Source organism: Dendrobates tinctorius, unplaced genomic scaffold, assembly GCF_039654945.1.
Source record: "Dendrobates tinctorius isolate UK_male_01 unplaced genomic scaffold, ASM3965494v1 ptg000018l, whole genome shotgun sequence".
Classification (NCBI taxonomy): Eukaryota; Metazoa; Chordata; class Amphibia; order Anura; family Dendrobatidae; genus Dendrobates; species Dendrobates tinctorius.
The window spans coordinates 3,672,661-3,816,839 of NW_027361686.1; the positions used below are offsets into that span (position 1 = coordinate 3,672,661).

Here is a 144,179-nt window from a genome sequence, read left to right on the forward strand (position 1 = left end):
AGTCCTTCAGTGTTTTGAGGAATGCACACGGCTGGTAGGTGCAGACGACGCCATCATAAGCATGAGCATCCCACTTATGCGTCTGCTCATGCAAAGTTTGACGTACATTAAGGATCTGTCGTCTGCAGCAGAGGAGGAGGAACAGGATGAGGAGGAGGAGGAGGGAAGCCTTGCTGACAGTCGGCCATTGTCTGGTCAGGGAACTGTCCTGGATGAGGTGGAGGAAGAAGAAGAAGAGGAGGAGGATGAGGGGGATGATTATTTTGGGCAGGAGGATGCTTCTCAGAGGGCAAGAGAAAATGTTGGCATTCCAAGGTCAGGTACATTGTTTGTGCGTGACTGTAGGGATGTGGATTTGCCAGAAAGTGCTCCTCCACCCAGCAGTGGCAGTGCATTATTAACACCTGGAACATTGGCCCGCATGTCCGATTATGCCTTGCGGATCCTAAAAAGGACCCCCGCATTGCCAAAATGATGAAGGATGACGACTACTGGCTGGCCAGCATCCTCAATCCACGCTACAAAGGCAAATTACACAACATCATGCCACAAGAGAACCTAGAGATAATATTGGCTAACAAACAAGAAACTCTGGTAAATCGTTTGTTTGAGGCTTTCCCAGCAGCTGTACTGGGCACAATGGAAGAGGTATTCGTGGTGCACACAGCCAAAGTGGCGTTGGAGACAGGGGTTTAATGACCATGTTGTGGAATGATTTCTCAAGTACTGCTCACACGACTGGTAATACTGCATCGATTAAAAGTGACAGGAGACAGCAGTTGTCAACTATGGTTACAAACTACTTCTCCCATATCGATGTTCTCCCTCACAGGTCATTCCCCTTTGACTATTGGGCCTCTAAACTGGACACCTGGCCTGAATTGGCACACTATGGCTTACAGGAGCTCGCTTTCCCTGCTGCTAGTGTGTTATCTGAAAGAGTCTTCAGTGCTGCTGGATCAATCCTGACAGAAAAAAGGACCCGTCTGTCTACCCAAAATGTTGATGATCTAACCTTCATTAAAATGAACCATGCATGGGTTTCAAAGGATTTTGTCACACCTTCCCCTGATGACACATAGTTTGCCAGAAAACTGCCTCGCTTTTGTCCTCCTCTTCCTCGGACTTGCCCAATTCTGCCATTTGCAGCAGCTGAATGTCCAGCCTACACATCAACATATGCCATTTTTTTAAACCTCCCTAACTCGGCTGCCCACCCACCCCAAGGGCTGAGGTCAACACCTGGCTCACCCGGGCAAGTGCCGTTGCTCTGAACAGGTGGATGGGCCCACTGGTGGCCGACGGCACTGGCACAGGCCCCCTCTCCCTGCTCCACCGCTGTGTAGTCTGGGCAGTTAAATCCTTCACAGGGACGGCCACCAGAAATTTGGTGTATTGATCGATGATGGTTAAGATGTAGCTATGGCCTGTCCTGCTGGCCTCTACCTTCAGATGAGCAATGGCTACCATTTGTAATGGACGTCAACTTACAAGCGGATGCAGTGGTGCTTTATGTTCACCTTTCACAGTTGTGATAGTCACAGACGTGTGACATTCCTGCCAGCATTTCTCAATGTCTCCTCTCATGCCAATCCAATAGAATCAGCTACGGCCTGTGGCTTCTGTCTTTTGCACTCCAAAATGACCAGACACATCATGATAGGGAGAGATGTAGACATGGTCCTCACTGCCTGTGATCACAATTTGATGGAGACGAGTGATGTGATCCATGCTACTGTGATAAAGCAATCCTTTCTTCACAAAGAACTGTTTTTGCTGTCTCCACAGACACAGTAATTGAGGGTCTGCATCGCTTCTGCAACATCTACCTGGAGGTTTTCCCGCGGTGAGTAATTCCCAAATTTCTGCTAACACTCAACTTTCCGTCTGTACTTGTATCCATGTAGTTTCCAGTAGCAGAGAGTCTGGACTGGCTTACTGAGTTTGAAATATAAACGAAGATTTAAAAGTACCACAACACTGTATACTGTTGTCCGCTTTGAATACCTTTCCCTTTTTCTACTTTTTAAATTCTGGTGTAATACATAGTGAGCCAGTGAGTGTCTGTGTCTGACTCCGAAAGTATAGACGGAAATTTACAATTACCCCTAGACTGGATATGCCTGGTATGTGCTGATACAGTACCTTTGCTAAAAATTTGCTATTACGGCATCATCCATTGGGAGTGAGCGTGTGTGGTTTACGCCTTCTATATATAAGGTGAATCGGAGATACCAACTTTTACCCTATACTTGATACAGCTTGTATCTTGTTATACAGTACCTTTGTTCGACATTTAGTATTACGGTCAAATCCATACTGAGTAAGCGTCTTAGAGTGACTATGGGTCTATGTATACGGAGATTTCAATTGTACCTTGTAATATATACTTGCTATCTTGTTATCCAGTACCTTTTTTACAACATTTTTTATTATGGTCAAACCCAGACTGAGTGAATGTCTAAGGGTGACTCCGGAAATATATACCGATATTTCAAATTTGGCCAACACTGTATACAGCTGTACACTTCTGATTCAGTAACCTTTTTTGCTATTTAGATTCAGGTGTAATCCATAATGAGCCTGTGAACGTCTGTCTGTTACTCCGGAAATATATTTGGAGATTTAAGATTACCCCAACACTGTACACAGCTGTACACTTGTGTTACATTAGCCATTTACAGCTTTTCATATTCTTGTGTAATCCATACTGGGCCTGAGAGCATTTGTGTCTGCCTCCTGAAATATATACGGAGATTCCTAATGTTTACACTATGCTATATATATACCTTGTATCTGGTGATACTGTACCCTTTTTCAACTTTTTATTTTATTGTGTACTCCATACTGAGCCTGTGAGCATCTGTGTATGACACATGAAATATATACGGAGATTTACTGTTATCCCTAGACTGTACAGAGCTGTACACTTCTGATACAGTACCATATATCTGCTGGTATTTTGGGTCCATTTTCCAAAACATGAGAAAGTATGGTGGAAGAGGATGCGGACGTGGGCGTGGGGGACCACCTGGTAATGATGGTTGTGTTGGTGCATCTGCTGGTAGTGCCAAAAATACAATAGCAGCTAAGGCAGGAGGTGCTGAGCTTGCATCATGATGTAGGTCTGGAAGGCCTGTAAGGCTCCCTTTTCTGGGAGTAGGTAGACTGCTTTTAAAGCCGGAGAATCAGGAACTGTTTTTGGCCTACATTGCTGAAACAGCCTCCAGCTCTATCGCCTCCTCTTCTGAAGTTTAAAAAATGCAAGCACTGAGTCGTCAGTGCAGGCTTCTGATCAGTAGCAACCCCTTTCCTTGTGTCCTTCACCCACACCAAAAGTGAAGGATGCAGCAGCACACACTTCAGATTACTCCATGGAGCTCTTTTCACATACCATGCCTGGGTTAATTAAAAATGGGGCCCATCATATACTGGAGCATTCCAAATGGGGGGCATCAGACACTGGAACAGCATTTACGGGGCTCATTATACACTGGATCATTAGAAATGGGCCCTAATAATTCTCAATATATAATGGGCTCCATCATACTGGAGTATTCTAAATGGGGCAGATTAGACACTGGAGCAGCATCTATGGGGCACATTATACACTGGAGCATTACAAATGGGGCCCATTATATATGGAGCATTATTTGGGCCCATAAGACACTGGAGCATCATCCATGGGGCCCATCATATACTGGAGCATTCTAAATGGGGCAGATCAGACACTGGAGCAGCATCTATGGGGCACATTATACACTGGAGCATTACAAATGGAGCCCATTACATATGGAGCATTATTTGGGCCCATAACTCACTGGAGCATTGTCCATGGGGACCATCATATACTGTAGCATTATGTGGAGCTCATCATATACTGTATGGAACATTATTTGTGGCCAATTATTCTGTATGGAGATATATATGGGGCTCATTATTCTGTATGGCGCACAATGTGGTGGCCATAATACTGTATAGAGTAATATACTGTCCTTTTTTTTGAGCTATTGTACAATTTAAAATAGATCAGTCATGTCATGTAAGCAGTGAAGTATTTGTCATTGTACTATACCGCTATTTCTCTGCCGTATCGGAGCATCATGAGTTGTGGTATGTGTTAAAGAGACGCACTGACACTCTTTGGCCCAGTGCACACGAAAACCTGGAGCCAGCCCTACCCACCCCACAACTTTAGCCAAATAACCCCCAGTTTTCAATGTGTAACTATTATTATGAAGTAAATTAAGGTTGACAAGCTTCAGTAATAAGAATTGATGTTTTTGGCATTGAAATGGGCACTGTAGTTGTGTTTCCTGTCCTCCACTCCTTGCCGACTTTGCTTTCCCATTGACTTGCATTGGGTTTCGTGTTTCAGTCGGCCTCCGACTTTTCGCTTTAGTCGGACGATTTTGTTCGACCCAACTTTTGCGAAAGTCTGGTTTCATGAAACCCGACTCGACCCTAAAAAAGGCAAAGTCGCTCATCTCTACTTGGCACATATGGCCGACTTTATGTACCGCTGTCTTTCTGTGACCCTTACATTTCATTCATCTTGGCAAAAAAAGAGTACTGGTTGTTCACCTTGCTAGACCCCCTCTTCAAGAATAACTTTGAATCTCTTCTTACTGAGGCAGAGAGATATTCTAAAATGGTGCTATACCAGAAGGCCAATGTGGAAAATGGAGTATGTTGAAAAAATTCCCATCAGACAACCCTAGAGGCAGGAGGCAAGCTTCCTGGCCCAACCAAGGAAAAGAGGTGAAGGAGAGACAGACCAGGTACAGCAGAGGCAGGGGTACACTGTCAAAGGCCTAGGACAATTTTATGACACCCTTCCAGCATCCATGCCCTCATGACTGGGCATTTTTGACAAGGAGGGAAAAGTTTTAAAATATAGTTAAGCATCCTGCAGCTCCCTGTAGTGGTTATCTAGGCTGTGCACCCATTTTTGTATGCTCTCACAAAATAAGCCCTCACCCTGCCCCAGATCCCAAAAAACAGAGACGCTATGGGTCTCGGAAAATGTCACCTTTTTTTAACAAACTGTTTATTTCTGTGGTAAATAAAAGAAATCCAAACGAACCTATACATGATTGTTATCTGCAAACCCATAATGATCTGGAGAATCATAATGGTAAGTCAGTTTTAGCATTTAGAGAACACTGTAAACAAAAACAAAAAAGCAAACAATTGTGGAATTACACTTTTGATGCAATTTTGCCGCTTTTGGAATGTTTTTATAGTACACTATATAGTAAAATCATTGGTGTTCAAAAGTACATCTTGTCCCACAAAAAACAAGCCCTCACACGGCCATACGGAAAATAAAAAAGTTTTGGCTCTGGCAAGAAGGGGTGCAAAAAATGAAAATGCAGAAGCAGAAAATCCCAAGGTCATGAAGGGGTTCAAGAGTGACATCCTTAAGCAGACAGAAGGTTGAGTGTGTCATATGTTCTCAATATTGCAATAACAAATAGTAACTTGGCACTCAACTTGAATGATCCTTTTTGAAAGAAAATTTTATTATGTGCAGTCTCAGAAACGTTTCGGCCCACAACAGGCCTTCATCGGTCTGCTGTATCAGATATGAGACAGAGATATAAAACAATCATAACAAGTCCTCATATACAATGCATAGATGACAAGTACGTAATATCCAGTCACAAAAAAGAAAAAAAACACAAAATCAACGAGATTACACATAAAAAATACATCATATAACATAATAAAGAAAAAGAAAAAAGCAGGTATATTTTATCTTTACCCTCTCCTAACTATTCCAGGCCAAGCACCTCACAATGTGCATCATCCTAATTTGAATCCAAGGAGTTAGATACCGCACTAAAATCAATATATATTGAGTCTGGCTAGTTTACCAGGTATATATTACCCACGAGCCCTTACCATTTTGCTCACCGTTGTATATTTCTTAATGTTATCTTTACTTATATTATAGCCCATACGCAAACAGTATCAAGTGAGTGCACAGTGCACACCTGCACCAACCTTGATAGCAGGTATATTTAGAATATCAATCTCTTTAAGACCTTGTTTACTATGAACCACAATTATCTTACCTTGCTGCACTTACCTATTTAGGAATCAATATATACGAAATTTTGGACTTGCATTTAGTCACCACACTGTGACATCAGTCGGGTAGGCCACCTTTTTAATAATCACCTTTTTTTCTCTCCACCTGGTTCTTTGTGCTATTTGGTCATTATGTTATATGATGTATTTTTTATGTGTAATCTCGATGATTTTGTGTTTTTTTTCTTTTTTGTGACTGGATATTACGTACTTGTCATCTATGCATTGTATATGAGGACTTGTTATGATTGTTTTATATCTCTGTCTCATATCTGATACAGCAGACCGATGAAGGCCTGTTGTGGGCCGAAACGTTTCTGAGACTGCACATAATAAAATTTTCTTTCAAAAAGGATCATTCAAGTTGAGTGCCAAGTTACTATTTGTTATTCATTTGGGTCTGGGTAACCTACTTGTGCACCCTGCGGTAGTGCCACGCTATACTTATCACAGTTTCTTCCCTTTCGTGAGCACACTGCACGTAATGTCCTCCAACACCTTTTCATATAATAACGATGAAACATCTAATATCTTGTCCAAGTTGAATCTCCCCAGTGAATTCCTCAAACTTCCACCAAAGGAGACCAGAGGGAGAGACCTTGAACGTGAACTACGCCGTCAGATCGATTATGAACTATATTGTGCTACTTTAAGTGAATACCTGCATGTACAGAGGATCCTGAGGGGCTTGAGAGTCCCTTTACGCCCTACTTTACTTCGAGATTCAACAGAATTTTGTAAAAAATTTGAATATATACTGAACAAGTGTTCTTTTGATTTGATGACTTTGACTATCGAGCATCTACAACAGGCTATTACGACATCTAAAGAGTCCATTCATAACATTGAGTCTCAGCTAGATACCATAGGTACGGCTGAAGAGCTCTCTGAACTCAAAGCCCGTATCAAAACAGTGACTGATCAACATAGGAGGGATACAGAGAGCAGGAAGAGGGTTAAATTCCAGCGAGACACGGACGATTACGAACAGGGACGGGTATACCGTTGGCAGTTCAATTCTAATCCTCGTCCCTTTCGTAATAGGTTCTCATTTAGGTCCTCTACTGACCAATCATCAACCGGCTCTGAGACGGAACAACAGGAATATCATACTAACCGGGGTCGTTTTTTAGGACAGCGACAAAGAAGACCACGCGGAAGAGGATCCGCAGGGGCAGAGGAAAGAAGGGCCCCCGACTCCAACAGAATAACTCGATCACTGGTACCAACCAGTTGGTTATAAACATTTCCTCTAGGGCTCTAAGCATAGCCGAACACTCCCTATTACAAAAGGGTCTATCATTCTGTCCATCTTATAAGCTTGATACTTTTAAAATGGACATGGAGCTACAAAGATTTTATCGGTCACTCAGATTGAAGGTTCACTTTTCAAAAGAGAATGCATTGACGCCTATACCATCATCAGCCAATATTACCCAATGTGTTATATCTGCTGCTAGTTTAGGCTTACGGTCTAGAAGTTCATACATTCCTCCACATGGTTCACATGCCCTAGAGACCTTCATTGATTTTGTGAATGACTCCTTCAATAAATTGAGACAGGATATCACTAATAATAAGCTCCACCATCCTTCTAACCTTGATTCTACAGATTTCCAGGCCCTACAAAATCTACAGTCTGATAACAATATAATAATAAAACCAGCAGATAAGGGCGGAGCTATTGTTGTCATGGATAAGACCAATTACATAAGAGAGGTATACCGCCAACTTAATGATACTACGGTTTATGCTAAACTAGAGAAAGATCCCCAACAGGACACAAAAAATCTAATCAGGGATGTCCTTACTGAATTTTGCCATCGTAAGATCATCGACACAAAAACAGTCGAATTTCTGACGAATTCCCATCCCATAACTCCGGTATTCTATATATTACCTAAGGTCCACAAGAGTCTTGAAAACCCCCCTGGACGCCCTATAGTGGCGTCCACGGATTCGGTCTTGTCTCCTCTATCTATCTTCATTGAAAAAATTCTTACTCCTCTAATCAGAGAAACACCCTCGTTCCTTTTGGATACAGGTCATTTTCTTAAAAAAATCAATGAATAGGGTCCCATACCAACAGAAGCTTTATTGGTCTCTTTTGATGTTAAAGATTTATATACCTCCATTCCACACAATAAAGGCATGGAGTGTGTCCGTAATCTACTCACTAGATCCAATACACATAAAGATATCATTGATCTGACTTTACGCCTCCTCAGGATCATCCTAACACGTAACTATTTTATGTTTGAAGAAAAGTTTTTTCTCCAAACCAGGGGCACTGCCATGGGATCAAACATGGCACCTCCGTACGCTAACCGTTATATGGCTAGATTTGAGGAGGAGGTGGTATATGCGGATACTCTTTTTCAAACATACTGCCCTGTATGGAAACGTTACATTGATGATGTGTTTTGTATCTGGACAGGGTCACCAGATTCCTTAGACACATTTTTTAATAATCTAAATAAAGCTTGGACAGGTCTCACCTTCACTATTACCAGTAGCAAGGCACAGATCAGTTTTATGGACACTATGATCATCAAGGATGACCAGGGTAATCTTAGTTCGGATCTGTACACAAAACCAACGGATAGGAATAGTTTCCTTCATTATTCTAGTCTACACCCACCCGCAGTGAAAAAGGCAATTCCCAAATCCCAATTTAAAAGAATAGAAAGAATAGTCTCCGACCCTGAGAAAAGAGCAATACGCTTACAACAGATGGATTCTAGATTCAGGGAACGCGGCTATCCACCAAACATACTTACAGAAGCTTTGGACACACATACGACCACTCGTACGGAAGTATCTTCCCGTTTACCATTTATTCATACCTACCACCCATACGTTAATATCCTTCATAAAACCATAAGGAAACATTGGAGCCTTCTTTCTACTGCACATCCAGAGATTCCTGAATTTCGTAATCCTTTTCTTCCTTGCTACAAGAGACCGAACAACATACGAGACTCCCTCATCAGGGCAGATATTGGTCCTAAACAGAGAATATCTACACAGAGGTTCTTACAGAATCCTCGTATGGGCACATATCCCTGTCTGCATTGTCATCAATGCAATAACGTACAGAAAGGTGATGCTTTTTTTCATCCACATTCAGGTAAAAAATACCCGATTAAGGACTTCTCCACTTGCGATACGAACTACGTAATTTATCTGATTAAATGCCCCTGCGGGCTCCTCTACGTGGGAGAAACAACTCAGGCAATACGTGGTAGGATTAGTAAACATAAATCTACTATCAGATGTCAGAATTTACTTCTCCCCTTACCCCATCATTTTCATACACATGGACATAAAGTCACGCAGCTCAGGTTCCAAGTCATTGAACACATCCCCAACCCCAGACGCGGAGGAGACCGCATTAGAACTTTAAAACGGAGGGAATCGTTCTGGACACATGAGCTGCAAACATTGGCCCCTAAGGGGTTAAATAGGGAATATGATTTGTTATCTGTAATATGACTTTATTGTATAATAATGTGTATGTTATATTTACAGTAATCATGGTTTTTCTTGATTTTCAGAGGGTTATAGAAGCGTCTATACCTTTATTTCCTAGGATAATATAATTGCCACCATGAATATTAATACTGTTTTTTTTCCTCTATTTTAGAGTCGTCTCTACTGATAACAAATCGATTACCTTCACGGGTCACGTCCATCTGGACTTCACTGCACCACCAATCTCACCCGACTATGATTATCAGCAATTCACTTTACTATACTTTTCTATACTATAAATGTGATGGATAGGTTCATATTATATATTGTGATAGATTCAGCTTATATCCCACCACTTATTACTCTCTTACCTGACCTGGTATACCTAGCCTTTCTCTAATATATTACATATCCTAACTAATGATTTACAAATATATCCAGAATTTGATATTTCTCCTCACTAAACCTGCTTTATTTGACAGGGCTGTTCTTCTTTAACATGAACGTCACATTATTCCCTTTATAACTATGGGCCACTTGCCAGCCCTGACATGGAGCCCGGTTACCCCTCCCATTTCTCACATGTGACCCTGCTTCACTCAGTCTATTGGAGCACATCTACTCCTATTCTCTCCATTACTGAACACATAGGGCAATGCTATTGACAATGTGAGTCCCATTGCCCCTCCCATTCCTGACATGTGACCCTGTTTCACTCATTCTATTGGAGCACGCCTGCTCCTATTCTTTCTATGACTGAACACACAGGGCAATGTTGATTGACATGTTCAGCCGGGCACTTCCGGTTTACTACTTCCGGTCGGCGCGATCTTAGTCCCGCCTCACCAGCATATAAACATGCCGGTTATGGCTATTTGAGCTGTTATACAAGCGGTGGATACCGCGTTTTGATCTGCACACCCCAAACCGACCTCCACAAGGTAAGCGTTCCTGATTAATAACGCGCCCTTTTTCTTTTTCACCTCCACTGCTGTTACTAGTATTTACCTGTGCTCCTGCTGTATTACAGCTTTAGGGGATACCACTACATTGATTACACCGCTTATCTTGTGCTCCCTCTCAGCTACAGTCCTGGATGGACCTCTGGTTCAAGAGCACTTAGTTTTTCATATCAAACGCCTGTCTTATATGGTAAGCAGTGATGTGTCAGCCTGTCTTCAGTTTACTGATACTGCCATGCTCAGTTCTTATTGTGATGCACTCTGCCTTATTATTAGCCCTTTATGGGATTGAAACTTAAGGCTGTGTGCACACGCTGCGGATTTTGCTGCGGTTTTTTCATCATCGAAAACCGCACGTATCGCTGGAAAACGCATGTGCGGTTTCTGGTGCGGTTTTTGCATTTTTGATGCGGTTTTTGGTGCGGTTTTCATGCGGCTTTCTTGCGGTTTTTGAGTGCGGTTTTTGGTGCAGTTTTGACTGCGCTTTGCAAAGCAGACAACATACATAAAGTTATGGCAACTTGAATGAGGAAAAAAAAAAAGGTGATGTCATTTCCTTGGCCAACCCCCACCATTCTCCATTTTGCTAGCCAAAAGCAAGTATCAGCACAAACATCCAGCATTCAAGTGCCCAGTATAGTGCCCTGATGGCCGAGAACCAGATCACACAGCGGTGCCTGCTCCGCAGGCCATATCGAATCCTTTTGATGTGGTTTATGCTGCAAAACATTAATCGCCACAGAGAGGAGGTAAGGCTGGTTTCACCTTACGTTTTATTGTGCAGCACATCATGCGCTATAGGTCGCATCTGCAATGCTTCCCTATCGTTACCATGGCGGCCGCAGGGTATAGTGCTTGCATGCGTTAATCATCAGTTGCAATGCATTGGAGTACTATTGGCGTAGTACGCTGACAATCGCAGCATGCTGTCATTGGCACGGAGCGTAGTATACGGAGGAGAAATATACGCCTGGTGCGAGGGACCCCATAGAGAATCATTGGTCCGTGTCTAATGCGTGTTTTAAGCGCCTCTCACCCGTCCGTATTCCTCGCCAGGGTGGCTAAGGTTTTTGACAAAATTGCTTCTGAACCACTCCTATGGTAGTGGCTAAATATTCAGCATCTCACTTTTTTTCATAATGGTGGCAAGAATTCTGCCATAGGAGTGGAAACCATCCTTTTAATTTACTGCTTTATGTTCGGATGGTACCCATGGTCTGGAGTAGTGGTTACTGTGTTCCAGACCAGGATAAATTAATCTGGTAACCAATATATATAAAAAAAAAAAACCCAGTGATATACTCATCCTCCGTCGGACTATGTGGTCCTTTGAGCCGCTCACCACGCTCACGGCATCTTCCGTTCAGTTGCCGTTTTGTCTAGTGGGGGACATTGTTTTTTTTTTTTTGGGAACATGCTGTCTTTAGTACAGATGCAGAATAGGCAGCGGTGCGAGTTTCTTTAAGTTGTGCTGAAGTTTGGCCAGCTAATATGCTATGTGTGCACATTGCCTCTTTGTTTTTGCGTAACATTTATTTGTATTTTAGTTGCAGGAGCGACGAAGGAGGAAGAGGAACAGACGGATGTGGGTGCACCCGCTTGTAGCTGAGCGACAGGAGAAGGGGCATTTTTATGTCCTTTACCAAGATTTGAGGCGGTAAGTTCAAAATATCTTTAATCCGTCTCTTCAAATATTATCATTATGAATTTAAAATGTTGGTCATGATATCATTTCAGCTATCCGGACAAATTCATCTTGTTTTGTCGGCTGTCCATCCCGGCATTCGACCGATTGTTACATATATTGGCACCACATCTGACCTTTGCGGACACCATAATGAGGAAGGCGATCACTGCTGAGGAAAGGCTGCTCATCACCTTGCGGTAAGTATATATTTTTTGGTTTGTATGTGATTGAGGCTCTTTCACACGTCACTTACACATAGATGGACATTGATATCTTTTTAACATTTTTTCATGTAGTCTCTTAAATGGGAATATGTTAAACATGTTTAATTACTTGTTTTGCTAACGTTTCTAATATTGTTTTTCTTTTTCTTTGCAGATTTTTGGCCACAGGAGAGAGCTATACATCCCTACACCTCCAATTTAGAGTTGGTAAATCCACCATCTCTCAAATTGTGAGGTGCACATGTAACGTGATCTGGCAGAAATTGCAGCCCATGGTGATGCCTTCCCCAACCGAGGAGACTTGGCTGCAGGTCGCAGCAGGCTTTCAGTCTGTGGCCAATTTCCCAAACTGCATAGGTGCAGTTGATGGTAAACATGTGAGGGTTCAGCAGCCACCACGATCAGGATCACGCTTCTTTAATTATAAGAAGTATTTTTCGGTGGTCCTGATGGCGGTGGCTGATGCACATTACAAATTTGTTGCCATTGACGTTGGTGCCTATGGTAGTACTGGGGATTCTCGGGTGTTGCGATCATCACAGATTGGTCAGCAAATTCTTCAAGATGGCGGAACGCTCCCAGCCCCAAGACCTTTGCCGGGTTCCACAGATCCAGTGCCCTTTGTGATGGTATCGGATGAGGCGTTTTCCTTAACGACAACCCTGCTGCGCCCATACCCACGAAGGGGACTGGATGACCGGCGGAGGATTTTTAATTATCGGCTGAGTCGTGCACGCAGATATGTGGAATGCACCTTCGGGATCATGACTAGTCAGTGGAGAATCTTTCATACTGCCATCCAGTTGGATACTGACACCGTTGATGCTGTGATTAAGGCCTGCTGTGTACTACATAACTATTAACTATGCTCGGGAGTACAGCTCAGAGGTAGATTTGGAGTACCAGCAGCCACAATGTAATCAGCTGCGCAACGTGTGTCTGGGAAGACCATCCAACTCTGGTGTGCGTGTGAGAGAAACCTTTACTGACTATTTTATGAGTCCCGAAGGTGCCGTGCATTGGCAATACTCCTGTGCTGGTGTTGGGCAGCCTGACCAGCAGTGAAAGATGGAAGAACAGAGTGTCACAAAAGAAAGGACCACTCAAGTTGTAGTGATAAACTTTTTCAAAATTTTGAAAAAAAAATTTGGTTGTATTAATCAATAAAACCAATTCTGATTCTGTATTGATGGTGTGTGTTTCATTTATTTCACCTCATTTTCATTCTTCAAAGCCTACACACAGTACATTGGCTGGAAATCCTGCAGTTTCTGCAGCATCAACCACCTTTTTGACCCTCCCGCCCATAGTCCTTTGATTCTCGACACATGACAGGCAGAGATCACTGCATTTACATTAATCTGACCCAAAAAAAACTAACAAATTGTAAATACAATATTTTTTATTTAGAAAACAATATAGAAATTGTTGGCATTGAAAAACTAGAAATACAGCCAAATATTATTACATTTGAAGAACTCCAAAACGGACATTTTTAAACAACACAAATTTTTAGGGGGATTTTGTGCACCATTGACAGTAACTATTAGGGGAGATAGTGGTACTCAGGGGTATACGGATAGTTGGCCTGGGAGCTGCCTGAGTCAGAAAAGTAATTTGTGTTATTTGTTGGCCTATACTCCGTTGGCCGCTGCTGTTGGGTGGGTGGTGTGGGTCGGAACAGGTTAAAAACGCCCATTAAAATATTAGTGTATGATGCAATTGGAGCAGGGTCCTGTAAAGCAGTGATTGACATCTGCACCATTGTCATTAATATAGACTGCCTCTCCGGTGTCAAGCTTCGAATTTTATTGGCAATTGTCATGCCGAAGAAATCAAATTCATCCTCGCTTGTGGTTTTTTTAATTAAATCTAGTGTGTCCGAGGATGCCTTTAAGGTGGTGTCAATGTGTTTTTTTTTGGTTCTTTTTTTGCTCGGCTCTCCAGACACCGGAAAGGCAGTGGCTACACATGCTTCTGAGGAACCCAATGGTTCATCAGCTGCAGAAACAGATGTTTCGGCAGCTGATGAAGATGGGGCTACATCAGAAGTTGTGTTGCGACATGGTGCCGAGATGTCACCTGCCTCACAAGACCCTGCTCCATCTTCTGATTCATTGACGTTTTCAATTATGTTCCCTTGAGTGCTGTTGAGAGAAAAAAGAAAAACATGAGGATTAAAAATTACATATTTTATTCGGACAAACTGTTTGGCCAACTACAAAAAAATTTCATGACAACTGCGGTGCCCCATTTTACATTGCATGATTATAACGCATGTTTGTATTTTACTCATTTGGAATCAGTGCGTGCTATATATACACAGTGCAAATTATCTTTGCTGTCAATCAGCGCCAACAAATGGCAGCGAAACATGCAGTATTGTTAGAAGCTGCTGCACATGTCAGAATTTATTGGAGCTTCACAAGCACTTTATAACGCATAGTGAAGATGTCCAATAGAGACCAAAAGTTCTTAGACATCTTTTCATTCAAAGACTTTTATGTATTTTCATTATAATGAAAATTGTAGAATCAGTACGAAGGGAGTATACAATGACAAAGGTGAACGGATGGACTTGCAATGCTTGTTTAACACCGTGTAGCATGGAGGAGGAGGTGTGATGCTGTGGGGGTGCTTTGCTGGTGAAACTGTTGTGGATTTCGAAATGTATGGCATTGTGAACCAGCATGGCTACCACGGAATCTTTAGGCGGCATGCTCTTACATCCGGTTTGCTGTTCGTTGGGACATAATTTGTGTAGTCAACAGGACAATGACCAGAAACACACCTCCAGCCTGTGTAAGGTGCTACGCTAGATGACCTGGCCTCCACAGTTACCAGACCTAAACCCAAACAAGATGGTGTGGGTTGAGGTTGGCCCGCAGAGTGAAGTCAAACAAGTGCTAAGCATCTGTGTAAACTCCTTAAAGACAGGTGGAAGACAATTTCCAAGGAGTAACTGGAACCATCAGTGTGCTAAGCATTTCAGAAAATTAAAAAGATGTAAAATTTCTATATCCGAGAAGTAATTGAAATAAAGAAAACTGTTTGAATGCGGTATTTTTTTTTTGGCGTAAACTTACCTTCGCAATGTCCGGCTGGTGATGAGAAACTGAAGTTCTTGGAAGTACGGAAATGTTCTGCTGGTTGGGGATGCGCCACTTTTTTGACAGCTGGCAATGAATTTATTAAACCTGTCCCGAACCGAACGCCAACGTTGTTTGACATCACTGTCTACAAAAGAAAGACAACAAGATTTTTACCACCTTTTTTGCTTTAATAACAAGTGATAACAAAAATAATCCTGAAAAAGTTAGTTACCAATTTGTGACTGTGTGGCTTTTGTAAAGGAGTGCCAGTCAGGGTACATATCACTTAAAATTTTGGCCCAGCAACGATCCCTGTTGCCACGATCTTTGTACAGCCTGTCTGCCGGGTCCCAAAGGGATGGGTAATCACGCACCTACACACAAATAGAAAATTGAATTAGGAACTATATCAGTTACACTAATAAAAATCTAAAAAAAAAAAATTTACATATAAGCCATAACAACTAATTTAGGTAGTGAGCACTGATATTGCATAGCTACTAAAAGTAGCCATACGTTAGCGGCTTCATATTTTTCGAATGTGAGCGAGGGGATAATACTCATTGCCTTTTCATAGGCTATTAATATCAACCCGAAGTTGTCTGCGTTTCCTTTATGATTGCAAACTTGTATGTAGATGCAACGTCCACCCTATATTTTGGTGCCAGAAATGCATAGCAGACAACTATGGGATGTTAAATGGAGGCTGGGTTGGGGTTCATAAACATGGCCTGTTTTGAGGCTCTGATTGGCCACAGTTGTATGCGTTTCTTTTCTGGCTGTAAAATTCCTGGGAGGCCTAAAATAATTTTGACGTGGGGTCCCCCTATATTTTTTGCTCAGAAAGGCAAAGCAGACAGCTGTGGCCTAGGCCCCGTCACACTAAGCGACTTACCAGCGATCCCGACACCGATATCAAGGTGTCAGGATCGCTAGTAAGTCGCTATGTGCTCGCTGGTGAGCTGTTACACAGGCAGCTTCACCAGCGATCATCACAGCGATGCCGAGCGGACGGCATCGCTGTCCACCCGTTAAAAATTGTATTAAAATACAAAATCTTTTTATTCTCACCTTCCGATGTCCCACGCAGTATTCCGGCCTATCTTGACGCTACGGTACCAGTGATCCTTTGCGAGAATGACCGCGAGAATGTCACGGTCTCGCGGCAACGACGTCTCGCGCTCATTCGTGCAAAGGATCACTGTGACCGGAGCGTGGAGAGAGGCCGGAAGACTGCGCGGGACATCGTAAGGTGAGAATCACACTATTTTTTCGAGTTTAATTTTTTTTTTTAAACCTGATCGCTGGTCTCCAGCCTGTCACACGCAGCGATGCGTGCTGGCCAGTGGGAGACCATCGACCAAAGAAATGTCCATAGATTTCCCAGAGCGATCAGCGATACCGGCAGGGGTGCCGCTCGCTGAGCGCTCTCACACACAGCGATTTTGCTGGTGAGATCGCTGTTACGTCACAAAAGTTGTGACTATGCAGCTATCTCGCAAACGAGATCGTGGCCTCTCAAGGCAGGGAACAGGGTATTTGTGGGAAGCTTATCTTGCTATTTTAAAAAATTACCAAAAACTAAACTTAATACGTGCTGTTCCCCCTATTTTTTTGGCCCACAAAGCCTATGCTGACAGCTGCAGGCTGATTACCAGGTGTTAAATATCTTGCCGCAGCTGTCTGCGTAGCCATTCAGGCTTTAAAAAAAGAGGGGGACCCCCCAAAAAAAATTACGTAGGGGTCCCCCATATTTTAGGGCCAGAAAGACTAAGCAGACAACTGCAAACTGATATTTCCAACCTGGGAAGGGGTTAATATCCATGTCCCCTTTCCCAGGCTTTGAAGATCAGCCCACACCTGTCTGCGTTGCCTTTCTGGCTCTAAAAAAAAGGGGGACCCCCCAAAAAAAAATGACGTAGGGGTCCCCCATATTTTAGGGCCAGAAAGACTAAGCAGACAACTGCAAACTGATATTTCCAACCTGGGAAGGGGTTAATATCCATGTCCCCTTTCCCAGGCTATGAAGATCAGCCCACAGCTGTCTGCGTTGCCTTTCTGGCTCTAAAAAAAAGGGGGACCCCCCCCAAAAAAATGACGTAGGGGTCCCCCATATTTTAGGGCCAGAAAGGCTACGCAGACAGCTGCGGGCTGATATTCATAGCCGAGGAAGGGGTCATGGATATTGCCCCCCCTGGCTACAAATATCAGGCCGCAGCCGCCCCAGAAATGGCGCATCAATAAGATGCGCCAATTCTGGCACTTAGCCCCTCTCTTCCCAATCCCGCACCACGTCGGCGGGATGTGGGGTAATAAAGGGGGTTAATGTCACCTTTGATCGGTGACATTAAGCCCGGTTAATAATGGAGAGGCGTCAATTAGACGCCGATCCATTATTAATCCAATTATAAAGAATGGAAAAAAACACACAGACACATTAAATAATAATTTTTATTCAAATAAAAACCACTGTTTTTGACAAAATTTTATTGCACGCTCAATCCATTTGGGATGCCATCGATCACCTAGAGAAAAAAAAAAAAACAAACCAACTAAGATACCTACCGTTCCGTCGCAGTCCATTTAAACGAGTGTCCCACGATCAATCATGGATCAATCATGGAGAACAGTCACATCAGTAGATGTGACCATTCTCCATGTCACCAGAAACACACTGACAGGAGCTCTGCTCCTGCAGTGTGTAACTGCGCATGTGCCTACAGTTTACCAGAGTTCAGTGACTCCGGTAACCTCATTTACGGCACTGCTGCGTGGGAAAGGTCACACGCAGCAGAAGAGCCGTAAAGCGAGGTCCCGGAGCGGCCGAAGACCGGAAAACTCGCCCGAATACTTCCGATCGCCGTGGGACCTTTGTTTTTTGTTTATTTTCTGCTGACATTTTATTTTTTTGGGGGAAAGGTTTTTTTTAAACTTTATTCAAGAACGAGGGGAGCGAGGGCTTCTGGGAACAAGATGGCGGGGCCTGGATGGTGAGTATACAGTATATGTTTTGTGTTGTATGTCATGTCATGTATGTTGAATGTAATGTCTGTTACATGTATGTTATGTGTTTTGTTACGTGTTTAGCACTGTACAATTGTGCTCGGTGGCCGCAGGGCCTACTCTTCCATCACATGGCCGGATGGGAGCAGCAGGCCCATGCGGCGATTGAGCACAATTGTCACACTACCGTCGCATGGAGACGCACACAGACAGACACATACATACATACATACATACATACATACATACCAAGTCTATCAAACGCCCCACGTCCATCTCCATGCGACGGTAGCTGTCCATCTTGCCAGAAATCTTGTCACTGCACACTATACTCCGCCCACACACTACACTTCCTCCCGCCTTGACATCATTTCCCCCCATTCCGCTGCGGTTTTTTGCACCCAATCCGCAGGAAAAAACGCAGATCTTTTTAGATCTGCGGTTTTTATGCGGATTTTACAAAGTCCATGAAGTCCTATGGGTGCGGAACCGCGGCAGAAACGCACAAAGAATTGACATGCTGCGGAAAATAAACCGCAGCTTTTCCGCGCGGTTTTTTCCGCAGCATGTGCACAGCGGTTTTGAATTCTCATAGAAAACAATTGTACTGTACACCGCAGCAGAAACTGCTGCGGATCCGCAGCGGCCAAAACCGCAGCGGAACCGCAGCAAAATCCGCAGCGTGTGCACACAGCCTAAAGCATTATTAAGAAAAAGAAAAAAGCAGGTATATTTTATCTTTACCCTCTCCTAACTATTCCAGGCCAAGCACCTCACAATGTGCATCATCCTAATTTGAATCCAAGGAGTTAGATACCGCACTAAAATCAATATATATTGAGTCTGGCTAGTTTACCAGGTATATATTACCCACGAGCCCTTACCATTTTGCTCACCGTTGTATATTTCTTAATGTTATCTTTACTTATATTATAGCCCATACGCAAACAGTATCAAGTGAGTGCACAGTGCACACCTGCACCAACCTTGATAGCAGGTATATTTAGAATATCAATCTCTTTAAGACCTTGATTACTATGAACCACAATTATCTTACCTTGCTGCACTTACCTATTTAGGAATCAATATATACGAAATTTTGGACTTGCATTTAGTCACCACACTGTGACATCAGTCGGGTAGGCCACCTTTTTAATAATCACCTTTTTTTCTCTCCACCTGGTTCTTTGTGCTATTTGGTCATTATGTTATATGATGTATTTTTTATGTGTAATCTCGATGATTTTGTGTTTTTTTTCTTTTTTGTGACTGGATATTACGTACTTGTCATCTATGCATTGTATATGAGGACTTGTTATGATTGTTTTATATCTCTGTCTCATATCTGACACAGCAGACCGATGAAGGTCTGTTGTGGGCCGAAACGTTTCTGAGACTGCACATAATAAAATTTTCTTTCAAAAAGGATCATTCAAGTTGAGTGCCAAGTTACTATTTGTTATTCATTTGGGTCTGGGTAACCTACTTGTGCACCCTGCGGTAGTGCCACGCTATACTTATCTCAATATTGCAATGACTGTTTTTCTTTTATTGCTTATGAATAGAGATGAGCGACTTTGCCTTTTTTATATCTTGTTTGGCTCTTTAAAAAAGAAAAAACAGATAACTGTAATACAATATCTCTTCTATTTAGTGAAATAAGCGTATTCTCTGTACTTAGTGTGACTTGGATCATTATACTTTAAAGAGGTGTAATAACGTGCAGGAGAGGTATATGTCACCACGGAGCAGGCAGACCAACAGTAAAAGGGGAGGTTTATTTACAGGGGAAAATACTGGTAAAACAAGCAGTATAAAAGTGAATATGATATGAACAGATTATATCAACAGCAGAGAGACATATACGAAGTTCAAACTAAGAATAGTTATTTTCCTATGAGATAAAACTTATCAATCCTCAGGGGTCTTGATTGGAGGATCACTCTGGTCCAACGTTGGCACCGAGGAACCAGCGATGCCTGCTGTCATCTGTCTTCAGGGTCCTTAATAAAATCCAGCTGGAGTATGAGGGGTTAATGCGGGAACCAAAGGGGTATGAGGCGGATGATATCCCCCTTTGCTCCCAGTTCTTCTCTCTGATGTGACAGCGGTGTTCTCCCGCCGAGGTCAGAGACTCTGCCTTACACAGTCTCTCTTTGCAGGTCACTGCCCCGTCACTGAATGCCCTTTGGTCACAGGGGAGCATCTCAGCACCTAACGCGGTCTCACTGTGGGGCAAAGTCTCATCAAGGAGGGGAGTCAGAAGCCTTTCTGTCAGTGCAGCACCAGGGTTCTCATACTCACTGCCCACCGCCTGTGTCCGCGGTCTCTCTGCTTCCAGCGGCGGTACACCTTTCCTCTCCCCTTCTGCGTCAGCGTCAGCGTCCGCTCTCCTCTGGTCTCTGCACTGCTCTGCAGAAAGCGCGTGCCATTTTCCCACTCCCAGTCCTGCCCACTTCCTCTGTCTGGCTTCAGTCCGGTCCCCTAAAGCATCCCCCGGGGAACCTAATGCCCTGCTCAATGGTTCCGGGCACGGAGCTGGGAAGGCAACTCTCCCTCTACTCCTTCGGTGCGTCACCCCCTTACAAATGCATTTGACCTGCTAAGTTTTGTATGCATCACACAAAAGACTGTTAATGTAAAGAAATTCATCAGATAACTCACAGACTATACAACTATTTTAAAAATTAATCAAAGAGAAATGTATGTTACTATTTAACAATTTTGTGGCTACTTAATTCTGTTATAGGCCAGTGGCCATATTTCTTTTGAAACAATATTTAAGAAGGTAATTGTCGAGAACTGAGGTTATTTAAGAAATCGTTCAGTGCATACTCTAGCGTATTTGGAATTGTCTAAAATTATTTACGCCTTTTAAAAGCTATCTTGTTTTGCACATTTGCATCACATCATTAATTTGTGCCTATTCTAATATTCTAATTTTTCATTTTCACCTCACACCTCTTCATTTTCACTTCATACCTCTCACTTTCCCCTTACTCCTCTCACTTTCCCCTCACTCCTCTCATTTTCCCCTCACTCCTCTCATTTTCATCTCACTCCTCTTTTCCGCTCATATGTGCACAGCAACTTATTTTTAAGAGCACAGCAGTGTAATCCATGAGACTCCTTCCTTTCCCTTGACGTCATACCTCACAGGAGCAAATACATTCTAGACATGACGGAGCTAGATGTAGCCTGTGCCTGCTGAGCAATGATACTCTAAAGGCGGCAACCCTGATTGTAGTTTCAGCGGCTGGGACGTCGCAGCCAGTGAGTTTTGCAGGGTGGCTTTCAAGGTGAATGTGTATCCGCCTGTGTGCGCTAACAAAGTGGGCCATGTGGACGGTGTTTTGCATGTGGAGTGAGTGTGGCTATACGGAGTGGTCGAGGCTTTGTATGTATAAAGCCATGCCCATTCCACAAACACACATACATGCACTCAGCTTTATATATACATTTACTTGGACATTGAGAATATTCCTGCCTGCAGTGCTAATCACCGGCCACAGGAGGCCGCTATTTCCCCTGTAACTCCTCTATAACTCTGGCTTAAACTGGTTTGTGCAGGAATTTTATTAATAAAGACAGTTACCCAGTTCTGTGAGGAGACCTAGAAACAGCTGTTCTGTTAGCAGAGACTGGTGTTATGTTAAATGGACTCTGTTCTGCTGGTTTGAACAGCAATTTTGGCAGAACCAGATGGAGCCCCAGGTCAGGGGTCAGTGCAACCAATTGGGACAAAGGGCCTGACAGGAAGGAGTTGGTTTGGTGACCATCTCTGGAGACTGAGGTGAGAGCTGGGAGGAGGAGAATGTGGGACATCTCTGTCAAGCGCCATCTGCAAAATCAGGGGGACAAAGACTGCATTGTGTAGCAGAGGATACATGTTACAGTTTCACTGGCAGGGCAGAAGTGTGGAGTGATGACATCCACATGAAGTAACAGAGCTTAAATGTCCAGGATCCAACATCCATGAGAGTCTTCCAGCAACTCAGCTAGCTGTGTTACCATGCACTGGTTAGAGATTCAGCATCCCTTGGTCAAACAGCCATAGTCCAGGTGGGATCATCTCTACAACAAGACAGCGACCAGAAATAAGTCAGTAAGTCCTGTGCTCAGGCCCATTGTCACTATTAAGGGGGGAGTGTGCACCCACACACAATTAGTTTAGTGCCAAAATCAGACAGGCAGATAAAGGTATTTGAATACATCAGGGCCCATTAGATTCAGCATGCTGAACCACTAGTGACTTACAGAGACTACAGAGTTAAAGGTCAATCTACCAAAGTATACAGAGGTGTTCCAAGGAGTGGTCCATTGCACTTATATGGTCTTAAAGTGAACACGATGGTGTCTAATTCATTAGCTGGGTTATACCTTTTGGGTTTAGAGACTTTTAGTTAAGTTGGTAAACTGCTGTGCTGCATCATCAATAGACCACCCCTGGCATTCATTTGACTATTCCAGTTTTCCAGATAAATGTTCAGTAGCCGCACTAGGTGTGTGCACAACAAGGTAAAATATACTTACATAGAAAGCATTTTTGTACCTACTGAGTGACTCAGCATAGTGGTCCCCGTCAGTTCTGACCCTTTGTGTGTGACTTAACCTGTTACATTGTGTTGGTTGATGGAAGCGTACTCAGTCTGAGTTTAACAATTAAAGCTTATTTGACACAAAGCATGGGCAACAAACAAGGAGAACTGGAACTACTAACGAAGGAAAAGAAATATGACATCATTGGAATCAATGAAACTTGGTGGGACGATACACATGATTGGATTACAAGGCTAGAAGGATACAACTTATTTGCAAGAAACAGACTTGATAAACGAGGAGGGGGTGTCGCATTGTATGTTAGAAACGCGTATATCTGCACAGAGATTGAAGCTTCAGAGACTGGGAGTTCTGTGGAAACTGTTTGGGTAAGAATACAAGGACAGAACAATGGAAAGGACACCATTGTAGGCATTTACTACAGGCCTCCTGTGCAAGCTGAAGATATGGATGAACTCTTTATGCATCAAATGGACAAGTTCTCAAAAAATATGACATAGTGGTCATGGGAGATTTCAACTATCCAGACATTTGTTGGGATTCTCTCTCAGGCAAAACTAACAGATCAAGCAAATTATTATCCTCTCTTGCTGACAACGTTATCTTCCAAAAGGTAGGGGAGAAAACAAGGAGATCTAATCCTTATAAACAGGGAGGAAATGGTTGAGGAGGTAAGAGTGGCTGGGACCCTAGGAGGTAGCGACCATGCTATTTTAGAATTTTGGATAAGTAGAGGAGGAAGACCTGTGAAGACTCCAACTTCAAGGTTAGATTTCAGAAAGGCAGATTTTAAGGGACTCAGAAAGAGAATTGGAGGGATCTAATGGCTGGATATCCTTAACCCCTTTCTGACATCCAACGTACTATCCCGTCCACGGCACCTGGGCTTGTATGAACGTGGATGGGATAGTACGTCGAGCCCTTTAATGCGATACTGCGACTTAAGTCATGGTGATTGCATTAAAATTCCGACACCATCTCACCTTAGGGATCCCGCCCCCCGGCATCCAGAGCACTGTGATTGCCTGTTCAAATCTGAACAGCCAATCGCAGCATTTCTCATTGTTTCAGCCAATCAGCTTGGCTGAAACAATGAGGTCCTAGGCTAGGATCAGAGTACCGATGTACTTGATCTTAGAGCCGGTGCCTGGCAATGCCAGGCACTGGCAAAAAGCCCCCAGATTGGTGCGATTGCTGATCTAATCGATTGCGCCAATTGCAGGGCACAGCGGCACTATATCACCGCTGTGCCCTGCCAGTACAGGCCTGGTTCGGTGCTGTATTAGCACCGATCCTAGGCCGGAGCCTGGTGCAGGCCCAGCAGGGCCTGCAGGAGCTGGTTGGTGCGATCAATTAGATCGGAGATCGCGCCAACCAGAGGGCACAGATGCTGTCACGCTGTGACTGCTCTGTGCCCTGCTGGTGACCTGGCTATGACCTGCTTAGGAATCGGAGCTGTGAGCTCTGATCCTAGGCACTTGCCATGGTCACCAGGCAGAGCAGGGATTAGTGGATCAATGTTATCATTCGATCCCACCAATGACAGGTCACAGCAACGATGTGAACACTCTGTGACCTGTCCCTGACATGCCTGTGACCTGTCTGATGTCTCTGCAGGGGTTCTCACTCTAGCTGAGGATTCCTGCAGAGAGGTCAGATGCAGCAAGAGCTCCTGTGCTGGGTATTGTGGTGCCACAACTTGTAGCATCACAATCCTTGCAGAAAAAAGAAGAAAGAAAAAGATGCCAACTGTTGTGAATTCTCTTGATCTGACTTCTGAGTTGGGGCTCCCTCTGGTGGTTACTGCTGGTAGTGGAGCTGGCCGGGTTGACAGAAGTCTGCCACTTGACGATGATGATTGGAAATCAGGGGTTACTGACTGGGAGGATATAAGTGAGCAGGCTTCCCTCAGTTGCTGCAGGTGATTTGGTTTCTACCTGTGCATTTTGAGATTATCTGTCTCCTGTCTAATCCTGCATTTTTCAGTTAAGTTGTTCATTTGCTAATCCTTTGCATCTGATCTGGTTTTGCCTCTTTCTGCTTTGCTGTGAGGGTTCAGCGTGCTCCCAGCTGGGCCTTGCTGGACCCCTCTCCATATGTTACAGCTTGTGTCAGTTTGTTCAGTTCCCTGTTATATTAGTCTCTTTTGCTTTGCTGCCAGTTCACACCAGAATGCTGATATAGTGGGGGAGAGGTCGTGAGACCTAAGTGTTTTTGTACATCAGACATGTTGGATTTTTTAGGGTTTTTGCATGATTGCGGACAGTGTCTTTCCTTTCCTAACCTATCTAGACAGTTTGGGCCCCATCATTTGCTCAGTCTATTTTCTGCCTGTGTTTGTGCCTCATCTTGTCTCACCGACAATATATGTTTGGGGTGCTATGTATTTCTTTGGGGTTCTACTCCGGGGCAGTTAGATTTCACCTTTCTTGCTTTAAGCTTAGCTACTTCTCCGGCTGTACTGAGGCGTCTAGGACATCGTAGGTATGCCCCACGGCTACTGCTAGTTGTGTTGTTAGGAACAGGGTTCTGCAATCCGCTAAGTTACCAACCTTTCTGGTTTCCTGGTGACCTAGCCTATTCTTGCCATAATGCTTCGTGACCTACTCATAACAGCCAACTGTAAGTGTTACCTGATCCCTGATCCCCTGCCAAATCTATCATCACCCCCACCTATCTTTGTTCCCCTATCGCCCATCCCCCTCTTTTTACCCCCCTCCATCCCCCCCTTTTGCGCCGCCTCCGTGCGTAGCCGCCAAGCATTGATTGGGGATGCAGTTCACCATGCAACACTCGTGCTAGCTTTTTTTCCTTAGCCCTCTTTGCGCCACCTCCATACACACATCCCACAGCTGCAAAACATGGATAAGTGACACATGTTACTTATCAAAGCTAGTGTTGAGCGACTTTTGGTTTTTTAGGGTCGAGTTTCGTTTCATGAAACCCGACTTTTCCAAAAGTCGGGTCGAGCAAAATCGGCCGACTATAGGGAAAAGTCGGGGTCGTCCCGAAACACGAAACCGAATGTAAGTCAATGGAGAATTAAAGTCAGCAGTGAGAGGAGGACAGGAAACACACCAACAGTGCGCACTTGAATGCCAAAAGCATAAATTCTTGTTACTGAAGCTTGTCAACCTTAATTAACTTCATAATACTAGTTACACACTGAAAAATGGGGGTTATTTGGCTAGAGTTGTGGGGGGGAGGGTTGGCTCCAAGTTTTCGTGGGCCCAGGGCCAAAGAGCGCCCCTTTAACACATACCACAACTCATGATGCTCCGATACGGCAGAGAAATAGCAGTATAGTACAATGAAAAATACTTCACTTCTTACATCTCATGACTGATATCCATTTTAAATTCTCCAATACCTCCAAAAACGGACAGTATATAACTCCATACAGTATTATGGCCAGCGCTTAGTGCGCTATACAGAGTAATGAGGCCCATATATTTCTCTATACGGAATCATTATTCCCATATAATGTTTCAAACCGTATATGATGAGCTCCACATAATGCTACAGTATATGTTGGTCCCAATGGATGAAGCTACACTGTCTAATGGGCCAAAATAATGCTCCATATATAATGGGCCCCATTTCTACTGCTCTAGTGTATAATGGGCCCTGTAAATGCTGCTCCAGTGTCTAATGTCCACCTTTGGAATGCTCCAGTGTATGGTGGGCCCCATATATCATTCACCAGAGTATAGTGCTCCCCAAAAATTGCTGTCCCAACATTGAAAACAATTACATAAGTCTCCTTGCTAGGGAATCCCTGCACTACTCTGAACTCCTTGTCGTCCCCATCTTCCATCTCACTGCACTTGGCTGTTTAGGCCCTCCCACCGGCAGAGACACTTTTGCGTACTATGCGGTGCCCTGTGCCAGTGCCATCGCCCATGAGTATGCCCCCCCACCTGCTCAAGGAACCTGCACTTTCATCTGCACCTTCCTCTTTGTCACCGTGTAAGGTGGTATAGTATGCGGGAAGGGGAACCTGAGTTTCCTCTGGGTCAGATTCTGGCTGTGTAGAGTGCAAGGGGAATGTAGTGGTCTGGGTCAATGTACCAGCAGCATCATCCAGCAGTGGCTGGGCCTCAGTGCACTTGTGGCATCCCCAAGAGTACGGTCGCCACTGTGGCATTGCCTTCCTCCTAGGGAGTGTGTTGTCAAGCTTGGGAGCAATGAAGGATCTCTCAGCAGTGAAACCAACACACAACACATTTCCCACTCCAGGCCAGCAGGGAGACCTCTGAACCTGACTGCTGAGGAGCTGCTCTCTGTGGTCGGGAGGAGGTAAGTTTGGGCACTCTGTGCAGGGAAGGGGAAGTGTGTGGACGTGAGAAGAGGAGCTGCAGGATGAGCAGAGTTAAGGCTCACTCCTAGCTGGAGCGCATGGTCCGGATTCCGGTCTCCGAGTTTGTAGGGACACTGAAGTTCCAGCAGCAGAAACCGGAGGAAGTAGCAGCTATAAATGCTCTGTACCAACTAAGGCTCGGAGGCCCCAGCATCGACGTGTGTGAGGCAGAAGGAAAAGGCTACAGCTGTCTGCCATACAAGTAAAGTCTGAGGAACATCTGTTAAACAGGAGGCGTTTCAGTGAACCACGGTCCTGTGAGTGCTTCCCCCACAAGCGCTAGAAAGGAGATGTTCAGGAAGGTACATGTTGGCGGAGTGTTGGAAGGGAGCTTTCCATTCTGGTCCCGGAGGTTGGCAGAGGTCCTGACCCGGAGGACACAGCACGGAGGCAGGCATCTGTGTAACCTGCAGACTGTGAGTAAAGCTTTGGAACTGCACTCTCTGGTGTCCTACAGTTATTCCAGCACCGCTACATCTGGGTACCAGCACCTACACCGCCTGTGCCTTTCCCCATCACTACATCTACACTTCCCTGGGACTCCAGCTCCACCTGTGGGGAGCTTCACCATCTTTGCTGCACAACACCATCAGTCCCAGAGGATCTGCATGCAGTGTCGGCCTAACATCTATGTTGCCGAACACCACAGGTGGCGTCAAACTATCTATATAAACTCTTTACCATTATACCACGCCATTTACATGGGTGCCCAGGGCCACCGTCCGGGTCACCGCTGCTGTGACACATCACACTGACACCAGCCCGGTACCGAGTACCCCACAGCCCTGGGAGGGCGACCCATATGCCGACTGCTGATCGGGCGGCGTTATTCCCACAAACCTCCAAACAGCGTCCCTGAAGGCAAAGTTTTTGGTTTCCGGGGGCAGTATGATTGCAAAGCTGAACCTTAAAGGAAAGTCCAAAAGGGCACCACCAGGACTGAAGCCTGTGGCTTAATTGGACTGCACCCGGGAAACCACTACCATACAAGCTACAGAAAAGATGGACAGATTGCAAGCTTTGTCGATTCTGTGTGTGGTGTGGTATGTCCGTTTGTAGTTGTGCTAGTGATTTCTCAGCTTTATTCCGTTAACGACCGAGACTCCGGCATGGCCCCGCGGTACGCGTCAAGCTTACTAGAGGGATACGCAAGGCTGTGGCACGTGGGATCGAGCAATAACAGGTCTAGCATTCCAGTACATGTCCGGGGCTGCATGCACGCTACACTGAAAGGACCAGCTTTTGTCGCTTACAGGTGCAGATAACCTGCTTAACTCCGTTAGTGATGGGGATCTGGGATTCAAATTATTCCCCACGAACGATGATTTCCCAGTAAGTTCAGGTCAACCGCAATTCCGGAGTTAGTCCTAACCGTCATTCCTGAAAAAATTACGTGTCCAAACCACAGGTGCTGTAGCTTGCTTAACAGCTTGGCAGCCGTTCTCAGGCCCAATATGGATTCAACAACATTGTAGAAAGTTGGTAAAGGGTACAGTTTCACCGGATAACACGTATATATGTAGCCTAGTTTACACATTAAAAATATATGTCTATAGATCAGGAGGCATACTCAGATGTTCTCAGGCCCAGTATGGATTTGACCAGATTGTACAAAGTTGAGAAAGGGTACTTTATCACTGGATAGCAGGTATATATAGCATAGTTTAAACATGTAAAATCTCCGTGTTCTCAGTATGGATTACACAGCAATCTAAAAAGTGGAAAAAAGGAAATGCATTTGAGGCGTACACAACTATATACTTTTGGTGTTATTTTTAAATCTTCATATATATTTCTGTCTCAGTAATACAGTCCAGCCTCTCCGCAATAGGAAATGAGATGCATACAATTAGTGACATAAAGGCTATTGATTGCAGAAATCTAGGAATTATTATTCACGGGAAAAACTTCCTTCACAATTCTCATAGGAGATGCTGACCCTCAATTAATTTGTGTGTTGAAACAGTGAAAACATTTTTTTGTGAATAAAGTCTTGCTGTATCGCACTTCTGTTGATTCCATCACTGTTACTCATCTCAATCCAATTTTTATCACAGGGAGCGATGTAAACATGGTGCTCACTGGCTATCATGATCTATCACGTAACTTTGGAGTGCAAAAGACAGAAGCCACAGGCCGTAGGCGATTCTATTTGATTGGCATGAGAGGGCACATTTTGAAATGTGCGCCGGAATGTCACACGTTTGTGAGTAGGAAAACTGTGAAAGCTGATGATAAACCACCACTGCATGTAATTGTGAGTCGGTGTCAATAAGAAATGGAAGCCACTGATCATCTGGAGCTAGAGCCTGGCCAGCAGGACAGGGCATAGCTACATCTTAACCATCATCTTTCAGTTCAATCAATTTGTAGTGGCAGTCCCAGTGAAGGATTTGACAGGCCAGACTACACAGCGGAGGAGCAGGGAGAGGTAAACATTGCAAATGCTGGGGCCCTGCCCAAGCAAGGGGGCACACTCGTGGGCATCGGTACTGGCACTGGGCCCCTCATAGTACGGCGGTGTGTCTGACATTGGTGGTGCACACCCGCCATCAGAGACACTTGATTGCACTATGAGGGATCCTATGCCAGTGCCCGCGCCCAAGAGTTGGCCTACCCACCTGTCCAGGGCAATGGCACTCACACGGTTTTGTGCTCTAGGTGGTGACCCCGGCCATGAGGGGGGGGCTGCCCACTTAGGGAGGTTTACAAAGTGGCATATGTAGATGTGGGTCATTCAGCTGCTGCAAAAGGCGAAATAGGTCAAGTTCGCGGAATAGGAGGAGGACGAAAGCAAGCCATTTTTCTGGCAACCTATGTGTCATCAAGGGAAGGTGGGACAAAATCCTTGGAAACCCATGCATGGTTCATTTTAATGAAGGTTAAATCATCCACATTTTGGGTTGACAGACGGGTCCTTTTTTCTGTCAGGATTGATCCAGCTGCACTGAACACTCTTTCCGATAGCACACTTGCAGCTGGGCAAGCGAGCTCCTGTAAGGCATATTGTGCCAATTCAGGCCAGGTGTCCAGTTTAGCGGCCCAATAGTCAAAGGGGAATGACCTCTACGGGAGAACATCGATATGGGAGGAAAAGTAGTTTGTAACCATAGTTGACAACTGCTGTCTCCTGTCACTTTCCATCGATGCTGTATTAACAGGGGTTTCATGACAATGTTGTGGACTGATTTATCACAGACCGCTCACACAACTGTCTCCAACGCCACTTCTGCTGTGTGCACCACGAACACCTCTGCCAAGCTGCCCCCGGCCCGTACGGCTCGTGTGAGAACCATCACCGCTGCTGTGTGCTGGGAATGCCTCAACCAACCGGTTAACCAGAGTTGCTTGTTTAGTAGCCAATATTAGGTCAAGGTTCTCCTGTGGCATGATGTTTTGTAATTTGCCTTTATAGCGTAGATCCAGGATGCTGGCCAACCAGTAGTCGTCATCGTTCATCATTTTGGCAATGCGTGGGTCCCTTTTCAGGATCTGCAAGGCATAATCTGACATGTGGGCCAATGTTCCCGGTGTCAATGATGCACTGCGAGTGCTGGGTGGAGGAGCACTTTCTGGCAAATCCACATCCCTCCAGTCACGCACAAACCCTGTACCAGACCTTGCCACGCCAACATTTTCACTTGCCCCACGAGATGCATCCTCCTCCCCTAAGTAATCATCCCCATCATCATCCTCCTCCTCCTCTTCTTCCTCCACCTCGTCCAGGAGAGGTCCCTGAGCAGACAATGGCTGAATGTCATCAAGGATTCCCTCCACCTCTTCCTCCTCATCAACATTGGCTGCAGACGCCTCCTCCTTAAGGTGCGTCAAAGTTTGCATGAGCAGACGCATAAGTGGGATGCTCATGCTTAGGATGGCTTCGTCTGCGCTTACCAGCCGTGTGCATTCCTCAAAACACTGAAGGACTTTACAGTGGTCTTTCAGCTTCGACCACTGCACACCTGTCAACTCCATGTCTGCTCTCAAAGTGCCTGGCCGTGTATCCTCCCACAAATGCATTATGGCCTGCCTCTGCTCGCACAGCCGCTCAACCATGTGCAGGGTGGAGTTCCACCTTGTTGCAATGTCGATAATGAGGCGGTGGTTGGGAAGGTGGAGCAATCGCTGCAGCTTCTGCATATGAATGGAGTGTACAGGCGACCGGCGGATGTGCGCGCACAGTCTTCGCACCTTCTGGAGCAGGGCTGTTAACTCCGGATAATTATTGAGGAAGCACTGCACCACCAGGCTCAAGGTGTGAGCCAAGCAAGGTATGTGGCTGAGTTTTGAAAGGGCTATGGCTGCCATAAAATTACGGCCGTTATTACTAACTACCTTGCCTGCCTCAAGATGTACACTGCCCAGCCATGAATCAGTTTGTCGCTGAAAGTACTCGGCCAGCACCTTGGCGGTGTGTCTGTCGCCCAAACACATCATCTGCAACACAGCCTGCTGATGCTTTCCACTAGCTGCTCGATAGGGGGACACCTCGTGTGCAACAGTGGCAGCTGCAGATGGAGTGCTCGTACGACTGCGCTCTGTGGACGAGCTTTCGCATCTGGAGGAGGAGGAGGAGGGTCGAACGCCTACAGCCAACTGTTTCCTATACCGTGGGCTAGGCAGCACTGTCCCACCACCGCTGTCCCCTGTGGACCCTGAATCCACCACATTAACCCAGTGCGCAGTGATGGACACGTAACGGCCCTGGCCATGCCGACTGGACCATGCATCAGTTGTGAGGTGCACCTTTCCACTCACTGACTGCTTGAGTGCATGAACAATGCGGTCTTTCACATGATGGTGGAGGGCTGGGATGGCTTTGCGAGAGAAGTGGCGACTGCATAGGCCATGAGTTCGCGAAAAACTGCGCTTTCCACCAACCGATAGGGCATCATCTCTAACGAGATTAGTTTGGCAATGTGGGCGTTCAAACCCAGTGTACGCGGATGAGAGACTGAGTACTTTCTTGACCTACTCATAGTGTCTGGGAGGGTGAGCTGGACTTGAGAGCTGCATATGGTGGAAGTAGCGGTGGACAGGGCGGACTGAGAGAGAGTTGATGATGGTGATGGAGTTGGTGTTCTTTATGATGGCCTAGATTCAGTCTTTCGTTGATATAACAGTGGGATTCCCTGACTGCTGTGGCCTTGCAACGACACCTCAACATTTGCTGCTGTGCTAACCGGTGGGCTTACAGTTGGGGAAACAATGTAGCGTTGCTGACTACCTTCTTTGTGATCAGTTGTACATGTGGCACTTGAGGTTTGGTGTTGTGTCCACGCTTGCAAGTGCATGCTGGTTAAATGTCTAAGCATGCAACTGGTATTCAAATTTTTCAGATTTTTCCCTCGGCTAAAGGTCTTTGCGCACTTCTTACAGATAACCTTGGCCTGATCATGAGGATTTTGTTCAAAAAAGTGCCACACTGCACTCTTCCTACTTTGGCAGACATTTTGCGGCCTAGCACGCTGTGATATTTTGACCCTCTGGACAAGCTGTCCAGCAACTCTTTTGATTTTTGGAACCTGTCAGATAACAGCTGTTGCGATGTCGATGTCTGCTGTGGATGCTCCTTCTCCTCATCTGAGCTATTGGAAGCAGCACCCTCGACCCAGATTGGCATCCATTGGGGGAAAACAACCTTGTCATCCATCACCTCCTCTTTAATGTCATGTGCACCTTCCTCTGTGTCACCGTGTATGGTGGTATAGTGTGCGGGAAGGGGCACCTGAGTCTCATCAGGGTCAGAATCTGGCCTTGTACACTGCGAGGACAATGTAGTGCTCTGAGTGAATGTACCAGCAGAATCATCCATCAGCGGCTGTGCATCAGTGCACTCCATGTCAGATTCATCTTGGCCTGGGTAATTCACCATTTCACTTGATAATCCAGGCATGGTTTGTGAAAACAGCTCCATGGAGAAATCAGTAGTATGGCCTGCGTCATCCTTCAATCTTGGTTGGGGTGAAGGACACAAGGAAAGGTGTGGTTCATGAACATGAGCCTCCAATGACGACTCGGTGCTTTTATTTTTTACAACTTCAGAAGAGGAGGCGATAGAGCTGGAGGCTGAGTCAGCAATGTAAGACAAAACTTTTTCCTGAAGCTCTGGCTTTAAAAGCGGTTTGCCAACTCCTAGAAAGCTAAGCCTTCGAGGCCTTGTGGAGCCAGACGATGACGCAGGCTCAACACCTCCTGCATTCGGTCCTATTTTGCTTTAGCCACTACCATCAGATCCACCACCAACACCATCATTACCAGCTGCCAACCCCCGCCCAATTCCACGGCCTCTTCCACCAGCTTTCCTCATGTTTGGTAGAAATGTAGACAAAATCCAACAAACTATATAGTAATGTAAAACAAGGTACAAGGTGTCTATAGGACAGGGGAGATTTTGAATTTCTGCACACACTTTTGGACACTGGATACTTTTGGATTGTGTGAGGCCCACTGAATATCTGAGCGCTATGTCACAGGCTTGATGTCGCAGGTGTGAAAAATGTGACTAGAGAATAACGGAGATTTTGAATTTCAGCACACACTTGTGGACACTGGACACTTTTGGATTGTGTGAGGCCCAGTGAATATCACAGCACTATGTCACAGGCAGAAATTGGCTAGTGTATGACAAACTACAAGGTGTATATAGAATTGGGCAGAATAGGAATTTCCCTAGAGTGTAGGTCTGTAAGAACGGAACAAGTCCTCGACTTATCCTTACAGAGCGACACACAGATAGCTTCTCTGTGGCCGTGATAACAGCCGTTACACGGTACTGAGAGAGGAGCGTGCACGTACACGGCTGTCCGGTGTACGTAAAATTGTCAAGCCCCGTGTTTTTTAAGTATACGGACTGACGCACGCTGTCTCTCTATAGTTTTGAATGTGATCAAACAGCAAATATATTTAACTGTTTGAAAGCTAGACAAAACTAGAAGGTGCAGGTCTGTAAGAACGGAACATGTCTTCGACTTATCCTTACAGAGTGAAACACAGATAGCTTCACTGTGGCTGTGATAACAGCCGTTACACGGTACTGTGTGAGGAGTGTGCACCGCTGTATGGTGTGAAAAAATGCACGCTCAGTACCTCACCAGGACAAAAAAAAATTTGGGATTGCTTTTAAAAAAGCAGTTTGCAGAGCAGTGGGTAAACAGCAATGCAGCCGTCAGGAAGCCTTAGAAGGCAGCCTAACAACCAACACCGCTGATCCAGCAAAATATAGCCTCCACTTGCACTGCACACACAGTGACTGGTGTGTTGTACAGGCAAAGTCGCTAGCAGCAGAAGCAGTTTTTGGTGTCTTCTTCCTTGCCTAACGCTCTCCCTACAATATCAGCAGCAGCAGCTCTCCCTATTCTGAGATCAGCATGAGTAACATGGCGGTTGGCGTGCACACGCCCTTTTATACCCCCTGTGACGCCCCCCAAAGCAAGCCAATAACTTGCATGCCCTTCTGAAAGATGGTGGTGACCCCTGCCTATGTCATCACGTTGTCCACAGTGTCCGTGGATCCTGATTGGCTGAAAAAGAGCGCAAAACAGACTTTTGAAGCGTGACTTTGGCGCTTAAGTCGCTGACCTCGTGGCCGACCTCATCCTAGGGTCGGGTTTCGTTTCATGAAACCCGACTTTGCCAAAAGTCGGCGACTTTTGAAATTTTTCGACCCATTTCGCTCAACTCTAATCAAAGCTTGTCCCTGCAGTTTTTCTTTTTTTTCATCCCCCTTTGTGCCACCTAACTACAACCCTAACTGGTCGCTGCCCATTCTCTCGTCATCCACCCAAATCCCCCCATCCCCCTTTTTTACCCCCCTCCACCCCCCTTTGCGCAGCCACCGAGCGTTGATTGGTGATGCAGTTCACCGATCAACACTCGTGCTCCCTTTTATTTCTCAGCCCCCTTAACGCCAACTCTGCGCACACATCCCCCATCTGCCAAACTTTGTTAAGTGACACCGCTCACTCATCAGCATTTGTGCCTGCCATTTTCCTTTTTCTTTTCACCCCCATTGCGCCACCCCCATGCGCACATACAGCTGCTGCCGAACTTTGATAAGTTAAAAGGAGAGATACAGGGCGCATCCACTGTGTGAAATCCGTATAAAACAATTAAAATTGTGGAACAGTAAGGAAGGTGCTCACCTATTGGGGTTGTGAGGAAGTCACAACACCCATGAACGCTTAAGAAGCAGCAGCAAGTCTGCACAGGGTCCTAGGACAGAATTGCAGAAATGACGTGGAAGTGCAATAAGGACTGCGCTTGCTTCTGGTAGAGTAAAGGGTTCTTTATTCAGCCAACGCGTTTCCTGAGCCTGCTGGCTCACTTCATCAGGGCAGATTACATTGGAAGACAGTGAAACATACTTATAGACAAAAAAGGCGCCAATACAGGGTCAAACAGAATCAGCAAAGGTCAACAAAACAAAAAAAAAACAAAAAACAAAAAAAAACAAACAATGAAACTTTATTACAAGCATAAAAAACACAACAATAAGAGTATATATAGAAAAGAAAGAATAAAAATATGTAAAAGTACAAAAAATTAAAATATAAAACAGAGTGCTATGGATCACGGGGTTAAAACATGGCTATAGTTAAAAAAGGTGAGTCCTCAAGGAGTATTAGAACCTGGCTCATAAAATGCAAATGGAAGGTATTAGTCCACTAGACCATAAGGCTTGACTGTGGTGGTGTGAAAAGTAAATTGAGGGGTTAAAAACAATGAAATTACAAACATAGAAAACACAACAATAAGAGTTTATATAGAAAAGAAAAAATAAAATTATGTAAAAGTACAAAAAATATGGAAAAGGGTGCTAAGGATCACGAGGTTGAAACATGGCTATAGTTAAAAAAAGGTGAGTCCTCAAGGGGTATTAGAACCTGGCTCATGAAGTGCAAGTACAGACTATAAAGTGCGGATGTAAGGTATTAGCCCACTAAACCATTAAGCTTGACTGTGGTGGTGTGAAGAATAAATCTTTTCCCCTCTTCTATCAGATAAAAGCATCATTAATAATATTGAGGCCATAGGGACCAATTGTCTTTAATTTATAAATCCAATAGACCTCTTTTCTATTCAGTGCTTGGGTTCTATTGGAAACGTGTTCAGGGATGTGTTCTATAGGAAAAATGATAGCTTTAGAAAAATCTCTTTGGTGAAATAAATCAAAGTGACGTGACAAACCGTGTTTTTGATACCCAGTTTTAGTGTTGTGTCTATGAGAATTCATTCTACAGTGAAGGGGTTGTGTGGTTCTGCCAACATACAATTTAGGACAAGGACAAAGGATGACATAGATGACAAAGGAAGACACACAGGACAGGTGGTTAGTGATGGTGAATTTTTCTGAGGTGAATGGATGTGAAAAGATAAATGTATTATGAGTAGAGTTGAGCGATACCAGCCGATACTTGAAAATATCGGATCGGAATGGATCGGCCGATCTTTAAAAAAAGTATCGGTATCGCCGATTCCGATACCGGGAACCAATGCAAGTCAATGGGGCCAAAATATCGGAATTAAAAAAAACCCTTTCTTTCCTTGTAGGTTAATTCTACATGAAGAAAAACAACTAAGAATAATGTAGAATGTATTGTGGGAGGTGGAGGAGACATTAAAGCCATAGAGGTTTAGCCCAATCAAATGGAATAGCAGGAATTAAACTTTTTTTTTTAAAGATGTTAGGAGTTACAAAGATATTGACTATGTTAGCCTCATTTATATTTTGCCAGACATGTATGTCTTCTTCTTCTACTTCCTTTTTTTACATTCTTCTTCTTCTTCTTCTACTTCCTTTTTTTACATTCTTCTTCTTCTTCTTCTACTTCCTTTTTTTACATTCTTCTTCTTCTTCTTCTACTTCCTTTTTTTACATTCTTCTTCTTATTCCTTTTTTTACATTCTTCTTCTTCTTCTACTTCCTTTTTTTACATTCTTCTTCTTCTTCTTCTTCTTCTTCTTCTTCTTCTTCTTCTTCTTCTTCCTTTTCTTACATTCTTCATATTCTTCTTATTCAACAATTATTATTCTACATATTCAGCTTCTTCATCTTCTTCCTATTCTTCTTCATCATATTCTTGTTTGTGTCAGGCATTCCTGTAGTTGTTATCTAGAAAAGTTAGAAGTTTACACCTTCCGTTCTGCCTGTCACAAAAGATTTACAACAGGATTTGTCCGCGTTCAGTTTGGCCTGCAGAAGCAGGCCTTTTCCAGGGGCACCACGAGGAGGAACGGACTCACCCCCATACACTGCTTATTCTTCTTCTGCTTATAAATAAGATAATATCATTTGCTCAGAGTATTAGTCTTATGCTTAATGTTCTTCTGCTTTGTTTTTTTTATGCTTCTTTGTCTTCTCTCTCTTGTTGTTCTGCATCTTGGTGGTTGTCTTCCTGTTCTTTGTCCTCTTGAACCAGCTGACAGTACTGGCACCCGGAGGGGCAGCAGAAGGAACAAGAGCCAATGGCACTACCGAGGACCAGCTGACGGTGCTGGAACCCGGTTACTAAGCAGGAGGTACCTGTGCTACAAAGCACTACCAAGGACCAGCAGACGTTGCCGGAACTCGGATACCGAGATGGAGGCACCTAGGCCAAAGGCTCTGACGAGAACCAGCTGACGGTGCTGGAACCCGGAGGGGTAGCATAAGCTGCAAGAGCAAATGGAAATAGCGAGGACCAGCTGACAGTGCTGGCACCCGGAGGGGCAGCAGAAGGAATAAGAGCCAATGGCACAACCGAGGACCAGCTGACGGTGCTGGAACCCGGTTACTAAGCAGGAGGTACCTGTGCTACAAAGCACTACCAAGGACCAGCAGACGTTGCCGGAACTCGGATACCGAGATGGAGGCACCTAGGCCAAAGGCTCTGATGAGAACCAGCTGACGGTGCTGGAACCCGGAGGGGTATCAGAAGTTACCCCTGAAAAGCAAAGTTGGCATGCCGCAAGCTGGCCGCAGTTACCGAATCACACAGTCCTACAGGGGGTGCTTGTCCTACTGGCACTATGGAACAAACCTTTCTTACCAGAACCCGCAGTCCACATAGGAAGCACCTAAACTGCTGGCACCCTAGCCTCGGCTAACCCAACCGCAACACGACATGGCAACTTGGGGTGGCAAACTGACATTGACACTTCCCGGAAACAGCAGGCAGGGCTGGAACCAAGCTGGGCAGGAGGGAGTACCCGTGCCAAAGTCAGTTATGAGCAGCAACTGGCGATGTTGGAGCCCAGGACAAGCACTTAGCAGGCTGAGGCCTGATGTGCTGTCAATTGGGAGGCAGCAGGACAGATTGCCATCAAAACAGCAGGGGAACAGCTGACGTTACTGAACCCCACAAACACAGGAGCTAGTGTTTTACTCTGTGAAGACGGCACTTCCGAGCAACAACTGGCTGTGTTGAAGCCCAGGGACAAGCACGGAGCAGGCTTAGGCTGCATTGAAGAAATTTTAAGATCGGTTGTAGACTACTAATTTGAACCAAGCTCCACTTAGGCCTGTGGCTTCACTGATTTCCGTATTTCCCCTGTCCTCCAACCCCGCCAGTTACAGCTCCGAAGTGGCGTCTGCACAATCCACACTTGTTCCTGTGTTACAGGTGTTCAGTCCGGTCAGTTAATCCCCTGATGTGTGTCCGGCAATGTCGCCTGCTCTGTCCACATTCCGATAATGGGAATGTGGACAGAGCAGGCGACATTGCCGGACACACATCAGGGGATTAACTGACCGGACTGAACACCTGTAACACAGGAACAAGTGTGGATTGTGCAGACGCCACTTCGGAGCTGTAACTGGCAGGGTTGGAGGACAGGGGAAATACGAGAGACAGTGGAGCCACAGGCCTAATTGGAGCACGGTTAAAAATCAGTAGTGGTACGACTGTGTAGGCAGCAGGAGACTTTGCCATCCACACAGCAGGGGATCAGCTGACATTACTGAACCCCACTGAGACACGGGAGCAAGTATCTCTTTCCGTGTGGACGGCACTTCCGAACTACAACTGGCTGTGTTGAAGCCCAGGAAATAGGAGGGTGTAGGCAGAGGCCTACTGTATTTTGAATGAGGTGACAGCAGGAGAGACTGCCATCCACACAGCAGGGGATCAGCTGACGTTACTGAACCCCACTGAGACACGGGAGCAAGTATCTCTCTCCGTGTGGACGGCACTTCCGAACTACAACTGGCTGTGTTGAAGCCCAGGAAATAGGAGGGTGTAGGCAGAGGCCTACTGTATTTTGAATGAGGTGACAGCAGGAGAGACTGCCATCCACACAGCAGGGGATCAGCTGACATTACTGAACCCCACTGAGACACGGGAGCAAGTATCTCTTTCCGTGTGGACGGCACTTCCGAACTACAACTGGCTGTGTTGAAGCCCAGGAAATAGGAGGGTGTAGGCAGAGGCCTACTGTATTTTGAATGAGTTTACAGCAGGAGAGACTGCCATCCACACAGCAGGGGATCAGCTGACGTTACTGAACCCCACTGAGACACGGGAGCAAGTGTCTCTTTCCGTGTGGACGGCACTTCCGAACTACAACTGGCTGTGTTGAAGCCCAGGAAATAGGAGGGTGTAGGCAGAGGCCTACTGTATTTTGAAAGAGGTGACAGCAGGAGAGACTGCCATCCACAAAGCAGGGGATCAGCTGACGTTACTGAACCCCACTGAGACACGGGAGCAAGTGTCTCTTTCCGTGTGGACGGCACTTCCGAACTACAACTGGCTGTGTTGAAGCCCAGGAAATAGGAGGGTGTAGGCAGAGGCCTACTGTATTTTGAATGAGGTGACAGCAGGAGAGACTGCCATCCACACAGCAGGGGATCAGCTGACGTTACTGAACCCCACTGAGACACGGGAGCAAGTATCTCTTTCCGTGTGGACGGCACTTCCGAACTACAACTGGCTGTGTTGAAGCCCAGGAAATAGGAGGGTGTAGGCAGAGGCCTACTGTATTTTGAATGAGGTGACAGCAGGAGAGACTGCCATCCACACAGCAGGGGATCAGCTGACATTACTGAACCCCACTGAGACACGGGAGCAAGTATCTCTTTCCGTGTGGACGGCACTTCCGAACTACAACTGGCTGTGTTGAAGCCCAGGAAATAGGAGGGTGTAGGCAGAGGCCTACTGTATTTTGAATGAGTTTACAGCAGGAGAGACTGCCATCCACACAGCAGGGGATCAGCTGACGTTACTGAACCCCACTGAGACACGGGAGCAAGTGTCTCTTTCCGTGTGGACGGCACTTCCGAACTACAACTGGCTGTGTTGAAGCCCAGGAAATAGGAGGGTGTAGGCAGAGGCCTACTGTATTTTGAATGAGGTGACAGCAGGAGAGACTGCCATCCACACAGCAGGGGATCAGCTGACGTTACTGAACCCCACTGAGACACGGGAGCAAGTATCTCTTTCCGTGTGGACGGCACTTCCGAACTACAACTGGCTGTGTTGAAGCCCAGGAAATAGGAGGGTGTAGGCAGAGGCCTACTGTATTTTGAATGAGGTGACAGCAGGAGAGACTGCCATCCACACAGCAGGGGATCAGCTGACATTACTGAACCCCACTGAGACACGGGAGCAAGTATCTCTTTCCGTGTGGACGGCACTTCCGAACTACAACTGGCTGTGTTGAAGCCCAGGAAATAGGAGGGTGTAGGCAGAGGCCTACTGTATTTTGAATGAGTTTACAGCAGGAGAGACTGCCATCCACACAGCAGGGGATCAGCTGACGTTACTGAACCCCACTGAGACACGGGAGCAAGTGTCTCTTTCCGTGTGGACGGCACTTCCGAACTACAACTGGCTGTGTTGAAGCCCAGGAAATAGGAGGGTGTAGGCAGAGGCCTACTGTATTTTGAAAGAGGTGACAGCAGGAGAGACTGCCATCCACAAAGCAGGGGATCAGCTGACGTTACTGAACCCCACTGAGACACGGGAGCAAGTGTCTCTTTCCGTGTGGACGGCACTTCCGAACTACAACTGGCTGTGTTGAAGCCCAGGAAATAGGAGGGTGTAGGCAGAGGCCTACTGTATTTTGAATGAGGTGACAGCAGGAGAGACTGCCATCCACACAGCAGGGGATCAGCTGACGTTACTGAACCCCACTGAGACACGGGAGCAAGTATCTCTTTCCGTGTGGACGGCACTTCCGAACTACAACTGGCTGTGTTGAAGCCCAGGAAATAGGAGGGTGTAGGCAGAGGCCTACTGTATTTTGAATGAGTTTACAGCAGGAGAGACTGCCATCCACACAGCAGGGGATCAGCTGACGTTACTGAACCCCACTGAGACACGGGAGCAAGTGTCTCTTTCCGTGTGGACGGCACTTCCGAACTACAACTGGCTGTGTTGAAGCCAAGGAAATAGGAGGGTGTAGGCAGAGGCCTACTGTATTTTGAATGAGGTGACAGCAGAAGAGACTGCCATCCACACAGCAGGGGATCAGCTGACATTACTGAACCCCACTGAGACACGGGAGCAAGTATCTCTTTCCGTGTGGACGGCACTTCCGAACTACAACTGGCTGTGTTGAAGCCCAGGAAATAGGAGGGTGTAGGCAGAGGCCTACTGTATTTTGAATGAGGTGACAGCAGGAGAGACTGCCATCCACACAGCAGGGGATCAGCTGACGTTACTGAACCCCACTGAGACACGGGAGAAAGTATCTCTTTCCGTGTGGACGGCACTTCTGAACTACAACTGGCTGTGTTGAAGCCCAGGAAATAGGAGGGTGTAGGCAGAGGCCTACTGTCTTTGTAATGCGGAGACAGCAGGAGAGACTGCCATCTCCACAGCAGGGGAACAGCTGGCAGTGCTGAACCCCACTAACACTTGAACGAATGTGTTTGGCTCTGTGGAGACGACACTTCTGAACACCAACTGACGTTGTTGGAGCCCAGGATTAGGCGAGGAGCAGGCTGGGGCCTACTGGATTTTGGCAGGTGAATGCAGCAGGAGACTTGCCATCTCCACAGCAGGGGAACAGCTGGCAGTGCTGAACCCCACTAACACTTGAACGAATGTGTTTGGCTCTGTGGAGACGACACTTCTGAACACCAACTGACGTTGATGGAGCGCAGGATTAGGCGAGGAGCAGGCTGGGGCCTACTTGATTTTGGCAGGTGAATGCAGCAGGAGACTTGCCATCTCCACAGCAGGGGAACAGCTGGCAGTGCTGAACCCCACTAACACTTGAACGAATGTGTTTGGCTCTGTGGAGACGACACTTCTGAACACCAACTGACGTTGTTGGAGCTCAGGATTAGGCGAGGAGCAGGCTGGGGCCTACTGGATTTTGGCAGGTGAATGCAGCAGGAGACTTGCCATCTCCACAGCAGGGGAACAGCTGGCAGTGCTGAACCCCACTAACACTTGAACGAATGTGTTTGGCTCTGTGGAGACGACACTTCTGAACACCAACTGACGTTGTTGGAGCTCAGGATTAGGCGAGGAGCAGGCTGGGGCCTACTTGATTTTGGCAGGTGAATGCAGCAGGAGACTTGCCATCTCCACAGCAGGGGAACAGCTGGCAGTGCTGAACCCCACTAACACTTGAACGAATGTGTTTGGCTCTGTGGAGACGACACTTCTGAACACCAACTGACGTTGTTGGAGCTCAGGATTAGGCGAGGAGCAGGCTGGGGCCTACTGGATTTTGGCAGGTGAATGCAGCAGGAGACTTGCCATCTCCACAGCAGGGGAACAGCTGGCAGTGCTGAACCCCACTAACACTTGAACGAATGTGTTTGGCTCTGTGGAGACGACACTTCTGAACACCAACTGACGTTGTTGGAGCCCAGGATTAGGCGAGGAGCAGGCTGGGGCCTACTGGATTTTGGCAGGTGAATGCAGCAGGAGACTTGCCATCTCCACAGCAGGGGAACAGCTGGCAGTGCTGAACCCCACTAACACTTGAACGAATGTGTTTGGCTCTGTGGAGACGACACTTCTGAACACCAACTGACGCTGTTGGAGCCCAGGATTACGCATGCCGCATGCAGAGGCCAATGGGCATCGGTTTTTATGGAGGTTGTGGACTACTACTGATTCTAACCATGCTCCACTTAGGCCTCTGGCTCCACTGTCTCTACTATTTACCCTGGCCTCCAACCCCGCCAGCTACATCTCTGAAGTGGCGTCAGCACAATCTACACTTGTTCCTGTGTTACTGGTGCTCAGTCCCGTCAGTTGATCCCCTGATGTTTGTCCGGCAAGTTCGCCAGCTCTGTCCTCATTCCCACTACTGGTTATGGGAATGTGGACAGAGCAGGAGACCTTGCCGGACACACATCAGGGGATAAACTGATGGGACTGAGCCACAGGAACACAGGAACAAGTGTAGATTGTGCTGACGCCACTTCAGAGATGTAGATGGCGGGGTTGGAGGTCAGGGGAAATAGTAGAGACAGTGGAGCCAGAGACCTAAGTTGGGCACGGTTAAAAATCAGTAGTGGTTTGAATGTTGATGGAGCTGGTGACTCTGCCGTCCACACAGCAGGGGATCAGCTGGCATTACTGAACCCCAGTAACACAGGAGCTAGTGTGTTTCTCTGTGCAGACGACACATCTGAGCGACAACTGGCTGTGTTGAAGCACAGGGATTATAGTTCAGGTGGTAGAAAAATGAACACACCAGCAGACCTGGATACAGTTGCCAACCACTAATTTAGTCTGTAAGAGGAATGGCAAAGTCTTTGGAGATCCAGGCCTTGTTCATTTTCAGAAAAGTCAGCCGGTCAACATTATCGGAAGATAGTCGCGTGCGACGGTCTGTTAGTACACCACCTGCGGCACTAAAGACACGTTCCGATAATACACTGGCAGCAGGGCAAGCCAGCACCTCCAATGCATACTGGCTAAGCTCTGGCCATGTATCCAGCTTAGAGACCCAAAACTTGAAGGGGGAAGAGCCATCTGGGAGTACAGCGACAGGGCAAGACATGTAGTCTGACACCATCTGACGGAAGCGTTGCCTCCTGCTGACTCGAGGCGTCGCTGATGGTGTAGACAATTGTGGTGGACACACAAAACTTTGCCACATTTGGGCCATAGTGGTCTTGCCTTGTGCTGCGGCACTGCCTCTGCTCCCTCTTTGTGCAGAGTTTCCTCCACTGCCTCGACGCACAGAGCTGCTTTGTAAAGCACTAGCAACAATGCTGTCGGGTGGAATGGAAAACATTATGGACTGCACCAGTGACTCTTCGTACTCCCGCATTTTACGCTCCCGGTTCAACGTTGGTATGAGCCTTTGTACGCTGTCCCGGTAGCGAGGATCTAGGAGGGTGTACACCCAATAATCAGCCGAGACGAGAATGTGGGCGATGCGGCGGTCGTTTCTCAGGCACTGCAGCATGAAATCAACCATGGGCTGCAGACTCCCAACTGCCAAAGAACCGCTGTCCCCTGTTTGAGGCGTGACCTCGACCTGCTCTGCATCACCCCACCCTCGCTGTACATACTGAGTAGAGGTTTGTGTACCTCCCTCCTCTGGAGAGATGTCTTCCTCCTCCATCGACTCCTCCTCATCCTCCTCACAAAGTGTCCCCTGCCTAGGCCTTTGTGAGGAAACACGTAGCGCAGACTGTCCAGAAGCAGATGGCATTTGGGACTCCTCATCCTCCACCTCTTCTGAAACCTCATCCCTTAGTGCTTGCAGTGTTTGTTGAAGCAGGCAGATAAGGGGGACAGTCATGCTGACTAGTGCATCATCTGCACTCGCCATCCGCGTGGATTCATCGAAGGCACGCAAAACGAGGCAGATGTCCTTCATAGAGGCCCACTCAATGGTGCTGAAGTGTGAACGGCGCACAGTGCGACTTGTTTGCGCCTGATGCAGCTGGTACTCCATGACTGCTGCCTGCTGCTCACACAACCGCTCCAACATATGTAACGTTGAATTCCACCGGGTGGGTAGGTCACATATGATGCGATGTTCCGGAAGGCCAAATCGTCGCTGCAGAGCAGCGAGGCGCGATCTTGCCGTGCTGGAACGTCGCAAGTGAGCGCACTCTATGCGGACCTTGTGCAACAGTGCATCAAGATCCGGATAGTCCCTCAGAAAGCTCTGCACGACCAAGTTAAGAACATGTGCCAGACATGGGATGTGTGTGAGGTTGCCTAGGCCAAGAGCTGCCACCAGATTTCGGCCATTGTCACACACTACCAAGCCCGGCTGGAGATTCGCTGGCCCAAACCACACATCGCTCTCCAGCTTGATAGCATTCCAGAGCTCCTGCGCTGTGTGGCTTCGATTCCCCAAAGAAATTAATTTGAGTACAGCCTGTTGACGTTTGGCCACGGCTGTGCTCATATCGGTCGTAACAGGCTCCTGCTCTGCTGTTTCTGAGGAACTTGAGTAGGAGGAGGAGTCTATGTGTACAGACTGGAGTCCTGCAATCCGTGGCGTTGGAAGAACACGTACAGCGCCACTCTCCAGATCCGTACCCGGCTCCACAACATTGACCCAGTGGGCAGTGAGGGAAAGGTATCGTCCCTGTCCATGGTTACTGGTCCACGCATCGGTGGTCAGGTGGACCTTGCTACTAACGGCGTTTAGTAGCGCATGTTTTATTTTGCCCTCAACATGTTTCTGCAGGGCAGGGACGGCTCGCCTGCTGAAATAAAAGCGGCTGGGCACGTTGTATTGGGGGACTGCCAATGCCATTAAGTCCCGGAAGGTGTCAGTGTCCACCAGCCTGAATGACAGCATTTCAACTGCCAGAAGTTTGGCAATGCCAGCATTCAGAGACTGTGCTCGGGGATGGTTTGCCGAGTAAGGGCGCCTTTTATCCCATGCCTGTGCTACCGATGGCTGTGATGGATGGGAACGTGCTGTTATGGGTGGAATCTGACAGGGTCTCCGGACAACAGTGGCAGAGGTTCTTCCTTGGCGATCCTGTGAGGAAGCCGAACCAGCAGTGTGTGAGCTGGAGGAAGAGGGCCCAACACGAACTGAAGAGGTGGTAGGTGGTGCTGTACGTTGGCCTACGTCTTCAGGGTGTCTCTGCAACTCCAACTCGTGCTTGGTGCGCACATGTTTCCACATATTTGTGGTATTGAGGTTGCTGACATTTCTCCCTCTTTTGACTCTCTGATGACACAGCTTGCATTTGACAAAGCAAATGTCATCTGCAACTGTGTCAAAAAAGGACCACGCACTGCAACTCTTGTGAGCGCCCGGTTTGCCTTTGGAAGGAGGAATGCTCCTAACGGGTGCCGAAGTGGAGGGTACAGGCAACCAAGTCTTCCCCCTCCCTCTGCCTCCTGTTTTGGCCGGTAGGGGAATCTCTTCCTCCGAGCTGCTCCCACCACCTTCCTGTTGCTCACGCCATGATGGGTCAAGGACCTCATCATCTTCCCTCCCCTCTTCAAACAGCTGCTTCTCCGGGGTTGTCTCGCCAGCACCGTACGCACCAGAAAGTGGCAACTGAGTCTCGTCATCATCTGATGCGTACTGAGGTGTGCTGACCATAGGCACTGGCCCACTCGCCTCTTCAGATTCAGAGGGACAAAGAAGTTGCGCATCACTGCATACTCCCTCTTCTTCACATTCAGGAATGCTGCTTGGCTGGCCCCCTCTTTCCAAGCCAACAGATTCCGAGAACAGAAGTAGAGACTGTGATGGCTCCTGTCCATGTCTCTCTGACTGCCTGGGCACTTTGGCAGGTGGTGAAGAGACAGATGGTTGCTCTTCGGTGCTCTGACCCTGAGAGGATGCGGAAGTAATTGAAGTCGATGCGTTAGCTGCCATCCATCCGACAACGGCTTCAATTTGTTCCTCCCGCAGCAGTGGGGTACATTGAGGTCCTACAAAGCTGCGCATAAAGGACTGTTGCCTGCTAAAACTGGGGGATGCTGATCCACTGGTGCCCGCAGCAGGCCCAGAATCCCCACGTCCTCTACCTGTAGAATCCCCACGTCCTCTCCCTGCAGAATCCCCACGTCCTCTCCCTGCTGAAACTCCACGCCCACGCCCACGCCCCCGCGCCTTACTCCCTGCCTTCTTCATCTTGCAAGACTGCTTAAGATAGGCAAAAAAGTACAAAGGGGGGCCTTAGTGTGCTTATTCCTGAACAGCTGGTTACAGGTACAAGAAACACTAATTTTATGAAGTGTGTGTGTGTGGACTAGACTTTAATAGGAGCTGATGTGGCCTACACAAGTTCAAAATGTAGTGTTTGGTGAACTTTTTATGTGGTTTCTTTGTTTGAAACAAACTCAAAGTATGAGAACAAAGAATTGAAACTGATAGTATCACCAACTTTTTGGAGCTATTACAATGCAGGCAGGTAACCTACAATGCAAAAGATGAGGCTCCAAAAAAATTGGGTAATACTAATCTGGCTGCGCCGGCAGGGCACAAGCCAGAAAAAAAGGCTCCTCTATCTACTCCTATATAGTGTTTGCAACCAACCAATGTTGATGGATACGGATGGATGCACACTAATAGGAGAAGAAAAAATGAGCTGCACTCAGAGACAAATATGTGTGAGGCAGTGACGCACGTTGAGCGTCCTACAACCAGACGTAGCTGCAGGACACTCTACTCAGCGTGAGCTGCACTCACACACAGTCAGAGACCTCTCAGACAGCCGTCAACAGTGCAGCTAAGTGGGCACTGGCACTGACAGGCTGCAGAAAGGCTCCGCTGTGTACTCCTATATAGTGTTTGCAACCACCGTAGATGGAGACGGATGGATGCACACTAATAGAAGAAAAAATGAGCTGCACTCAAATAAAAATATGTGTGAGGCAGTGACGCACGCTGAGCGTCCTACAGCCAGACGTAGCTGCAGGACACACTACTCAGCGTGAGCTGCACTCACACACAGTCAGAGACCTCTCAGACAGCCGTGAACAGTGCAGCAAAGTGGACACTAGCACTGAAAGGCTGCAGAAAGGCTCCGCTGTCTACTACTAGTGTTTGCAACCAACGTATATGGATACGGATGGAAGCACACTAGATTGAAATTATTAAAAAAATGCAGCTCAAAAAATAAAAGATGTATGAGGCAGCAGTGATCACACTGGGTGGCCTACAGCCTGACGTGGCTGCAGGACCCACTCCACAGCGTGAGCTGCACTCACACAGCCCTTGCAGACAGCTGTGAACACTGCTGCTAGGGCAAAGAAGGCTACAGTGGTGGTTTATGTAGCCTGGGTAAAGCACTAGATGTTTGGTGGAATCGCTATTTCTAACTGTCCCTCACAGTCTTCTACAGCAGCCTGTCCCTAACTGAATTCACAGCAGAGTGACCAGAAATGGCGGCTGCGGTGGCTTTTATAGTGCATCATGACATCATTTCGGCAGCCAATCACAGCCATGCCAATAGTTAACATGCCTACATGCCTAACAGGATGTGCCCACACTTCGGAGGATTCCCATTGGCTTAATCAAAGCAAGCAGGCTCATAGCATGATGGGAACTTCCTATTCCGATTCCGATCCCGGAATCCGATATGAAAAAAGTATCGGAATTAAGTATCGGAATTCCGATACCGCTAATATCGGCCGATACCCGATACTTGCGGTATCGGAATGCTCAACACTAATTATGAGCAATATTACTGCATAGGCTGCACCTGGGTTTCAGGCATCTGAAAATGCCTGGTGTCAAGCCAGTGCAGTTACCAGGAGTACACTGGGTCAATCTGCTAGGGGCCAGATGGTTTTTTAGTGATCTGGCCTTCCTAAAAGTGACAGTAGGTCTATCAGGCAGAACTTTATTGAGTATTGGATCATTTTTGATAATATACCAGAGGTCACCCAACATATTTTTTCTCTCTTTATGTTGGGAGTTATAAGTAGTGATAAAGTTGGCCTGATAGTTATCATGTGCATCCTTTTCTTTATATCTCTCACTTAAAAGAGTTTGCTGATTAAAATTTTTAAAAACATTATTAAAAGTAGAATGAACCAATTGGGAGGGGTATTTTTGAGCAAGGAATCTTCCCTTGAGGACCTCAGCTTGATTATTAAAATCCTCGTCCTCTGTGCAATTCTTTCGGATTCTCTGAAATTGATTATGAGGGATGTTAAAAAGCCATTTGGAATAGTGGCTACTCTTAAAATGGACATAACTATTGGAGTCAACTTTCTTAAAAAAGGTTTTGGTATGAATTTTGGAATTTTTTATAAAAAAAGTGATATCAAGAAAGTCCATCTGGGTATTACTAATGTGGGGGGTGAATTCCAAACCCCATGTGTTATTTTGTATAGAAGAAATAAAAGCATCAACTGAAACGTGACTGGTGTCCAGGATTAAGAATAAATCATCGATGTATCTTCTATATAAAACAATACCCTCTAGAAATGAATCAATAGTAATAAAAACATTCTCAAAGACCCCCATAAAAAGATTAGCATAAGTTGGCGCGACCCGTGATCCCATAGCGGTGCCTCTGATCTGATGATAAAAAACCCCCAAGAAAGTAAAAAAATTATTATGTAAAATAAAATCCATCCCATTAAAAATAAATTCCTTTTGAGGGTCAGACAGTCGACTGTCGGTTAAAAGAAATTTTTTAAAACAGCTCAAACCCAGTTGGTGATCAATGTTGGAATACAAAGCAGATACGTCAAAAGAAATAAACACACTTTTTTTCATGGTCATTAAGAACCCCAGAATCAAATCTGCAGACAAAGGTGGCGGAATAGTGATTCAAGATAAAACTGACTATGTGAACGAGGCTTTTAGAATTTTATCTGACAAAAAATTTTATTCACCCATCCACCAGGACCCCATCCCCCAAGCCACTGTTTTTTACAATGATTTTATTAAAAAGGCGCATGATTCTGGGGTTCTTAATGACCATGAAAAAAAGTTTTTAACAGTCAAGAACCCCTCCACTCCCTTCCTGTACCATTTACCCAAAATACACAAGAATACTATTAATCCACCAGGAAGACCCATTATTTCGGGTATTGACTCCCTTACCAGTAATCTATCATTTTACATAGATAGAATCATGCAGCCTCATGTCTCACAGCTCCCTAGTTTTTTAAAGGATTCTACACAACTGATCAATTTAACTAATAACACACCTTGGAAAGATTCTTATGTGTTTATTTCTTTTGACGTATCTGCTTTGTATTCCAACATTGATCACCAACTGGGTTTGAGCTGTTTTAAAAAATTTCTTTTAACCGACAGTCGACTGTCTGACCCTCAAAAGGAATTTATTTTTAATGGGATGGATTTTATTTTACATAATTTTTTTACTTTCTTGGGGGTTTTTTATCATCAGATCAGAGGCACCGCTATGGGATCACGGGTCGCGCCAACTTATGCTAATCTTTTTATGGGGGTCTTTGAGAATGTTTTTATTACTATTGATTCATTTCTAGAGGGTATTGTTTTATATAGAAGATACATCGATGATTTATTCTTAATCCTGGACACCAGTCACGTTTCAGTTGATGCTTTTATTTCTTCTATACAAAATAACACATGGGGTTTGGAATTCACCCCCCACATTAGTAATACCCAGATGGACTTTCTTGATATCACTTTTTTTATAAAAAATTCCAAAATTCATACCAAAACCTTTTTTAAGAAAGTTGACTCCAATAGTTATGTCCATTTTAAGAGTAGCCACTATTCCAAATGGCTTTTTAACATCCCTCATAATCAATTTCAGAGAATCCGAAAGAATTGCACAGAGGACGAGGATTTTAATAATCAAGCTGAGGTCCTCAAGGGAAGATTCCTTGCTCAAAAATACCCCTCCCAATTGGTTCATTCTACTTTTAATAATGTTTTTAAAAATTTTAATCAGCAAACTCTTTTAAGTGAGAGATCTAAAGAAAAGGATGCACATGATAACTATCAGGCCAACTTTATCACTACTTATAACTCCCAACATAAAGAGATAAAAAATATGTTGGGTGACCTCTGGTATATTATCAAAAATGATCCAATACTCAATAAAGTTCTGTCTGATAGACCTACTGTCACTTTTAGGAAGGCCAGATCACTAAAAAACCATCTGGCCCCTAGCAGATTGACCCAGTGTACTCCTGGTAACTGCACTGGCTTGACACCAGGCATTTTCAGATGCCTGAAACCCAGGTGCAGTCTATGCAGTAATATTGCTCATAATACATTCATCTTTTCACATCCATTCACCTCAGAAAAATTCACCATCACTAACCACCTGTCCTGTGTGTCTTCCTTTGTCATCTATGTCATCCTTTGTCCTTGTCCTAAATTGTATGTTGGCAGAACCACACAACCCCTTCACTGTAGAATGAATTCTCATAGACACAACACTAAAACTGGGTATCAAAAACACGGTTTGTCACGTCACTTTGATTTATTTCACCAAAGAGATTTTTCTAAAGCTATCATTTTTCCTATAGAACACATCCCTGAACACGTTTCCAATAGAACCCAAGCACTGAATAGAAAAGAGGTCTATTGGATTTATAAATTAAAGACAATTGGTCCCTATGGCCTCAATATTATCAATGATGCTTTTATCTGATAAAAGAGGGGGAAAAGATTTATTCTTCACACCACTACAGTAAAGCTTAATGGTCTAGTGGACTAATACCTTACATCTGCACTTTATAGTCTGTACTTGCACTTCATGAGCCAGGTTCTAATACCCCTTGAGGACTCACCTTTTTTAACTGTAGCCTTTTTTTAACTATAGCCATGTTTCAACCTCGTGATTAGTGTTGAGCATTCCGATACCGCAAGTATCGGGTATCAGCCGATATTAGCGGTATCAGAATTCCGATACTTAGTTCCGATACTTTTGTCATATCGGATTCCGGAATCGGAATCGGAATCGGAAGTTCCCATCATGCTATGAGCCTGCTTGCTTTGATTAAGCCAATGGGAATCCTCCGAAGTGTGGGCACATCCTGTTAGGCATGTAGGCATGTTAACTATTGGCATGGCTGTGATTGGCTGCCGAAATGATGTCATGATGCACTATAAAAGCCACCGCAGCCGCCATTTCTGGTCACTCTGCTGTGAATTCAGTTAGGGACAGGCTGCTGTAGAAGACTGTGAGGGACAGTTAGAAATAGCGATTCCACCAAACATCTAGTGCTTTACCCAGGCTACATAAACCACCACTGTAGCCTTCTTTGCCCTAGCAGCAGTGTTCACAGCTGTCTGCAAGGGCTGTGTGAGTGCAGCTCACGCTGTGAAGTGGGTCCTGCATCCACGTCAGGCTGTAGGCCACCCAGTGTGATCACTGCTGCCTCATACATCTTTTATTTTTTGAGCTGCATTTTTTACATAATTTCAATCTAGTGTGCTTCCATCCGTATCCATATACGTTGGTTGCAAACACTAGTAGTAGACAGCGGAGCCTTTCTGCAGCCTTTCAGTGCTAGTGTCCACTTTGCTGCACTGTTCACGGCTGTCTGAGAGGTCTCTGACTGTGTGTGAGTGCAGCTCACGCTGAGTAGTGTGTCCTGCAGCTACGTCTGGCTGTAGGACGCTCAGCGTGCGTCAGTGCCTCACACATATTTTTATTTGAGTGCAGCTCATTTTTTCTTCTATTATTGTGCATCCATCCGTCTCCATCTACAGTGGTTGCAAACACTATATAGGAGTACACAGCGGAGCCTTTCTGCAGCCTGTCAGTGCCAGTGCCCACTTAGCTGCACTGTTGACGGCTGTCTGAGAGGCCTCTGACTGTGTGTGAGTGCAGCTCACGCTGAGTAGAGTGTCCTGCAGCTACGTCTGGTTGTAGGACGCTCAACGTGCGTCACTGCCTCACACATATTTGTCTTTGAGTGCAGCTCATTTTTTCTTCTCCTATTAGTGTGCATCCATCCGTATCCATCAACATTGGTTGGTTGCAAACACTATATAGGAGTAGATAGAGGAGCCTTTTTTTCTGGCTTGTGCCCTGCCGGCGCAGCCAGATTAGTATTACCCAATTTTTTTGGAGCCTCATCTTTTGCATTGTAGGTTACCTGCCTGCATTGTAATAGCTCCAAAAAGTTGGTGATACTATCAGTTTCAATTCTTTGTTCACATACTTTGAGTTTGTTTCCAACAAAGAAACCACAAAAAAAGTTCACCAAACACTACATTTGGAACTTGTGTAGGCCACATCAGCTCCTATTAAAGTCTAGTCCACACACACACTTCATAAAATTAGTGTTTCTTGTACCTGTAACCAGCTGTTCAGGAATAAGCACACTAAGGCCCCCCTTTGTACTTTTTTGCCTATCTTAAGCAGTCTTGCAAGATGAAGAAGGCAGGGAGTAAGGCGCGTGGGCGTGGGCGTGGAGTTTCAGCAGGGAGAGGACGTGGGGATTCTGCAGGGAGAGGATGTGGGGATTCTACAGGTAGAGGACGTGGGGATTCTGGGCCTGCTGCGGGCACCAGTGGATCAGCATCCCCCAGTTTTAGCAGGCAACAGTCCTTTATGCGCAGCTTTGTAGGACCTCAACGTACCCCACTGCTGCGGGAGGAACAAATTGAAGCCGTTGTCGGATGGATGGCAGCTAACGCATCGACTTCAATTACTTCCGCATCCTCTCAGGGTCAGAGCACCGAAGAGCAACCATCTGTCTCTTCACCACCTGCCAAAGTGCCCAGGCAGTCAGAGAGACATGGACAGGAGCCATCACAGTCTCTACTTCTGTTCTCGGAATCTGTTGGCTTGGAAAGAGGGGGCCAGCCAAGCAGCATTCCTGAATGTGAAGAAGAGGGAGTATGCAGTGATGCGCAACTTCTTTGTCCCTCTGAATCTGAAGAGGCGAGTGGGCCAGTGCCTATGGTCAGCACACCTCAGTACGCATCAGATGATGACGAGACTCAGTTGCCACTTTCTGGTGCGTACGGTGCTGGCGAGACAACCCCGGAGAAGCAGCTGTTTGAAGAGGGGAGGGAAGATGATGAGGTCCTTGACCCATCATGGCATGAGCAACAGGAAGGTGGTGGGAGCAGCTCGGAGGAAGAGATTCCCCTACCGGCCAAAACAGGAGGCAGAGGGAGGGGGAAGACTTGGTTGCCTGTACCCTCCACTTCGGCACCCGTTAGAAGCATTCCTCCTTCCAAAGGCAAACCGGGCGCTCACAAGAGTTGCAGTGCGTGGTCCTTTTTTGACACAGTTGCAGATGACATTTGCTTTGTCAAATGCAAGCTGTGTCATCAGAGAGTCAAAAGAGGGAGAAATGTCAGCAACCTCAATACCACAAATATGTGGAAACATGTGCGCACCAAGCACGAGTTGGAGTTGCAGAGACACCCTGAAGACGTAGGCCAACGTACAGCACCACCTACCACCTCTTCAGTTCGTGTTGGGCCCTCTTCCTCCAGCTCACACACTGCTGGTTCGGCTTCCTCACAGGATCGCCAAGGAAGAACCTCTGCCACTGTTGTCCGGAGACCCTGTCAGATTACACCCATAGCAGCACGTTCCCATCCATCACAGCCATCGGTAGCACAGGCATGGGATAAAAGGCGCCCTTACTCGGCAAACCATCCCCGAGCACAGTCTCTGAATGCTGGCATTGCCAAACTTCTGGCAGTTGAAATGCTGTCATTCAGGCTGGTGGACACTGACACCTTCCGGGACTTAATGGCATTGGCTGTCCCCCAATACAACATGCCCAGCCGCTTTTATTTCAGCAGGCGAGCCGTCCCTGCCCTGCAGAAACATGTTGAGGGCAAAATAAAACATGCGCTACTAAACGCCGTTAGTAGCAAGGTCCACCTGACCACCGATGCGTGGACCAGTAACCATGGACAGGGACGATACCTTTCCCTCACTGCCCACTGGGTCAATGTTGTGGAGCCGGGTACGGATCTGGAGAGTGGCGCTGTACGTGTTCTTCCAACGCCACGGATTGCAGGACTCCAGTCTGTACACATAGACTCCTCCTCCTACTCAAGTTCCTCAGAAACAGGAGAGCAGGAGCCTGTTACGACCGATATGAGCACAGCCGTGGCCAAACGTCAACAGGCTGTACTCAAATTAATTTCTTTGGGGAATCGAAGCCACACAGCGCAGGAGCTCTGGAATGCTATCAAGCTGGAGAGCGATGTGTGGTTTGGGCCAGCGAATCTCCAGCCGGGCTTGGTAGTGTGTGACAATGGCCGAAATCTGGTGGCAGCTCTTGGCCTAGGCAACCTCACACACATCCCATGTCTGGCACATGTTCTTAACTTGGTCGTGCAGAGCTTTCTGAGGGACTATCCGGATCTTGCTGCACTGTTGCACAAGGTCCGCATAGAGTGCGCTCACTTGCGACGTTCCAGCACGGCAAGATCGCGCCTCGCTGCTCTGCAGCGACGATTTGGCCTTCCGGAACATCGCATCATATGTGACCTACCCACCCGGTGGAATTCAACGTTACATATGTTGGAGCGGTTGTGTGAGCAGCAGGCAGCAGTCATGGAGTACCAGCTGCATCAGGCGCAAACAAGTCGCACTGTGCGCCGTTCACACTTCAGCACCATTGAGTGGGCCTCTATGAAGGACATCTGCCTCGTTTTGCGTGCCTTCGATGAATCCACGCGGATGGCGAGTGCAGATGATGCACTAGTCAGCATGACTGTCCCCCTTATCTGCCTGCTTCAACAAACACTGCAAGCACTAAGGGATGAGGTTTCGGAAGAGGTGGAGGATGAGGAGTCCCAAATGCCATCTGCTTCTGGACAGTCTGCGCTACGTGTTTCCTCACAAAGGCCTAGGCAGGGGACACTTTGTGAGGAGGACGAGGAGGAGTCGATGGAGGAGGAAGACATCTCTCCAGAGGAGGGAGGTACACAAACCTCTACTCAGTATGTACAGCGAGGGTGGGGTGATGCAGAGCAGGCCGAGGTCACGCCTCAAACAGGGGACAGCGGTTCTTTGGCAGTTGGGAGTCTGCAGCACATGGTTGATTTCATGCTGCAGTGCCTGAGAAACGACCGCCGCATCGCCCACATTCTCGTCTCGGCTGATTATTGGGTGTACACCCTCCTAGATCCTCGCTACCGGGACAGCGTACAAAGGCTCATACCAACATTGAACCGGGAGCGTAAAATGCGGGAGTACGAAGAGTCACTGGTGCAGTCCATAATGTTTTCCATTCCACCCGACAGCATTGTTGCTAGTGCTTTACAAAGCAGCTCTGTGCATCGAGGCAGTGGAGGAAACTCTGCACAAAGAGGGAGCAGAGGCAGCGCCGCAGCACAAGGCAAGACCACTATGGCCCAAATGTGGCAAAGTTTTGTGTGTCCACCACAATTGTCTACACCATCAGCGACGCCTCGAGTCAGCAGGAGGCAACGCTTCCGTCAGATGGTGTCAGACTACATGTCTTGCCCTGTCGCTGTACTCCCAGATGGCTCTTCCCCCTTCAAGTTTTGGGTCTCTAAGCTGGATACATGGCCAGAGGTTAGCCAGTATGCATTGGAGGTGCTGGCTTGCCCTGCTGCCAGTGTATTATCGGAACGTGTCTTTAGTGCCGCAGGTGGTGTACTAACAGACCGTCGCACGCGACTATCTTCCGATAATGTTGACCGGTTGACTTTTCTGAAAATGAACAATGCCTGGATCTCCAAAGACTTTGCCATTCCTCTTACAGACTAAATTAGTTGTTGGCAACTGTATCCAGGTCTGCTGGTGTGTTCATTTTTCTACCACCTGAACTATAATCCCTGTGCTTCAACACAGCCAGTTGTCGCTCAGATGTGTCGTCTGCACAGAGAAACACACTAGCTCCTGTGTTAGTGGGGTTCAGTAATGCCAGCTGATCCCCTACTGTGTGGACGGCAAAGTCACCAGCTCCATCAACATTCAAACCACTACTGATTTTTAACCGTGCCCAACTTGGGTCTCTGGCTCCACTGTCTCTACTATTTCCCCTGACCTCCAACCCCGCCATCTACATCTCTGAAGTGGCGTCAGCACAATCTACACTTGTTCCTGTGTTCCTGTGGCTCAGTCCCATCAGTTTATCCCCTGATGTGTGTCCGGCAAGGTCTCCTGCTCTGTCCACATTCCCATAACCAGTAGTGGGAATGAGGACAGAGCTGGCGAACTTGCCGGACAAACATCAGGGGATCAACTGACGGGACTGAGCACCAGTAACACAGGAACAAGTGTAGATTGTGCTGACGCCACTTCAGAGATGTAGCTGGCGGGGTTGGAGGCCAGGGTAAATAGTAGAGACAGTGGAGCCAGAGGCCTAAGTGGAGCATGGTTAGAATCAGTAGTAGTCCACAACCTCCATAAAAACCACTGCCCATTGGCCTCTGCATGTGGCATGCGCAATCCTGGGCTCCAACAGCGTCAGTTGGTGTTCAGAAGTGTCGTCTCCACAGAGCCAAACACATTCGTTAGAGTGTTAGTGGGGTTCAGCACTGCCAGCTGTTCCCCTGCTGTGGAGATGGCAAGTCTCCTGCTGCCTTCACCTGCCAAAATCCAGTAGGCCCCAGCCTGCTCCTCGCCTAATCCTGGGCTCCAACAGCGTCAGTTGGTGTTCAGAAGTGTCGTCTCCACAGAGCCAAACACATTCGTTCAAGTGTTAGTGGGTTTCAGCACTGCCAGCTGTTCCCCTGCTGTGGAGATGGCAAGTCTCCTGCTGCCTTCACCTGCCAAAATCCAGTAGGCCCCAGCCTGTTCCTCGCCTAATCCTGGGCTCCAACAGCGTCAGTTGGTGTTCAGAAGTGTCGTCTCCACAGAGCCAAACACATTCGTTCAAGTGTTAGTGGGTTTCAGCACTGCCAGCTGTTCCCCTGCTGTGGAGATGGCAAGTCTCCTGCTGCCTTCACCTGCCAAAATCCAGTAGGCCCCAGCCTGTTCCTCGCCTAATCCTGGGCTCCAACAGCATCAGTTGGTGTTCAGAAGTGTCGTCTCCACAGAGCCAAACACATTCGTTAGAGTGTTAGTGGGTTTCAGCACTGCCAGCTGTTCTCCTGCTGTGGAGATGGCAAGTCTCCTGCTGCCTTCACCTGCCAAAATCCAGTAGGCCCCAGCCTGCTCCTCGCCTAATCCTGGGCTCCAACAGCGTCAGTTGGTGTTCTGAAGTGTCGTCTCCACAGAGCCAAACACATTCGTTAGAGTGTTAGTGGGGTTCAGCACTGCCAGCTGTTCCCCTGCTGTGGAGATGGCAAGTCTCCTGCTGCCTTCACCTGCCAAAATCCAGTAGGCCCCAGCCTGCTCCTCGCCTAATCCTGGGCTCCAACAGCATCAGTTGGTGTTCAGAAGTGTCATCTCCACAGAGCCAAACACATTCGTTAGAGTGTTAGTGGGGTTCAGCACTGCCAGCTGTTCCCCTGCTGTGGAGATGGCAAGTCTCCTGCTGCCTTCACCTGCCAAAATCCAGTAGGCCCCAGCCTGCTCCTCGCCTAATCCTGGGCTCCAACAGCGTCAGTTGGTGTTCAGAAGTGTCGTCTCCACAGAGCCAAACACATTCGTTAGAGTGTTAGTGTGGTTCAGCACTGCCAGCTGTTCCCCTGCTGTGGAGATGGCAAGTCTCCTGCTGCCTTCACCTGCAAAAATCCAGTAGGCCCCAGCCTGCTCCTCGCCTAATCCTGGGCTCCAACAGCGTCAGTTGGTGTTCAGAAGTGTCGTCTCCACAGAGCCAAACACATTCGTTAGAGTGTTAGTGGGGTTCAGCACTGCCAGCTGTTCCCCTGCTGTGGAGATGGCAAGTCTCCTGCTGCCTTCACCTGCCAAAATCCAGTAGGCCCCAGCCTGCTCCTCGCCTAATCCTGGGCTCCAACAGCGTCAGTTGGTGTTCAGAAGTGTCGTCTCCACAGAGCCAAACACATTCGTTAGAGTGTTAGTGGGGTTCAGCACTGCCAGCTGTTCCCCTGCTGTGGAGATGGCAAGTCTCCTGCTGCCTTCACCTGCCAAAATCCAGTAGGCCCCAGCCTGCTCCTCGCCTAATCCTGGGCTCCAACAGCGTCAGTTGGTGTTCAGAAGTGTCGTCTCCACAGAGCCAAACACATTCGTTAGAGTGTTAGTGGGGTTCAGCACTGCCAGCTGTTCCCCTGCTGTGGAGATGGCAAGTCTCCTGCTGCCTTCACCTGCCAAAATCCAGTAGGCCCCAGCCTGCTCCTCGCCTAATCCTGGGCTCCAACAGCGTCAGTTGGTGTTCAGAAGTGTCGTCTCCACAGAGCCAAACACATTCGTTAGAGTGTTAGTGGGGTTCAGCACTGCCAGCTGTTCCCCTGCTGTGGAGATGGCAAGTCTCCTGCTGCCTTCACCTGCCAAAATCCAGTAGGCCCCAGCCTGCTCCTCACCTAATCCTTGGCTCCAACAGCGTCAGTTGGTGTTCAGAAGTGTCGTCTCCACAGAGCCAAACAAATTCGTTCAAGTGTTAGTGGGGTTCATCATTGCCAGCTAATCCCCTGCTGTGGAGATGGCAGTCTCTCCTGCTGTCTCCGCATTCCAAAGACAGTAGGCCTCTACCTACACCCTCCTATTTCCTGGGCTTCAACTCAGCCAGTTGTAGCTCGGAAGTGCCGTCCACACGGAAAGAGATACTTGCTCCCGTGTCTCAGTGGGGTTCAGTAATGTCAGCTGATCCCCTGCTGTGTGGATGGCAGTCTCTCCTGCTGTCACCTCATTCAAAATACAGTAGGCCTCTGCCTACACCCTCCTATTTCCTGGGCTTCAACACAGCCAGTTGTAGTTCGGAAGTGCCGTCCACACGGAAAGAGATACTTGCTCCCGTGTCTCAGTGGGGTGCAGTAATGTCAGCTGATCCCCTGCTGTGTGGATGGCAGTCTCTCCTGCTGTCACCTCATTCAAAATACAGTAGGCCTCTGCCTACACCCTCCTATTTCCTGGGCTTCAACACAGCCAGTTGTAGCTCGGAAGTGCGTCCACACGGAAAGAGATACTTGCTCCCGTGTCTCAGTGGGGTTCAGTAACGTCAGCTGATCCCCTGCTTTGTGGATGGCAGTCTCTCCTGCTGTCACCTCATTGAAAATACAGTAGGCCTCTGCCTACACCCTCCTATTTCCTGGGCTTCAACACAGCCAGTTGTAGTTCGGAAGTGCCGTCCACACGGAAAGAGATACTTGCTCCCGTGTCTCAGTGGGGTTCAGTAACGTCAGCTGATCCCCTGCTGTGTGGATGGCAGTCTCTCCTGCTGTCACCTCATTCAAAATACAGTAGGCCTCTGCCTACACCCTCCTATTTCCTGGGCTTCAACACAGCCAGTTGTAGTTCGGAAGTGCCGTCCACACGGAAAGAGATACTTGCTCCCGTGTCTCAGTGGGGTTCAGTAACGTCAGCTGATCCCCTGCTGTGTGGATGGCAGTCTCTCCTGCTGTCACCTCATTCAAAATACAGTAGGCCTCTGCCTACACCCTCCTATTTCCTGGGCTTCAACACAGCCAGTTGTAGTTCGGAAGTGCCGTCCACACGGAAAGAGACACTTGCTCCCGTGTCTCAGTGGGGTTCAGTAACGTCAGCTGATCCCCTGCTGTGTGGATGGCAAAGTCTCCTGCTGCCTACACAGTCGTACCACTACTGATTTTTAACCGTGCTCCAATTAGGCCTGTGGCTCCACTGTCTCTCGTATTTCCCCTGTCCTCCAACCCTGCCAGTTACAGCTCCGAAGTGGCGTCTGCACAATCCACACTTGTTCCTGTGTTACAGGTGTTCAGTCCGGTCAGTTAATCCCCTGATGTGTGTCCGGCAATGTCGCCTGCTCTGTCCACATTCCGTTACAGGTGTTCAGTCCGGTCAGTTAATCCCCTGATGTGTGTCCGGCAATGTCGCCTGCTCTGTCCACATTCCCATTATGGGAATGTGGACAGAGCAGGCGACATTGCCGGACACACATCAGGGGATTAACTGACCGGACTGAACACCTGTAGCACAGGAACAAGTGTGGATTGTGCAGACGCCACTTCGGGGCTGTAACTGGCGGGGTTGGAGGACAGGGGAAATACGAAAATCAGTGAAGCCACAGGCCTAAGTGGAGCTTGGTTCAAATTAGTAGTCTACAACCGATCTTAAAATTTCTTCAATGCAGCCTCAGCCTGCTCCGTGCTTGTCCCTGGGCTTCAACACAGCCAGTTGTTGCTCGGAAGTGCCGTCTTCACGGAGTAAAACACTAGCTCCTGTGTTTGTGGGGTTCAGTAACGTCAGCTGTTCCCCTGCTGTTTTGATGGCAATCTGTCCTGCTGCCTCCCAATTGACAGCACATCAGGCCTCAGCCTGCTAAGTGGTTGTCCTGGGCTCCAACATCGCCAGTTGCTGCTCATAACTGACTTTGGCACGGGTACTCCCTCCTGCCCAGCTTGGTTCCAGCCCTGCCTGCTGTTTCCGGGAAGTGTCAATGTCAGTTTGCCACCCCAAGTTGCCATGTCGTGTTGCGGTTGGGTTAGCCGAGGCTAGGGTGCCAGCAGTTTAGGTGCTTCCTATGTGGACTGCGGGTTCTGGTAAGAAAGGCTTGTTCCATAGTGCCAGTAGGACAAGCACCCCCTGTAGGACTGTGTGATTCGGTAACTGCGGCCAGCTTGCGGCATGCCAACTTTGCTTTTCAGGGGTAACTTCTGATACCCCTCCGGGTTCCAGCACCGTCAGCTGGTTCTCGTCAGAGCCTTTGGCCTAGGTGCCTCCATCTCGGTATCCGAGTTCCGGCAACGTCTGCTGGTCCTTGGTAGTGCTTTGTAGCACAGGTACCTCCTGCTTAGTAACCGGGTTCCAGCACCGTCAGCTGGTCCTCGGTTGTGCCATTGGCTCTTATTCCTTCTGCTGCCCCTCCGGGTGCCAGCACTGTCAGCTGGTCCTCGCTATTTCCATTTGCTCTTGCAGCTTATGCTACCCCTCCGGGTTCCAGCACCGTCAGCTGGTTCTCGTCAGAGCCTTTGGCCTAGGTGCCTCCATCTCGGTATCCGAGTTCCGGCAACGTCTGCTGGTCCTTGGTAGTGCTTTGTAGCACAGGTACCTCCTGCTTAGTAACCGGGTTCCAGCACCGTCAGCTGGTCATCGGTTGTGCCATTGGCTCTTATTCCTTCTGCTGCCCCTCCGGGTGCCAGCACTGTCAGCTGGTCCTCGCTATTTCCATTTGCTCTTGCAGCTTATGCTACCCCTCCGGGTTCCAGCACCGTCAGCTGGTTCTCGTCAGAGCCTTTGGCCTAGGTGCCTCCATCTCGGTATCCGAGTTCCGGCAACGTCTGCTGGTCCTTGGTAGTGCTTTGTAGCACAGGTACCTCCTGCTTAGTAACCGGGTTCCAGCACCGTCAGCTGGTCCTCGGTTGTGCCATTGGCTCTTATTCCTTCTGCTGCCCCTCCGGGTGCCAGCACTGTCAGCTGGTCCTCGCTATTTCCATTTGCTCTTGCACCTTATGCTACCCCTCCGGGTTCCAGCACCGTCAGCTGGTTCTCGTCAGAGCCTTTGGCCTAGGTGCCTCCATCTCGGTATCCGAGTTCCGGCAACGTCTGCTGGTCCTTGGTAGTGCTTTGTAGCACAGGTACCTCCTGCTTAGTAACCGGGTTCCAGCACCGTCAGCTGGTCCTCGGTTGTGCCATTGGCTCTTATTCCTTCTGCTGCCCCTCCGGGTGCCAGCACTGTCAGCTGGTCCTCGCTATTTCCATTTGCTCTTGCAGCTTATGCTACCCCTCCGGGTTCCAGCACCGTCAGCTGGTTCTCGTCAGAGCCTTTGGCCTAGGTGCCTCCATCTCGGTATCCGAGTTCCGGCAACGTCTGCTGGTCCTTGGTAGTGCTTTGTAGCACAGGTACCTCCTGCTTAGTAACCGGGTTCCAGCACCGTCAGCTGGTCCTCGGTAGTGCCATTGGCTCTTGTTCCTTCTGCTGCCCCTCCGGGTGCCAGTACCGTCAGCTGGTTCAAGAGGACAAAGAACAGGAAGACAACCACCAAGATGCAGAACAACAAGAGAGAGAAGACAAAGAAGCATAAAAAAAACAAAGCAGAAGAACATTAAGCATAAGACTAATACTCTGAGCAAATGATATTATCTTATTTATAAGCAGAAGAAGACTAAGCAGTGTATGGGGGTGAGTCCGTTCCTCCTCGTGGTGCCCCTGGAAAAGGCCTGCTGCTGCAGGCCAAACTGAACGCGGACAAATCCTGTTGTAAATCTTTTGTGACAGGCAGAACGGAAGGTGTAAACTTCTAACTTTTCTAGATAACAGCTACAGGAATGCCTGACACAAACAAGAATATGATGAAGAAGAATAGGAAGAAGATGAAGAAGTTGAATATGTAGAATAATAATTGTTGAATAAGAAGAATATGAAGAATGTAAGAACAGGAAGAAGAAGAAGAAGAATGTAAAAAAAGGAAGTAGAAGAATTTAAAAAAGGAAGAAGAAGAATGTAAAAAAAGGAATAAGAAGAAGAATGTAAAAAAAGGAAGAAGAAGAAGAATGTAAAAAAAGGAAGTAGAAGAATGTAAAAAAAGGAAGAAGAAGAAGAATGTAAAAAAAGGAATAAGAAGAAGAAGAAGGTAAAAAAAGGAAGAAGAATAAGAAAGAAGAAGAAAGAAGAAGAAGACATACATGTCTGGCAAAATATAAATGAGGCTAACATAGTCAATATCTTTGTAACTCCTAACATCTTTAAAAAAAAAGTTTAATTCCTGCTATTCCATTTGATTGGGCTAAACCTCTATGGCTTTAATGTCTCCTCCACCTCCCACAATACATTCTACATTATTCTTAGTTGTTTTTCTTCATGTAGAATTAACCTACAAGGAAAGAAAGGGTTTTTTTTAATTCCGATATTTTGGCCCCATTGACTTGCATTGGTTCCCGGTATCGGAATCGGCGATACCGATACTTTTTTTTAAGATCGGCCGATCCATTCCGATCCGATATTTTCAAGTATCGGCTGGTATCGCTCAACTCTACTCGTGATCCTTAGCACTCTTTTTCATATTTTTTGTACTTTTACATAATTTTATTTTTTCTTTTCTAAATAAACTCTTATTGTTGTGTTTTCTATGTTTGTAATTTCATTGTTTTTAACCCCTCAATTTACTTTTCACACCACCACAGTCAAGCCTTATGGTCTAGTGGACTAATACCTTCCATTTGCATTTTATGAGCCAGGTTCTAATACCCCTTGAGGACTCACCTTTTTTAACTATAGCCATGTTTTAACCCCGTGATCCATAGCACTCTGTTTTATATTTTAATTTTTTGTACTTTTACATATTTTTATTCTTTCTTTTCTATATATACTCTTATTGTTGTGTTTTTTATGCTTGTAATAAAGTTTCATTGTTTGTTTTTTTTTTTTGTTTTTTTTGTTGACCTTTGCTGATTCTGTTTGACCCTGTATTGGCGCCTTTTTTGTCTATAAGTATGTTTCACTGTCTTCCAATGTAATCTGCCCTGATGAAGTGAGCCAGCAGGCTCAGGAAACGCGTTGGCTGAATAAAGAACCCTTTACTCTACCAGAAGCAAGCGCAGTCCTTATTGCACTTCCACGTCATTTCTGAACTTTGATAAGTAAAACAGTTCACTTATCAGAGCTCGTGCCAGCTGTTTTAGATACTTTTATTTTTGCCACCCCCGTGCGCACATCCAGCAGCCTAATTTTGACAAGTGACACGCAGTTCACTTAGCAGGCCCTAGCTCTGATGTTTTAGACTTTTTTTCCATTGCTTTTTCTTTACAGAAAGTTTACACCAACCACACATACACATACACACACATACACATACAGTTTTCAATAAAGTTCACCCAAGCACCATATTCACACAAAAATGTCATTGAGTTCATCCCAACAGCGCTATTCAATGGAGGAGGCATATGCAATACTTGCCTCCGACACTGATAGCGAGGAAGAGGATCTCACTTTTCTTTATTTTTCGGTTTCTTCATCCTCTTCCTCTTCCCCCTCCTCATCTTCCTCCTCTGGTCCTGCGGAACTGCCATGCAGGCGCTCCACGATAGAAGATGAGACAGCGCTCCCAGTATGGACCTCGCCCCCCAAAAATTAAGAGCCACTGATTCCTGATTTTGTGGCAGAATCAGGAATCAAGTTTGAAAAAGTCAATTTCTGTGAGGCCGGTGGTGTCAAAGTCTTTTTCTCAGAGGATTTTATTAACCTCATGGTGGAGCAAACTAATGTTAGGCATTGGGTTCCTGCCACTGCACAGCAGGAATCCTGAGCTTAGTATTCAGCTGTCTCCTATTCCCCTTTGGTCACAGAGGAGCCTGCTCAGCAGACTTGTTGATCCCGGCGCTCTGCTCAGACCAGCTCTGAGTGCTTGTTTGCTGCTGCCACCTCTGGTCCAGCTATAGCAACGCATGCTGGTCAGCAGCGAGCTACTCCAGGGACTAAGTCCTCCTTTCAGTCCACTGAGCATGCCCGTGGGACGATCTCTCATTGGAGATCGGAGGTCACATGCTCAGGTCCTTCTCCATCTCGGATTGGACCACCACAAAGTTCAGGAAGGTCTCGGAAGGACGCTGCTATAAAAGGTTTGCATGGCCTCTCGGCCATGCGCAAGTATAGACTGCTTTATCAGACTATGAGGAGTGAATGTTGTTATGCATGTTTTAATGTCTCTGGTGAATGACTCATTGGAAACCCCTACCCTTGGTACGCATATATTGTGCAGCCTAGCCTGTTAAACGCCCAGGCTTAGGTGTAGGTAGGACAGAGTCTGAGACTGGCATCAGTGTCCACCGGTGGCTCGGCATACCACGGTGCACGTGCTCGATACTACATAGTCAGCGTCTATAGTGGTGTCAGCAGGTGCGACGCCGTGCGCTCAGAAGGTCTAGAGCGACTCTGACCCCGTGTCCTCTGGGCAGAGTTCTGTGACCGCTTTCTGTGCACTCCGTGGCCGGGCTCTGTGAGCTAAGCACGCATCGGCATTTATGTTCTGCGGTAGCGCGGCTCTGTGAGTTAATAAAGTTCGCTTCTGTTCACACTGGGTGATGTTAACCCACGTGTGACCTTTTCTATTCCGCTTTATACTTCCACCATTACTAAACAGCAGTTTACCACCCCTGCATGGTGGACCTCGGGCTGCAAACGCACCTTACTATTTTATTATTTGGTGCGTTCCGCCAGCCCTAACAACTAATTTGTACGCTCGTCAATTTTTGGAGCAAAACTCGCATTCATCATTTTCAAACTGATCTCCTGTAGACATAGTTGAAATGACACAGTTTGGGGGCCTGGTCCTCCATATGGAGATCCTGAAGAAGCCGGAAATTCGGCAATATTGGAGTGTTGATATTTTTTACAACACTCTAGTGTTCCAAATGGTCATAGCCCAGACGTGTTTTGAGGCCGTCCACAAATTTCTGCATTATACTGATAATGCACAGTGTCCCGCACAAGATGAACCCCAACTTTAACCGTCTTTTCAAAGTTCGGCCGGTCATCGAACACTTCAACAAAAAGTTTGCTGAGGTGTACATGCCCCAAAGGGACATCTGCGTGGATGAGTCCTTGGTTCACTTCAAGGGAAGGCTGCGATTCCGTCAATACCTGCCCAGTAAGAGGGCCAGGTATGGAATCAAACTCTATAAGCTGTGTGAGAGTAAACCTGGTGGGTGTATCCCAAGGTAGAGTGTACGAAGGGAAGGACACCTGGATTGAACCCCCTGAGTGTCCTCCTTTCCTGGGAGTGAGTGGGAAAATTGTGTGGGATTTGGTGCACCCACTGCTGGATAAAGGTTATCACCTTTACATTGATAACTTTTAACCAGCGTCCCACTCTACAAATCCCTCTCTGAGAGAGGTACCACAGCCTGAGGTACTGTCCGCAAAAATCAGAGAGGTCTCCCGAAGACATTACTTGGGCAGATGCTCCAAAAAGGTGAGAGCAGAGCCCAATGTAGTGGCCACCTGCTGGTGGTCAAGTAAAAGGACAAGAGGGATGTCCATCTCTTGACCAACATGCACAGTGATGGCAGTGCCCTCTGCACTGTACGGGGTACCTCTACACAGGTCTGAAAACCGACCTGTATAGTGGGGTACAACAAAAACATGGAAGGCGTTGATCCCTCGAATAAAGTCCTCCAACCATACAATGCATTGAGGAAGGTCAAGGTGTGGTATAAAAAGCTGGCCGTGCACATCATCCAAATGGCAATGCTCAACGCATTCCTGCTGTCACAATGTGCATGCCACACCGATACGTTGTACCTTCATTTCCAGGAGGTAGTCGTTAAAGCCCTGATGTTTGGCACTCTGGAAGGAGCGGGCCCCGGTACTTCTGGAACTGAAGGTCGTCATATTGTACCAGGTCAGCATTTTCCGGGGCTGGTCCCGCCAACCCAAAAGAAAGGTAAGCTGCAAAAAAGGTGTCGAGTGTGTTACAAAAAAGGAATACACAGGGACACCATTTATCAATGTGACACCTGCCCGAAAAACCTTGCCTATGTATGAAGGATTGCTTCAAATTGTACCACACCTCCATGCACTACTAATTTTACATTAGATTAGTTGGGGGCACATCTAGATTTGTTCTTTGGGGGCTTGGTATCCAAAATGATGTCACATGTGGTTTTTTTCCTGTTTAGGCACATCAGGGGCTCTGCAAATGGAACATGACGCCAGCAGGCCATAAAAGTCTGCATTCCAAAACGTCACTACTATCCTTTCGAGCCCCGACATGTGTCTAAACAGTTTTTTCCCACATGTGGGGTACCAGAGTACTTAGGACAAATTGGACAATGACTTTTGGGGTCCAATTTCTCCTATTACTCTTGGGAAAAATAAAAATTGGCGACTAAATGATCATTTATGTGGGAACAAAATAGGATTTTATATTTTCATGCTCGGGCATTATAATCTTTAGTGAAAAACTTAGGGGGTTCAAAGTTCTCACCACATATCTAGATAAGTTCCTTAGGGGGACAAGTTTCCAAAATGGGGTCACATGTGGGGGGTTTCTACTGTTTAGGCACATCAGGGGCTCTGCAAATGGAACATGATGCGCCCCAGACGATTCCATCAAAGTCTGCATTCCAAAACATCATTACTTCCATTTCAAGCCCCGTCGTGTGCCCAAACAGTAGTTTTCTCCCACATGTGGGGTATCAGCGTACTCAGGACAAATTGGACAACAATTTTGGGGGTCCAATTTCTCCTGTTACCCTTGGGAAAATTAAAAATTGGGGACCAAGAAATCATTTTTGTGGAAAAAAAAATTATTTTTTCATGCCCAGGCATTATAAACTTTAGTGAAACACTTGGGGCTTCAAAGTGCTCACCACACATCTAGATAAGTTCCTTAGGGGGTCAAGTTTCCAAAATGGGGTCACTTGTGGGGAGTTTCCACTGTTTAGGCACATCAGGCGCTTGTCAAACGCGACATGGTGTCCAATCACAATTCCAGCCAATTTTAGGTTGAAAAAGTCAAACGACGCTCCTTCCCTTCTGAGCCCTGCCATGTGCCCAAACAGTGGTTCCCCCCACACATTGGGTATCAGCGTACTCAGGACAAATTGGACAACAACTTTTGGAGTCCAATTTTTTCTGTTACCCTTGGGAAAATAAAAAATTGTTGCTAAAAGATCATTTTTGTGACTAAAAAGTTAAATGTTTATTTTTTCCTTCCACGTTGCTTCTGCTCCTGTGAAGCACCTGAAGGATTAATAATCTTCTTCAATGTAGTTTTGAGTAGCTTGAGGGGTGCAGTTTTTAGAATGATGTCACTTTTGGGTATTTTCTGCCATATAGACCCCTCCAAGTGACTTCAAATGTGAGGTGGTCCCTAATAAAATGGTTTTGTAAGTTTTTTTGTAAAAATCAGAAATAGCTGGTCAACTTTTAACCCTTATAACTTCCTAACAAAAAAAATGTTGTTTCCCAAATTGTGCTGATGTAAAGTAGACAAATGGGAAACGTTATTTAGTACCTATTTTGTGTCTGTTTTAAGGGCATAAAAATTCAAAGTTTGAAAATTGCAAAATTTTCAAAATTTTCGCCATATTTCTGTTTTTTTCATAAATAAACCTAAGTTATAGTGAAAAAATTTTACCACTAAAGTGAAGTACAATATGTCATGAGAAAACATTCTCAGAATCGCCTAGATCCGTTGAGGAATTCCAGAGTTATAACCTCATAAAGGGACAGTGGTCAGAATTGTAAAAATTGGCCCGTTCATGAATGTGCAAACCACCCTTGGGGGTAAAGGGTTTAAGGACAAAAATGTCCAGGAAGGATGGGAAATGTTGAAAAATGAGATTCTCAAAGCACAATCATTAACAATTCCAAAAAGGAAGAAAAGGAAGCATTTAAGAAAACCAGAAATGATGAACACAGAACTCAAACGCACGCTAAAAAGGAATAAAGAAATGTTTATCAAATGGAAAGAGGGAGGCATATCTAAAGAAGAATATAATGCTGTCTGCAGAAGCTGGAGGGGAAGCATCAGATTATCTAAAGCTGACAATGAATTAAGGCTTGCAAGAAACGTGAAAAGCAATAAAAAAGGATTTCTTTATATGTCAAAAGTAAAAGAAGTCAAAGATGCTATAGGATTTTTACAAGATGAAAATGATGAAATGGTAAGAAACGATGTTGAGAAGGTCGAACTTTTAAATTACTATTTTGCATCTTTTTTCTCTCAGAAAGGAAATGTAACATCAACTGATCTTCACTGTCCTATTGAAGGAATAGAAGAATCCAGGCTATCTATAAACAAAAAGATAGTGATGGAATACTTAGCTAACATAAATGAATTCAAGTTTCCAAGTCAAAATGAATTACACCCCAGAGTACTGAAGGAGATAGCAGAAAAACATTTTGAACCACTCTCCATAATATTTGAAAATTCTTGGAGATCAGTAAAAGTCCCAAAAGACTGGAGAAGAGCAAATACTATTCCTATCTTAAAAAAGGGGAAGAAGATGGGCGCAGGGAACTATAGGCCCATGAGTCTGACTTCAATACCAGAAAAGAACTTTCAACAAATTATTAAACAACATGTATGTACATACCAGGATAAGAATGAAGTGATTAACCAGAGTCAGTATGGGTTTGTAACCAATAAGTCATGTCAGAGTAACTTAAATTCCTTCTATGACAGAATCACTGACTGGGTGGATCAGGGAAATGCTGTAGATATAGTATATCTTGACTTCAGCAAAGAATTTGACAAAGTATCTCACACCATCCTTATTGAAAAAATGACTAAGTATGGAATGGACATGAATCTGCCTAGCAGTTGCCTTAACTGGCTAAGTGATCAGACCCAAAGAGTGGTCGTAAATGGCTGTACATCCAGTTGGAAGAATGTCTCAAGTGGGGTACCACAAAGCTCTGTTCTGGGCCCTATTTTGTTCAACATCTTTATCATTGATTTAGATGAAGGAATTGAGGGTATGCTTATTAAATTTGCTGATGACACAAAGTTAGGAGGGATAGCTAATAGTAGAGAAGAGAGAGGATTCAAAAAGATATAAATAAACTGGAGCAGTGGGCAGCAACTAACAGAATGGTTTTTAAAAGGGAAAATGCAAAGTACTACATCTGGGCAATAAAAATGAAAAATGCATATACAGAATGGGAGGAATAGGGCTAAGCAACAGCACATGTGAAAAAGACTAGGGTATACTAATAGATCACAAACTAATCATGAGTCAACAGTGTGATACAGCAGCAAAAAAGGCAAATACAATTCAGAGGTGTATTAACAGAAGCATACAGTCTAGATCAAGTGAAGTCATTATCCCCCTCTACTCCTCCCTGGTCAGACCTCATCTGGAATTCTGTGTCCAGTTTTGGGCACCACTTTTTAACCCCTTCACACCCGAGCCTGTTTTTGCCTTCATGACCGGGCCAATTTTTTCAATTCTGACCAGTGTCACTTTATGAGGTCATAACTCTAGAACGCTTCAACGGATCCTACTGATTCTGACATTGTTTTCTCATGACATATTGTACTTCATGATGGTGGTAAAAATTTTTAGATATGAGCTGCGCTTATTTGTTAAAAAAAATCAAAATTTGGCGAAAATTTAGAAAATTTTGCAATTTTCAAACTTTTAATTTTTATGCCCTTAAATCAGAGAGTGATATCGCACAAAATAGTTAATAAATAACATTTCCCACATGTTTACTTTACATCTGCACAATTTTGGAAACATAATTTTTTTTTTTTAGGAAGTTATAAGGGTTAAAATTTGACCAGCGATTTCTCATTTTTACAACAAAATTTGCAACACCATTTTTTTTAGGGACCACCTCACATTTGAAGTGAGTTTGGGGGGTCAATATAACAAAAAATACCCAAAAGTGACACCATTCTAAAAACTGCACCTCTCAATGTACTCAAAACCACATTCAAGAAGTTTATTAACCCTTCAGGTGCTTCACATGAATGAATGGAATATGGAAGGAAAAAATAAACATTTAACTTTTTTTCACAAACATTTTACTTCAAAACCATTTTTTTTATTTTCACAAGTGTAAAAAGAGAAAATGAACCACAAAATTTTTGTGCAATTTCTCCCGAATACGCAGATACCCCGTATGTGGGGCTAAACCACTGTTTGAGCACACTGCAGAGCTCAGAACGGAAGGAGCGCCGTTTGACTTTTTCAATGCAGAATTGGCAGGAATTGAGATCAGATGCCATGTCGCATTTGGAGAGCCCCTGATGTACCTAAACAGTGGAAACCCCCCACAAGTGACCCCATTTTGGAAACTAGACCCCTTAAAGAACTTATCTAGATGTGTTGTGAACACTTTGAACCCCCAAGTGCTTCACAGAAGTTTATAACGTAGAGCCATGAAAATAAAAAATCATTTTTTTTTTTCCACAAAATGACCTTTTAGCCCCCAATTTTTATTTTCACAAGGGTAACAGGAGAAATTGGACCCCAAAAGTTGTTGTCCAATTTGTCCTGAGTACGCTGAAGCCCCATATGTGGAAGAAATCTACTGTTTGGGCACACGGTGGGGCTCGGAAGGGAAGAAGTGACGTTCTGAAATGCAGACTTTGATGGAATGGTCTGCGGGTGTCATGTGCGTTTGCAGAGCCCCTGATGTACCTAAACAGTGGAAATCCCCCACAAGTGACCCCATTTTGGAAACTAGACCCCCCAAGGAACTTATCTAGATGTGTGGTGAGCACTTTGAACCCCCAAGTGTTTCAGTAAAGTTTATAATGTAGAGGCATGCATTGTGCACCGGGATCCCCGCGTTGTAAGGTATGTGGGGGTCCCGGGGGGCACAAAACCGCCGACAGTAGATAAATGTCGGCGCTGCACAAAGCCCAGCAAGCGCCAACGTTTATCTACAGTGGGCGGTCGGGAAGCGGTTAAAGACATCAACAAACTGGAGCGACCAGAATGGTGACTGGTCTGGAAACCATGTCCTTTGAGGAACGGTTGCAAGATTTGGGAATGTTTAGCTTGCAAAAAAGAAGAATGGTAGTAGACTTACTAGCTGTCTACTAATATCTCAAGAGCTGTCACATTGTAGAAGGATCATTGTTCTGCCCTCTGAATATAGGGCAAATATATTTGCATTATGTGCTGGTTTTGTTAGCACCATCTAGTGGTGGCTGAATTTATAGCTGTGTCTTAAATAGCTTTACAGCCTGTGTCTTTAACAGAGTGATGCATGTGGGATTGAAGCAATGTATCTTGGATGAGGGAGATGCCATTTTCTTCTGTGTATATCATAGGACGCACGTTGTTTATTTGTCCTCCTGTAACTCCCCTATTTGAGTTTGTTATCCTGGTAAAGCATATCTGGTAAGGTTAATATCTTTTCTTGCAATGCAGTGTTACAGAGATGTTATTAACTGTACAGCAGCCAGTGCCCAGTAGATGTAATTAGACACCTGTGTGTTTCTATGCAAAGTTTGCATCACACTGTATACTTCCTGTAATTGTGTTAGCTGTGTGATCATCTGCCCAATACTTACCCATGTCATTTGTATACTTTATAGCTTTACCGCATGTTCTATTCTCTTCACCAATAAACAAGTTAGACTACAGAGAACAGTCTCTTTATTTTGGATGATAGAAGGTGTTTTATGCTGTATGCTATAGTGCACACCACATCAATGTGTATGAAGGCAGAACAATTATCTTTATTCACATTTGCACAAGGAAAGACTAGAAGCAATTGGATGAAACTGAATGGGAGGAGACACAGATTAGATATTAGAAAAAACTTTTTGACAGTTAAGGTGATCAATTAGTTGAACAGGCTGCCACGAGAGGTGTTAATTTCTCCTTCAATGGAAGTCTTCAAGCAGAGGCTGGACAGACATCTGTCTGGGATGATTTAGTGAAACCTGCTTTGAGCAGGGGGTTGGACCAGATGACCCAGGAGGTCCCTTCCAACTCTACTATCCTATGATTCTATGACAAATTTAGCATTTACTTCTTTCCTTGTCTGCAGCTTTATTGTATCCTATGAAGCCTAACCGGTCTATGGCTTACAAAAACATTTGCAGGAGTACACTGATTTGATTCATTAAAGGGAATCTGTCACCCTTTTTTTGGAGTATGAGCTGCCGGCATCAACATCAGGGACTTATGTATAGCATTCTGTAATGCTATAGATAAGCCCTCGATGTAACCTGAAAGATAAGAAAAAAAGAGTTAGATTATACTCACCGGGGGGGGGGGGGCCGGTCTCGGTCCGATGGGTGTTGCGGTCCGGCACCTCCCATCTTCATACAATGCCGTCCTCTTCTTCCCTTCCTATCGTGGCTCCGGAGCAGGCGCACTGCTCTGCCCTGTTGAGGGCAGAGCAGAATACTGCAGTGCGCAGGCGCCAGACCTCTCCCAGCGCACATCAATATGCAAAACAGAATACAGTACAATCTATACAGCATGGTAACACATATATAATGTGGCACTACCAATGAGTAACAATACCGAGCAAAATTATATCTGCACAACATTTACAATATGTTAATATTAGAACTTCTGAAAGGGGAGGTGGCATTAAATGGATATTCTACTTCAATCCCTTACATTACATTATTTTGATACTATCCCCTTTATTAATCACAGAAAACAATCCATAGCAGATTGTGGCACAAAGGAGAAAACAATCTCCAAGGTGCCAGAATTGCACTTAAAGGAGGCTTTAATATGCAAAATTTTCCCTTTAGTGTTCCATTTAAATGCTTCTGATAAGGAGAGCATATGTTATTTGGAATATACTGATTTATTTTCATTATTGCCTGGTTTAAAAGAACAGCCATATAGATTGGAAAAGAGGGATGACAAAATGAAGGGGATGACAAAAAATGATATCTCGATAAATCTTTTAACAATTGAATGCAGGCTTTTTCAATTTATGCTGCTGTCTTAGGTGAATGATAACCCGAGTCATGTCTCATTGCTGGGGGCCAGGTGCCGGTGTCTTGAGCAGGTGGTGACACTGGCAAGCTATGGGGGACAGGTGCCGTTGTCACCGCTGGCTCAGGACCCTGGCACTGGCGTTATTCACCTGTCTCCAGTCCATCACTGCGTGCTGCTCTGTCTTCCGGGTCCCTCTGTCAGTGACAGTTCAGGCAGAGTGCGCGGTTCGCACTGACTACGTCACCGCGCCCTCTGATATGAACATCACAGCCAGAGGATGCGGAGGAGAGAGCGGCTGCAGCGGTGGACCAGGGACAGGTGAATATTGCATATACTTACCCCATCCTGGTGCGGTCTCTGCAGCCCCGCTTCTCCCGGTCTCAGGCTCCTTCAGCTGTCACGTGGTACCGCTCATTAAAGTCATGAATATGCGCATCTTCATGACTTTAATGAGTGGTACCACGTGACCGCCGAAAGAAGGTGCCTGAGACCATGGGAGAAGCGGGGGATTGCAGAGACCGTGCCAGGGGGGTCAGTATGATCTGACACCTCCGGTACCCCTCCCCCACTGACCCCCGGTCTATGTCTCACGTATAAGCAGAGAGGGGTCTTTCAGCACAAAAAAATGGGCTGAAAATCTTGGCTTATACACGAGTATATGCTGTAAATAGAATCGTTGGCCCTTTTATGTCACCTCCATGTGCTAATTTCAGAATTTCTCGTTTAGTTCCTTAAACAGAATCTGGTTCTTTTAGATTAATCACTTTTACTACCCTCACAGATTGTCATTAAAATGATGAAATAGACAAAGCTATGGCCTCAGTGAAGTATGCTTCTTTTGATATGGCAGTAGATTTAATCAGGTCTCACAGAAAAATAGCTTTATTAGCAAAATATGATATAATATCAGCGTTCAAGTCGCTGCCAGGTTTTAGTTTTTTAGGTTTTTATTTTGAAGACAAATTGTATTTCAATCTGTGCTTACCTATAGGTTTTTCACTGTCATGTTATTACGATGAAACGTTTTCTTCATTCCTTCAATGGGCTGTTCAATACGAAATTGGTTTAGTAGGTTCTCTGAACTACTTCAACAAATTTTTATTTATTGATTCTGCAGATTCCATGGTGTTTTCAGATTTGCTGAATGCATTTTTAGAATTAACAAGTTACTTTAATAGATAAAGAAAAAACAGTTTATCCCTGCCATAGATTGAAATTTTTAGGAATAGTAATAAATTAAGAGCGAGCAGAGTGTAGCCTTCTATCTGACAAGTTGAACAAGCTTATTTGTATTCAGACTTTTTTAATTAAAGATAATGTCATATTAAAAGACTTACAGCCATTGCTAGCTTTATTGAATTCTACATTACAAATAATCCCAAATGGGAGAGTTTTTTCTACGTGACTTTATGATCCCACAAAGGGTTATATTTTCCCACAAGCCCATAAAATGGCTGGAATTATAAAATAAATTTAACAGCCATGCATGTTGGCAGGATAAATTTATGTCAGCAGATTCTTTATATTTAGTAACGGATAGTTTCAGTTATGAGGCTTTTTTATAACAGTCTATTGACAGCAGAGGCATGGCCCAATTCATGGGTAACAGCGTAATTTACCAAAAACTTGGAAGCACTAGCGTAATTTTGCTTTCTAGTTGCCATGGTCAATTGGGGTACAAAATTGTAATTGTAATAAAAGAATACTGTATTGTTTTCATCTGCGAATCAAGGAGTTTTCTTCTCAATTAGCACATTATTCTCTAAAAATAGTTGGGTTGCTAGGTTACGACATTTGATCCTATACTGTCTCAAAGTGTTTGGAGAAAAGCTTAATTTTGCACAAGTAAAGTTATTTTCATTGCATTTGCCCTTTCTCATCATCAGGGGTCTGTTTTCCATCAATTAGCACCAGGCGCAGAAAGGAGGGAGATGCCATCTCCATCTCATCTGAGGGATCTGAAATGGGAATGATACCATATTACATTGAAAAATCTATTTCAGATAGAATATGGGTTGATTATTCAGCTGCATGTTGGCTATGGATGAATTTTTGTTCAGGAAGAATGCTTTTGATTATTCAAAAACCAGATCGGAAACTGAGTCCCATTTTGCGCAGATGTTAAGTCTTTCTTATTCGGCTTTAACAAAAATTTTAGCTGGGGGATCCATTCTTTTTGAGGCTGGCAGGTGAAAATTCATTCCATCATTAGCCTTTTTCCAATAAAATAGTTGGTAAAAGGGAATAGGTGTTGTTTTTATGAGCCATATAACAGGATTTCAATTTTGATACAATAATTAAAAGACCTATGGTTGTCACTATCAGAAATCTGTAATGACAAATATGAAACTTTACTTTTTAGAGCTGCATTTGTGTTAGCAATTTTTGCTGCTCTTAGAATAGGTGAATTTGTAGCAATTAGTAAAATAAAGCCTTCCGGTATATACTTAAAATTGTTTAATTCTCATATTGTACTATTTATAAGAAGGTGAAAAATGGATCAACTAGGAAAAGGCTGTACTAACAGACAACGCAATTTCCAATTGTCCAATTTGCTCTGTAGACAACATGAAAAGATGGCTCCTTGTTAGATCAGTAGCCCAAGGCCCTCTTTTTCCTCACATAAACAAGGAGCCAGCTGCAAAATATCAGTTCAGTTCTGTTCTTAAGAAATGTTTGAGAAAATTGGGTAAAAAGGGTTTAAGAATTTCATCATATTCCTTTAGAATTGAGGCTGCTACTGAAGCAGCTCGGATTGGTTTCAGTGATAAAAAAAATAAGGAGAATCGATACATGGGATTCTAGATGATTCAAGAAATCAATAAGGACAGATTTAATGTTCCAGTAATAATTTGATTTCATTTTCAGGTCCTTTGATTGTGTGGATCTTGGGACATTCTTTTACACATTGGGTTGAGAAGAGGGTCAACACAAGAAACTACACATAAAATTTAACATTCGACAAAGCTATGTTCAAGCTGATGGTTCAGCATGATGGGAATAAGATGGGCTAATCGTTGTGAAGAAATGAGAAAATTAGCAATTATTTGGCCAAACCCTAATTTAGTCATAGTTCATTTAGGTGGGAATGATTATTCCTTATTAAAATGTCGTTTCCTAATTACATGTTTTTAATTTTCTGAAATTATCTCTAGACTAGTTTTACTTAAAGCCTAAGCTTTTGTCCATGCATAAAATAAGGAAAATAATTAATAAAGCACTGGCAAAATTCATGAGTTTATTAGATGGTTTCTCCTATAGGCATGTAGATTTTGAATTCTTTGCACCAGGATTATACAGAAAAGACTGCATCCAATTATCCGGTATAGGCATTGATATTTTCAACTTGGCTATACAACACATGACAGATTTGGCTGTAGTATTTTTTGGATGGCAACGCCTCATTGAGTTATGGCTTGTGGATAATCGTCTAGCCTTGCTGGGTGGATTTGGTCTTTCATGGGTAAGATATATTTGTTTTTTTTATAATAATTTATAGTTATATGATTATTCATTACCATTTAAACATGGTACTCTTAATAAACAACATGGCCTTTATCCAATTGTAGGGTTTTCTGCATTTTTTAGTCATTCTTTATATGTATTTGTGTTACAGTTGTGGCCAAAAGTATTGACACCCCTGCAATTCTGTCAGATAATACTCAGCTTCTTCCTGAAAATGATTGCAAACACAAATTCTTTGTTATTATTATCTTCATTTAATTTGTCTTAAATGAAAAAACACAAAAAGAATTGTCCTAAAGCCAAATTGGATATAATTCCACACCAAACATAAAAAAGAGGGTGGACAAAAGTATTGGCACTGTTCAAAAAATCATGTGATGCTTCTCTAATTTGTGTAATTAACAGCACCTGTAACTTACCTGTGGCACCTAACAGGTGTTGGCAATAACTAAATCACACTTGCAGCCAGTTGACATGGATTAAATGCATGGTTCAATAAACACATGCGGTTTCACCTGCGTTCAGTAGACGGCAGCGCTTTGGACTCAGCGGACATGTGCTGTGTCCAAAGTGCTGCTAATTGCTAAGTGCACATACCCTTAGACTACAATGGGGCTTGAAAAATTGCATGTAAAATAGCATTTGCATTTTTAAATACACAAATGCTGTGCTTCTGCCATAAAAAAGCACAATAAAAAATGTTGCATCGTGTTCAAATCAAAAATGTATATTTTGGTATACACACCTGTGGTAGAATCATAGAATTTTAGAGTTGGAAGAGATCTCCTGGGTCGTCTGGTCCAACCCCCTGCTCAAAGCAGGATTCACTAAATTATCCCAGACAGATGTCTGTCCAGCCTATGTTTGAAAACTTGATTTGAAGGAGAACTCACCACCTCTCGTGGCAGCCTGTTCCACTCATTGATTACCCTCACTGTCAAAAAGTTTTTTCTAATATCTAATCTGTCTCCTCCCATTCAATTTCATCCCATTGCTTCTAGTCTCTCCTTGTGCAAATGAGAATAAAGATGATCCTTTTACAATGTGACAGCCCTTGAGATATTTGTAGACAGCTATTAAGTCTCCTCTCAGTCTTCTTTTTTGCAAGTTAAACATTACCAAATCCTGTAACCGTTCCTCATAAGACATGGTTTGCAGACCGGTCACCATTCTGGTCACCCTTTTCTGAACTTGCTCCACTTTGCTGATATCTTTTTTAAAATTTGGTGCCCAACCCTGGACACAGTATTCCAGATGAGTTCTGACCAAAGAGGAGTAGAGGGGGATAATGACTTCACGTGATCTAGACTGTATGCTTCTGTTAATACATAATTCACTTATGGAATTGCCTCTGTAATCAAAAAGTAAATACCATAACTATTGATATAAATCACAATGTCCCCCTGAAGGAATGAATAAATCAGGATAGAGGACCAATTGGTATAAAAGGATATATTTTTATTAACAAAGATTTAAAAATATACAAATGGAGAGATGCACATATCAATAAAGGGACGTTATGAACCCATTAATTTTTCACATGTATCAAACACCAAATTAATTCACCATTATCAAAAATAGTAATAGGTAAACAATAGCTGCAACCTCCCCTATCCTATAAGAACATCCACATAAATGTGAATACTGTGCAATATGTTATAATAAATATCCATAAATTAGTAAGCTAAGGGCTCTCAAAAAAATATGGGGTGAAAAATATAGTACAGAGACATTGGCAAATTCTATTGACTGATCCTGTGTTGAGGGAAATTTTACCATCAAGTCCCTCATTTGTGGCAAAAAGGGCTCCAAATCTGCGAGACATATTGACACATAGCCAATATGATCCTCAACGGAAAGAGAGGGAGAGGAAAATGGAGCGTGTGGGATTTTTTCCCTGTGGTATATGCAAGGCATGTGCCAATATGAAAAAAAGTAGTAAGTTCCAGAATTTTGATCAATCTAGATGTTTTGATATCAGAACCTACATTACATGCTCAACGAAAGGAGTGATCTACTATGCCACTTGTCCATGCCAGAAAATTTACATTGGGATGACTAGTAGGGAGCTTAAGATTCGAGTTCGGGAGCACTGCCTTGATATTGATAAAGCCAAAAAGAATGAAGATGTTGCTTCGTTGAAAACCTTACCTAGGCATTTTAAAAAATTCCATCACAGCAACTCAAGGCTACTTCAAGTCAAGGCTATTGATCATATCAATTTGGGTCTTAGAGGAGGAGATGTAGGTAAAAGATTAGCCAAAAAAGAGTGCCAGTGGATATTTCGATTGGGCACCTTAACTCCTCAAGGACTTAATGAAAGCTTCAGTTTTGGTGCTTTTTTGTAATTTCGTTTCATCATCACATTCATGACTTCACTCCATGGGGATGTGGAATTTTTCATGGTGGGTTAGTTTTTTATTGAGCGATTTTTATATTTTGTCTTTTTAGTTACAGTTCATCGGTTGTTGTGTCTGATTATTCCAGTGGTATTATGGAAGAGAAGATTTATGGTGCATTTATTGAAGATTAAAGATCTGAAGATACCTCTATTTCATTAATGTTTTTTCCTCGTGTTATAGTCCTCATTATTATGCCTTCTTTCACAGTTGTCAATATAGCATGATCAAGTGTAACTTTTATATGAGACATTCTCCTTATTGATATTATGAATTTGTACTCGTTATACCTTTATTTGGGGGTTTTCAGAGTGCTTTTGAAGTACCCCATATTACATATATCCTCGTGAGTGCGCATGAGTGGGTCTTGATTCACCAGAGAAGAGTGTGATGCTCATATTATGTGCATTTCGCTTTCCAGGGTCATCTGGTGATGACTGGTGGCGATCGACATAAGAGCACACAAACGCTTCTCTTATTGACAGCAGTGAACCAAGTTCAACTCCCTCATGCGCCGTTTTTCACTTTATGGATTCTGGGTGACTTCATTGTTATTTATTTTCATTTATGCGTGCCCTGGTCAGTGTTCCAATCATTATTCTGATTATGAAATCTTGAGTGAATATTAGTCTGAATTTGCATTTTTAATCCTATATGTGTAGACATAAGGTTGTAATAGTATAGCATAGATCTCTATACCCGCATCATGGTAGCGCTATAATATGTGGATATATTAGTGATCTATATATTAAGATTATCTACTTTTACAAATATCATTTTTGTAGCGCTTAGATGTAGGAAATTTAATATTGTTTTTTAAGATCCAGCGATTCACTTTAAGTGACATTATGGGTTGAACTTCTTATGGTTTGGAGTACTTACTTCTGGGCATGCGCTATGGCATTCTAGCAATGTAATTGATTGCAGCTGGGTAAAGGATTATATAAACGGGGATTTCCCCTCCTAAGTCATGCCTCCCGTTGAAGCAAAAGCGAAACGCGCATCGGGGCAGAGGGACGCCCGAGGAGACTTCTTATCGATCACTGGTAATGGCTGCTTTGCTCCATGACATTATTTGTTCTATTGTCATATGATTACTGCAATTATGCCGGTGCATGGGCCTACATTCCATGCCAATCACCACGCCTGACAGGCGGATTTTGACTTGTTTTTTCTTAGTGTGCTGTATTATACAGCCAAAGAGGGTGGTAATCACCTTTTATATGGGGAGAGCCGTCTGGAATGCCGCGAACAAAGATAGACATTGCCATACAGATGGTTATTAAATTTGTCCAGCTTAATACATATCTATGGGAATCGCCACAGTTCAGATTATTGGCGGTTTTTGGCAATTTGCAGTGGTAACATAGACTTGAGAGCCCCTATATTTTTGAGAGCCCTTATCTTACTAATTTATGGATATTTATTATAACATATTGCACAGTATTCACATTTATGTGGATGTTCTTATAGGATAGGGGAGGTTGCAGCTATTGTTTACCTATTACTATTTTTGATAATGGTGAATTAATTTGGTGTTTGATACATGTGAAAAATTAATGGGTTCATAACGTCCCTTTATTGATATGTGCATCTCTCCATTTGTATATTTTTAATTCTTTGTTAATAAAAATATATCCTTTTATACCAATTGGTCCTCTATCCTGATTTATTCATTCCTTCAGGGGGACATTGTGATTTATATTCTGTTAATACATCCCAGAATTGTATTTGCCATTATTCCTGCTGCATCACACTATTGACTCTGCTAGGGTTGGTGGATTGCACTAAATAAAATATAAATTAAAGTACAATCGCAACCCGGGTTTCCACCGTGCAGGGATGTATAACTGCTGCTAGTGTGAACAATGGATTAAAAACACATGTGAAATGCACAAATGTGAACACGTCAGTCAGACAATGTTCACACCACCCATTAACTAAGATATAACAAGAGAACATAGAATGGCAGATTTGCAAAAATTTGCAAAAATTCTCTGCAGCCAAAAATATGGCAGTAATCAGCAAGTGCTGAACAACAAATACAGGGTGTTTAGTCGATACTTTTTTTTGCAAAAAAATGTATACCAAGCTGCCTCACCAATGTCAAGGTAACCCGTGTCGAAGCAGTCCCTATCTAATGTATTTAATACCTGAACATCTGAACAGTGTCTTGACATGAACAGGATTCAGACAGGCTGCTCCACAGTGTGGGCTTATGGTCTGAGACAGCTCTTTTGTACACCTCACACAGGAGAGGGGTGGGGTCTCCCAAACCATGCTAAGCATGGAAAAAATGGATTAAAAACACATGTGAAATGCACAAATGTGAACACGTCAGTCAGACAATGTTCACACCACCCATTAACTAAGATATAACAAGAGAACATAGAATGGCAGTTGTGCAAAAATTTGCAAAAATTCTCTGCAGCCAAAAATATGGCAGTAATCAGCAAGTGCTGAACAACAAATACAGGGTGTTTAGTCGATACTTTTTTTTGCAAAAAAATGTATACCAAGCTGCCTCACCAACGTCAAGGTAACCCGTGTCGAAGCAGTCCCTATCTAATGTATTTAATACCTGGACATCTGAACAGTGTCTTGACATGAACAGGATTCAGACAGGCTGCTCCACAGTGTGGGCTTATAGTTAATGGGTGGTGTGAACATTGTCTGACTGACGTGTTCACATTTGTGCATTTCACATGTGTTTTTAATCCATTTTTTCCATGCTTAGCATGGTTTGGGAGACCCCACCCCTTTCCTGTGTGAGGTGTACAAAAGAGCTGTCTCAGACCATAAGCCCACACTGTGGAGCAGCCTGTCTGAATCCTGTTCATGTCAAGACACTGTTCAGATGTTCAGGTATTAAATACGTTAGATAGGGACTGCTTCGACACGGGTTACCTTGACGTTGGTGAGGCAGCTTGGTATACATTTTTTTGCAAAAAAAAGTATCGACTAAACACCCTGTATTTGTTGTTCAGCACTTGCTGATTACTGCCATATTTTTGGCTGCAGAGAATTTTTGCAAATTTTTGCAAATCTGCCATTCTATGTTCTCTTGTTATATCTTAGTGTGAACAATGGCAAAACAAAGCTGCGAGCGTTCACCTTAATCAGACTGCGTTAACTCCACACAGTATAAACAGAATGCAGAAAACTCAGCACTGTTAACTTCACAGAGAGGTAGAGCAAAAGGATTGAGCTTGCTCTGTTACTGAACTGTGCGAACGGTACACTAGAATGAAACAAATGCTACAGTAAGTCAAGAGAAATAGCTAAATGATGCTAGGTACAAAACCCTGTTGACTTCACAGGGAAGTACAGCACATAGTTGAGCTTGCTCTGTAGCAGAACTTTGCTAACTGAACACATGAGCAAGACAGAACTAAGCCAAGGGGAATAACACATAAGATGCTCAGACTCAGAAAGTGAACAAATAAACACACGTGCAAGACAGAGTGGTAGAGTATCCACTCACACACCCCAAACTTGAATGATACCCAAAGTTCCACCCCAAACACTCATGCCCAGCCGGCCATGACACATAAACCAAGAGTCTGAGCAAGACGCTGGGACCAACATGTGAGCTGAGCATCAATCCCAGCTGCCGGACCAGAATGGGAAATGGGAGACCACAGCACCAGACAATGCTTCGAATCTATCCCACGCAGCGGGAGAATCCTGGTGCCTAACACCAAGCCAGTTATGAATCTGCCTAAAAGTTGAATTGTCCATTCCATACTTAGTCATTTTGTCAATAAGGATGGTGTGAGATACATTGTTAAATGCTTTGCTGGAGTCAAGATATACTAAATCTACTGCATTTCCCTCATCCACCCAGTCAGTGATTCTGTCATAGAAGGAAATTAAGTTAGTCTGACATGACTTATTAGTTACAAACCCATGCTGTCTCTGGTTAATCACTTCATTCTTATCCAGGTACGTACATATATGTTGTTTAATAATTTGTTCAAAGATCTTTCCTGGTGTAGAAGTCAGACTCACCAGCCTATAGTTCCCTGGATCCAACTTCTTTCCCTTTTTGAAGATAGGAACAATATTTGTTCTTCTCCAGTCTTCTGGGACTTCTCCTGATCTCTAAGAATTTTCAAAGATTATGGAAAGTGGTTCAAAAATGTCTTCTGTGAACTCCTTCAGTTCTTTGGGGTGTAATTCATCTGAACCTGGAGACTTGAATTAATTTATGTTAGCTAAGTGTTTCCTCTATCTTTCTGTTTATAGACAGCCTGGATTCTTCTATTCCTTCAATAGGACAGTGAAGATCAGTTGATGTTACAGTTCCTTTCTGAGCGAAAACAGATGCAAAATAGGAATTTAAGAGTTCAACCTTCACAACATCCTTTCTTTCCATTTCATAATTTTCATCTTGTAAAATTCGTATAGCATCTTTTGACATATCCCCCAAATCCTTTTTTTATTGCTTTTCACGTCTCTTGCAAGCCTTAATTCATTGTCAGCTTTAGCTAATTTGATGCTTCCCCTGCAAGTTCTGCAGACAGCATTATATTCTTCTTTAGATATGCCTCCCTCTTTCCATTTGATAAACACAAGCTAAAAAGGAAGAAAGAAATGTTTAAGTTCTGTGTTCATCCATCCTGGTTTCGTTAAATGCTTCCTATTCTTCCCTTTTTTTGGAATTAACAATTGTGCTTTGAGAATCTAATTTTTCAAAATTTCCCATCCTTCCTGGACTTTTTTGTCCTTTAAGATATCCAGCCATTGGATCCCTCCAATTCTCTTTGAGTCCCAAAAAATCTGCCTTTCTGAAATATAACTTTGAAGTTTGAGTTTTCACAGGTCTTCCTCCTCTAGTTATCCAAAATTCTAAAATAACATGGTCGCTACCTCCTAGGGTCCCAGCCACTTTTACCTCCTCAACCATTTCCTCTCTTATTATAAGGATTAGATCCAAGGTAGCATATCAACTTGTTTTCTCCCCTACCTTTTGGAAGATAAAGTTGTCAGCATGAGAGGATAATAATTTGCTTGACCTGTTAGTTTTTCCTGAGAGCGAATCCCAACAAATGTCTGGATAGTTGAAATCTCCCATGACTACTATGTCATATTTTTTGGAGAACTTGACCACTTGATGCATAAAGATTTCATCCATATCTTCAGTTTGCACAGGCTGCCTGTAGTAATTGCCTACAATGGTGTCCTTTCCATTGCTCTCTCCTTGTATTCTTACCCAAACAGTTTCTACTGAACTCCCAGTCCCTGAAGCTTGGATCTCTGTGCAGATATATGCTTTTTTAACATACCGTACAATGCAACACCTACTCCTCATTTATCTAATAAGTTATATCCTTTTAGCCTTGTATTCCAATCATGTGTATTGTCCCACCAAATTTCAGTGATTCCAATGACATCATATTTCTTTTCCTGCGTTAATAGATCCAGTTCTTATTGTTTGTTTCCCATGCTTTGCACATTTGTATGCAACCCCTGGCAAAAATTATGGAATCACCGGCCTTGGAGAAAGTTCATTCAGTTGTTTAGTTTTGTGCCATGTCTGTGATCTGCATTTTTTTTCCACAAAATTAAAGTCAATTTAAATGGCAACTTTCTGGCTTTAAGAAACACTAAAAGAAATCAAGAACAAAAAATGTGATAGTCAGTAATGGTTACTTTTTTAAACCAAGCATAGGGAAAAATTATGGAATCACTTCATTCTGAGTTAAAAATTGTGGAATCGTGAAAAACAAACCAACACAAAAACACTGCAATACATCACTAGTATTTTGTTGCACCACCTCTGGCTTTTATAACAGTTTGCAGTCTTTGAGGCATGGACTTAATGAGTGTCAAGCAGTACTCTTCATCAATTTATCTCCAACTTTCTCTGATTGCTGTTGCCAAATCAGCTATGCAGGTTGGAGCCTTGTCATGGACAATTTTCTTCAACTTCCTCCAAAGATTATCAATTGGATTGAGATCAGGAATATTTACAGGCCATGCCATTGACCTTATGTGTCTTTGTACAAGGAATGTTTTCACAGTTTTTGCTCTATGGTAGGATGCATTATCATCTTGAAAAATTATTTCATCATCCCCAAACTTCCTTTCAATTGATGGGATAAGAAAAGTGTACAAAATATCAACATAAACTTGTGCATTTACTGAAGATGTAATGACAGCCATCTCCCCAATGCCTTTACCTGACATGCAGCCCCATATCATCAATGACTGTGGAAATTTGCATGTTCTCTTCAGGCAGTCATCTTTATAAATCTCATTGGAACGGCACCAAACAAAAGTTCCAGCATCATCACCTTGCCCAATGCAGATTCGCAATTCATCACTGAATAGGACTTTCATCCAGTCATCCACAGTCCACGATTGCTTTTACTGTTAGGTGTCGGGTTCCTGTCACTGCACAGCAGGAATCCCGAGCTTTGCATTCAGCAGTCTCCCATTCCTCTCCGACCACAGAGGAGGCTGCTCAGCAGACTCGTCGATCCCGGCGCTCTGCTCAGACCAGCTCTGTGGGTTTGGTTGCTGCTGCCACCTCTGGTCCAGCTATAGCAACGCATGCTGGTCGGCAGCGAGCTATTCCAGGGACTAAGTCCTCCTTTTGGTCCACTGAGCATGCCCGTGGGACAATCTCTCATTGGAGATCGGAGGTCACATGCTCAGGTCCTTCTCCAGCTCGGATTGGACCATCAGAAAGGTCAGGAAGGTCCTGGAAGGACGCTGCTATAAAAGGTTTGCATGGCCGCTCGGCCATGCACTAGTATAGACTGCATTACCAGTCTATGAGGAGTGAGTGTTGTATGCATGTATGAATGTCTCTGGTGAATGACTCATTAAGAAACCCCTACCCTTGGTACGCATGTGTTGTGCAGCCTAGCCTGTTAAGCGCCAGGCTTAGGTGTAGGTAGAGGCAGAGTCTGAGACTGGCATCAGTGTCCACCGCTGGCTCTGCACGCCATGGTGCACATTGCTCGACACTCCACCATAGTCAGCGTCTATAGTAGCGTCTGCAGATGCGACGCCACGCGTCCAGAATGTCTAGAGGGACTCTGACCCCAAGTCCTTGGGGCAGAGTTCTTTGACCACATTCTGTGCACTCCCTTGCCGAGCTCTGTGAGCTTTAAATAGGCTCTGGCATTTATGTTCTGCGGTAGTGCAGCTCTGTGAAGCAACAGAGTCCGCCCCTGTACACACCGGGTGACGCTAACCCGCCTGTGTTTTTCTATTATACCGCCATATAGCGTCCGCCATTACTGAGCAGCAGTTTACCACCCCTGCACGGTTGACCCGGGCTGCGAACGCACCATATTACCATCTTTTAATATTTGGCGCATTCCGCCAGCCCTAACATTTACTTAGCCCATTGTAACCTTGCTTTTTTCTGTTTAGGTGTTAAAGATGGCTTTCATTTAGCTTTTCTGTATGTAAATCCCTTCCCATGTTGTTTGTATTTGATCTAGATTTTAGACACATCTGACTGTGAACAACCAACATCTTTTGCAACATTGCATGATGATTTACCCTCTTTTAAGAGTTTGATAATCCTCTCCTTTGTTTCAATTGACATCTCTTGTGTTGGAGCCATAATCCTCTCCTTTGTTTCAATTGACATCTCTTGTGTTGGAGCCATGATTCATGTCAGTCCACTTGGTGCAACAGCTCTCCAAGGTGTGATAACTCCTTTTTAGATGCAGACTAACGAGCATATCTAATTTGATGCAGGTGTTAGTTTTGGGAATGAAAATTTACAGGGTGATTCCATAATTTTTTCCTCAGAATTGAGTGATTCCATAATTTTTTCCCTATGCTTGGTTTAAAAAAGTAACCATTACTGACTACCACATTTTTTGTTCTTGATTTCTTTTAGTGTTTCTTAAAGCCAGAACGTTGCCATTTTAATTGACTTTAGTTTTGTGCCATGTCTGTGATCTGCTTTTTTTTCTACAAAGTAAACAAATGAATGAACATCCTCCAAGGCCGGTGATTCTATAATTTTTGCCAGGGGTTGTAGAAACATATTAGTTTGTGATCGGTTTCTCTTTCTCCAATATTTTTATTGTTTAGATTTTTTTTGTCTTTGTTCTTCCTTTCCACTTCTAATAGTAGAGTTCTCAATATTATTTGTCAGGTGTATGGCTTTTTCTGGCCTTTTACTTCCCTTCCCACATTGCTCTAGTTTAAAGCTCTCCTGATGAGTGTAGCAACGCGACTTCCAAATACATGTTTTCCAGTTTTTGTAATGTGCACCCCATTTCTAGCAAATAGTCCATCATATAGGTAATTCGCTCCATGATCCAGAAATCCAAATCGTAGCTGATGGCACCATCGACGTAGCCTGTTGTTCACCTGCAGAATCTTATTTCTTCTCCTTTTTCCGTGGCCATCCACTGGGAGGGTGGATGAGAAGACTGCATGCGCTCCCAGTTCTTTCACTTTCTTACCTAAGTTTTCAAAGTCACTACAGAGTGTTTCCAGGTCCTTTCTTGCTGTGTCATTTGTCCCCACACGTAGTAGCAGGAATGGGTAGTCATCTGTAGGTCTGAAGAGTCCTGATATCCTGTCAGACACATCTTTAATTTTTGCACCTGGAAGACAGCACATTTCTCTTGAGGTTATATCCGGTCTGCAGATAGCGGCCTCTGTTCCTCTCAACAGGGAATCACCCATGACCACAACTCTCTGTTTCTTATTCACAACATTTTTCTTTCTCCATCCAGGAGGACTCTGAGGTCATACAAGGTTGTTCTTTGTGGGCAAAGTCTTTTCTAGATGTATTTCTTCATCATTCTCCTCTGTGAGACCCTGGTACTGATTCATGAGCACTATGAGTGCTGACTGCCTCCCTATCCTCCTGTTTCTGTGGGTCACATGCTTCCATTCCTCTGTTGCTTCAGGTGCACTTCGAATTTCTTCTCTTTCTGTAACATGAAGAGATAATTCTGCTCTGTGTAAGATCTCTTCAACTTCCTTAGTGATCTTCAATATAACTTACCTCTATTCTACATTCTGCAACTTTTCTTCCAGTAGAGACACAAGCTTGCATTTCTGGCGTGTGAAGTTTGGCTTTTCCACTGGTAAGTCTGTGAACATGTAGCCAGATATTCAGCTCACCAAATGGCTCCTGGCCTCTTCCATGTTCTTATTGTTAATGATATTTGAAAGTGGTGAAAAACATGCCAACATTTGCGCGTGCCATTACCGATGTCTGTTATGAACAGGTCACCGAGGAGGATGGCAGGAATAGGCTAGGCCACCAGGAAACCAGAAAGGTTGGTAACTTAGTGGATTGCAGACCCCTAAACCTAACAACACAACTAACAGTAGCCGTGGAGCATACCTACGATGCCCTAGATGCCTCAACACAGCCAGAGAACTAACTAGGCCTAAAGCAAGACAGGTGAAATCTAAACTGCCCCGGAGTAGAACCCCAAAGAAATAGCCCCCAAACATATATTGTCGGTGAGACAAGATGAAACACAAACGCAGGCAGAAAATAGACTGAGCAAATGATGGGGCCCGAACTGACTAGATAGGATAGGAAAGGAAAGACACTGTCTGCAATCACGCAAAAACCCTAAAAAATCCAACACGACTGAAAAAAAAACACTGAGGTCTCACGACCTCGCCCCCACTATATCAGCATTCTGGTATGAACTGGCAGCAAAGCAAAAGAGACTAATATTAACAGGGGACTGAACAAACTGACACAAGCTGTAACATATGGAGCGGGGTCCAGCACAGCCCCCAGCAGGGAGCATGCTGAATCCTCACAACAAGCAGAAAGAGGCAAAACCAGATCAGATGCAAAAGGTTAGCAAATGAACAACTTCACTGAAAAATGCAGGATCAGGGCAGGAGACATCAAACCTCAGAATGCACTTGAAAACTAATCACCAGCAGGGATTGAAGGAAGCCTGCTGACTTAAATACTCCAATCAGTAACCCCAGATCTCCAATCATCATCATCAGGTGACAGACCCCTATCAATCTGGCCAGCTCCACCACCCACAGTAACCACCAGAGGGAGCCCCGACCCAGAAGTAAGAGAATTCAAAACAGATGTCCTCCTTTCAGTTGCAGCGGCCAAAATCCAGTGTTCTTTGAGGTCGCGGAGACTCTTCACTTATCCCACAATGCACTGGGAATATGCAAATTGTCTCCTCAGCACTGAGTGAGTGTACTGTAATAGGGTATTCAATCTGTTTCTTCCATATATGAGTTGTACTTTATCTGCTGTTTGAGTAAAGACCCACTGGATCTTATTCGGACCTCCGGTCATTACATCTTCACTTATGCCAGAATGCACTGGGAATATGTAAATTATCTCCTCAGGAATCCTCCCCTGGTTTACATATGCACAAAAAAAAGGAAACTTTTTTTTTAGAAACTCTACATGTGAACATGGCATATAAAGCTAGAACCCTGATTAGTTATTTGCATTCTTTAAGTAATGTTTGCCTTGTTCTGTATTTTTCCCATTCATCAAACATGGCATACATGGTTTGATGAAATTAAAGCAAAACAGTTAAAAAAAACATTTTGGTTTTGCATAATTTGTGCCTCTTTAGAGTTAGAAAAAAAACCCAGAAAGGATAAATTGAAAAATCACTTTTAAACAGGCTTAAATTCAATGATGAATCAGCACCTAAGTATGCAAACCCTTAATGACTCCCCCATAATAGCCAGTGAAAAGGAGTTGGAAGTTTTTTATAGTGTTAAGTGTTAATTTTTTTTTTTTTTTTTTTGCTGAGCTACAGATATATTGCAATACAACAAAACAAAATTCTTCATTATGTAGATTACAGGGTTCCCAGGGAATAGCTACTCGTTGTGAATGGTAGAATTTTGGTCCTATTGTAATTGCTTCATTAATAATAGACATTGCAAATAACATCCCTGGCTTTATTATGTTCTATTAAGGGAGAATATATCCAAGCATGTCTTAGAATACAAGGTATTATGATTTAGTTAAATAAAATACAATATTCTACTTTATGAACTGATGGAAGATTTAATGCAATAATTTATATTTTGCGTGTGAAAAACAAATAGTGTTATATTGAAGAACAGTAAGTGGAGAAGTGTAAACTAGAAGGAGAATGCAGGACTCGCTATTATTTAGTTACAAAGTGACAGAATATTAGATGGTTGTATTTTCCTTAATTGGATTGAAAAACTCATTTTCTAGAATTAGATATGAACATTTTCACATCTGGACCAAACGTTGTAGGAAACCAACTAAGCTATCAATATGTTTTAGAAATAGGGAATGTGGACAACACTAGCAGAAAACCCACACTAACTCCTTGCATAGATTGTCTTGGCAAACTCAGGATCTAACTGATTGAAAGCTTAGGCCGCTTTCACACTTCTGTTTTTTACAATCAGTCAAAATCTGCCAGGTTTTGAAAAAAACGGATCCGCAATTTTTTTCCCCATTGAGTTGCATTACTGGCGGATCTTGACTGATGGTCATCCGTTGGATCCGTTTTGTGAGGATCCGCCAAATTTTTTTCATCCGCCGGCATGCCTGGACGGACCATGCAACGTTTTTTTTGTGGTTGGATCCGCATTTTCCAGTGCGCATGCCCGGAGAAAGGAAGTCAGGGAGAAGTCTCTCTCTCTCTCTCTCTCTCTCCTTCCTGGCCAGCGGTTCCTTTAAATTTCCTCATTCTGAGGATCCGTCAAAAAACGGATCCTGTGGCATCTGTTCACATCAGTTAGGAACGGATCCGCTTGTCCGCCTTTTTGGCGGATTTTAACTGACACAAAAACTGAAGTGTGAAATTACTGGTTAAAGGGAACCTATAACAGAATTTTCCCGATGTAAAGTAAGTCCGCCACCTTGAAGGCTGTGTGCCCAGGTTGCGTTCTTTAAGAGATTCCACCGCGATTTTGCCGCAGAGGAAACACTTAAAAAACGCTAATAAAATGCATTCCTATGGGATTCCGCAATTGCTGTGCTAATGCTGTGGATTTTCCACTGCAGAATCGCATAGCGGTACACAGCAAAGGAACAACAAGGTTTACCCGTACAGGCCTCCAGACAATGCACTATCAGGGTGCAGTGGACCCATATAATTAGGATAGCAACACAGGTGCAAAAATACCAACAAAATAACCTGCTCACATCCTACCAATATATGGAGGGGGCGGTTATCTGGTATATAGATGCACAAGAAACTTGTGTTTGAAACCAAATGGGCCCAGCTGCACCCTGAAAAAAGTGCAAAGAAAACACATTTAAAAAAATGTGGAGTATTCGCTGATATTTTGGCCAAAATACGTGAGCCCGTAACCTGCGTCAAAGATCTCCACGTTTACGGGTACCTAACACTAATATATACTAATACAGCAAAGCACAGAAAGAGGAAAAAATCCTCCAATAATGATACACAGCAAAGGAACAACAAGGTTTACCCGTACAGGCCTCCAGACAATGCACTATCAGGGTGCAGTGGACCCATATAATTAGGATAGCAACACAGGTGCAAAAATACCAGCAAAATAACCTGCTCACATCCTACCAATATATGGAGGGGGCGGTTATCTGGTATATAGATGCACAAGAAACTTGTGTTTGAAACCAAATGGGCCCAGCTGCACCCTGAAAAAAAGTGCAAAGAAAACACATTTTAAAAAAAATGTGGAGTATTAGCTGATATTTTGGCCAAAATACGTGAGCCCGTAACCTGCGTCAAAGATCTGTACGGGTAAACCTTGTTGTTCCTTTGCTGTGTATCATTATTGGAGGATTTTTTTCCTCTTTCTGTGCTTTGCTGTATTAGTATATATTAGTGTTAGGTACCCGTAAACGTGGAGATCTTTGACGCAGGTTACGGGCTCACGTATTTTGGCCAAAATATCAGCGAATACTCCACATTTTTTTAATGTGTTTTCTTTGCACTTTTTTTCAGGGTGCAGCTGGGCCCATTTGGTTTCAAACACAAGTTTCTTGTGCATCTATATACCAGATAACCGCCCCCTCCATATATTGGTAGGATGTGAGCAGGTTATTTTGTTGGTATTTTTGCACCTGTGTTGCTATCCTAATTATATGGGTCCACTGCACCCTGATAGTGCATTGTCTGGAGGCCTGTACGGGTAAACCTTGTTGTTCCTTTGCTGTGTATCATTATTGGAGGATTTTTTCCTCTTTCTGTGCTTTGCTGTATTAGAATCGCATAGCGGTAAAATCTGCAGCATGTCCATTATTTCTGCGGAATCGTGGCGATTCCGCCACCATAGGATTGCTTTGAAATGCTCGCTTTATGCATGTGGCTATGCCCACCATTGCGCCAATGACCTCTGATGACGTAGCGGTCTTGCGTGACCGCTACGTCATCAGAGGTCATTTGCGCATTGCATCCCTGGGAACGGAAGTTGCCGGCAGCGCCATGAGGGCCGGGAGGACTCCGGGAGCCGACAGAGGGTAAGTATATCTCTATTTTTTATTTTTAACATTCTATCTTTTACTATTGATGCAGCATAGGCAGCATCAATAGTTAAAAGATGGTCACACTTGTCAAGCACTATGCTTGACAAGTGTGATCAACCTGTCAATCACTTTACCAAGCGATGCTTCAAATCGCTTGGAAAAGCGCTAGCATTCTGCAAGCTAAAAACGCTTACAAAATGCTTGTGTTTTCCGGGAAAATGCATGCGAATTCCACATGCGTTTTACCAGCGGTGGAGAGTTGCAGAAATGCTGCTGGCATTTCTGCAACGTGGGCACATAGCCTAAGGCCTCTTTTTCAGTATTCTAGTAAGCTGTATGCAAGTCTCCAATCCCATCTCATATCACAAAATAACCCTTTCATTATTCTTGCTTTGTCGCCATTTCCTTTCATATTGAAATTGTTGTCATCCTACTTGTTTCATGTTGATGATGCGTCCTACATCATCCACATAGTGCCCCCCAAGCACGCTCCTGCACAGGTGTATGTTACCCTCATCCTACTTATTTCATGTTCATGATGTGTCCTACATCATCCACATAGTGACCCTCCTGCACAGGTGTTCGTTACCCTGTCCTGCTGAGGGCAGAGCAAGGTACTGTATTTTGGATGCGCCAGCATTAATTCTGTGTCACAGGCGCTCTTTGACCTTTCCCAGCACAGGTACCTCTTCATTTCCCTCCTCTGCCCACAGCAGGGCAGAGATTCTAGAACTCCTGCGCAGAAGCACAATTGGCAAGACCAAAAACATCTATTGAACAGGACCGAAATCTATGGGGGTATGATAAAAGTTATTTTTTGCGCTATGCAGAGTAGATTGGGGTCTTACGTTTACTGGAATACTGTAAAAGAGACCTAATTAGTGATGGCTCTACTTTATATTGGGAAAACCTGGTGACAGGTTCCATTTAAAAAGAACCTGTCATGTTGAAAATGGAACCTGATCTGCAGGCAGGATATTATGGAGCAGGGAGCTGATTAATAGACATTTTATAGAAAGCATTCGGTAAACCTTGCATTTTAGCAATTGAAATTGCTAATTTGTATGACTGTGCATGTGGAGATAGTTGTAAAACACTCAGCAGGACCACCCACTGGACTCATGCATAGAAACACCAGAGATTCCAATGAATAAAACTCATTTCATACTGAATCTGTTCCAACAAACCTATAAATCATTATTCTCAGCTTCTCATTATCTATACCATGCCTTCCACAGTAAATACTGCATGTGCAACATGACAGATTCTCTCAAAGGGTTTACAAGCAGTGTCATCTGAGTATACACAACATCAGAAATTCCAAGTAAAAGATGCATTATTAATTATAACGATCATATTAAATGACAATTATCAAATTTTCACGTGAAACGCGCATAGGGCACCACAAGGTAATAAATGTCTGCACTATAGCACTGAATTATGGCTAACATACTGCATGTGGCTATAACTAGGATGTATATTCTTTGGGGTAAATTAATGCAACAGCTTAGGCCTCTTTCACACTTCAGTTATTTTCATCAGTCAAAATCCGCCAAAAAGTCAGACAAGCGGATCCGTTCTCAACTGATGTGAACGGATGGCACAGGATCCGTTTTTAGACGGATCCTGAAAATGAGGAAATTTAAAGGAACCGCTGGCCGGGAAGGAGAGAGAGAGAGAGAGAGAGAGAGAGATTTTTTTTGTCCGGCACCCAGACAGAATTTGGGGTTAATTCAGTGTCTGGAGGATCCCCGGCCAAAAAAACGTTGCAAGCTCCGTTTGGAAGTCTTTGAGGATGTTGACGGACACCAACATTGTGGCAGATCCTCACAAAAACGGATGCAACGGACGGCAATCAGTCAGGATCCGCCAATAATGAAAGTCAATGGGGAAAAAAACGGATCCGCAAAGAAAAATGACGGATCCGTTTTTTTTCAAAATTGGCGGATCTTGACTGATTGTCAAAAACGGAAGTGTGAAAGAGGCCTTAGAGGGATTTTTAAATCTATTCTTTTACTCAGCACACCTGGCATCAACCTCAGGACCATTAGCTCTATTGTCACCACACAAGGGCAATCGGGAAGAGTAGGGCAAATTGGCACATCTAATGTGATGGGGGTAACTGCAGGCTGATATTATCAGGCTGTCAAGGTCCATCCTAAAAATATCAGCCGGCAGCTGTAGGCTATAACTTTGTTGATTATCAAAAATAGGAGGACCCCATGTCATTTTTCTTCATTTATTTATTTATTTTTTAAATTAAAGGTACAGTAACCACACATGTAAAGCATTGATGATATATTTCACGGATATCTATTTAGCTATGGAGTACCATAACTAGATATATAGCTATCTAGCTCTTTCATCTATTTACCTCTTATCTATCATTTATCTATATCTTTGCACATCTTTAACAACTAAACATCTGCCATTTTTCTTCTACTTTCTATTCCAGTACGTGTCACAAGGAGGGTTCGCATGGAAGCCAGACGGATGATACACCTGGAAACATGGACACGGATAACACTGGTACTGGTCTTTCCAGTAACGGAAACATCAGGATGTTTGACGGAGGCCTTATGGGAATTGAACCTGCAATCATCCTATTATTTGTGTTATATATAGTAATACCATGGTATTAATATATATTGCTTACATCACGGTCTCTATGAATATCTTCCAGAAGCTGGCATTTCCAAAAGAACCATCATGACAGGTAAATCCCCAACCATCATTTTAACACATCAGTTCCCTACAGTCACATCATGGGGGTGCCCATGAGCAATTACTACAACATTCCCTGGTTGCAATCAATAAATGCTCCTGTCAGAAAATGACTGTGGCATTTAAAGGTGTTTTCCATGTCTGACCGTACAGGAACATGGTCTGATCATAGCACAGCTCCTGGGAAGGGGAGGAAGCTAAAGAGTGCACTGATATTACAGTACGGGATCACAAATAATTGTTTCTTTGAGGTAAAATATTGTTTAAAAACAGGGAGAGAAATGTTTTACCTCACAAAAAGAATCAGCTGTGATCCTGTGCTGTTATGTCAATATACTCTTATGCTTCTCCGGCTGCCCAGGAGCTTTGGTATGATTAGACCATCTCCTTGCGTGGTCCGACACGGCCATTACACAGTACACAGCAGGGACACATTTATAAGGTTATCTCAGCACAGGGGCATTTTATTTAAACAAATCCAATTATGGAAATTATTATTATTCCAAGATTTATTGATTAAAGTAAACTTTTTTTTCTAGGGAAAACCCCTTAAACATATTAGTAGCTTTAGGCTCAGGTCTGCTTTACTCACAGGTGTTAGAGGCAGATGATGGCTGAATAACACAGCCATCATCTGCCGGGAATGGGACAGGCTCAGTTCCTGAGCGCTAATCATTCATTTTCTACTGATGAGCTCTGTACGTGCAAGGTACTTGTTGTTAAGGGATTAATGGTGGAAACAACCTTTTCTACCTTGCACATATGGTATATCTGCCCATGCCGTGAAGAGTACCAACATCCAAAAAAAGAAGAATGGATCCAGCAACTAGCTTAGTACTCATTATAGTCTCTTTAGTTTTGATTAGCTAAAAATGATGCTATGAATAAGGATGCCATGCAAATCTGACATCTGTGTGGATTTTAATTGCAATTTTTGAACTGTAATTTTTTTTCTTATACGCTTCAATGCAGGCCAATTTTTTTCCTTACATAATTGGACTAAAATGTGCTGAAAGTTCAATGAACATGTAATAATGAAGTACCATCTCTACATCTATGCCCCCATCCATTACTAGCTTTCTTGGATAAGTGTCTCACAGACTTTTTTTATTTTTCCAGATGAAAAGACCCATGTGGTCGGTAGCTGCAGGCATTTATATAACCTGTTTATTAAAAGTTGCCAACAGTTGCATAGATGGTCATCACAGTCCTGTGACATTAGGAAATGCCTAAACTAATCTTGCTGTCATCAGCTTTCAACAGTTTGGAAATCATTTATTCTATGTCACACATTGCAATGCACTACATTATTTCTAAAGACAACTGTATGCAGGAACAGAAATGTAAAAAATGTTCTTTAAATTGTTTTAAAGGATAGCAGGAGAGAATAACAATTTAACCAATTGACTGATTTAAAAAAAAATCGAAATTAAATCAATCTTTAAGTAATTTTTCAGCTATAGAATTTTAGGTAGAAATAGGGACAAATGTTAGAGGTTTTTTTATGCAACATATTCTTTTATAAAGCAAAGTATCTACAAGACTATTGTCCATGCATAGTATAAACCACAAATAAAGTATATTTCTTGTATCTTATTTTTTTTACATCTTTTCCTATGATACAGGGGTTGGTTTAGTAATATTCATTGATGCCTTTTGCTTACTGGTATTGCTACATGTTCTATGTACTACTTAATTATGATATGGTACTGCTACTCCTTCTGGGTATTACCATTAATGTGTTTTCATGTTCTTCATTGTATATAGCGTGATAATGTTTACTATGTTCCATGTATAGTTTAGGGAAAATCTAGCACTCTAGTATATAGAATAGTTAGTGGGTAGTATAGGGTTAAGTGCAGGAGGGACTGCCAAGAGATAAGGTTAGATCAGAGGGGAATTTAGTCAGACAGGGCCAGGATACCCGAAGTGTCCACATCGTCCATAGGCCCAGGATGGCTCGGCAGCCACACAACGTTAAGTAGCTGCAGCCCATGTTATCCATAGGCACTGGGCATCATTGCAGTGGGCCAGTACAGGAGGACAAAGATGTGGTTACTCATAGCCTGGGTGGACTACTTTAGGGCAGGAGTTGGTTCGGAGTGAGGAACTGAAGGAAGTTTGAGCTTCAAAGGGAATGGTACAGACGGGCCGGATGCTTTACCAGACACAACCAAACCAGGTGGCTGATGATTTTGAGTCTGGGGAAAACAGGCAGAAGGAATTGTCATCATGGCGAGCTTATGCCAGGAAGAATCTGGGTAGCAGTGTAATTCGGTCCGGTCTGGATGTGTGCCGCACAGAAGCGTCAGTGAAGTAGGGAAAGATGAGGAAGATGTGAAGTTGAATGTGAGTTCCACGATGTGCCAACTATAGATTTAATGTGTGAAGTTCTAAGTAAAGAAAATGTTCAAGTTATCCTGGACTGTGTCTCAGTTACTGGGGGTCACCTGGAAGAAGGGCTGTTGCTGCCTGGGAAGTGCCCAGGGGGACCTGAAACTGGAGATGCAGGTACACTGAGAAGTGGAATACAGTTTTTTGTGAGGGAAGGTCGGGACACAGATGCTTCAGTGTCTCTGGCCATGACTACAGTCCTGGCCTCCCCTTACATTTGGCATAGTTGGCAGGATGTGACTACCTTGCAGTGCGGAGAACCCGCAGAAAGAAGAGTTGAATATGTGTGTGCAACTGCTGTGCCTCCGGAAGATGACCAGGAGAAACAGCAAGTAGTTGCTGTATCTGGAGAAGATTTTGTGGATGAAACACTGGACTTGACTACTGAGTTGGACTTAGACTTACTTTTCAAATAAGCCAACACTACTACTGTGACCAAGATGGTGGCTGTGAAATTGGCGGGAGATGGCGGAGAAGACATAAACAACAATGAAAACCGCGTCCTTCATGGACGTTGCCAACATCTTCTGGCACTAAATCCGGCCTGTCAGTATGTCCTGGTCTGCCCTGGTGGATGCGGATGTAGAAAAGAAAACCTCACCCCCTTCCACTGACTAACAATCAATGAGTGGAGTTGTCGGAGGCGGACACCCATGGGAATGAGTGGGAAAATCCGGAAAGAAGTTGTGCAATGCCATTTTGTGAACTTGAACCGGCCACAATGCAGCACTCCAGCATCTGTAGCTGCCAGAGTGTGGGCCGCATCGATTGGAGGTGGCGGCAGGAGAGAGAGGGAGCACAGCCTAGTAAAACCAGCGAGGAATCGGCAGAGGTCTCCATCTGTCCGCCTGCGGAGTAGCCTCGGCTGCAGAGTCATCAGTTGAAGGAGCTACCACCCTTCCAGAAGCGGGACTCTTCATGTGCAGAACAAGCGGTGCAGCGTCAGACCCGAGGATCAGGTGAACCGAAGCCCCTACTGTTTGTTCAGCAGGAGCCGGAACTGATGACTGACCAGGAGGAACCGCGGCCAGAAGTCAAGAGCGAGCCTGCACTCCTTTCGTCCACAAGCGCGTGGGCATCCCCGTGGAGGGAGCCAACATTCCGGGGAATGCCACGACCACCTCGTCCCCATTGGAGCGGGTGAGTGTGCTCTCGTCCTTAACCCCTGAGGCAAGGTTCTCCCTGCAAAACCCTGTCCCGGAGGCCGTCATCCACCCCCGTGCCCCATGGGGGAGCCAGTCTTCTAGTCCCAGCCATTGGAGGTTCGGCCTACCTCCCATTCCGCCACAACCTTGGGAGCCACACACTCATACCAGGCAACAGAGGGTTCCTTTCCCACTCCAAGGTAGGCTGCCTGGTTAGAAGGAGTAATACACACCAATAAGCAGCGGGAGAGGGAGGTCTGGATGGAGGTGCGGTGGCCTAGCAGAGGCACTCTGGCGGGACAGCATACCTGTGGATGGTTGGTGTACATCGACACAGAGTGGGGCTACGACTTCATTCGAGAAGAAGGAACGGATGCCAAAGATTATGTCAACGTGGCGTCTGTCAAATTTGGGGCTGTTGCTGAAGAAGGGAGATTGGGTCTCCTTCTTCAAGAAGGTCTGTCCTCGTGGATACTACGCGGTGGCGGTTACCCACTATGATGAAGACGACATGGGGCTCTTCCCAGAGTCGGCGCAGCCCCAAACATCAGCCGGCACCCTGCTGGCGCTACCGCTTAAACTGCTGTGCAGCAGTCTGCATCCTCTGTGGCCGCAGAGCTGGCTACAGAAAAGAAAGGAGCGACACGCGTCCGGGACCGTTGAAGAAGAAAGTAAAGTTGTTTATTCGGCATCAGAACCGGTATATGTGTCCATTATTTCAACCCTGAGCACTGGAACCTAGTGTGCAGGTGCTGGGTCGCACCACAGTGGAATCCCTGTCCATAGACCAGCACCCCAAACAAGTACACTGGTAGAAGCTGATGGATTTTCTGTGGAAGGAGGTCAGGACACCAGATCCCCGGTGTCCTCGGCTGTGACTACCGTCCTGGCCCCCTCTTACAACACACCCATCCATGACACATAGCTTATTGCCCCATTTTGATGATACAGGAAACCACTTTTGAAGCAACACCAGTGTGAACAGGTGGATAGCAGATATTATTCCAGTATGCTTGCAAGCACCACCCAGTCTCCCTCAAGGTCTAATCTGTATCACTTAATCCTCACCCTGATCCTCCTTCCTCCCACTATGTCAAGTCACAGGAGACCAGAGATCCCACACTAGGACACTGCGAGGAGCTCTTTACATCATCATCATTTCTTAATTGTGGCCTCTCACTCTGCATGTTCCAAGAGAGACAGGAGGACATGCTATTTAGTGATGCACAAAACTTAGAGCAGCTATGATCACAAGATGACGGTGGACAACAGCAAACTTTGTCTAAAGAGGGAGATGATGATGAGACACATTTGCCGATAAGTCAGATTTTTGTTAAGACACCAAGTTAGAAAGACCAGGATGCGGCAGTGGAAGAGGAGGTGGTGGATAATGAAGTCACTGACCCAATCTGGGAAGCTGACGTGCAGAAAGGTAAGGATTGGTAGCATTTAAGAAGGCAGAAGAGGCTGTGGGGTGACCAGAGGGCGAAGGCAGGCAACTCTTCAGGAGAGCACTGACATTCTAGAATTTCTCCATCAAAGAGTTAGGTTTTCCCTGTTTGGGACTATTTTAAAGAGAGTTCTGAAGCAAAAAAATGATAATTTGCAACCTGTGCCATTTTAAGATTAGCAGGGGTCTAACCACCAAGTTTCTAACCATTCATTGGAGGGAAAGTTTAGGTTTAGAGACATCTAGTTAGGGTTTAATATTGATATTGCAGTACATGTATACCGCTGCAGCACCGTTAAAAGAAAAATCCTTCTCAGGGTTAAATATTTTCCTTTCTCTAGTAAAACCACTGCTACCTGCATTCAGTGGAGGGAAAATTATGGATGAGACCGGAGTCACATTCGATGCGAGAGTGATAAGCTAATGACATTCGGCTCCTGCTCTGCTGCAAGTGGTAGTCAAGTGTCAGCGCTCTGTGCTCTGATCCTCTCACATGAGAGCACAGCTGCGGAGGAGAGGAGGAAATATAATTCTCCATTCCCTCCATTGCTGGCTTCAGAGGGGATTGCACTGCATTTGGGTGATATCCGAGTGTAGTGCAATGTTTCACACGCACCCATAAACTTATTCAGGGATGCAATCACAGCATGCTACAATTGTTTCCACATGCTGAATCAGCATGAGAAAATATTTGCAGATGTGAGCTGCCACATAGGTTAACATTTGGCTGAATGCAATCTGATTTTTTATCTGATTGTACTCGTCCGATTACATCGCAAGTCATAGCGAGCCCTTATAGGCATCTAGGCATGGATTAATATTGTGATTGCGATACTTGTATACCGGTGCTACATTGAAAAAAGAAAACTCCTTTTCAGGGCTACATATTTTCTTTTCCCTCTTAATACTGGAAAGTTTGAAGACATATATACAAGGCGTGCGGTAAGGAGATGAGGTGAAGTGAACAAGTTGCTGATGGAGCAAACAAAGACTGAGGCCGTGGGCCAGGTGAAACTGTGCCTGCTGTGGGAGATCACCAAACACACTGATCTATGAGACTTACCGGATTTTTCAGAATATTAGAAGCACCGGACCATAAGACGCACCCCAAATTTTCAGAAGGAAAATACGGGAAAAAAATAATGTGTCAAATGGGAGTCCGTCTTACAGTCTGAATTCAGTTTACCAGGGGGATCGGCACAGGTGGAGGAGTGGTGACGGGGAGGTGTGTTCACAGGGGTTGTTCAGTGGTCCAGGCTGGTGCGTTGAGCTCAAGTTAGTCCCACCCTGGCTGGTGCGGCGGTGGTGCTCTGGGGTTCCCCATGGTTCTGCCGGTATTTTGCGACAGGTTCGGTGGTGGTGCGGTGGTGCTCCGCCAGCATTTTGCGACAGGTGCAGTGGTGGTGCTATGTGGTGCGGTGGGGCTCTGCCAGGATTTTGAGACAGGTTCGGTGGTTATGCTCTGTGGTGTGGTGGGGTTGCGCCGGAATTTTGTGAAAGCCTGGAGGTCCCCGCAGATCCAATGCTGCGATGCAGTGGCCTCTGGGAAAATGAACGCAGGGGGCAGCACATGCTCAGATTGGGATCTCGGCGATGAGATCTCGTCCCGATATCTCATCTCCTGAGATCTCAATCTGCTGCGATGCGGTGGCCTCCGGGAAAATGACTGCCATTCTCCCGGAGGCCACCGCATCTAAGGAAAGGATTTGCAGGGTCCTCCGTGCTTACACAAAATGCCGGCGAAGCCCCCCCCCCCCACACTACAGAGCACCACCTCCAAAATTTTGGAGGAAAAAGGTGCGTCTTATAGTCCAAAACATAAGGTAACTTCCTGTCCCACTTTGCAGAGTATTCCTGATTATTTGAGCAGCCCTGATCAGAAGAAAACAATGGTAGGAAATGGCAATTAGTGTCTCAAGAGGTAGATGATGATGAGACACACTTGTCAACAAGTAATGCTATTAAGCTAACAAATCAGGATTACCATAGTCACTGACCCAATCTGGGACGGTGCCATGCAGATTAAGGGGTTCAGCACAGACGAGGAGGGATACACAGCACCGCAACAGACAGGAAGAGGCAGTGGGGTGGCCAGAGGGAAAGGTGGGCAACCATTCTCCAGAGCATCCACACATATCAAGTTCCCAGGCATTGAGTTAGGTGCTCCCAATCCTGACATGATCTAAAGAAAGTACAGAAGATAAAAGAATGGTCACTTGCAACCTGTGTGGTACCAAGATGAGCAGGGGCCGGACCACTACCAGCCTAACCACCACCATAATGCTCAGGCAAATGTGATCAAAGCACTTGATTAGGTGTCCTGAATGCCTGGGTCGCAGTGTCTGCAGTTGACACCACTGACACTTCCCCTTTGTTACTTGCTTGCCAATCCCCTATTCAGGACACAGTCGTGGATGCCTCCTGTCCTGCACCTCTCATTGCACATTTACAAGCACAATCATCAACCACTAACAATTCCTTGTCCCAGTGCAGTGTTCAGCTGTCCCTACTCCAAGCCTTGGATCACAAGCGAAAATACCCAGCCACCCATCCAGGTCCAAGTCCCCACCTGACACAAGCACTTGTCTCATAACATCACTTGTGCCCTAACCAACGCGGGAAGGTTCACTACCGAAATGTTAACAAGGTCTTCTGGCAAGGGAAGATTTAGTTCCCTAATGGCACACTTGGTGAAACTAGTGGAGGTAGGGACTGCATCACACCCTGGGACGGCACACATGCTGCCAATGCAGAGAGTTGTGAGCCAAAGTTACATCAGGTTTTTCTTCACCTCCTGCGCCAGTTTCTATACCCCCTCATCCTCCATCTCCGAATTGCCATCTTGGGGCACGTCTTCTATGTCAGTCTCAAGCTGAAAGCACTGCAGCACAACCTCGGTGAAGCAGCAACAGGCTCTGCTGAAAATAATTTGTTTAGGTGACAAATAGCACCCTCATGCATAGTTGTGGAAAGATATAACAGACCAGACAGACCTGTGGTTCATGAAGCTGAACCTACAATCAAGATAGAAAGAAATCAGGGTGCACTTCCATTTATCAACAATATATCATAGGAGAATAGTAGGGCGCAACACCTAGTCTGGATGGCAAACTGTAAATAAGGAAGAGTGGAGACCAAACAAATAATGGTGTGCACACCTAGCACAAGATGATCATAAAATATGGTATGTGAAATAAAAATACATCAAGTTGTACTGGTTTGCAAAGAGATGTGATGCAAGAGCCAGGGATTAAATCCCCACAGAAGTAACTACCTGACCGGTTTAAAGGGAGCTCATGTGAGAAGCCGACAATAGGCATATAGTCCTCATGGGGCAGTGGTGTAGGAAGGTCCCATGCGTATTCCTGCAAGTCTTGCAGTGGATACTGTGTCCGGTGGCACAAGTGCCCGATCTTCAAGCACAACCAGCGTCGGACTGGAGCACCTTGGGCCCACCAGAGAAAATCATTCTTGGGGCCCACTATGTAGCTACATAGAAATAAATACAAGACTACCAATTGTGTGGTAAAACACGCTAATATCAGAGTATAATATAAGGTATTACTCATCTTAATTATGTAGCAGGGGTTGGCGTAGAATCATAGAGGGGTAACGCCCTCATAGAATATAATGCAGCCCCCCTCATAGGGTATAATGCATCACCCCACAAAATATAATGCAACCCCCTCATAAGGTACAACGCAGCCCCCTCCATAGAATATAGTGTAGTACCCTCATAGGGTATAATGCAGCCCCCCTCATATAGTATAATGCAGCACCACCACAAAATATAATGCAGCCCCCCATAGAGTATACTGTAGCCCCCTAATACGGCATAATGCTGCCCCCCTCATATAGTATGATGTAGCTGGATCGCCTCGTGCCAGGGCCGTGGGGGACTCGGAGCCGGGCCCGGCGGATTTCAATGGGAGATGTCACAGTAGCTGTGACCCGGTCCGTGGCCCTGGGCGTCCATTGTAAAAGGGGGTTAAGAGTGATGGAATAAAGTTTATGAGTGAATGATTCGTGACGCCACCTGTGGTGTTCGGCAATGAAGATGTTAAGCCGACACTGCAGACAGATCCTCTGGGACAGATGGTGTGGTGCAGCAATGATGGTGTAGCCCTCCACAGGAAGGGCTGTAGTCCCAGGGCAGAGTAGATGAAGAAGATAGGTGTTGAGGGAGAGGGTGTAGTGTCTGGCACAGAGATGTAGCAGTGCCAAGTGGGTTGGCGCAGTAATAAGCGGAGGACACCAGGGCATGTAGTTCCAAATCTTTACTCACAGTCTGTTGAGCATACAGGTGCCCGCCTCAGTGCCGTGTCCTTCAGGTCAGGGGCTCAGCCAACCTCCAGGCAAGATGAAGTACTCTGTTCCAACACATGTGCTTTTTCTGAACGTCTCCCTTTTGCGCCTATAGTGAAGTACTCACAGTACGGAGTTACACTGGAGTTCCTCCTGTCAGATGTTCATATGAACTCTACTTGTACGGCAGACTGCTGTAGCAAACAGGCCATATGTTCGCTGGTCAGTCAGCTAGAGAAGCTGAGCAGAGTGGATTGTGTTGGAATTCAAGAGAGTCAAGACAGAATCTCTCTGGAAAGAAGCTGCACAAGGTTGTGTGCACTAAACTTCAAGTATCACTGGCGGTTATGGACGATAATTGTTTCGTGTGACCAAACTGAGACATCTTCACTTGTGAATAGGTAGATAAGTTCTAAGAGACTACTTGTGAGAATGAACCTACACAACATACAGTATACAGTTGTGCTCAAAAGTTTAAATACCCTGGCAGAATTGTTGCTTTCTTGACCTTTTTTCAGAGAACAGGAATGCTAACACCAAAACTTTTTCTCCACTCATGGTTAGTGGTTGACAAGAAATGGTTTCACTCAAACTACTGTGTTTTCTCTTTTTAAATCATAAAGACAACCCAAAACATCCAAATGGCCCTGATCAAAAGATTACATACCCTGATGATTTTGGCCTGATGACATGCACAGACACAAATGGGTTTGACTGGCTATTAAAGGTGATATCCTCACCTGTGACCTGTTTGCTTGTAATCAGTGTGTGCATAAAAGCTGAGTGAGTTTCTGGGATTCAGACAGACTCTTGCATCTTTCATCAAGTCACTGATGTTTCTGGATTGTGAATCATGGGGAAAGCAAAGGAATTTTCAATGGATGTTTGGGAAAAGGTAGTTGAACTGTATAAAAAAGGAAAGGGATACAAAAAGATATCCAAGGAATTGATAATGCCAGTCAGCAGCGTTCAAACTGTGGTTAAAAAATGGAAAATCAGGGGCTCTGTTAAAACAAAACCACAGTCAGGTAGACCAACAAAAATTTCATCCACAACTGCCAGGAAAATTGTTCGTGATGCAAAGAAAAACCCACAAATAACATCAGCTCAAATACTGGACTCTCTGAAAACTAGCGGTGTGGCTGTTTCAAGATGCACAATAAGGACTGCGCAAATGCCACAAATGCCACCTACAATATGCAAAACAGCACAGAGACAAGCCTCAAAACTTCTGGAACAAGGTAATTTAGAGTGAGGAGACCAAAATTGAACTTTTTGGCCACAACCATAAATGTTACATTTGGAGAGAGGTCAACAAGGCCTTTGATGAAAGGAACACCATTCCTACTGTATAGCATGGAGGTGGATCACTGAGGTTTTGGAGATGTGTGAGCTACAAAGGCTCACACAAAGTTGAAGGAAAGGTGAATGCAGCATGGTATCAGCAAACACCGCTGCGCATGGGACATATTTGGACATTCCAACATGACAACAATCCAAAACACAAGGCCAAGTTGACCTGTCATTGGCTACAGCAGAACAAAGTGAAGGTTCTGGAGTAGCCATCTCAGTCTCCTGACCTCAATATCGTTGAGCCACTCTGGGGAGATCTCAAGCATGCACTTCATGCTAGAAAGCCCAGGAATTTACAGTAACTAGAGGCTTTTTGCCAAGACGAGTGGGCAGCTTTACCATCTGAAAAAATAAAGAACCTCATCCACAACTACCACAAAAGACTTCAAGCTGTCATTGATGTTAGAGGGGGTGGGGCAATGCACGGTATTAAGAAATGGGGTATGTGAACTTTTGATCAGGGTCATTTGGATGTTTTGGGTTGTCATTATGATTTAAAAAGAGAAAACAGTAGTTTGACAATAAATGGCTTCACCTAACTACTAACCATGTGTTAGGGGGCTGGCAGAATGCACCAAATAATATAAACGTAACAACTGGGTGCGTTCGCAGCCCGGGGTCCACCGAATAGAGATGTTACCTGCTGCCAGGTAATGGCAGACACTATATGGCGGTGTAATAGTAGAACACACATGGGTTAAAGTCACCCGATGTGTACTGAGGTGGACTCTGTTACTTCACAGAGTCTACCTAAAGTATAACATAAATGCCGTTGCCTGTTTAAGGCTCACAGACCATGGTAGAGAGAGCACTGGCGTGCAGTCACAGGACTCTGCCCCAAAGACACGGGGTTAGAGTCCCTCTAGACCACCCAGCGCACGGCTTCACAACTGTGGCGCCAGGGAGAGACTGCTCTAATAGATTAGCGCGCTGTTTGTGTACAGTACCACTCTGGCGGATGCCACTAACCTCACCAAACTGGGGCTAAGAAAGCACACTAATTGTGCATGGCGCCGCACTGGCGATTGCTGCGCTAACTAGACACAGTATGCTCATGCCAAGCGCTGGATGGCTCAGTCTGGCGCTAGTCCGCTGAAAGACCCTATTGCATGCATAACCAAAGGGAGGGAGTCATAAGGAGTCATTCACCAGAAACATGCATCCATCATCACACACACGAATACAGTATCTTATACTAGTGCATGGCAGGAAGGCCATGGAAACCTTTTATAGTTGTAGCCTTCCAGGACCTTCCTAGTGGTCCAATCAGTGTAGCAACAGGATCTGAGCATGTGACCTCCGACCTCCAATGAGAGGTCATCCCAGGGCATGCTCAGTAGGCCGAAAGAAGGACTTATTCCCAGAGGCTGCTGGCTGCTGGCCAGTGTGGACTTCTATAGCTGAACCAGGGGTAGCAGCAGCAACCAAACCGACAACACTAGGCTGATCAATACGCCAGAATCGCTGTCTCTGTTGAGCAGCCTCCTCTGCGGCCGAGAATGAATGGGAGAAGGCAAGGCTCGGGATTCCTCCTGTGCAGGGGAAGAAACCCGACGCCTAACACCATGAGTGGAGAAAAAGTTTTGGTGTTATTATTCATGTTCTTTGAAAAAAGGCCAAGAAGGCAAAAATTCTGCTGGGGTATGTAAATTTTTGAGTACAGCTGTATATACAGTTGTGTGAGAAACTGTTTTCCTCTTCCTGATTTCCTATTCTTTTTTCACACAGAGTCCTGAAGGTTTGGATTTCATTTTCCCTTAATAATAAAGACTTTCATTTAAAAACTGAATTTCATAGAATCATAGAATCGAAGAGTTGGAAGGGACCTCCTGGGCCATCTGGTCCAACCCCCTGCTCAAAGCAGGATTCGCTAAATCATCCCAGACAGATGTCAGTCCAGCCTCTGTTTGAAGACTTCCATTGAAGGAGAACTCAACACTTCTTGTGGCAGCCTGTTCCACTCATTGATCACTCTAACTGTCAAAAAGTTTTTTCTAATATCTAATCTGTGTCTCCTCCCATTCAGCTTCATCCCATTGCTTCTAGTCTTTCCTTGTGCAAATGAGAATAAAGTTGATCCTTCTACAATGTGACAGCCCTTTAGATATTTGTAGACAGCTATTAAGTCTCTCCTCTTTCGTGTTTAATTGTGTTATAATTGACTAATATTTAAATTTGTTTGGTGATCTGTAACATTTAAGTGTGACAAACAGAATAAAATACAAGAAGCTAGTGAGAAATTCTTAGTACAGTATTGTCATATTCCAAAGGGACATAACAAAATGAAATATCTAATTTTTATATTATGAGAGAAAGCAACATTTATTGTTTATAATAATTTTAGTGTATATGGAGGAAAATGTTGTTGGAGGGTATAGTGAACCATTGGCTTGGCACTAAGACCTGTTGTCATTACCTGGGGGGAAATAGTTTATATTGAAATCGATAAAATTAAAGAACTGATCATTTTCACACTTTAGCAATTTGATACCTAGTAGCAGCCTAAAGGCCATGCATAGTTGGATATCAATTAATGCTAATGATGGGTTAAGCTCAAGTATTATGAACATCATTTCTGAGATATATTGAAATATTTTCTTCTACAAAGGGCATACTGCATTTCATGACCACCATAAGTGATGTAGAGGCACTTTTGTCTGCTTTCCTTCAAGCATAAATGTGAAGAACCTTGGGAAATATGTTATAAATGGATCAGGATAAGAAAGCAATGGATTCGAAAGTTCCCACTTCCTTCCATGTGATTAATATGTTGCGAGATTTTCCCAGTATAACCTAAGGCTGTCAGCCAAGATTCTACCGAGAAAGGTTTGACCTATATCTGATTTCCACTTTAACATGTATCTTAATTATGCTTGATTACCATGCTGATCAAGTGACATGCGAGAAGACAATAAACCTTTGAAGCAGGTCAGAAATGTATTCTTAATTCTTTGATATAAGGATTATGTATTCAGTGACTGAAAGCTGATGACTAGATTGCATGCAGTGACCAACTAGATATTTATAAAATTGGTTCTTAGGATCAACTATGTATAAATCCATTAATGACTAGAATTTTTTAGCATCAAATAAATCAGTTATATGCTATTCCAAAATCTACGATCCTCCTTGGGAGGAATGACTTTGGAAAGAGCACGATAGAGCAGTGACAAATTTCAAATTATTTAACCACTTTTTGCTTTAGTTAATACATTTAGTCATATGTAGCAGTAAAACAAGTATAGATTTACCTATTGTAGTTCAAATCAGGGCTGATTTATTGTCAATAAAAGGAATATACAGTAGGTGCCTATTTGTGGCTGAGAATCCACAATGATTCACACTAGAGTGGCTTTCAAAAGTAATTAAAAACTCTAGATATACATAATTCCCCTTTACATATGATTAGTAATCACTGTTTGAAATTATACAGCACTCTTTCATTAGTTCAGAAAAAAATTAAGCTGAATGCTTTGGATCTCAGTATCTGACTTTTCTTTACCAAGTGGTGGTCCTTGTTGTGTTACGCATATCCTGGTAAGTCTATCTGTCCTGCTTTTTCGCATTATTGTAGGATAGCGGTTGTAACTCATCTATGATTTGACTACAGCTTTCCAGTTGGATTTATTGGAATTAAATAAACTGTTTCATATGCTATCTGCATATTGCATTGTATACTTTGGAGACCATTTTCAGAGCAATCTGACCGGGTCACATGTTTGCACTATAATATGTTGGTTTTAGCCTCATTGGTAGATTATCATAGGTTTCCTCTTGAATAGAATTGAGCGAAATGGGTCGAAAAAATTCAAAAGTCGCCGACTTTCGCCAAAGTCAGGTTTCATGAAACGAAACCCGACCTTAGCGTGAGGTCGGCCACGAGGTCAGCGACCATCACGCCAAAGTCGCGTTTCAAAAGATGCTTTTGCACCCTTTTTCAGCCAATCAGGAAGAACGGACACTGTGGGCAACGTGATGACATAGGCAGTGGTTACCACCATGTTTGTGAAGGGCATGCAAGTGATTGGCTTGCTTTGTGTGGCGTCACAGGGGGTATAAAAGGGCGAGCACGCCGACCGCCATGTTACTTATGCTGATCTCAGAATAGGGAGAGCTGCTGCTGCTGCTGATTCTGTAGGGAGAGCGTTAGGCAGGGAAGAAGATACCAAAAACTACTTCTGCTGCTAGCGATTTTGCCTGTACAACACACCACTTACTGTGCAGTGCAAGGGGAGGCTATATTTTGGTGCATCAGCTCTGTTGGTTATTAGGCTGCCTTTTAAGGCTCCCTGATAGCTGCATTGCTGTTTTCACACTGCTGAGCAAACTGCTTTTTTCAAAGCAATCCAAATTTTATTGTTTTGTCCTGGTGAGTTACTGAGCGTTCATTTTTTACACACCGTACAGCGGTGTACGCTCCTCACACAGTACTGTGTACCGGCTGCTATCACGGCCAAATTGAAGCTGTGTGTGACTCTGTAAGGAAAAGGAGTTTGTCCGTTCTTACAGACCTACACTCTAGGGAGATTCCAATCCTGCCCAATTCTATATACACCTTGTAGTTAGTCATACACTAGGCAATTTCTGCCTGTCACATTGTGGTGTAATCTGTCCTGGGCCAGAGACAATAGTTCAGCGGCCAAATTGAAGCTATCTGTGTGTGACTCTGTAAGAAAAAGCCGAGGAGTTTGTCCATTCTTACAGACCTACACTCTAGGGAGATTGCAATTCTGCCCAATTCTATATACACCTTGTAGTTAGTCATACACTAGGCAATTTCTGCCTGTCACATTGCGGTGTAATCTGTCCTAGGCCAGAGACAATAGTTCAGTGTCCTCCAATCTACAGTGAGATTCAAATTCTCACCAATACTATATACAGCTTCTGCCTTCTCATATGTGGCGCCCCTGAGGCTCAGTCGCCACAGAGGTACTGCACCTTCTCCTAAGGTGTAGTGCCCCACCATCCAGGTAAGGTGGGAACTCCTTGCCACAGTCCAACACCTGCATCCCACACACAGACTAGTTCAGCAGAGGACCAGATTGCAGCTCAGTGCTAGTGGGTAGAGCACCTTTCGTGGAGCCTTGCTTCGTAACACGAGATGTGCTGGGAGGTGGGTGGAGTTAGTATAAAAAGAAGGGGAAAGATAGAATTACAGGTCAGTCTGACAGCAGGTCAGTCGGGAAGGAAGCCACTCTGTGAGGAGTGGGGATCCCTGGAAGAAGGGATGGAGGAAGGAGTGCTGCAGCTGCGTCAGTGACCCAAGCCAGCTGGCACGGGACAGGAAGGAGAAGGAGAGAGACGTAGAACTGTAACCTGCATTTCCATAAGAGAGAAAGACAAGTACGGAACGAAGAGGAGCGAGAACAGAGAGGAGAAGTGGGTTGGATAGGAACCCTGCCTATAGATTCTCAGCGCAAGGCCGGGGCCCCGTCCCCGAGGTTGTATGGACACTTATGGTTCTGCAGCAGACACCGGTGGAGTAGTTAGCTGTAAATGCACTACTCCCATCCAAGACTTGGGACACAACAGCACACTTATAGAGAGCCGGGATCCAGGAGGTTCCTGATCAGGCTACAGCTGTCTGTCATACAAGTGAGAGTTCTAGGAACATCTAGAAGGAGGTATTCCCGGGTAACTAAGTACTGGAGTGCTTCACACCACAAGGCGCATTGGTGGAGTCATTCAGGAAGGCACAGGTTGGTGGGGTGCTGGCGGGGAGAGTCCTATCTTGCCGGGAGGTTGGCTGGGCCTCTGCCCCGGAGGACACAGTACTGAAGCAGGCACTTGTGTGCACTACGAACTGTGAGTAAAGCTTTGAAACTGCAAGCTCTGGTGTCCTCCATTCATTCCCGCATCACCACCGCTACATCTGGGTATCAACATCCACCCCATTCTGTGCCTCTACTCATCCATTCAACCAACACTGCCCTGGGACTACAGCTCCACCTGTGGGGCGCTATACCATCTTTGCTGCACCACACCATTGGTCCCAGCGGATCTGCAAGCAGCGTTGGCTTACCATCTTACTTGCCAAACACCACGGGTGGCGTCACAAACTATTTCTATAAACTACATTAAAAACATCACCACCATTGATATTGGGCGCCCAGGGCCACGGACCGGGTCACTGCTGCTGTGACACATCCCCCTGACACCGGCCCGGCACTGAGTACCCCGCAGCCCTGGGTGAGCGAGGGCGACCCACATACACCAGCCAATTTCTGCCTGTCACATTGCGGTGTAATCTCTACTGAGCCTGAGACAATAGTTCAGCGTCCTCCAATCTACAGTGAGCTTCAAATTCTCACCAATACTATGTACAGCTTCTGCCTTCTCATACACCTGCCAATTTCTGCCTGTCACATTGCGGTGTAATCTCTACTGGGCCTGAGAGAATAGTTCAGTGTCCTCCAATTTACAGTGAGATTCAAATTCTCACCAATACTATATACAGCTTCTGTCTTCTCATACACCAGCCAATTTCTGCCTGTCACATTGCGGTATAATCTGTACTGGGCCTGAGACAATAGTTCAGCGTCCTCCAATCTACAGTGAGATTCAAATTCTCACTGTGACGGTCAGGAAGGTTACGTCCGAGAGTGGACCCTCTGGATCGCAGCACTGGAGCTCCCGGGGGTGAGGGCGCCAGGTGGTGCTGACCCCTATACAGGGGCCGTTAGGGGCAGACCCTCGGAAGACAGATACCGCGACTGCTAGAACCAAGAGGGGCGGTTCAAAGGACTGAGTGAGAGGTACAGGACTGAGAACGGAATGCAGGACGGAGTAGGAAGTATAGAACGGAGTACAGGACGGAGACACGGAGTACAGGACTGGGCACTGGAGTATAGGACGGAGACACAGAGTACAGGACTGGGCACTGGAGTACAGGATGGAGACACGGAGTACAGGACAGAGATACGGAGTACAAGACTAGAGAGAGTGTGAAGGGGGAAACCCCTAAACACTTGGCCAGGATACCGCAAGGAAAAGGCACACGATAATCAGGCGTCTCCACTATGCTGGAGACGCCTGATATACCCCATGCTGCTGGCTGATTGGGTGCTCAGGCTTCTGGGCGGGCGCTGCAGGGTTGAGAGACCTGCAGAGCGCGCGCCCGCGGCCTAAGGCGCCCAAGTGAGACAGGCCCGCACCGGCCTGATGAGAACGAGGAGGAGGCGGGCACAGTGCGGAGTGGAGAGCGCCAGTGAGTATAGGCGGCGGGCACCGCCGCTGCTGGGACGGCGGCGGCTACCACCGCCGACGTGACACTCACAAAACTATATACAGCTTCTGTCTTCTCATACACCAGCCAATTTCTGCCTGTCACATGGCGGTGTAATCTCTACTGGGCCTGAGACAATAGTTCAGTGTCCTCCAATCTACAGTGAGATTCAAATTCTCACCAATACTATATACAGCTTCTGCCTTCTCATACACCAGCCAATTTCTGCCTGTCACATTGCGGTGTAATCTCTACTGGGCCTGAGACAATAGTTCAGTGTCCTCCAATCTACAGTGAGATTCAAATTCTCACCAATACTCTAAAGACCCTTTACCTTATTTTACAGTACCATAAACAAGGAGAATTGGAACTACTAACACATGAAAAGAAATATGATGTCATTGGAATCACTGAAACTTGGTGGGACAAAACACATGATTGGAACACAAGACTAGAAGGATACAACTTATTTGCAAGAAACAGACTTGATAAACGAGGAGTAGGTGTCACATTGTATGTTAGAAACGCGTATATCTGCACAGAGATTGAAGCTTCAGAGACTGTGAGTTCTGTGGAAACTGTTTGGGTAAGAATACAAGGACAGAACAATGGAAAGGACACCATTGTAGGCATTTACTACAGGCCGCCTGTGCAAGCTGAAGATATGGATGAACTCCTTATGCATCAAATGGCCAAGTTCTCCCAAAAATATGACATAGTTGTCATGGGAGATTTCAACTATCGAGACATTTGTTGGGAATCTCTCTCAGGCAAAACTAACAGGTCAAGGAAATTCTTATCCTCTCTTGCTGACAACTTTATCTTCCAAAAGGTAGGGGAGAAAACAAGGGGAACTGCTACCTTGGATCTAATCCTTATAAACAGGGAGGAAATGGTTGAGGAGGTAAAAGTGGCTGGGACCCTAGGAGGTAGCGACCATGCTATTTTAGAATTTTGGTTAACTAGAGGAGGAAGACCTCTGAAGACTCAGACTTCAAGGTTAGATTTCAGAAAGGCATATTTTAAGGGATTCAGAAAGAGAATTGGAGGGATCCAATGGCTGGAAATCCTTAAAGACAAAAATGTCCAGGAAGGATGGGAAATCTTGAAAAATGAAATTCTCAAAGCACAGTTGTTAACAATTCCGAAAAGAGGGAAGAATAGGAAGCATTTAAGGAAACCAGGATGGATGAACACAGAACTTAAGCACATGCTAAAAAGGAAGAAAAAAATGTTTGTAAAATGGAAAGAGGGAGGCATATCTAAAGAAGAATATAATGCTGTCTGCAGATTAGCTAAAGCTGAAAATGAATTGAGGCTTGCAAGAGATGTCAAAAGCAATAATAAAGGATTTGGGGGATATGTCAAAAGTAAAAGAGAAGTCAAAGATGCTATAGGATTTTTACAGGATGAAAATGATGAAATGGTAAGACAGGATGTTGAGAAGGCTGAACTTTTAAATTCCTATTTTGCATCTGTTTTCTCTCAGAAAGGAAATGTAACATCAACTGTTCTTCACTGTCCTATTAACAAAATAGAAGAATCCAGGATATCTATAAACAGAAAGATAGTGAGGAGACACTTAACTAACCTAAATGAATTCAAGTCTCCAGGTCCAGATGAATTACACCCCAGAGTACTGAAGGAGATAGCAGAAGAAATTTTTGAACCCCTCTCCATAATCTTTGAAAATTCTTGGAGAACAGGAGAAGTGCCAGAAGACTGGAGAAGAGCAAATGTTGTTCCTATCTTCAAAAAGGGGAAGAAGGTGGACCCAGGCAACTATAGGCCGGTGAGTCTGACTTCTATACCAGGAAAGATCTTTGAACAAATTATTAAACAACATGTATGTCAGTACCTGGATAAGAATGAAGTGATTAAACAGAGTCAGCATGGGTTTGTAACTAATAAGTCATGTCAGACTAACTTAATTTCCTTCTATGACAGAATCACTGATTGGGTGGATCAAGGAAATGCTGTAGATATAGTATATCTTGACTTCAGCAAAGCATTTGACAAAGTCTCTCATACAATCCTTATTGAAAAAATGACTAAGTATGGAATGGACAAGGCAACTGTTAGGTGGATTCATAACTGGCTTAGTGATCGGACCCAAAGAGTGGTCGTAAATGGCTGCACATCCAGTTGGAACAATGTCTCAAGTGGGGTACCACAGGGCTCTGTCCTGGGCCCTGTATTGTTCAACATCTTTATCAATGATTTAGATGAAGGAGTCGAGGGTAAACTGATTAAATTTGCTGATGACACAAAGCTAGGAGGGATACCTAATACTAGAGAAGAGAGAGAGAGGATTCAAAAAGATATAAATAAACTGGAGAAGTGGGCAGCAACTAACAAAATGGTTTTTAACAGGGAGAAATGCAAAGTACTACATCTGGGCAATAAAAATGAAAAAAGCATATACAGAATGGGAGGAATAGGGCTAAGTGACAGCACATGTGAAAAAGACTTGGGTATACTAATAGATCACAGACTGAATATGAGTCAACAGTGTGATGCAGCAGCAAAAAAGGCAAATGCATTTCTAGGATGTATTAACAGAAGCATACAGTCTAGATCACGTGAAGTCATTATTTCCCTCTACTCCTCTTTGGTCAGACCTCATCTGGAATATTGTGTCCAGTTTTGGGCACCACATTTTAAAAAAGACATCAACAAACTGGAGCAAGTTCAGAAAAGAGTGACCAGAATGGTGACCGGTCTGCAAACCCTGTCTTATGAGGAAAGGTTGCAGGATTTGGGAATGTTTAGTTTGCAAAAGAGAAGACTGAGAGGAGACTTAATAACTGTCTACAAATATCTAAAGGGCTGTCACATTGTAGAAGGATCAACTTTATTCTCATTTGCACAAGGAAAGACTAGAAGCAATGGGATGAAACTGAATGGGAGGAGACACAGATTAGATATTAGAAAAAACTTTTTGACAGTTAGAGTGATCAATGAGTGGAACAGGCTGCCACGAGAAGTGGTGAGTTCTCCTTCAATGGAAGTCTTCAAACAGAGGCTGGACAGACACCTGACTGGGATGATTTAGCGAATCCTGCTTTGAGCAGGGGGTTGGACCAGATGGCCCAGGAGGTCCCTTCCAACTCTTCGATTCTATGATTCTATGGATGAAACTGAATGGGAGGTGACACAGATTAGATATTAGAAAAAACTTTTTGACAGAGTGATCAATGAGTGGAACAAGCTGCCAGGAGAAGTGGTGAGTTCTCCTTCAATGGAAGTATTCAAATAGAGGCTGGACAGACATCTGACTGGGATGATTTAGCGAATCCTGCTTTGAGCAGGGGGTTGGACCAGATGGCCCAGGAGCTCCCTTCCAACTCTACGATTCTATGATTCTATGATTCTATAGTTGTTGTTATTTTGGGTACCTTTTTAAAAAAAATGAAGAAATATGGTGGAAGAGGCTGTGGAAGTGGTCGGGGGTTGCCAGCTGGTCCTGATGGTGGTGTTGGTTGTGGTGCTTCTGCTGGCTGTGGCAAAAGCACAATAGCACCTAAGGCAGGAGGTGGTGAGCCAGCGTCATTGTCTGGCTCCACAAGGCATTGTAGGCTCCCTTTTCTGGGAGTAGGTAAACCGCTTTTAAAGCCGGAGCTTCAGGAACAAGTTTTGGCTTACATTGCTGACACAGCCTCCAGCTCTATCGCCTCCTCTTCTGAAGTTTCAAAAAATAAAAGCACTGCTTCGTAAAGTGGAGGCTCCTGGTCAGGAACAACACCTTTCCTTGTGTCCTTCACCCCTACAAAAAGTGAAGGATGCAGCAGGCCACACTACAGATTACTCCATGGAGCTCTTTTCTCATACCATGCCTGGGTTATCAAGTCAGATTGGGAATTCCCCAGTCCAAGATGAATCTGACATGGAGTCCACTGATGCACAGCCACTGCTAGATTTATCTGCTGGTACATTCACTCAGAGCACTACATTGTCCTCGCAGTGTACTGAGCCAGAATCTGACCCTGATGAAACTCAGGTGCCCCCTCCCACATACTATACTACCATACACGGTGACACAGAGGAAGGTGCACATGACATTGAAGAGGATGTGATGGATGACCCAGTTGTTGACCCACATTGGCATCCATTGGGGGAAGAGGGTGCCGCTGCCAATAGCTCAGAAGAGGAGGAGCATCCGCAGCAGGCATCGACATCGCTACAGCTGTTATCTGGCATGCCCGGAGCAGTCCAAAAACGGGTTACAAAAACCAAAAGAGTTGCAGGACAGCTTGGCCAGATGGTCAAAATAGCACAGCGTGCAAGGCCTCAAAATGTCTTCCATAGTAGGAAGAGTGCAGTGTGGCCCTTTTTTGAACAAAATCCTAATGATCAGGCAAAGGTTATCTATAAGAAGTGCGTAAAGACCTTTAGCCGAGGGAAAAATCTAAGAAATTTGAATACCAGTTGCATGCTTAGACATTTAACCACCATGCACTTGCAAGCGTGGACGGACTACCAAACCTCACGTACCACATGTGCAACTGCTCCCAAAGAAGGTAGTCAGCAACGGTACATTGTTTACCCCACTGTAAGCCCACCGGTTTGCACACCACCAGCAGCAAATGTTGATGTGTCGTCGCAAGGCCAAAGCAGTCAGGGAATCACAATGTTATATCAACGAAAGACTGAATCTAGGCCATCAGAAAGAACACCAACTCCATCACCATCATCAACCCTCTCTCAGTCCGCCATGTCCACCGCTAGTTCCACCATATGCAGCTCTCAAGTCCAGCTCACCTTACCAGAGACTATGAGTAGGACAAGAAAGTACTCATCCTCTCATCCACATACACTGGCTTTGAACGTTGCCAAAGTAATCTCGTTAGAGATGATGCCCTACCGGTTGGTTGAAAGAGCAGCTTTCCGCGAACTCATGGCCTACGCAGTACCACACTATGACCAACTCAGTCACCACTTCTTTTCTCGCAAAGCCATCCCAGCCCTCCACCTTCATGTGAAAGACCGCATTGTCCATGCACTCAAGCAATCAATGAGTGGAAAGGTGCACCTCTCAACTGATGCATGGTCCAGTAGGCATGGCTAGGGCCGTTACGTGTCCATCACTGCGCACTGGGATAATGTGGTGGATGCAGGGTCCACAGGGGACAGCGGTGGTGGGACAGTGCTGCCAAGCCCACAGTATAGGAAACAGTTGGCTGTAGGCGTTCGACCCTCCTCCTCCTCCAGAAGCGAAAGCTCGTCCACAGAGCGCAGTCGCACAAGCACTCCATCCGCAGCTGTCAGTGTTGCACACGAGGTGTCCCCCTATCGATCAGCTAGTGGAAAGCGTCAGCAGGCTGTGTTGCAGATGATGTGTTTGGGCGACAGACACACCATGGAGGTACTGGCCGACTACTTTCAGCGACAAACTGAGTCATGGCTGGGCAGTCTACATCTTGAGGCAGGCAAGGTAGTTAGTGATAACGGCCGGAATTTTGTGGCAGCCTTAGCCCTTTCAAAACTCAGACACATACCTTGCTTGGCTCACAAATTGAACCTGGTGGTGCAGTGCTTCCTCAATAATTATCCGGAGTTAACATGCCTGCTCCATAAGGTTCAAAGTCTGTGCTCGCACATCCGCCAGTCGCCGGTGCACTCCAGTCGTGTGCAGAAGCTGCAGCGATTGCTCCACCTTCCCAAGCACCGCCTAATTATCGACGTTGCAACAAGGTTGAACTCCACCCTGCACATGGTGGAGCGGCTGTGCGAACAGAAGCAGGCGGTAATGCATTTGTGGGAGGATACACGAGCAGGCACTTTGAGGGCAGACATGGAGTTGACAGGTGTGCAGTGTTCGAAGCTGAAAGACCTCTGTAAAGTCCTTCAGTGTTTTGAGGAATGCACATGGCTGGTAAGCGCAGACAATGCCATCATAAGCATGAGCATCCCACTTATGCGTCTGCTCATGCAAACTTTGACGTACATTAAGGAGCAGGCGTCTGCAGCCGAGGTAGATGAGGAGGAAGAGGAGGAGGGAAGCCTTGATGACAGTCAGCCATTGTCTGCTCCGGGACCTCTCCTGGACGAGGTGGAGGAAGAAGAGGAAGAGGAGGAGGAGGAGGATGATGATGGGGATGATTATTTAGGGGAGGAGGATGCTTCTCGTGGGGCAAGAGAAAATGTTGGCGTGGCAAGGTCTGGTACAGGGTTTGTGCGTGACTGGAGGGTTGTGGATTTGCCAGAAAGTGCTCCTCCACCCAGCACTTGCAGTGCATCATTGACACCGGGAACATTGACCCACATTTCAGATTATGCCTTGCAGATCCTAAAAAGGGACCCCCGCATTGCCAAAATGATGAACGATGACGACAACTGGTTGGCCAGCATCCTGGATCCACGCTATAAAGGCAAATTCCAAATCATAATGCCACAGGAGAACCTTGACCTAATATTGGCTAACAAACAAGCAACTCTGGTAAACCGGTTGATTGAGGCATTCCCAGCACACAGCAGCGGTGATGGTTCTCACACGAGCCGTAGGGGCTGGGGGCAGCTTGGAAGAGGTGTTCGTGGTGCACACATCAGAAGTGGTGTTGGAGACAGGGGTTTCATGACCATGTTGTGGACTGATTTTTCAAGTCCCGCTCACACAACTGGTAATACTGCATCGATTGAAAGTGACAGGAGACAGCAGTTGTCAACTATGGTTACAAACTACTTTTCGTCCCATATCGATGTTCTCCCTCACAGGTCATTCCCATTTCACTATTGGGCCGCTAAACTGGACACCTGGCATGAATTCGCACAATATGCCTTACAGGAGCTAGCTTGCCCAGGTGCAAGTGTGCTATCAGAAAGAGTCTTCAGTGCAGCTGGATCAATCCTGACAGAAAAAAGGACCCATCTGTCGACCCAAAATGGGGATGATCTAACCTTCATTAAAATGAACCATGCATCGGTTTCCAAGGATTTTGTCCCACCTTACCCTGATGACACATAGGTTGCCAGAAAAATGGCTTGCTTTGGTCCTCCTCTTCCTCGGACTTGACCAATTTCGCCTTTAGCAGCAGCTGAATGTCCCAGATCAACATATGCCATTTTGTAAACCTCCCTAACTGGGCTGCCTCCCCCCCCATGGCCGGGGTCACCACTTAGCGCACACAACCGTGCGAGTGCCATTGCCCTGGACAGGTGGGTAGGCCGACTCTTGGGCGCGGGCACTGGCACAGGGTCCCTCATAGTGCAATCAAGTGTCTCTGATGGTGGGGGTGCACACCCGCCACAGACACACCGCCGTACTATGAGTGGCCCAGTGCCAGTACCGACGCCCATGAGTGTGCCCCCCTTGCTTGGGCAGGGCCACAGCATTTGCAATGTTTACCTCTCCCTGCTCCTCCACTGTGTAGTCTGGGCTGTCAAATCCTTCACTGGGACTGCCACTACAAATTTTTTGAACTGATAGGTGATGGTTAAGACGTAGCTATGCCCTGTCCCACTGGCCGGGCTCTAGCTTCAGATGATCAATGGCTTCCATTTCTTATGGACATCAACTCACAATGACATGCAGTGGTGGTTTTACATCAGCTTTCACAGTTTTCCTACTCACAGACATGTGACATTCTGGCGCACATTTTTAAATGTGCCCTCTCATGCCAATCCCATTGAATCGCCTACGGCCTGTGGCTTCTGTCTTTTGCATTCCAAAGTTACGTGACAGATCATGATAGGCAGTGAGCACCATGTTTACATCTCTCCCTGTGATAAAAATTTGATGGAGATGAGTAACGCTGATGGGATCAACTGTACTGCGATACAGCAACACTTTCTTCACAAAGTTATGTTTTCGCTGTCTCCACACACAAATTAATTGAGGGTCATCATCGCCTCTGAGAATTGTGACGGAAGTTTTTCCCATGATTATTAATTCCCAGATTTCTGCAATCACTAGACTTTATGTCAGTAATTGCATGCATCTCATTTCCTATTGCGGAGAGGCTGGACTGTCTTACTGAGACAGAAATATATATGAAGATTTAAAAATACCACCAAAAGTGTATACTGGTGTACGCTTCAAAAACATTTCCTTTTTTCTACTTTTTAGATTGTTGTCTAATCCATACTGAGAACACAGAGATTTTAAATGTTTAAACTATGCTATATATACCTGCTATCCAGTGATAATGTACTTTTTCTCAACTTTGTACAATCTGGTCAAATCCATACTGGGCCTGAGACCGTCTGAGCCTGCCTCCTAATCTATAGACATAGGTTTTTAATGTGTAAACTATGCTGTACATACCTGTAATCCGGTGATACGTTACCCTTTCTCACCTTTGTCCAATCACGTTTAATCCATACTGGGCCTGAGACCGTCTGAGCCTGCCTCCTGATCTATAGACATAGGTTTTTAATGTGTAAACTATACTACATATATACGTGTTATCCAGTGAAACTGTACCCTTTATCAACATTCTACAATGTTGTCGAATCCATACTGGGCCTGAGAATGGCTGCCGAGCTGTTAAGCAAGCTACAGCACCTGTGGTTTGGACACATAATTTTTTCATTTTGTCAGGAATGTCGGTTATGCCTAACTCCGTAATTGCGGTTGACCTGCACTTACTGGGAAATCATCGTTCACAGGGAATAATTGGAATCCCAGATCCCCATCACTATCGGTGTTCAGCGGGTTATCTGCACCTGTAAGTGACAAAAGCTGGTCCTTTCAGTGTAGCGCGCATGCAGCCCTGGACATGTAAGGGTATGATAGACCTGTTATTGCTCGATCCCGTGTGCCAGAGCCTCACGTATCCCTCTAGTAAGCTTGACGCGTAACGTGGGGGCATGCCGGAGTCTCGGTCGTTAACGGAATAAAGCTGAGAAATCGCTAGCACAACTACAAACGGACATACCACACTACACACAGAATCGACAAAGCTTGCAATCTCTCCATTTTTCTGTAGCTTGTATGGTAGTGGTTTCCCTGGTGGAGTCCAACTAAGCCACAGGCTCCACTCCTGGTGGTGCCCTTTTGGACATTCCTTTAAGGTTCAGCTTTGCAATCATACAGCCACCGGAAACCAAACACTTTGCCTTTATGGACGCTGTTTGGAGGTTCATGGGAATAACGCCGCCCCATTGGCAGTTGGCATAATTTATTGGTGGGAAGTCTGACGGTATATGATCTTGTTTGATTTCAGAATTTTATTTTTTTGTTTGTATTTTACATTTTTATTCCAGCCTTTCTTAACTTCATAAGGGCATGACAAGCCTATATCTGTGTCTCCTCCGCCTCCTCCTTTTACTCCTTCACCTCTTTTCTAAGTGTAGTTGCCCTTTTCCATATGTTATTTGTGTCTTCTGAGCATTTTGTCTGCTTTGGGACATCTTTAAAGGTGTTTTGTAATTGTTTTCTATGAGTTTGTATGTGTTTATGTTTGCCTGGCATTGTTTTCAATGGGGTTCGATGGTGTTCTTCGAACGTTCGACGAACATTCGATGAACTTGCCTCCTGTGCGACAAACCAAAACACTATCGGGGTGGCTCAACACTACTCCTGATAAATAGACATACATTGTTAATGTTTAAACTATGCTATATATACCTGGTATCTGGTGATACTGTACCCTTTCTGCCAGGAAGTCCTCCTCCAACCAACACTCTAAATGTATCATTGACACCTGTAACATTGTCCCACATGTGTGATTATTTCTTGCGGATATTCTTGTTATATTGTGGTGTGATCTATCCTGAGCGTGTGAGTGTCTATGGGTTACTCCTGCAATTTAGATGTACATTTAAAAATTACCCCAACACTGTATACAGCTCTACGCTTGTGATACATTACAAATTTACTGCTTGTTATATTCTGGTCTAATCCAAACTGACCAAGTGAGAGTTATTTTCTGACTGTGGAAATAAATAGTGAGATTGACAACAATGACACCTACACTGTATACAGCTGTACTCTTGAGATCCATTACCGTTTTGCGGCTTTTTAGATTGTGTTGTAATCCAATACTGAGCCTGAGAGTGTCTGTGTGTGCCTCCTCAAATATCTACGGAGATTTAGAATGTTTAAACTATACTATATACACCTGCTATCTGATGATACTGTACACTTTGTCTAATTTTTATATTCTTGTCTAATCCATACTGATCCTGTGAGCGTCTCTGTGTGACTGATGGAATATATAGGGAGATTGACAATTATCCTTTGACTGAATAGAGCTGTACGCTTCTGATACAGTGCCATATATCTGATGTTATTTTGGGTCTATTATCTGCAAAATTTTGAAGTTTGGTGGAAGAGGCCGCGGACGTGGGCGTGGGGGGGACAGCTAGTGCTGATGGTGGTGGTGCATCTGCAGGTAGTGGCAAAAGCACAATAGCAGCTAAGGCAGGAGGTGTTGAGCCTGCGTCATGGTCTGGCTCCGGAACGCCTGGAAGGCTACCTTTTCTGGGAGTAGGTTAACCGCTTTTAAAGGCGGAGCATGAGGAACTGGTTTTGGCTTACATTGCCAAAACAGACTCCAGCAAATATGCCCTCCTCTTCTGAAGTTTCAAAAAATGCAAACACTGAGTCATCAAGTGCTGGCTCCTGGTCAGGAAGAACCCCTTTCCTTGTGTCCTTCACCCCCACCAAAAGTGAATGATGCAGCAGACCACACTTCACATTAGTCCATGTAGCTCTTTCTATCATACCATGCCCTGGGTTATCAAGTCAAATCGTGAATTACCAAGTCCAAGATGAATCAGAAATGGAGTGTGGGTGACCAGCCAGGGCAGTGGGGTTAATCGGTACCAGACAGGTGTCTCACAGGAATGTGTTCCGGTGGTGGTGACCCATTCCGTCGCCCTGGGCGTCCATGCAAAGGGGTGAATTACATTTATAGGTGAATGATATGTGACGCCACCTGTGGTTTCTGATTAGATTGACTAGCGCTGCAGTGTCGCTTCTCTGGGACAGATGTTGTGGTGCAGCTAAGATGTAGAAGCCCTGCACAGGTAGGGCCGTAGTCGCAGGGCAGATGAAAGAGTTGGTAGATGGTGTGCAGTGCAGGATGTAGCAGAGCCGTGCACCAGGCGCAGGAGAAAGATCACAGACACAGTCGTGCAGTTCCTTTACCTGTACTTGGTAAGTGCTGTCCAAGACCCAGAGTACAGATGGAGAAGGAGTTGGTCAGCCTGGAAGCCAATTTCGAATTCTCTCTCTGCAGATAGGTAGTGTGGCCTCCGTTCTAGCGCTTATCTGAGGTACTCACAGTGCTGACTTCAATGAAGTTCCCCCTGTTGACGCTCTTTTGGAACTTTCTCGTATGGCAGGCAGCCGTAGCCTTTTCCTTCTGGCTCCCACTCGTCGATGCTGGGGCCTCCGAGCCTTAGTTGGGTACAGAGCATTTACAGCTGCTACTTCCTCTGGTTTCTGCTGCAGGAACATCAGTGTCCCTACAAACTCGGAGACCGGAATCCGGACCATGCGCTCCAGCTAGGAGTGAGCCTTAACTCTGCTCATCCTCCAGCTCCCCTTCTCACGTCCACACACTTCCCCTTCCCTGCACAGAGTGCCCTAACTTACCTCCTCCTGACCACAGAGAGCAGCTCCTCAGCAGTCAGGTTCAGAGGTCTCCCTGCTGGCCTGGAGTGGGAAATGTGTTGTGTGTTGGTTGAACTGATAGAGAGATCCTTCGTTGCTCCCAAGCATGACATCACACTCCCTAGGAGGAAGGTAATGCCACTGTGGCGACCGTACTCCTGGGGACGTCACAAGTGCACTGATGCCCAGCCACTGCTAGATGATTCTGCTGGTACATTGACCCAGACCACAACATTCCCCTCACACTCTACACAGCCAGAATTTGACCCTGAGGAAACTCAGGTTCCCCTTCCCGCATACTATACCACCTTACACGGTGACAAAGAGGAAGGTGCAGATGAAAGTGCAGGTTCCATGAGCAGGTGGGGGGCATACTCATTGGCAATGGCACTGGCACAGGGCCCCTCATAGTACGCAAAAGTGTCTCTGCCAGTGGGAGGGCCCACCCGCCGTTAGACACACCGCCACACACTGCTGTACTATGAGGGGCCCTGTGCCAGTGCCGTCACCAACGAGTGAGCCCCCCCTGCTTGCTCTGGATCACAGCACTTTCAAAGTTGAAATACTTACCTCTCCCTGCTCCACCGCCATGATGTCTTCTGCGTATCTTGACAGTGATATTCTGATCAGAGAGCGCAATGACATCACATCTGAACACCCTCTGCCTAAACAGCCAAGTGCAGTGAGATGGAAGATGGGGACGATGAGGAGTCCAGACTAGAACAGGGATTCCCTAGCGAGGAGACTTATTTAATTGTTTTCAATGTTGGGACAGCAATTTTTGGGGAGCACTATACTCTGGAGAATGATATATGGGGCCCACCATACACTGGAGCATTCCAAAGGTGGACAACAGACACTGGAGCAGCATTTACAGGACCCATTATACACTGGAGCATTAGAAATGGGGCCCATTATATATGGAGCATTATTTGGGCCCATAAGGCTAGTTTCACACTTGCTTTTTTTTGCAGCGCGTTTTTCCCGCAAAAAAACGCATTGAAAAAACGCATACATAAGCATACAACTGCTGCGTTTTTTTCAAGCATTTTTATGAGCATGCATGAAAAAAACGCAGCGTTTTTATGCGTTTGTATGCGTTTTTAGCGCGTTTTTACCGCGTTTGCGTTTTTTTCCAACATTTTTAGGTGGCCCCTCACACTACCCAAACCATGACTTTACTAACCCTAACCCTGACCCTAACCCTAACCCTAACCCTGACCCTAACCCTAACCCTGACCCTAACCCTTAACCAAATCATACTTAACCCTAACCCAAACCCTAAACCCTAACTAACCCTAACCCTAACCCTAACCCTGACCCTAACCCTAACCCTAACCCTGACCCTAACCCTTAACAAAACCATACTTAACCCTAACCCTGACCCTAACCCTAACCCTAACCCTGACCCTAACCCTAACCCTAACCCTAACCCTGACCCTAACCCTTAACAAAACCATACTTAACCCTAATCCTGACCCTAACCCTGACCCTAATCCTTAACAAAACCATACTTAACCCTAATCCTGACCCTAACCCTGACCCTAACCCTAACCCTAACCCTGACCCTAACCCTAACCCTAACCCTAACCCTGACCCTAACCCTAACCCTAACCCTGACCCTAACCCTTAACAAAACCATACTTAACCCTAACCCTGACCCTAACCCTAACCCTAACCCTGACCCTAACCCTAACCCTAACCCTAACCCTGACCCTAACCCTTAACAAAACCATACTTAACCCTAATCCTGACCCTAACCCTGACCCTAATCCTTAACAAAACCATACTTAACCCTAATCCTGACCCTAACCCTGACCCTAACCCTAACCCTAACCCTGACCCTAACCCTAACCCTAACCCTAACCCTGACGCTAACCCTTAACAAAACCATACTTAACCCTAATCCTGACCCTAACCCTGACCCTAACCCTAACCCTAACCCTGACCCTAACCCTAACCCTAACCCTAACCCTGACCCTAACCCTTAACAAAACCATACTTAACCCTAATCCTGACCCTAACCATGACCCTAATCCTTAACAAAACCATACTTAACCCTAACCCTGACCCTAACCCTAACCCTGACCCTGACCATAACCCTAACCCTAAACCCCCTTAACTAACCCTAACTCTAACCCAAACCCCTAAATTCCATGGTTTAAAAAAAAAAACGCATATGCAAAAAAACGCATACATGAGCATGCCAGTGCGCACATATGCGCATCCATAGGCTATAATGGCCATTTTTAGCGCAAAACGTGCGCATATGTGCGCATGCGCTTTTTTGCAGGGCCAAAAAATGCAACATGCTGCGTCTGGAAAATCCAATCGCACACCCCAAAAAAACGCAGCGCATGAAAATCGCATACATGCGCTGACCAGTGCGCAGGTATGCGCACCCATGTTAAATATAGGGGAAAAAACGCATGCGCAGGTGTGCGTTTTTTTCCAGCGCTAAAAAACGCAAATGTGAAACCAGCCTTAGACAGTGGAGCTTCATCCATGGGGACCAACATATACTGTAGCATTATGTGGAGCTCATCATATACTGTTTAAAACATTATATGGGACCAATGATTCTGTATGGAGAAATATATGGGCCTCATTACTCTGTATAGCGCGCTATGCGGTGCCCATAATACTGTATGAAGTAATATACTGTCCGTTTTTGGAGCTGTTGGAGAATTTAAAATCGATATCAGTCAAGAGATGTAAAAAGTGAAGTATTTTTCACTGTACTATACCGCTATTTCTCTACCGTATCGGAGCATCATGAGTTGTGGTATGTATTAAAGGGGCGTTCTTTGGCCCAGGGCACATGAAAACCTGGAGCAAGCCCTACCCCTCCACAACTTTAACCAAATAACCCCCAGTTTTCAGTGCGTAACTATTATTATGAAGTAAATTAAGGTTGACAAGCTTCAGTAATAAAAATTGATGTTTTTGCCATTTAAATGGGCACTGTAGGTGTGTTTAATGTCCTCCACTCCCTGCCGACTTTGCTTCCCCATTGAATTGCATTGGGTTTCTTGTTTCAGTCAGCCTTCGACTTTTCACGATAATCGGCCGATTTCGTTCGACCCGACTTTTGAGAAAGTCGGGTTTCATGACACCCGACTCGACCCGAAAAAAGGCAAAGTTGCTCATCCCTACTCTTGAATTTATTTGAACAAGATTCTCCTGAATTACATTTGTTAAAGCTTCTTGTATTTTAGAATTTTTTGACCTATGTATTTATATTTTGCATGTTATGTTATTGTTTGTTTTGGAGGTTTTACTACAGGCCAACTAGAAATGCAATTGGACCTTTTTACTGCTCCTGTGTCATTTGTCTATGTTCTTCACATGCCTATGAATTATGTTTATTATGATACAATAGATTATTGAATTTTATAATTCTTTGGAATAGTCTCCTTGATATAGGTTTATATTCACATTTTTACTAAGTTCATTTTCCTATCCATGATAAAAGATGGACACATACAGTATGTACATAAAAATAATAATAATAATCAATGGAGAATTACACGATGATTGGAAGAATATAAAGAACAAGGTGCTTCACCTTGCTTCAGAAGACCAGCATCTTGATGGCTTGATACTATCAAGATAATGGAGGAGACTCTGGTGGACCTATCTAGGCTTGCACAAGATAGAGCTTTGTACAGCTCATTCATCCATCAAGTTTCCATGGCTCTAGAAGACCATTAAAAATACTACTAATAATAATTATTAGTGTTGAGCATTCCGATACCGCAAGTATCGGGTATCGGCCGATATTAGCGGTATCGGAATTCCGATACTGACTTCCGATACTTTTGTCATATCGGATACCGGAATCGGAAGTTCCCATCATGCTATGAGCCTGCTTGCTTTGATTGAGCCAATGGGAATCCTCCGAAGTGTGGGCACATCCTGTTAGGCATGAGGCATGTTAACTATTGGCATGGCTGTGATTGGCTGCCGAAATGATGTCATGATGCACTATAAAAGCCACCCGCAGCTGCCATTTCTGGTTCACTCTGCTGTGAATTCAGTTAGGGACAGGCTGCTGTAGAAGACTGTGAGGGACAGTTAGAAATAGCGATTCCACCAAACATCTAGTGCTTTACCCAGGCTACATAAACCACCACTGTAGCCTTCTTTGCCCTAGCAGCAGTGTTCACAGCTGTCTGCAAGGGCTGTGTGAGTGCAGCTCACGCTGTGGAGTGGGTCCTGCAGCCACGTCAGGTTGTAGGCTGCCCAGCGTGCCTCACTGCTGCCTCATACATCTTTTAATTTTTGAGCTGCATTTTTTACATAATTTCAATCTAGTGTGCTTCCATCCGTATCCATATACGTTGGTTGCAAACACTAGTAGTAGACAGCGGAGCCTTTCTGCAGCCTTTCAGTGCTAGTGTCGACTTTGCTGCACTGTTCACGGCTGTCTGAGAGGTCTCTGACTGTGTGTGAGTGCAGCTCACGCTGAGTAGAGTGTCCTGCAGCTACGTCTGGTTGTAGGACGCTCAACGTGCGTCACTGCCTCACACATATTTGTCTTTGAGTGCAGCTCATTTTTTCTTCTCCTATTAGTGTGCATCCATCCGTATCCATCAACATTGGTTGGTTGCAAACACTATATAGGAGTAGATAGAGGAGCCTTTTTTCTGGCTTGTGCCCTGCCGGCGCAGCCAGATTAGTATTACCCAATTTTTTTGGAGCCTCATCTTTTGCATTGTAGGTTACCTGCCTGCATTGTAATAGCTCCAAAAAGTTGGTGATGCTATCAGTTTCAATTCTTTGTTCACATACTTTGAGTTTGTTTCCAACAAAGAAACCACAAAAAAAGTTCACCAAACACTACATTTGGAACTTGTGTAGGCCACATCAGCTCCTATTAAAGTGTAGTCCACACACACACACTTCATAAAATTAGCGTTTCTTGTACCTGTAACCAGCTGTTCAGGAATAAGCACACTAAGGCCCCCCTTTGTACTTTTCTGCCTATCTTAAGCAGTCTGGCAAGATGAAGAAGGCAGGGAGTAAGGCGCGTGGGCGTGGGCGTGGAGTTTCAGCAGGGAGAGGACGTGGGGATTCTGCAGGGAGAGGACGTGGGGATTCTGCAGGTAGAGGACGTGGGGATTCTGGGCCTGCTGCGGGCACCAGTGGATCAGCATCCCCCAGTTTTAGCAGGCAACAGTCCTTTATGCGCAGCTTTGTAGGACCTCAACGTACCCCACTGCTGCGGGAGGAACAAATTGAAGCCGTTGTCGGATGGATGGCAGCTAACGCATCGACTTCAATTACTTCCACAGTCTCTCAGGACCAGAGCACTGAAGAGCAACCATCTGTCTCTTCACCACCTGCCAAAGTGCCCAGGCAGTCAGAGAGACATGGACAGGAGCCATCACAGTCTCTACTTCTGTTCTCGGAATCTGTTGGCTTGGAAAGAGGGGGCCAGCCAAGCAGCATTCCTGAATGTGAAGAAGAGGGAGTATGCAGTGATGCGCAACTTCTTTGTCCCTCTGAATCTGAAGAGGCGAGTGGGCCAGTGCCTATGGTCAGCACACCTCAGTACGCATCAGATGATGATGAGACTCAGTTGCCACTTTCTGGTGCACTTGCTGGCGAGACAACCCCGGAGAAGCAGCTGTTTGAAGAGGGGAGGGAAGATGATGAGGTCCTTGACCCATCATGGCGTGAGGAACAGGAAGGTGGTGGGAGCAGCTCGGAGGAAGAGATTCCCCTACCGGCCAAAACAGGAGGCAGAGGGAGGGGGAAGACTTGGTTGCCTGTACCCTCCACTTCGGCACCCGTTAGGAGCATTCCTCATTCCAAAGGCAAAACGGGCGCTCCCAAGACTTGCAGTGCGTGGTCCTTTTTTGACACAGTTGCAGATGACATTTGCTTTGTCAAATGCAAGCTGTGTCATCAGAAAGTCAAAAGAGGGAGAAATGTCAGCAACCTCAATACCACAAATATGTGGAAACATGTGCGCACCAAGCACGAGTTGGAGTTGCAGAGACACCCTGAAGACGTAGGCCAACGTACAGCACCACCTACCACCTCTTCAGTTTGTGTTGGGGCCTCTTCCTCCAGCTCACACACTGCTGGTTCGGCTTCCTCACAGGATCGCCAAGGAAGAACCTCTGCCACTGTTGTCCGGAGACCCTGCCAGATTCCACCCATAGCAGCACGTTCCCATCCATCACAGCCATCGGTAGCACAGGCATGGGATAAAAGGCGCCCTTACTCGGCAAACATCCCCGAGCACAGTCTCTGAATGCTGGCATTGCCAAACTTCTGGCAGTTGAAATGCTGTCATTCAGGCTGGTGGACACTGACACCTTCTGGGACTTAATGGCATTGGCAGTCCCCCAATACAATGTGCCCAGCCGCTTTTATTTCAGCAGGCGAGCCGTCCCTGCCCTGCAGAAACATGTTGAGGGCAAAATAAAACATGCGCTACTAAACGCCGTTAGTAGCAAGGTCCACCTGACCACCGTGCGTGGACCAGTAACCATGGACAGGGACGATACCTTTCCCTCACTGCCCACTGGGTCAATGTTGTGGAGCCGGGTACAGATCTGGAGAGTGGCACTGTACGTGTTCTTCCAACACCACGGATTGCAGGACTCCAGTCTGTACACATAGACTCCTCCTCCTACTCAAGTTCCTCAGAAACAGCAGAGCAGGAGCCTGTTACGACCGATATGAGCACAGCCGTGGCCAAACTTCAACAGGCTGTACTCAAATTAATTTCTTTGGGGAATCGAAGCCACACAGCGCAGGAGCTCTGGAATGCTATCAAGCAGGAGAGCGATGTGTGGTTTGGGCCAGCGAATCTCCAGCCGGGCTTGGTAGTGTGTGACAATGGCCGAAATCTGGTGGCAGCTCTTGGCCTAGGCAACCTCACACACATCCCATGTCTGGCACATGTGCTTAACTTGGTCGTGCAGAGCTTTCTGAGGGACTATCCGGATCTTGATGCACTGTTGCACAAGGTCCGCATAGAGTGCGCTCACTTGCGGCGTTCCAGCACGGCAAGATCGCTCCTCGCTGCTCTGCAGCGACAATTTGGCCTTCCGGAACATCGCATCATATGTGACCTACTCACCCGGTGGAATTCAACGTTACATATGTTGGAGCGGTTGTGTGAGCAGCAGGCAGCAGTCATGGAGTACCAGCTGCATCAGGCGCAAACAAGTCGCACTGTGCGCCGTTCACACTTCAGCACCATTGAGTGGGCCTCTATGAAGGACATCTGCCTCGTTTTGCGTGCCTTCGATGAATCCACGCGGATGGTGAGTGCAGATGATGCACTAGTCAGCATGACTGTCCCCCTTATCTGCCTGCTTCAACAAACACTGCAAGCACTAAGGGATGAGGTTTCGGAAGAGGTGGAGGATGAGGAGTCCCAAATGCCATCTGCATCTGGACAGTCTGCGCTACGTGTTTCCTCACAAAGGCCTAGGCAGGGGACACTTTGTGAGGAGGATGAGGAGGAGTTGATGGAGGAGGAAGACATCTCTCCAGAGGAGGGAGGTACACAAACCTCTACTCAGTATGTACAGTGAGGGTGGGGTGATGCAGAGCAGGCCGAGGTCACGCCTCAAACAGGGGACAGCGGTTCTTTGGCAGTTGGGAGTCTGCAGCACATGGTTGATTTCATGCTGCAGTGCCTGAGAAACGACCGCCGCATCGCCCACATTCTCGTCTCGGCTGATTATTGGGTGTACACCCTCCTAGATCCTCGCTACCGGGACAGCGTACAAAAGGCTCATACCAACGTTGAACCGGGAGCGTAAACTGCGGGAGTACGAAGAGTCACTGGTGCAGTCCATAATGTTTTCCATTCCACCCGACAGCATTGTTGCTAGTGCTTTACAAAGCAGCTCTGTGCGTCGAGGCAGTGGAGGAAACTCTGCACAAAGAGGGAGCAGAGGCAGCGCCGCAGCACAAGGCAAGACCACTATGGCCCAAATGTGGCAAAGTTTTGTGTGTCCACCACAATTGTCTACACCATCAGCGACGCCTCGAGTCAGCAGGAGGCAACGCTTCCATCAGATGGTGTCAGACTACATGTCTTGCCCTGTCACTGTACTCCCAGATGGCTCTTCCCCCTTCAAGTTTTGGGTCTCTAAGCTGGATACATGGCCAGAGCTTAGCCAGTATGCATTGGAGGTGCTGGCTTGCCCTGCTGCCAGTGTATTATCGGAAGGCGTCTTTAGTGCCGCAGGTGGTGTACTAACAGACCGTCGCACGCGACTATCTTCCGATAATGTTGACCGGCTGACTTTTCTGAAAATGAACAAGGCCTGGATCTCCAAAGACTTTGCCATTCCTCTTACAGACTAAATTAGTGGATGGCAACTGTATCCAGGTCTGCTGGTGTGTTCATTTTTCTACCACCTGAACTATAATCCCTGTGCTTCAACAGAGCCAGTTGTCGCTCAGATGTGTCATCTGCACAGAGAAACACACTAGCTCCTGTGTTAGTGGGGTTCAGTAACGCCAGCTGATCCCCTGCTGTGTGGACGGCAAAGTCACCAGCTCCATCAACATTCAAACCACTACTGATTTTTAACCGTGCCCAACTTAGGTCTCTGGCTCCACTGTCTCTACTATTTCCCCTGGCCTCCAACCCCGCCATCTACATCTCTGAAGTGGCGTCAGTACAATCTACCCTTCCTGTGTTCCTGTGGCTCAGTCCCATCAGTTTATCCCCTGATGTGTGTCCGGCAAGGTCTCCTGCTCTGTCCACATTCCCATAACCAGTAGTGGGAATGAGGACAGAGCTGGCGAACTTGCCGGACAAACATCAGGGGATCAACTGACGGGTCTGAGCACCAGTAACACAGGAACAAGTGTAGATTGTGCTGACGCCACTTCAGAGATGTAGCTGGCGGGGTTGGAGGCCAGGGTAAATAGTAGAGACAGTGGAGCCAGAGGCCTAAGTGGAGCATGGTTAGAATCAGTAGTAGTCAGCAACCTCCATAAAAACCGCTGCCCATTGGCCTCTGCATGCGGCATGCGTAATCCTGGGCTCCAACAGCGTCAGTTGGTGTTCAGAAGTGTCGTCTCCACAGAGCCAAACACATTCGTTCAAGTGTTAGTGGGGTTCAGCACTGCCAGCTGTTCCCCTGCTGTGGAGATGGCAAGTCTCCTGCTGCCTACACCTGCCAAAATCCAGTAGGCCCCAGCCTGCTCCACGCCTGATCCTGGGCTCCAACAGCATCAGTTGGTGTTCAGAAGTGTCGTCTCCACAGAGCCAAACACATTCGTTCAAGTGTTAGTGGGGTTCAGCACTGCCAGCTGTTCCCCTGCTGTGAAGATGGCAAGTCTCCTGCTGCCTACACCAGCCAAAATCCAGTAGGCCCCAGCCTGCTCCATGCCTGATCCTGGGCTCCAACAGCGTCAGTTGGTGTTCAGAAGTGTCATCTCCACAGAGCCAAACACATTCGTTCAAGTGTTAGTGGGGTTCAGCACTGCCAGCTGTTCCCCTGCTGTGGAGATGGCAGTCTCTCCTGCTGTCTCCGCATTCCAAAGACAGTAGGCCTCTGCCTACACCCTCCTATTTCCTGGGCTTCAACACAGCCAGTTGTAGCTCAGAAGTGCCGTCCACACGGAAAGAGACACTTGCTCCCGTGTCTCAGTGGGGTTCAGTAACGCTAGCTGATCCCCTGCTGTGTGGATGGCAGTCTCTCCTGCTGTCTCCGCATTCCAAAGACAGTAGGCCTCTGCCTACACCCTCCTATTTCCTGGGCTTCAACACAGCCAGTTGTAGCTCGGAAGTGCCGTCCACACGGAAAGAGACACTTGCTCCCGTGTCTCAGTGGGGTTCAGTAACGCTAGCTGATCCCCTGCTGTGTGGATGGCAGTCTCTCCTGCTGTCTCCGCATTCCAAAGACAGTAGGCCTCTGCCTACACCCTCCTATTTCCTGGGCTTCAACACAGCCAGTTGTAGCTCGGAAGTGCCGTCCACACGGAAAGAGACACTTGCTGCCGTGTCTCAGTGGGGTTCAGTAACGCCAGCTGTTCCCCTGCTGTGTGGATGGCAGTCTCTCCTGCTGTCTCCGCATTCCAAAGACAGTAGGCCTCTGCCTACACCCTCCTATTTCCTGGGCTTCAACACAGCCAGTTGTAGCTCGGAAGTGCCGTCCACACGGAAAGAGACACTTGCTGCCGTGTCTCAGTAGGGTTCAGTAACGCCAGCTGTTCCCCTGCTGTGTGGATGGCAGTCTCTCCTGCTGTCTCCGCATTCCAAAGACAGTAGGCCTCTGCCTACACCCTCCTATTTCCTGGGCTTCAACACAGCCAGTTGTAGCTCGGAAGTGCCGTCCACACGGAAAGAGACACTTGCTCCCGTGTCTCAGTGGGGTTCAGTAACGCTAGCTGATCCCCTGCTGTGTGGATGGCAGTCTCTCCTGCTGTCGCCGCATTCCAAAGACAGTAGGCCTCTGCCTACACCCTCCTATTTCCTGGGCTTCAACACAGCCAGTTGTAGCTCGCAAGTGCCGTCCACACGGAAAGAGACACTTGCTGCCGTGTCTCAGTGGGGTTCAGTAACGCCAGCTGTTCCCCTGCTGTGTGGATGGCAGTCTCTCCTGCTGTCTCCGCATTCCAAAGACAGTAGGCCTCTGCCTACACCCTCCTATTTCCTGGGCTTCAACACAGCCAGTTGTAGCTCGGAAGTGCCGTCCACACGGAAAGAGACACTTGCTGCCGTGTCTCAGTGGGGTTCAGTAACGCCAGCTGTTCCCCTGCTGTGTGGATGGCAGTCTCTCCTGCTGTCTCCGCATTCCAAAGACAGTAGGCCTCTGCCTACACCCTCCTATTTCCTGGGCTTCAACACAGCCAGTTGTAGCTCGGAAGTGCCGTCCACATGGAAAGAGACACTTGCTGCCGTGTCTCAGTGGGGTTCAGTAATGCCAGCTGTTCCCCTGCTGTGTGGATGGCAGTCTCTCCTGCTGTCTCCGCATTCCAAAGACAGTAGGCCTCTGCCTACACCCTCCTATTTCCTGGGCTTCAACACAGCCAGTTGTAGCTCGGAAGTGCAGTCCACACGGAAAGAGACACTTGCTGCCGTGTCTCAGTGGGGTTCAGTAACGTCAGCTGTTCCCCTGCTGTGTGGATGGCAGTCTCTCCTGCTGTCTCCGCATTCCAAAGACAGTAGGCCTCTGCCTACACCCTCCTATTTCCTGGTCTTCAACACAGCCAGTTGTAGCTCGGAAGTGCCGTCCACACGGAAAGAGACACTTGCTCCCGTGTCTCAGTGGGGTTCAGTAACGCTAGCTGATCCCCTGCTGTGTGGATGGCTGTCTCTCCTGCTGTCTCCGCATTCCAAAGACAGTAGGCCTCTGCCTACACCCTCCTATTTCCTGGGCTTCAACACAGCCAGTTGTAGCTCGGAAGTGCCGTCCACACGGAAAGAGACACTTGCTCCCGTGTCTCAGTGGGGTTCAGTAACGCTAGCTGATCCCCTGCTGTGTGGATGGCAAAGTCTCCTGCTGCCTACACAGTCCTACTACTACTGATTTTTAACCATGCTCCAATTAGGCCTGTGGATCCACTGTCTCTCGTATTTCCCCTGTCCTCCAATGTCCCCTGTGGACAGAGCAGGCGACATTGCCGGACACACTTCAGGGGATTAACTGACCGGACTGAACACCTGTAACACAGGAACAAGTGTGGATTGTGCAGACGCCACTTCGGAGCTGTAACTGGCGGGGTTGGAGGACAGGGGAAATACGAAAATCAGTGAAGCCACAGGCCTAAGTGGAGCTTGGTTAAAATTAGTAGAAGTCTACAACCGATCTTAAAATTTCTTCAATGCAGCCTCAGCCTGCTCCATGCTTGTCCCTGGGCTTCAACATAGCCAGTTGTTGCTCGGAAGTGCCGTCTTCACAGAGTAAAACACTAGCTCCTGTGTTTGTGGGGTTCAGTAACGTCAGCTGTTCCCCTGCTGTTTTGATGGCAATCTGTCCTGCTGCCTCCCAATTGACAGCACATCAGGCCTCAGCCTGCTAAGTGCTTGTCCCTGGGCTCCAACATCGCCAGTTGCTGCTCATAACTGACTTTAGCACGGGTACTCCCTCCTGCCCAGCTTGGTTCCAGCCCTGCCTGCTGTTTCCGGGAAGTGTCAATGTCAGTTTGCCACCCCAAGTTGCCATGTCGTGTTGCGGTTGGGTTAGCCGAGGCTAGGGTGCCAGCAGTTTAGGTGCTTCCTATGTGGACTGCGGGTTCTGGTAAGAAAGGCTTGTTCCATAGTGCCAGTAGGACAAGCACCCCCTGTAGGACTGTGTGATTCGGTAACTGCGGCCAGCTTGCGGCATGCCAACTTTGCTTTTCAGGTGTAACTTCAGCTGCCCCTCCGGGTTCCAGCACCGTCAGCTGGTTCTCGGCAGAGCCTTTGGCCTAGGTGCCTCCATCTCGGTATCCGAGTTCCGGCAACGTCTGCTGGTCCTTGGTAGTGCTTTGTAGCACAGGTACCTCCTGCTTAGTAACCGGGTTCCAGCACCATCAGCTGGTCCTCGGTTGTGCCATTGGCTCTTATTCCTTCTGCTGCCCCTCCGGGTGCCAGCACTGTCAGTTGGTCCTCGCTATTTCCATTTGCTCTTGCAGCTTATGCTACCCATCCGGGTTCCAGCACCATCAGCTGGTTCTCGGCAGAGCCTTTGGCCTAGGTGCCTCCATCTCGGTATCCGAGTTCCGGCAACGTCTGCTGGTCCTTGGTAGTGCTTTGTAGCACAGGTACCTCCTGCTTAGTAACCGGGTTCCAGCACCGTCAGCTGGTCCTCGGTAGTGCCATTGGCTCTTAGGCTGTGTGCACACGCTGCGGATTCCGCTGCGTTTCCGCAGCGGTTTTGGCCGCTGCGGACACGCAGCAGTTTTAGCTGCGGTGTACAGTACCATTCATTTGAATGGGAAAAAAAAAAATGCTGTGCCGACGCTGCGGAAAAAACCGCGCGGATTTGCTGCGGTTTTGAATCCGCAGAAAGAATTGCATGTCAATTCTTTCTGCGGAAACCGCTGCGGGTTCCTATCTCCACCATTGTGGAGATAGTGAATCCGCAGGACCAAACCGCAGGCAAAACCGCAGATAATCCGCAGGTCTTTGGACCTGCGGATTATCTGCGGTTTTTGCAAAATCCGTGCGGATTAATCCGCAGCGGATTCCGCAGCGTGTGCACGTACCCTTATTCCTTCTGCTGCCCCTCCGGGTGCCAGTACCGTCAGCTGGTTCAAGAGGACAAAGAACAGGAAGACAACCACCAAGATGCAGAACAACAAGAGAGAGAAGACAAAGAAGCATAAAAAAACAAAGCAGAAGAACATTAAGCATAAGACTAATACTCTGAGCAAATGATATTATCTTATTTATAAGCAGAAGAAGACTAAGCAGTGTATGGGGGTGAGTCCGTTCCTCCTCATGGTGCCCCTGAAAAAGGCCTGCTGCTGCAGGCCAAACTGAACGCGGACAAATCCTGTTGTAAATCTTTTGTGACAGGCAGAACGGAAGGTGTAAACTTCTAACTTTTCTAGATAACAACTACAGGAATGCCTGACACAAATAAGAATATGATGAAGAAGAATAGGAAGAAGATGAAGAAGTTGAATATGTAGAATAATAATTGTTGAATAAGAAGAATATGAAGAATGTAAGAAAAGGAAGAAGAAGAAGAAGAATGTAAAAAAAGGAAGTAGAAGAATGTAAAAAAAGGAAGAAGAAGAAGAATGTAAAAAAAGGAATAAGAAGAAGAAGAAGAAGGTAAAAAAAGGAAGAAGAATAAGAAAGAAGAAGAAAGAAGAAAGAAGAAGAAGACATACATGTCTGGCAAAATATAAATGAGGCTAACATAGTCAATATCTTTGTAACTCCTAACGTCTTTAAAAAAAAAGTTTAATTCCTGCTATTCCATTTGATTGGGCTAAACCTCTATGGCTTTAATGTCTCCCCCACCTCCCACAATACATTCTACATTATTCTTAGTTGTTTTTCTTCATGTAGAATTAACCTACAAGGAAAGAAAGGGTTTTTTTTAATTCCGATATTTTGGCCCCATTGACTTGCATTGGTTCCCGGTATCGGAATCGGCGATACCGATACTTTTTTTAAGATCTGCCGATCCATTCCGATCCGATATTTTCAAGTATCGGCTGGTATCGCTCAACTCTAATAATTATATAATTATTTTTACAGCACCTTTGATTCCATGGTACTGTTGATGTAAAAAGAGTTTACATATAACATTACATTTTTAAATTGCAGTGAACAAACTAACATTGACAGACTAATAGAGAGGGGGAGAGGATTCAACCCTAAGGGGCTTACAATCTACATTGTGAACTTAAAATAATTAACATATATTACAATCAAAACTTAGTTCAGAATTATAGTACATTATTTAATGACAAGAAATAGAATAACTGAAGGTGAAAACTAGATTTTTACAAAATAACAGAAATAAGCAGTCTAATGAGACAGATCCCATTCATCATCCGATAACATAACAGAGCAAATGCTTTACGGGTCATTATAAGTGCAAATAATCTCTGTTCCAATGATATACTTAAACTTTTAGGAGTGTTTGAGGGACACATCTGCTTCCTGACATATATTTATGGCATTTACTTCAAATCCATATGCTGTATCTTTATAGATAAAGCTTTGATGAATCATTACGTCAACTTTAAATCTTGTTTAAATTGGGTGCTTATGATTTAAACAAAAAAAAGAAAAGAAACAAGAAAAAACAATAAGTGGAAGTCTTTATTTTATACTCTTTTATATGCCTGGATTCGTGCATTCCTTGACCATTATGCAAATTGACTCTTCAGAGAGGAAGAGGACTAAAACTCTAGTGCCACCTATTGGAAGTAGCAATCCTAAAAGTCACTGTTGACCCTTTAACGAGCCTGGTTACATGACTTAGGATAAAAGCCAAGCCAGAATCTCAATTTGCAGACACTGTGTTTCGGGGTACTGGAGAGATGAGAAATGATACTTCTTCCTTGACCATGAAACCACAAAAACACTAGTGCACGCCTTCATCATCTCCCACCTCAACTACTGCAACCTCCCACTCTCTGGCCTCCCCTCTAGTACCTGGGCACCACTCCAATCCATCCTAAATTCTGCTGCCTGACTAATCTGCCTGTCCCCCCCGTTATTCCCCAGCCTCTCCTCTATGCCAAGCCCTTCACTGGCTTCCTATTGTCCAGAGGCTCCAATTCAAAACCCTAACTATGACATAGAAAGCCATCCACTACCTGTATCCTCCATACATCTGTGACATGGTCTCTAGGTACTTAGCTACACGCAACCTTCAATCCTCTCCAGATCTCCTTCTGTACTCCCCTTTTATCTCTACTTCCTACTACTGCATACAAGACTTCTCCCATGCTTCCCCTATACTCTGGAACTCTCTACCCCAACACATCAGGCTTTCATCTACCATGGAAACCTTCAAACAGAGCCTGAAGACCCACCTCTTCCAACAAGCCTACAACCTGCAGTGATCCTCAGTCTGCTGAACCGCTGCATGACCAGCTTCATCCTCTTCTAGTGTATCCTCACCCATCCCTGTAGACTGTGAGCCCTCATGGGCAGGGTCTTCTCTCCTTCTGTACTTGTGTGTGCCTTGTTTTGCTCATGTTTGTTGTACTTGTCTATATTTTCCCCTTTCACATGTAAAGCGCCATGGAATAAATGGCGCTATAAAATTGTATAATAATAATAATAATTCCTTTTCTAAGATATATAGAAAAGGAATGTATAATAATAATAATAATTCCTTTTCTAAAAACAGTCATCCCAATATTCAGTAATTAGCTGTTTTTCTCCAATACAATTAATTTAGCCATGCAGTATTTCCTGCCAACTAAAAGAGATTAATAGACTACCATGTGATAGCAACAGTTGTGTTTGCCCCTTCCTGATTTCCTATTTTTTTCTATGCTTGTCACAGTTGTTGTCAGTTATTGAAATACAATTAAAAAATAGAAAAATACAGAATGAATGTGATCCATCTCACTATAAAAACTAACGTCAAGAACATGGTTTTCTTCCAATGGAAAACAACATCAGAACTATCCATCCATTGCTGTGGAATATTAAAGAGGTTGACTGGTCAGGACAGCCACCAACCATATGCTCTTTTTGAGAATATAGACTTTATAGAATAAGGTTTTCTGTCTATCATCGCCATACATGTAGCCACTAAATAAGAGTGAGTTCTTATTTGGTTGACCCAAATCTTCCTTATGCAGTAGTGTGAAAAGGTGTTTGCCCCCTTCCTGATTTCCTATTCTTTTTTCACACAGAGTGATGTAGGTTTGGATTTCTTTTTTCCCTTAATAATAAATACCTTCATTTTAAAACTGCATTTTGTGTTCAATTGTGTTATTTTTGTCTAATATTTAAAATTGTTTGGTGACCTGAAATATTTAAGTGTGACAAACATGCAAAAGAAAAGGAAATCAGGGAGGGGCAAACACTTTTCCATATAACTGTATAAGGAAGATGTGTCAACCAAATTAGAACTCATTATTAGTTTGTGGTTATATTTATGATATTTGTAGGCAGTAGACCTTGTTCTATAATGTCTCAATGCCCAAATAAAGCTATCCTGACCAGTTAACCTCTTTAATATTCCACAACAATGGATGGATAGTTCTGATATCTTTTATCATTGGAAGACAACCATATTCTTGAGGTCAGTTTTTATAGTAAGATCGATCACATTTATTCAGTATTTCTTTGTATTTTTTCATTTTTATTTAAAAAATTGACAACAATCCCAAGTGTTTTTGATTCCTCAGTCACCACATAGTCAAAGTGTGAAAAAGAGAGAATTAGAAGTCATATGTAATGTCATGTAGCCTGTCCTTCACTTGTTGCTCGCGTAGCATTCCAAATATCTCAGATTATATTGTCTTTCAGCACCTTCCCATAAATGTTTACAGATATAAGTTCTGTGGAGCACTCAGCGGAGATATTCCATCTTCCCATCACAATTCAGCTAAAGCACTGGGGCATAGGATTGAAGGCCAGATGAAATAAAAGAGTGAGGTCACTGTAATTTTGCTATAGCAGTGAATCGATACAAAATGTTCCTAGGTTCATAGTTTTATCCTTACATCTTAAAAGAGGTATGCGGCTATAAAAAGTACCAGCTTTTATCTTTTCTTTCTGTAGCTTTTAGTACAAACCTATCATGACCTTACAGTGCAATAGCACCATAGAAATGTAGAAAGACTCATGAAACTGTCAACAAGACTTTGGTTTTTATGAGTTGGCTTCCAATGTTGTACACAGCTTGCTCATTAATAGAAATGCAATTAGTGACTGATCATAATGAATAGGAACGTTTCCTGTAACATCAATTTAGAATCACATATTCTACCAAAAGACAATTAAAATCAATGTGAGCCATAAAAAGTATTAAATTCCTTGCAAAAAACTGCATTAGCACAAAATTATAATTCTTCACACATGGTCAGCTACATTTTAATATTCAATCTCATTCTCAAATTCTTTGTAATTATTCCATTGAATACCATAAGGATACAAAGGGATTTGTGTATTTCTGGAGGCTGGAAAGCAGAGGATTATCTGTCAATGTTACCAAGTAGTCTAAGTCAAGACAGTAATGTGATTTTGGGTGAGCCTTAGCGGAGAAGCTTCTGAAAGATTACACTAGCTAAAAGCAAACCATCTCCCAGAAAACACTGCAGCACTTATCTTTGTTCTAATCTGTGTCAGATGACTAAGGGGATTGCATAAATCTGTGGCAATCCACATACATTAGGTTTTTGGCTTTTGTTGTTTAGTTCTAAATACTAGACTCATGTTTTATGTTGTAAAATATTCAATAACCACTCACATCATACACAAACACATCTCTATATACAGCACACATATGCTCTCATACATGTAACCACACATGATTTGAAAGCCATAATATGGGAACATTGAGGAAAGATGGCTGGCTTGCTGGCTCGGATTAACCTCTACAATCACCTTACTAGTAATATTCCAACACAGAGAAGGTAAAGAAAGTTACATTTCGGTGTTCG

General features: G+C 45.2%; 2 long non-coding RNA genes across 3 annotated transcripts; one reads left to right on the forward strand and one right to left on the reverse strand.

Moving 5' to 3' along the window:
- The first annotated feature begins 10,345 nt into the window (after positions 1–10,345).
- Positions 10,346–109,425, forward strand: LOC141082505 (uncharacterized). 2 transcript variants are annotated; one of them, XR_012230517.1, is made up of 4 exons: positions 10,346–10,511; positions 10,601–10,722; positions 96,416–96,676; positions 109,060–109,425. It is a non-coding gene; the product is annotated as an uncharacterized lncRNA (long non-coding RNA). The 2 variants fall into 2 exon arrangements; XR_012230516.1 differs by lacking the exon at positions 10,601–10,722.
- Positions 13,821–17,175, reverse strand: LOC141082527 (uncharacterized). Its single transcript, XR_012230530.1, has 3 exons — positions 15,768–17,175; positions 15,530–15,680; positions 13,821–14,590 (listed from the first exon to the last, which is right to left on the reverse strand). It is a non-coding gene; the product is annotated as an uncharacterized lncRNA (long non-coding RNA).
- Positions 109,426–144,179: the final 34,754 nt, after the last annotated feature.